This window comes from Scleropages formosus, chromosome 23 (assembly GCF_900964775.1).
Source record: "Scleropages formosus chromosome 23, fSclFor1.1, whole genome shotgun sequence".
Classification (NCBI taxonomy): domain Eukaryota; kingdom Metazoa; phylum Chordata; class Actinopteri; order Osteoglossiformes; family Osteoglossidae; genus Scleropages; species Scleropages formosus.
Genome location: NC_041828.1, coordinates 7,609,554 through 7,752,959, shown reverse-complemented (window position 1 = coordinate 7,752,959; position 143,406 = coordinate 7,609,554). Strand labels below are relative to the sequence as shown.

The 143,406-nt window shown below is 44.8% G+C and overlaps 5 protein-coding genes and 3 long non-coding RNA genes across 11 annotated transcripts in view; 4 read left to right on the top strand and 4 right to left on the bottom strand.

Moving 5' to 3' along the window:
* satb1a (SATB homeobox 1a) overlaps positions 1-6,459 on the bottom strand; it is a 49,276-nt gene extending 42,817 nt beyond the window's left edge. The window contains exon 1 of the mRNA XM_018750401.2: positions 6,229-6,459. The gene's annotated coding sequence lies outside the window, so the exon portion shown is untranslated. The remainder of the gene's footprint in view (positions 1-6,228) is intronic.
* A 16,483-nt stretch (positions 6,460-22,942) lies between these two features.
* On the bottom strand, positions 22,943-25,419 carry LOC108933375 (uncharacterized). Its single transcript, XR_001966058.1, has 4 exons — positions 25,361-25,419; positions 24,273-24,433; positions 23,250-23,320; positions 22,943-23,149 (listed from the first exon to the last, which is right to left on the bottom strand). It is a non-coding gene; the product is annotated as an uncharacterized LOC108933375 (long non-coding RNA).
* Positions 25,420-39,671: 14,252 nt separating this feature from the next.
* On the bottom strand, positions 39,672-40,477 carry LOC108933373 (uncharacterized). Its single transcript, XR_001966057.1, has 3 exons — positions 40,394-40,477; positions 40,070-40,135; positions 39,672-39,739 (listed from the first exon to the last, which is right to left on the bottom strand). It is a non-coding gene; the product is annotated as an uncharacterized LOC108933373 (long non-coding RNA).
* Positions 40,478-41,256: 779 nt separating this feature from the next.
* kcnh8 (potassium voltage-gated channel, subfamily H (eag-related), member 8) lies at positions 41,257-78,129 on the top strand. Its single transcript, XM_018750504.2, has 16 exons — positions 41,257-41,571; positions 54,760-54,993; positions 57,501-57,632; positions 59,368-59,498; positions 60,602-60,836; positions 61,694-61,851; positions 65,675-65,879; positions 67,079-67,279; positions 68,218-68,417; positions 69,351-69,600; positions 70,247-70,461; positions 71,098-71,136; positions 73,085-73,350; positions 73,508-73,611; positions 73,730-73,809; positions 77,277-78,129. The coding sequence occupies exons 1-16, from the start codon at positions 41,496-41,498 to the stop codon at positions 77,850-77,852; spliced, it is 3,102 nt and encodes a 1,033-aa protein (XP_018606020.1). The 5' UTR covers positions 41,257-41,495; the 3' UTR covers positions 77,853-78,129.
* Positions 78,130-94,379: 16,250 nt separating this feature from the next.
* rab5aa (RAB5A, member RAS oncogene family, a) lies at positions 94,380-101,085 on the top strand. The gene is made up of 6 exons (XM_018750518.2): positions 94,380-94,553; positions 96,751-96,985; positions 97,500-97,651; positions 98,151-98,273; positions 98,628-98,721; positions 99,351-101,085. Exons 2-6 carry the CDS (start codon positions 96,820-96,822, stop codon positions 99,464-99,466), a joined length of 651 nt encoding a protein of 216 aa, XP_018606034.1. The 5' UTR covers positions 94,380-94,553; positions 96,751-96,819; the 3' UTR covers positions 99,467-101,085.
* Positions 101,086-103,510: 2,425 nt separating this feature from the next.
* kat2b (K(lysine) acetyltransferase 2B) lies at positions 103,511-116,119 on the top strand. 3 transcript variants are annotated; one of them, XM_029248470.1, is made up of 18 exons: positions 103,511-104,285; positions 105,692-105,818; positions 105,998-106,143; positions 106,421-106,510; positions 106,632-106,813; positions 107,621-107,812; positions 108,435-108,538; positions 110,013-110,138; positions 110,498-110,634; positions 110,903-111,111; positions 111,484-111,610; positions 112,331-112,441; positions 112,722-112,865; positions 112,983-113,097; positions 114,132-114,162; positions 114,404-114,467; positions 114,725-114,809; positions 115,063-116,119. In XM_029248470.1, exons 1-18 carry the CDS (start codon positions 104,082-104,084, stop codon positions 115,254-115,256), a joined length of 2,388 nt encoding a protein of 795 aa, XP_029104303.1. In that variant the 5' UTR covers positions 103,511-104,081; the 3' UTR covers positions 115,257-116,119. The 3 variants fall into 3 exon arrangements, with proteins under 3 accessions (XP_029104303.1, XP_029104305.1, XP_029104304.1); XM_029248472.1 differs by lacking the exon at positions 103,511-104,285 and adding an exon at positions 105,041-105,160; XM_029248471.1 differs by lacking the exon at positions 103,511-104,285 and having other exon boundaries at positions 105,172-105,846.
* Positions 116,120-116,831: 712 nt separating this feature from the next.
* Positions 116,832-122,916, bottom strand: sgo1 (shugoshin 1). The gene is made up of 10 exons (XM_018750263.2): positions 122,843-122,916; positions 122,362-122,523; positions 121,982-122,181; positions 121,647-121,711; positions 121,371-121,450; positions 120,320-121,171; positions 119,781-119,942; positions 118,742-118,909; positions 118,285-118,402; positions 116,832-117,571 (listed from the first exon to the last, which is right to left on the bottom strand). The coding sequence occupies exons 2-10, from the start codon at positions 122,501-122,503 to the stop codon at positions 117,436-117,438; spliced, it is 1,923 nt and encodes a 640-aa protein (XP_018605779.2). The 5' UTR covers positions 122,504-122,523; positions 122,843-122,916; the 3' UTR covers positions 116,832-117,435.
* A 91-nt stretch (positions 122,917-123,007) lies between these two features.
* LOC114909394 (uncharacterized) lies at positions 123,008-129,843 on the top strand. Of its 2 annotated transcripts, XR_003797279.1 has the most exons (5): positions 123,008-123,035; positions 123,140-123,219; positions 125,530-125,601; positions 127,342-127,466; positions 128,193-129,843. It is a non-coding gene; the product is annotated as an uncharacterized LOC114909394 (long non-coding RNA). The 2 variants fall into 2 exon arrangements; XR_003797278.1 differs by having other exon boundaries at positions 127,342-129,843.
* Positions 129,844-143,406: the final 13,563 nt, after the last annotated feature.

Genomic DNA, 143,406 nt, shown 5'->3' with positions numbered 1-143,406 from the left:
CGTCGGGGTGATTGTACGCGTGCAGTGTGGGAGGGTACGCTCCTGACCAAGTGTGTTCCTAACCGGAGCCGAAAAGCATTCCTTTGGCTCTTTTTGATGTTTGCATTTCTAAGGGCTGTTGACATGGCTGCTGAAATACCCTAATCCCTTCAAGGTTTGAAAGCGACCAAAAAAAAAAAAAAAAAACGAGGTCCACATTATTTATTAAACAATGGCACCGCGAGAAAAGTGTCAAGAGTACGCGCGTGCACATCCCGGGGAATGGGAATCTTTGTGTCGGTGTGTGCAGTACATGTACATGTGCTTTTGCACGCCTATTGTTGGATAACCCTACTCTTCTCGCTTTGTGCAGTTAGGACTGGTGGGGGGAAAAAAAAGAAAAACGGGGGGAATAGCTACACATGCGGAACAACAAAGGGAGATCTAGCTGTTTAAATCGTTTCATTGGAACACGTGGGTGGGTATTACAAACTGATCTTCACAAAGTAAAAACCCTGGATGTGGGATCCTTCAAAAAAGCTGAATTTTCTATTTGTTGCATTACCGGAACAAAGGCGCCGAAAACCTACACGGATCGGATATTGACAAGCATAGAAATACGGAACAATGCCGTTTCAATCAAAACGTGAACGTCGCCGTCGTAAGAGCAGCGATTTAAACGATCGGAAGTTAAAGGCAACACTTATTTGTAATCGTATTTCGACACCGTTTGCCCGAGATAAACGCCTCACAGAAGGCGTGTTGACTAGCCATGACAAAATAAACTTGATGTGCATTCATCATTTCGCTTTTGGAGGGGGGGGAAAAAAAAAAAAAAAAAAAAACGCAACGATTAGGCAAACGGGCCTCAGACGCAAAGAATGAAAAGAACCTGGAAGCTTTTAAAACACGCTGGCGCTGAGGGCTCAGCCAGAGTTACCATGCAGAAATTTTGAAAACCAACTCCTATTTGATTAATTTAGCCGTGGAGAATCGGTACGGGAGGCTACTTTCACTGGTGCTCTCATTTCTACCTCCGCTGCAATTCCCAGCCATCCTACAAACACACACACACACACACACACACACAGAGGCGGATTTCTGTGCCTTTTCCAAAAAGCTGTACATACCACTATAATAAACCAGAATAATAAATACTGCTAAGTATCTGGCCTGTAAACAACAATGCACGGGCTTTGCTCTTTCTCTTTTTTTTTTTTTTTTTTTTTGTAGTTTCTATGGTACCCGTATACATGTACATACAGTGAGTTAAATGAAAAGCATAAATTAGCTTCAATAAAACTGTCTGCTGGGGAGTCCCCATGAATATGTATGCGCCGGGGTACGGCATGCCTCTGATTGTCATTGCTGTTTTGACTCGGGGCCCGAGAATGCAGAAGCAATCCCCATAAAGATAACAGTCTCTTTAAAACTGGTTGCGGCTTGCCATCGCGAAGTCTCTGAATAATCGTCGGGCTCTTTCTCCTCGTCAGGAATCCGAACATCGCCCCCCCAACCTCCCCCAACCCCCCACCCCAGCCAAGGAGCCCTCGCGCAGCCACATATTAAAAGGAGACAGTCAGGCCTCTTATTTACTGGCGACAGGCAAATAAATGCATTGGCTGGCAGCTGCACAGGTATTTGCAATAGTCCTGCCGCAGGTATAATTTCTCTCCATTTGCTGAGCTGTTGTTTGACTACAGTGTTAATTATTGAGGCGGCGAAGAAGGGGAGCGATTATATGATCTTTAAGTGGGAGCCGACCGAACCAGCTAGACCCGCGGCAGCCGAGGGAGCGGGACGCCGTGCCGCGATGCCATTTTGTGCGTTTGCTGTGCAAACGCTCTAATGCGCAGTGATTTTCAGCACTGGCAGATTTTGGATTTCGCACTTGTGATACAGAGGGACTCGCGCGCGAGCGGGGAACCCGATTCGAGGGGAGCGAGAGCGCCGCGGCGACGCATCCCGCGTTCCGGCCTGCGTTGAAGCGAACGACGCGTTGAAACTTTGCGCGGTCCCTCACGAACAGGCTCGAAAGAGCCAATAAGTGGAAATCACGGGGGGGGGAGCGACGGCGCTACAGACCCAGAAATATTTCGTAGTCTGCTCATCGTAAAGGACGCGATACGAGACGCTTAGTTTGATAGTCCCACGTGCTTCCGTTCAAATTTTACAGTCGGCTTTACAGTTCATCTGACCGCACGCGCAGTTGTAAGTGTGCGTGTGTTTGCGTGGGAGGCTGTGAGTGTTTCCACTGCATGGAAACTGCACTCAAAGTGAAAGCACCAGGAGCGTGTTTTATCGTAATGTGTGTTTTTTTTTTTTTGGTCAAGCAAAGAGGACACCTTGCGTGGTTTGGCCTCGTCGATTCTACTCAGGACCTCCTCTAGTCGTTCCAGTTAGATTTCTGAACATTTTAAATGTAAAAACTGTACGCTGGAAGCAAAGGTACGAAAAACGACGACGACAACAGCGTGCCGACGCAGAACAAAGGCTCCGTGAAAAAGCATGGACTTGGCCGTTGTTATACGTCGATCATTTGGCTTCTTTCGACGGGTCTCGGAAGGTCAGCGAAGCAGCACCGTCACCGAGTTATCGTCTTCTTTCCTCTTTAGCCGTGTATGTAATTTTGGAACCTTTCGTGACACCTTTGCGTGTCGCCCACGTGTATCGCTTTGTGCTTGTGTGCGAAGGCGCGAGCGGCTCCTTCCCCTGCAGAAGCGAGGAGATGCTGCTTCCTCTGCGCCGTTTCCACCACCAACGCCCCGCCCCACCCCCGACACCCCCATCTCTGAAGCAGGAGCAATCTGGTGGATTTAAGGTCAATTAACCACGTGAGCGTGACGCCAAGGTAGAGCCGGGAAAAGTGGCGAATACGGCCCAGCTCCCTGTAATTACCAGAGACAAACAGCAGCGTCGTACGGTTAGGGTTAGGGTTAGGGTCCTGTGGAGACACACACACACACACACGCACACACACACACACGCTGTACGAGCCGTTACACTGCGTGAGGCTTCAGGTGAAGAAAGCAGCCCGCATCCCGTTCATCACACCAGAATAAAGAATTAAAGGCCGCAGAAGCTCACGATTAAGAGCCGAGTATCGAAACTGCCCCGGTTAAGAGAATTTGCTTAAATACACACTTCGCTGTTGTTCAAAATATCATGTTCTTCTGAGCTTTTCCAGCTGGAATAAAATATGTAAAGAGTAGAGTTTAAAACACGATTTCATTTAAAAAAAAAAAAAAAAACAATAAGTTTTAATAATTTAGTGGTTTGATTTACTTTAGAATTTGTCCTTGGAGCAAGGTACTTACAGCTATTCTTTTTTTTTTTTTGTTTTTTTTTATTACAGTGACAAGGATGCACTAAGGCACCGGTGGAGATTCAAGGAAGGCACCGTTTTGGTGGCATTACTACGTCTTTCCGCGCGCGGTGAGAAAATGCAAATAAGCAACATTAACACATTTGTGTTAATATCAAATGTAAATGTACACCTGCACAGAGGAGAGGTACCAGCAAGCGAAGGAGCCCGAGAGCAGGGCCGCTAAAGTGACGCACGTTGCGGTGATGCCTTTGATCTCCAAAGGTGCTTCTAAGAAGAATTGATACCATTCTTATAAATGCCAAGCCGTCACGGCTCAGACACAACAGGCCCGAGCAACATGTGCTGTGGCCGAGATCCCCCGGGAAACTGAAGGTACTGTCCCCTAAAATCAATTTTTTTACTAGTTTTGAGTATTCCGGGATTGAATTGAAAGACAAAGCTTTTTCTCACCTCGACAACAAACATATTTATAGGTAAAAGGTACGCAGACTATTCAGACTTTCCCGGAGACAGAAACCGGCGCTTGAGCTGAAAACGCAAAGCAAAACACAAAGACAGAAATAAGTGTAAAAAATCCCCACTTGTGCAACTCACCCTCCCCACATCCTATGACCTGGAGATGACAACCAGTAAGACAATTTAATTTCTGTCATTTTAAGCACTGTACGATTTGGTGAGAGAACATTATCCAGGAGGAGATGGTTTTAATGAAGCACCTTTGAAGCAATCCTAAATTCAGAACAAACAAAAATAATAATAATTTAAAAAAAAAAAAAAAAAAAAACAGCTCAGTTGAATGCAATTAAAGTGAAAGAGAGCGAAATTAAAACCCGTTATGATAATCAATCCTTCATGGGGGGTATAAGTACATTACACCTGACAACACTGAGTTATTGTGGTATATTTACTACTAAGGGGCGACACTAATATTTCTCCATGGTAACAACAGTCCGGGTCAGTGTTTAGTTGGCAACTTCTGGGCGTTTTTTTTTTTCTTTTTTTAATACCCACTTCACTTCGGAGTGAAAAGGGAACTGTCACCAACTTGTCGTTTCTAACCAAGAGACGCCACGTTTTTTCTAGAAACCTCTGGTTTGTATGTAGGTGTCCGAGGTGAATTCACGGAACTCTTTAGGCTCGAACAGATATCGCGATGGATTTTTGGGAAAGACGCAGCGCGGCGTGCGCTCTGGGAAAGAAAGAAGAAGAAGAAGAAGAAGAAGAAGAAGAAATAACGAAAAGATGTTCTCAGCCCTGTTTCTCCGACCGTCCCCATTAACTTAATTACCCCCCATCGCCACCATCTGATTTACGCGCCCCTCTCGCGCCTTTTCCTTGGGCGGGCGACCGAGTCTGGGAATCATGACCGCGTTATGTCACTTCGGGGACACCGCGCTCACCTGTAGTAAGACAATTTCGGGACGGACGGCGGATGCAGAGGCGCCACGAGACGAGCCCCTCGCGCGCCGGCTCGAGCTCCGCGAGCCCACTCACTGTTCGCGCGCCCCGCTCTTCTTCTTCTTCTTCTTGCAAGCTCTTTTCGAGACTTGCAGCTTCACACGATAGAGCAAAAAAAAAAAAGAGGGGAAAAAAAAAGGCAAACACCGGCAGACTTTTGAAGCATACATATAATTATCGCGATCATCATCGTCGGCAGCCGAGTTATTCACCCTAAATCCGTGTTTCTCCACTTGACAACAATCGCACCTTGTGCTCTGGCTGCATCTGCACATAAACTGTCATTAAAGTGCATGCGTCGTGTGGGGGTGCATCGCCAAACACCCCTCGTTGTGTTTCACGGCACTCCGTGCGTTTTACACCAGTGGAAACAGAAATATTAACACATGGACATTGTTCCTTAATTATGTTATTTATCAGCGGGCGCGTGGCCACGTGAGTCTTTCACGCGCCTCATCGCCCAGACCCAAAAGTCAGTGCATCTGCTTCTCAAGGAGGGGGAAAAAAAAATCCATCTTTACGTTTCCTTATTTTTTTTTTTCCAAAGACGCGCTTCTAGTATCGCTTACAGCTTCAGAAACAAAACGTTATTATTAACAAATGTGCGCCTCGCGACGAAGGCGTCAAAATCTGCGCAATTACAAACCCGCAGTGTTTATTTCAAAAGTTGCCAAGCAGGTATTTGTGCGTTTTTTTTTTTTTTGTTTTTTTTTTAAATACGAGTCAGTGCGAACATTCAGCTTTAGCAAGAATATATATTTACATGTGAATCGTGCGCGGCCGTCCGTGGCGCAGTTAAAGAGCGCAGGTGCTCTGAAGAGCGCAGTTAAGAGCAGCGACTGAATGGGCACTGATACACATTCATCGAGGCGCTCTCGAGCGCGCGCTGACAGGAACAAAACGGATCGGCGGCGTCTCGCGCTCCCGACTTCACGGGGCAAAACAGTGCGGCGCGGAACGGCAGACGCGGGGCAGGCACGCGGCAGGCACGCGGCGGCCGCGCGGTTATTCGTGCCGTTCGAACAAACACGGAGCCGCGCGTTCCCAACACCCCGAGCGATTCAAAACGGGCATAAACAATAAAGTGCACGAAGGGCGCGCGGCATGTAAACAAAAGCGACGCAGCGAACGCGTTCGTGCAGCACGAGCTCCGGTCACACGCAGTTAACTTAGTTTCCAGCCCACCGCACACAACAAATGCGCACTTTTTCGTCGCGTCAGGACAGGTGGTGCGCGTGCGGAGACGCACGATAATTCAGCCTCAGGTGCCGCACTGGTAACTGGCCTGGGAGGTGGCGAGGAGCAGAGGCGAGGACACATCATTGCGCGTCGTCGCGGCGCGGGCGGTGACCCGGCAGGTGTAGCAGCCGAGTTCACGGAGAAATTGAGGGTTACAGAAAGTGGCGGGGGGTCGAGGAGGATGAGCGAGGAGGAGGAGGAGGAGGCACGCGGCGACACCGTACCTTTAAGGCTTAAAAGTTTCTCAGAAGTCCGTCGCAGGACTCGTCGATTTCCATCCAGAGTGCGAACAAGTCGCTGGGGCTCCGTCGCCGCACGAGACGTCCAGCAGCACGGCAGGGGAAAGAAGAAGAAGAAGAAGAAGAAGAAAGTCCGCAAATGAAATAAGAGCTCGCTCGCGCCTGTGCGCGCGCACAGGCAGAGGCACACATACACACACACGCGCGCGCGCGCGCGCGCGCACACACACATACACACGCAGGAACGCGCACGCGCGCGCGCGCTCAACACACCGAGGCGGCGCGCGGCGCACTGGGGGAGCGACGGAGGACGGACTGGACGCGCGACGCGGTTGGGGGGGGGCAAAGGGGGGGGTGAGTCAGGTACACGCGCCGCCCCTTCCCCGCCGCTGATGCTCTCTGCAGTGATTTGTCCCCCCTGCTGCGCGGTCCGGTTCCCGTTCGAACCCGCGCTCCGCCGGGTCAACACCAGAGTGCCCCCCCCCCCTGCTAGTCGGGACTGTCGCTGTGAGGGGAACCCGTTTCCCTCCCGCCGCACAGAGACACACACCGTGTCGTGTGTGACAGCCCGTTTTGTGTTCGGATTTCCTCTTGTCCAGCACACACTGTGTGTGTCACGCGTCGGAAGGGACCCTGGAGAAGAAGATCTGTTTGTGACAAATTATAAAACTATATGACCCACTGAGCAGAGACCAAAATGCCTTGCGTCCTTTGCTAGGCCCGTGTGTGACCTGGAGCCAAACTGAGCCGAAGCCTGAAATTGTCCCCAACCCTATTGGCCCTTAAATGGTGAGTGGCTCAGGAAAGACAAAATTCACCGACATGATTTACCTGCTCCTGATCGCTCTGCTCTTCCATCTCTGACATGATACAGACAAACTGATGTGTGAGAAAGGAGTCAGAAAGAAAACGCGCACCTTGGCTTGGGAGTGCGATTTCACTTGACATGCTTAGCGTACAAATCTGCATTATTATTCATAATTCATTATATTTATGCCATTATTTAGCGGGAAGCCGTTATTATAGGCAATCACGTTTTCAGCTCTCTGGCAGCGTATGTTAAGGTGCGCGAGGCGAACAGCGTACTTTTACTCTGTCGCACACGCAGAATTTACAAAAACTCACAGAGTGCTGCTCCACCGAATGAGAAAGTCAGCATAAATGTTATGCGGTAAGCATAGTGTTTCTAAAAATAGCTCATCATTGCGTTCCATGGTTGAATTTTAAATGTTACACATTTATTTCCCGGAGAAGATTAATGACAAGTAAAGTAAGGAAGATCTTAACTAGTCTGAAACTGGTTGGAATTAAAGCTGTGACAGTGGTGGAAATAAGAATATCGGGATCTGACATTATTATTATTATTATTATTATTATTATTATTATACACTGAAAATACAATATATAATGATATCTGACTTTACCGCAAACATTTTCGTGTTGTGTTTTAAACTTCTAAGAATTGTTATCATGCTGCGTAAACGACCATTTTACAATTTAATTTATGATTAAATAAACGGAACACTGCTAGTATTTTCTTTTCTGTCTTAGTTCTTCATTTAATTCTCCAAAGCAACTTACACCGAGGTCTCTATTTTACGCAGCTGGCTAATTTTTAGTGTATGAATTCAGGGTTAGTACCTTCCTCAAGGGCACTACAGTGGTAGTGGGATTCGAACCTAAAGCTGCGGCTCTTAATCACCTCCCCTCCTAAGTCCAGCGCAAAAGATACAAAAAAAAAGTGACGCGTGGTTGAGATCACAAGCACTTTGATTTAATAAAGACAAAAAACACATCAGTGTCTTAGTGCGCGCAGCCTGTTGATGGAGGTTCTTATTAAAAACGTTTAAAATGTTTTTTTTTTTTTTTTTTCATTGGAGTAAAACCAAGACTTAGGGGAGCCAGGACGCGCCGGCCGCCGGTGCGACAGCCGGAAATGCCCGAACACCCCGCTCGCGGCCCTTCGCGCACGTCACGTGCGCCGCGCGCTCCTCTCGCGCTCCTCTCGCGCTGCGCACCTCTGCGAGCGGTGAGATTCTGAGCGACGGCAAAACGAAGAGCGGTCGCGCCGCACCTGTAGCAAGAGGAGCCATTGGGCAGATTTCTGGAAAGAGTACTTTGAAGCTGGAGAGGGAACGTCTTTGTGTTTTATTGTAGCAGGAGTGGTTTTTAATACTGGAAGATTATTTATTGCAATAAGAAATAATAAATTATTTATTGTTGTAATGGATGGACTGAGTTGAAAACTCAGAAATAGGCTAAGAACAAAAAGTGGCTCTTTTTTTTTTCACCAGGTAACTCAGTCGTGGCATTCAGTGCTTCTCCAACCATGGCCTTACCAGCAATTACAGCAATCGGTTCACACCCAGCTATTAACACACACACACACACAACCTTTGCTTTCCTGTCATTTTGGGGCTGTCATTCTAATTTCACTGAAGACAAATGATTTTCAACCTCAGTCTAGAAAGAATAAAGTTATCATCACTAACACACGGGGTTTTGACATGTAAACTGTAGCAAATGAAGTTTTTTATTCCCCACTGTGGCCACATCCTCACAAGGTATGTCCCTCCATCGGAGACAGGAACATATTAATTAGCATATATTCCCACAGGTTAACAGGTTAAACATACAGAGACCCCCCTGCCGACACACACACACACACACACACACACTGTGTACGGCCTAATAGGTGGTTCGGCTAAATTGTGCATCTGGAAATTACAGGTTTGAAAAGGAAGCAACAGCAAGGTGGAATGAAACTGAGCCGAAGCGGTTTGAAATCTGCTCCATCGCTGACGCGACCATTGCACGCCGTCTTTCAGACGGATGCACTGAAATAACGGGTTTTTTTTTTTTTTTTAATCACCACACACCGTTTCTGCGAAAAATTGAAATTAGTTGTGGTTTTGGGAGTTTGTTGCTCTCTGCTCAGTTTCGATTCTCGTCACATCTCCCCACACCTCAGACTTTCTTTTTTTTTCTGAATGGCGCGTTCGCCACACGGTTCGCGGATGTGTCAGTTGCGTACGACCGAGGCCGGCGATAAGGCGCTGCCTCTGCGGCGCTCCCGTGTCACGGCGCAAATATAGCGACGACCACAACCGCCTCTGTGGTCTAACACTTCTAATTTATCATCAGTTCTTCACTGTTTTTTTTTTTTTTTTTTCTGGAATTATTCAGGTACTAATGATCTTAACCTCTAGATCAAAATTTCTCTTCTCTGCTTTATTAATATTGACTTTTATTCAGCTCACGCCTTTGTCCAGGGTTACTCGCTATGTTAACTTCACACCGATTTGCCTATTTATGCACCGTGGTTTTTTTTTTTATGGTAAGGGAAATGGTAGTGCTGCCACCTCCCAGCACCTGGGCTGTTTGGGCGTAGGTTCGAAAGGAGTCCAAAGAGGCGTTTCGGGTGAATCGGTGACGCTAAGTTGGGTGTGCTGTGTGGATGGGTGAAACAATCAAAACGCATTCATTCACAACAGCCATAAATATTGAAAATATGACAGTTTCACTATGCCTTCATTTTTTAAAAAAAAACACGTTTATTTAAGTCTTCTTGTAGGGTTTTCTTTCCCTCTTTGGCTGAAGTGCAACCTTTTACAGACATGTTCAGCTTAATGTGAATAGTGTATTGAGGCCTGACGAGCAGTTTTCTGATGCTTATTGGACTACTTGTGAGCAAAGAATGAAATTATAGAGGTCGGTCACCTTACAATTAAAGTTTACGACCAGCAATTAGAGCAGTAATTACAGAATCTACATCTTGACATCGCATTTCCAGTTTCCTGAAGTACATTTGATTATTTATTCTATACTTTTTCAAATGAAAGAATCATTTTGGCTAACCGAGGAAGTGAGACTTTGACCTTTCAAGACCCGAGGTTTTTGATTAATTAATGAATGCGTACGGTCGCCCGGCGCAGAGGGACGAGGAGCCCGAGAACGGCCGGACGGTTAAAGACGCGCGGCTCCGACAGCCGTTCCAGGATGAGCGGCATCATCCGGCAACTGTGAACCGGGAGCTCTACGGGAGTTCGCTTAATCAAAACACCTCCCGGATACGCTCTGGAAATATGTCTCACAGGGTTTATTTATTTTTTTTTAATCACCGTTTTCACGTTTAATCACTGTGTGTGTGCACCGTCTTTCAGATTGGTTTCTATCTTTGGAAATAGCTGCGTTTAATTCCCCGTCTGCAGAGCATTTAGGGGCACTTGTGTTCGATTTACCGGCGACTGCATGACCGCGATCGCAGAGCGCGCTACGGCCCAGTAGACACGTTAAGAGGCTAATGAATAACGGGCCTTCTCGCGCCTTGGCTTGCTGTTGCGTAGTGACCTGTGCAAATTTAGGTGGACAGGTCACTAAGCAACAGGAGGATGTCCTCACCCGCTCTGGTTGCTGCCACCTGAAGACCTATGGCTTCGCTGACAGCAGCGCTCTACGTGGCGCGCCTTCAGTTGTTGACTCAGGCGTGTAACACGAGGGCTACCTTGCCGAGACCATTTAAGGACCCTGCTGCAATACCCTTGAGGAAGGTGTCTCATCTCAACTCATTCATTCATTCATTATCCATTAAAGCTGCAGCCTAGTGTCACAGAGGTCCACACTCTCTTCTGAAAGCACAGAATGTGAGGCAGGGAACACGTGAAGATGTGAGGCAGGTCTTCGAAAGACGTTTGGATTTTTTTAGCATGTATTTAATTGGATAAAGGACTTTAAAAGGCATTTTTTACGAGAGCTTTTGGTTAAGCATCGCAATAATAATAATAATAATAATAATAATAGCATATAGTGCTGTGAACTGTACTGAGTTCATTGTCCTTATTGCTACTGTCACCAGTGCTGCTTGGTAACACACACACACACTGTCTGAACCGCTTGTCCCATACAGGGTCACGGGGAACCGGAGCCTAACCCGGCAACTCGGGGTGTAAGGCCGGAGGGGGTGGGGACACACCCAGGACGGGACGCCAGTCCGTCGCAAGGCACCCCAAGCGGGACTCGAACCCCAGACCCACCGGAGAGCAGGACCCGGTCAACCCACTGCGCCACCGCACCCCCCTGCTTGGTAACACATTTAAATTTATTTATTTAGCAGACACTTTCTTCAAAGCGACTTCCAATGAACTCTATGTAATGTTATGAGCCCACACACCTTATTCACCGTGGTGACTTACACTGCTAGATACACTACTTACAGTGGGTCACTCATCCATACATCAGTAGAACACACTCTCTCTGTCACTCACACACTATGGGGGAACCTGAACAGCATGTCTTTGGAGTGTGGGAGGAAACCCACGCGGACACGGGGAGAACACGCAAACTCCGCACAGGCTGAACGGGGATCGAACCCACGTCCTCCCGCACCACCCAGGCGCTGCGAGACAGCAGAGCTACTCGCTGTACTCCCCTGCAGCCCCCCTACAACACCACACCACAGGATCTCGGCGGCAGTGGGTAAGAACACTGCTCAGTTCCTGGGCACTTTGAGAACCTCCTCTATACGTCAATGGTGCTACGCAGCATCGCAGCGCAACAGCTGCAGATCTCAAAAACAATGGCAGCCAGGAACACAGCCCTAGACAACCTTGTCATCAACACTACACCCCCTTTGCGGTGCTTCAGCTGCGGAGCCCACGAGCCCAGCGCCGCGCACTTCTCCGTCGATGGTGCTCGACCGCGGACCGCTTTGAAAAACACTGCATCGAGATTCGGCATCTTCGCGCTGCAGGCCCTTCCCGCTCGCTCCCGGGCACAGCGCGCTCCTGCTCTCGAGCCTCACCCACGAGGAGCGGGCAGAGGTCGGCCGCCCCGAGGAGGCCGCGCGAGAAGCGACGGGCGGCGGCACCGCGACGCAACGCGCGGAGCATCCGATTCGGCGAAGGTGAAGCTGTTCCAGGCTACGGGGCGCTCTTTTGATTCCTAACTGGATGTGTCGTGCTGTATTAGGCATATGTGCGCACTCCAGTTAAAGCACTGCTAATCCACATTAATCATCCACTGTGTGATGTTCCACGGTGTCAGGAGAGATTAGGGAAACATCCCAAAGAGCTGGTTCTGGAGGACGGAAATGAAACGGCTTGATTGATCGTTCCTGAAAGGAAGCGTGTCAGTGACATTAATGCTGCGACAATCGCTGGGACCGGGCGTACTGTAAAACGCATTGTTCTGTGCCTGGCTGCAATTGTTCGCTAAGAAGTCTCACGGATACGGTATTGTAGCAGAGAGCAGACGCTCGGCGAGACGCTCGGATTCACCTGCGACGTCGCGCCGAGGCGATCCCTTCGAATGTGGCGGACGAGGACTTCCTTTGTTTCGGATCAACCGAGTGCGAGCGCGTGTTGGGTCGGATGGGACAGATGGTAGCGTTAGGGTTAGAGCGAAGGCTGCGGGTTCGAGCCCCGCCGCCGGCAAGGTGCTTACCTTGCTTTGCTCAAGTAAAGTCACCCAGCTGCGTAAACAGGCAAATCATCTTAAATATCTTAACATTGTAAGTTGCTTTGGCGAGAAGCATCAGCTAAATGAATAAATGTAAAGGTGCTGGGGTCACCGTGTGGAGTTTGCGTGGCTTTCCTTCCTCACACGCTCCATGTGTTTCCCCATGAATTGCTGGATCTCAGTCACCTGTAGCGCGTGTGTGTGTGTGTGTGTGTGAGATTGCCCCGCGATGGAACGGTGACCCACCCAAGGCGCACCTTCCCTCATGGCCCACGCTTCCGCGACAGGCTCCGGGGCACCCTGACCCTACGCTGGACACGCAGTTCTTCGTAACGATGGATGGATGAACGAACGAGCGTGTGTCGGGTCGACAAAAACTAAATCGCGGGGCCCACGGAACGTTCAAGCCGGCGTCTCGTTGCTGCGCTTGCAGTCACGGTGCCCTGATCGAAGAGAGGGCTTCATCCGAGGGCCATGCTGGCGGAGGGGGCGTGGCCGCGTGCCATGAAAGAAAGGATGACTTTGCGGGATAATTGCTCTTGTTGACGTCGCGACGGAACGCTCCAAGTCGCGAAATGCCGCGCTCGCAATGAGCCATCGTCTCACAGAGAGTGCTCTATTACCCCCCACTTAATTGGACAAATCCGATTAGCCAACTCCAAATTCGCCTTGCTGGATCTCTGTTAGAGAAGCGGCCCTAAACGAAATGCGTCACGCCTGGGTAGTCATTATTAATGGTAACCGCTAAAGAGAGACACGCCATTACCAGCGCTAGACATTTGATGTGTTAATAATAAGTGTATTTATGAATTAAATGAATGTGACATATTAAAACCCACCACAAACTCATTAGCCATTAATCTGCAGGTTTTTTTTTTTTTCTCATTTAAAGAGGAGACTGAAGCCTTGGTATAATCCTCGCAGCACAAGGGGGTCTTAATTACCGTGAAATATGAATTTTTAAGTGTGAAAAAATGAGTAATTATTAGGAAATCCCCTTGGATTTGGTTTGCCAAGAGTGGCAGAGTTGGATAAAGTTGCATTAAAATGAAATGTTTTCATGCTCTCTAACCGTGTAATAACCTTAATCATTATTGCTGATCTCATTGATGGGAAATGAAAGGTTTTGGTTTAGGAGACATTCTAAATGGGAAGGCAGGGATGCTCCAGAGGCAAGCGCCGAGACCTGACTGGGGAAGCGCCGCGCTAAACGAAGGAGCTGCGTCGGCGCTTTGCCTCGCGCTGACGGCATTGTGCCGGAGCGTCTCTCTCGAACCCGGAGACCCGAAGCACCGAGGGGCTGGAATCTCCACTTGGGGCTCTTACCTTCCGTGTGCCGAGCTGCTACGGCAAGAGAGGGACACCCCTGCTGTGTGACGTCTCGTTGATAATGTGCTGAGGACCCCGGTGGAAACAACACGTGTACAGTACTTAATTACATGTATAAGTAACACACTCTTAATGTGTCACCAGGGTAACCGATTGCCCCGTGCAGGGTCACCCTAGCCTGTCCTGGAAGCACGAGGTGCGAGAGGGTACACACTGGTTGCCAGGGCAATCACGCAAACACGCACATGAACACACCCGCTCGCTCACTCACACACACAAGGGCAACTCACAGGCACCAGTTCACCTGGAATACATCTTTGGTCTGCGGTAGGAAACCAGAGCACCCGGAGGGAACCCCCACACGCAAACTCCGCACAGGCTGAGCTGGATTTGAATCAACATCTAAACCCAGAGCCCGGTGGGCGTGAGGGACGAGCGATACCTGCTGCAACACCGTGCTGCCCTAACATATCATGGTAAATGACGAGGGAAAGAGTGCGACTTGAGTCCAAAGTGGCTTAAATGCGGTTGATGTGATCACGCTGCTGCCATAGCTGAAGGTAAGTGCTTCCCGCAAGTCGGAAGGGCCGTCGGTGACCTCTGCCGCATAAATCCCATCCGCTAACCGCCATGCAGCCTGCCGCCTGCGTGCAACATTGGCTTCGGGCTCGGAAAAGGTTGCAGTGGTGGCAGCATGTCATCGACATTAATACCGTAAGACCACGATTTCCCTCCAAGGCCCCGTTTAAAATATTATTTTACGTTTCTCAGAACCAACAAATGAGGAAATGCACCAAACTTTAAAAAGAGACCCAACAGGTTCTGCGAAATGACATATCCGTGAAACGTGAGCACAACCTCTGCATGCATGTTGCGAGCTGCGAATGACAATTACAGATAAAGTTATGTAAAGATGGAATGAAGTAAGATTCAGCGATGTTGACATCGCCTAACAATACAACAAAGGAAGCTCTTTACGGTAAAGTAAGTGTAAACAACAAAATGTAGGCCTGAAAATCATGTTGTTGCCATGGAAATGTGTCACATTGCCAAGGAAAGCCTACGTTGTTTAGGTTTTCATTAACGGTAAGTATGGTAAATAAAACTCTGTTGAACCACAGGAAGAAATTTAGTTGTCGCTTCTCCGGTTGCATCCGGCGTTGAGGACGGGCGCCGAGATTGCAGGGGGCCCCGTCGGGGCCGAGAAATGTGACACGGAGGAGAGGCCGGGACACCGGATCGGAGGAACCCGGTTTTGGAGATACAGTATAGTGTGTTTTCGTATGAACCCCTTCCTGGCCACTAAGAGTCCCTGTTAACGACCGCTGAACGCGGCATTTATGACGTTCGTTGAAAGGCGGAGTAATGGATTGAAGTTACGCAGAAGCAATGCAGAAAGAGAGACGACGCACTGAAAAATCGTAAGTAAATCCACGTGCGCAAAACAAACGTGATCGATAGTGTAGTAGTTAGAGCTGTGGCTTTTGGACCTGAAGGTTACAGGTTTGAATCCCCCTCCAGCTACAGTACCCTTGAGCAAGGTACTTAACTTCGGTTTCCTCCAGTAAAATTACCTGGCTGTATAAAGGGGTAAATAATCGTGAGCCGCATTGCAGAAAAGGGTCGGATAAATACATAAATGTAATGTTAAAACGTTGCAATATTTCACGGCGATGCTGTAGCAGCACCTAATAAGTTCCCGAAGGAAGTGCAGACACATCCCCATATTTATAGAGTTTACACACATATTTACAGAGGGAACTTCGAGTGCAGATCACAGCGCTAACATGCATTTCCTTGCCAAGCATGTAAGAGTAATCAGCCCACGCAGCGTGACATCGTCAAAAAAAAATCTGGGTTGTGACTTAACGAAACAATAGAGCAGGACAAATGAAAAACTGCGAAACGATGCTTTGAATGGTTGAACGGACCGCACTGCAGCACGCTTGGATCTCATTACGTTCCCAGAATAAGTGTTAAAGTGTCCAGAGCAGCTTTACGTCTGAAACACAGCTCAGATGTTCATCCATACTGTGTCAGTAACCTCTTGTCCTGAGCGGGGTCATGGTGAACTGGAGCCTATCCCAGAAGCATTGGGCACAAGGCTAAGGGTGTGTACACCTTGGATGGGCTGCCAGTCTATCGCAGGATAGCCAGACACACACACACACACACACACACACACTACTGGCAATTTCATTTGAACTGCATGTCTTTGGACTGTGGGAGGAAACCAGAGCACTCAGAGGAAACCCACAGAGAAACAGGGAGAACATGAAAACCCCCCAGAGACTGAACGGGAATTTAGAAGAGCAGTTCCGAAGGGCTTCGGAATGAGTTTTTGACCACCTGGTGACCTTCCTTAGGCCCCAAAGTGGGGTTTTCTCCGGCAGAACGGGGTCATCGCTCTCCAGACCCCGTCACTCACGGCGACAGCCGGAGCCCTCGCCGTCTCCCTGCCGCCCTCGACGCGGCCGCTGCCGTCGGCCTCCTCTGTACCGCGTTCGCCGGCGTTCCCGCGCGTTGGAGAAAAGCCCGAGAAGTGGCCACGTGTTGTCGCCAGCTGAAGTGGCCACAGGAAATCCACACAATGTTTTACACACGTGTCATTAGCCCGCAATGATCTGATAATTCTGCAGACAAACAGATGTGAATCTTTGGGGAAAACGCCGAGTCTCTGTATTAATCAAAACCGTCCACCCGGCACTAGTAGCTGGAGCTAAACGGCAGAAAAAACGTTGCGTCTGAATTCGAAAATGACAGTAATACATCATCGATATGTTTTTATACCCTTGAGTCTGTGTGAATTCATTTGAATTTCTCTGAGTTTCATTGCCCCTCAGAGGAAATGAGAACGCGTTACGAGGTAGCAGCAGGGAAACGGTTAAGAACAACCATCGGTTAATTGTGGTGCCGGTTCTATTTATGCGTTTTTGTCGTTGCTGCCGTTGCCCGTCCATCATTTCCTTCTGGAGATGAAATTTGCCAAATGCTACATTGTAATAGGCGCTGCGCGTCCTCTTCAAGTCACACATGCACCGCGAGCGCCGTTCCCGATAGGTGGGACGCGGCGAAGGGTTCGTCGCTTCGAGCCGCGAGGCTTTCGGATGAGTCCCGCGAATCCCCCCCTTGGCGTGGAGAGTCCTACAGGAGCGGGAGCGGGGGTCCTCGTCTGGGCCACCGAGTGCTCGCGCGGCCCTGGAGTGCGCTTACACAAATAAAATATTTCTGTTTCCATGGCTATGTTGGCAGGGAATCAGCATTTTTTGGCAGATATACTTAAGTGGGCTTTGATGGCAAGGTACTGTGCAGCATTTCACATTATTGTACATCATTGCTCTCTCTCTCTCTCTCTCTCTCTCTCTCTCTCTCGCCCGCTCACTTGCTCCCTCTGTTTATTTAGACCCACATACTGCTAAATGTGATGTTCCGACATTTTGTTTGATGTTTGTCGGCTCATATGGAACACGCCAATGTCGGATAACGAAATTGTTTTGGCTCCTTTTCGGGTATATCCACCCTCCTGTCGCATCCATTAATTCCACCCGTGTCCCCATTCCCGCATCTGAGCGGAAGGAAAAGGGAGACGGAGGAGGACTCGGGCCGGGCCCACGTTTTCCATAACAAATGCACGTCTGCACCCATAAAATAATGGCCCTCTTCACTGGCGAAAAGACACCGGATAGGTGATGAAAGCCCCGCCGGTGGAAAAAGCTCCCGAATGCTGCAAAGCGTCCTCTAAAGGACGACAGGAGCTCGCCGGGGGTCTTACTGGCCTACCTGCCTTCTAGCTCTGCTTTTCCAGGGACAAAGGGTCACTCTGCGGCGGAGGCCGCAAGGGTGGACGAAGCCTGAGCGTGAACCTTCACGTCGCAACATTGGGACAATGAGGGAGGCAACAGAGAAGAACATATCTTCACCTAAAGAAGGGCCAAACCCACTTTTAGAGCAGGGTACTTTTTACCGTATCAATTCAAGGTGAGCACATTTCGTCTGAAGGGTGCCGCAGTAGGAGCGAGAGTGCGAACCCAGAGCGATCCCATTGCAAAGTGGGGGGTTCTGACCACTGCACCACCTTTGGTTCAGTCTCCCTCCTGAGCGTCACACAATTGCTCCGAGACTGACTCGTGTTGTGTCCAGGGTGCCTTCCGCCTCGGGCCCCATCGTTCGAGAGATTCGCTCTGGATTTCTGCCGCTCTAATTGGAAGAGAGCTTATTGAAAATGGATGGATGGGCAGAGAGAACATGCCTGTTACAAAGAAAATCTGAGCTGTTTTACCATGGAAAGAGGCTGGCCACAGCAGACTCTGTGTGCAAAATACTGAGTTTTACTCTAAACGCCAATACTGCAAGTTGCACTTGTGCGACATTTTCTCCAGTTTTCATGCCTCCAGTGATGTAGGCATGTTTACATTATTGTAATGACCCGCGTTACTGTGTTTAGGCGGGAAGATTGGTTTATTGTAAATAGTTGCATTATGGGAAAAATGCGAAATATAAGTGTGCAACCACTGGGGTCACTTCTGGAGGAAATGATGGGGTCACCCTGTTTGCCAGTGTGCAGAAAGAAATTCTGGGGGTACTAAGCAGGCTGGGAAGGCTGGCTGGAGGCGCAGCTCCTGGAGGAAACTGGGTCCTTGGACCAAGAGCATTATTTCTCTGTGTACTGAGGTTCAAATAAATATTTGAGATGAATGCTACCTCTGCATCCTTATTTGCTCTCTCCATATGCATGGTGCTGCACCCCATGTTATATTTAGTCATTTAACAGATTCTTCTTACATCTGTTTACCCATTGATCAAGCTGGGTTATTTTACTGGAGCAATTTTGGGGTAAGTAGCATATTCAGGGGTACTACAGGTAGAGGTGGGACTTGAACCTGCCACCTTTGGGTCTAAAGGCAGCAGTTCTGACGACTGCAGTACCAGCCGTCCCTTATACATAGGTGTTCAACGATGGTGCTGCTCAAGCACAGGCCTCGGTGCACTTGAAAGGTAACAGTGTGCGTCTTCGCCTACCCTGAAGTCGACAAGAGAGACAGATAGGCTGAGACAGAGGGGTTTTTGATTCTTTTCTCAGTGAAACGTTTAGCTGAACGATAAACCCAGGAAGGCACGTTCTGTGTGATTCTCCATACCGGGGCCCACGGGCGCGAGACCCATTATGTGATTCAAAGTGGAAAATCGTCACACAAACACAACCCCCTTTTCCTGACGGGAATAGCCCCCGGTGAAAGCATATCATATCCATCCACTGCTGCGGGATGTGCCAAGGCCAGCCGGCGCCAAGAGCCTGCTTTGGCCAAGATCCTCCAAGGAGGCTGGGCTTTAACTCTCCATGAGCCATGGAGCCCATGGGGCCGCCCAGACCGCCGAAATGGGAACGCTCTGGCCTCGCCTCGCTCCTGCCACGGCCTGAAGACTCTCCGATGCCATTGTGGGCACGTAGCAGGTAGGAATGAGATGTTTAGAGGAAACTTCTGGATTGGAGTCGATAAGACCCTCGACGCACTTGCTCTCCCTATCTGGCTAGCGCATGGGAGTCTTCGATCCGGGCAGCAGGGACCACAGCTCACCACCTCAGGGTGCCAGCACTGATTGCTGTCTCCAGAACTGAATTCCTGTAATTCCGCCAAAGCTTCCTTACGTAAGTCAAAATGCATGTGCACATGACTTTCAGGTAGCAACACGTAGCAGGGTAAACAATGGAGCAGCTTTAAAGGTACAAATTAAACGCCACACTGTACCTGACAGCCTCCCAAAAAAATTCTAATGTGTGCATGCATGACTCTGTACGACTGCCATGAGCTAATATATGAATAAACCAATAGAGCCACATGCAGAATGAGAAATAAAGAAAAAAGGACCCAGTACGTCTGAATTCCCGTTATTTTTACCGAAATTAGAGCTCGGAAATAACAACAGGTTCGAATGCTGCACCATCAAGGGTTTCCTCTCGGAAGGAAAGCTGCTCAGATTTCCGATTAATATAGCGGCAGGTGACAGCGAACCTCGAACAGCAGGAAGAATAAAGTCAGTTTTAGGGCAGCCGGACACTGTCGGCACACACACAGGTGTGTAGCAGGTACTGCAGGTGTGTCGTGTCGCTGGAAAGCATGTTCTTTACCTGTCCACATGCCACAGAGCCCATGGGCCAATTTATATGTCTGTATCTGTAGTATATAGTATAGATACTATATACACAATGAACTATATAGTGTATATAGTATATATACTATATACTATGCTTAGATAGTATATGAAAGAGTAATATTTTATTACTTTTTTGTACTTTATTGTGAAAAAAGTGGCCTAGTTCACAAAGTGCTCAAGACACACCTCCCATTCGCACGATTCATTTCTCACCCCGCTAAAGATGATAGCACGCAACCGCCGTCACAGTGAAACAAGCAGGTGTTGCGAGGTAATCACCGAAATCAGCGCCGTTGTTTAATTGGTACCGATAACGCCGTTTGAGGTAATCGTGCCGCGTCCTGAAAGCACGGAGGCGGCTCATTTCCACCAGCGGATCCACCGTCAAGGAAGAGCCTGCGAAAGGTATAATGAAATATTAATGAAACGATGTTTTACATATTGCACTGATATGACTGGTCCCCCGAAGGTGAGGGGAGCTGCGCGCCGTGAATCAGCTCCGGCGATGTGATAAAGATGCGAGGAGACAGGCCGTTGACTGGGCCCCCTGACTGGGCCGCCGTCGGGCAGCCGGAGCCAGGTATCAGAGAGCAGCAGCGCTCATTTACATCTAATCCGCCAGCAAATGCTCTTACCCAGAACAACTTACATGGCTGCCTTGGCAATCGGCGAGCAAGTGCGTTCAACGTGAAATAGATAAAAATATAACGGGAGCTGCGTAAACCGTTGTGGGGGACATGATGAAGTGTGGGAGAATGTAGGCCAGAAAACTTGGTCTAAGTCAACTTCAATCTCAAACTCAGAACACGATTAAGCCATTAACAAATAAGGGAACTTCTGAGTTGAAGGGTTTCGCTTTGAACGCGAACCGATAACGGTGTCGTCTGAACGTCGGATGTACGCCAACCTGAAACCGAACCGAGAGCAAAGGGTTCATGTTCCCGTGGCCTCGTGCAGGAGGCCGCATTCATCCGCGAGCCGTGTTACCATCGCCCTGAATGACTGCTCTCGTAGCGCAGTAAACATGCCACTCACACCTCACCCGACCGTGCCATCGACATTCCTCATCGGCTCGTCCCTTTTTCCTCCACAAACACACGAACCGCTCTTCCGAAATGTTCCACCTTTACTCGGTGCTTTCTGCTCCTCCCACACGCGTGTCTTTATGATTGATGTCTTACCGAACGTGTTGTTCATAGCTACCAAACCTGCTCTTTGTTCCCCATCGAGTTTTTTAGCGCCCCACTAACATGATCGCATTCCTTGCTTCATTCCTCCAAAACAAACATTTCAGTTCCCACCAAACACACTGTTCGTTCCCTGTTGGATCCTCTTTATTCCCCACCAAACACATTGTGTTCATTCCTATCGGACCCTCTTTATTCCCCACCAAACACACTGTATTCATTCCCTATCGGCCCCTCTTTATTCCCCACCAAACACATTGTGTTCATTCCTATCGGACCCTCTTTATTCCCCACCAAACACACTGTATTCATTCCCTATCGGCCCCTCTTTATTCCCCACCAAACACATTGTGTTCATTCCTATCGGACCCTCTTTATTCCCCACCAAACACACTGTATTCATTCCCTACTGGACCCTCTTTATTCCCCACCAAACACATTGTGTTCATTCCTATCGGACCCTCTTTATTCCCCACCAAACACACTGTATTCATTCCCTACTGGACCCTCTTTATTCCCCACCAAACACATTGTGTTCATTCCTATCGGACCCTCTTTATTCCCCACCAAACACACTGTATTCATTCCCTATCGGCCCCTCTTTATTCCCCACCAAACACATTGTGTTCATTCCTATCGGACCCTCTTTATTCCCCACCAAACACACTGTATTCATTCCCTATCGGCCCCTCTTTATTCCCCACCAAACACATTGTGTTCATTCCTATCGGACCCTCTTTATTCCCCACCAAACACACTGTATTCATTCCCTACTGGACCCTCTTTATTCCCCACCAAACACATTGTGTTCATTCCTATCGGACCCTCTTTATTCCCCACCAAACACACTGTATTCATTCCCTACTGGACCCTCTTTATTCCCCACCAAACACATTGTGTTCATTCCTATCGGACCCTCTTTATTCCCCACCAAACACACTGTATTCATTCCCTATCGGCCCCTCTTTATTCCCCACCAAACACATTGTGTTCATTCCTATCGGACCCTCTTTATTCCCCACCAAACACACTGTATTCATTCCCTATCGGCCCCTCTTTATTCCCCACCAAACACATTGTGTTCATTCCTATCGGACCCTCTTTATTCCCCACCAAACACACTGTATTCATTCCCTATCGGCCCCTCTTTATTCCCCACCAAACACATTGTGTTCATTCCTATCGGACCCTCTTTATTCCCCACCAAACACACTGTATTCATTCCCTACTGGACCCTCTTTATTCCCCACCAAACACATTGTGTTCATTCCTATCGGACCCTCTTAATTCCCCACCAAACACACTGTGTTCACGCTTTCCATTCCTCTACATGTCCTTTTATTCCCTGTAAAACACATTATTCCTTCCCCACTAAATGCTCTCTGTAATCCTCATCAAACACACTGTTCTCGGCCCCCCCCCCCGGACACCAAGCATGGAGCTACCCGGGACTGCGCTAGCAGCTCCCATGAGCGCCAGACCCCCGGACCCCCAGGACCCGGCGCGGTCGCCAGGGAGGCCCAATTAGACGTTCCCATGGAGAGGCGTGCTGCTCGCTGGAGGGGCGTGGGTAAGCAGAGGAGGAATCAATTAAAAGATGCGCGACCTTCGCCGGGATCCGTAGGAGACGCGGCGTCCAGATGAATCTGCATATGGAGGCACATCCTCCGTGCGTTTCTCCCGTCGGCACAGAGCGGAGGATCAGGTGCCCCAGCTCACCGGGGAGACCGCCAACCGTCCTGGAAGGAGGCCAGCATCCGGGCACATGTACCCAACCGCTCCTTTGTCAAGTGAAGGCAGAAAAGAAAAAAAATAGATATAAATAAATAAACAAAGAAATAAGTAAATGCATTAAAACAAAATGCTTATGAAAAATAAAACCTGAGGGAGAATGATTTCCTCGAGGGACGCTGCGGTGCATTGTGGGTGTTTACCTTGAATTTACAAAACATCTGTGAAAACAAAAGTTTTAGTCAACAAAGGCTTTGAGACTATAGGATTCTCTAGAGAAGGAACAGATAATGAACAGTTAGATTGCGGGAATTTATATGTGAAATTACATTCCGCACACAGTTCTCTTAATTTCTCTTTAATTAAATAATACTTTATAAAAAGGCGTGCACATCAACTAAATACTTGCGCAGTTACATGGTGGGTCCATAACCATTAAGACGTAAATAAAGTTTGCCCCGAGGGAGCAGCATCCAAATCTGATCCAACTAAAGGACAGATGATAGTTTAAAAAAGATAATTAACTTTTCAATTAAAGCTGCATCTTACATTGTTGTTTCTAATAGCACAAGAAGGCGGCGAAATAAGGAGGGAGAATTCTTTCATTATGTACTTTTTACCAGTGTATGATATGGGTGGGTGCTACATAACATTTTTACTGAGTTTGCTGCCAAAATGTAGCGAAATGTGTATATATGTATGGAAAGGAAGCAAATCAGTGCTTTTGAATAGAAATGGAAATACACACACACTTCGCAGCGTTGCTGGACAGTGTAGGACAGCGCAGTCCCCTGTCCGGTCAACACTGGCTGAAGAACAGTTCAAAATTTACCCCCGTCTTGCTTTCCTGTAGTTTTCGGCATCGCCATGACAACCACCCCCCCACCTTGGGCTGTGCGGACATGGAGCCAAAAGCAGCGTAAATAACACGGCGCCTTTACACGCAACATTTGAACTAGGCAGTTTTTATAAGAAATGAGCGATTATCTGTGATTGATTTTGGAATGCAAATATTCTAAGGGGGGTGGGGGTGCTTTAGCTGTCACAGAAATGGACTAATGGGTCGCAGGACGTCTCCCCTTGTATCTTGAAGCAGCATTGAGCCGAGCTGCGTGAGAGTGTGTGTTCCAGCACACATCTCCGCTGCACCCGTGTAGAGCGTAAGCCGCATACCGTGGTACACGTGGCCCTGGATAAGAGTGTCCGCCGAGCATGCTGGGAATCTTCCTGAGCTGTCCTGCTGACTTCTTCCTGCCACTCCAAAGTGTGTTGTGGCGCGTCACCCGAACTCTGTCCTGCGGCACAGTGAACAGCAGCAGCAACACACTGCTCCACTGTAGTAAAAAATAGAGTAAAAAAGGGTTTTGGGACCACGGGAGTAAATAAGAGCTGCTGAAAGACACAGTGCTGCATTTGAGTTTTGTGAGCAACGCGTAGAAAACGGTGCTCGACGAGAGTGGAGGGTGTTTATATCACGCTGCTTCAGACGTTGGAGATCCGCAGCACGGCGACGAGAGGAGCGACCTTTTGGGTGCGGAAAAAGCAGAGGGGAACGTTCGCCGTTTGGAAGTGAATCTCTCCCGCCTGCCCTGTGCAGACACGGAGCCGCACAATATTTAATTAGCAAATTAAATAATTTATCCAGGAGACATTGCAATCCTTTAATGTTGGATTTTCAATTTGTGTATAATTATTAATTCTCTGCTGACATTTACACACCCTGCGCTTAATTGAAGTCACCCAGCTGTTGTGAGGCGGCGGCGGCGAGCGGCGCACGGAGCGCCTGGATGGCGCGGGAGCACCGGCTCGCTCGTTAGCCTCGCACAACGGCACACCTGGGGTTCATCCAAGCAGCGGGGGTCAGGGGTCAAACAGATTTGCTCAATAATTATTGACAAGCAGATGTTGCGCACTAAATTGCGCGAGGGCACAAAGGAAGAGGCTCGGCTCAGGTTTCGGGATGGCGTGCGGGATAATAGGAGCAGATTTAGGGTGGCCATTGTTCTGCCCGACACGACTAGCGCCTGGAGACAGCGAGGAGATGCTGGAGCACGTGTGTGTGCGCGAGTGTGTATGTGCGAGCGCATAGAATGAAACACAGGCACACGAACCGTCGTCTCACCGTGGAGTTGTGGACCACTTCGCGGTGCTCACAGAGGTCAGGCAGCAGGGGGCGCAGCGGCTGGAGCTGCCACCTCCCAATTAAAAACCCACGTCTGATTCCCACCTCCTGCTCTAGTACCCTTGATGAAGGCACTTACCTTGGACTGCGCCAGTAAACATTACCGCGGTGTATAAATAGGCACGTCATCGTCAGTAGCATGTTGGAAGTCGCTCTGCAGGAAAGCATCAGATAAACAGAGGTAAATGCAGAGATCAGACGTGTTCAATGCGTCGCCAAATGCTGAAATATTCAGAAGTCGTTCGGCCGTCATTGTCAGTCAGCTGTTTGTCGGGGTCGCGCTGGTCTGATGTCTGTCCCGGACATGGGATCGAGGTGGGAAACAAAAGCAAAGTGAGAAGGAAAGGAATGAGCCCGTGCTGCGTGAGGCGACAGGAGCAGCCGAGCGGCGACCTGTCAGACGGGGCCGAGCGGCAACGACAAGGGCTTCCGTCGCGCTCGTCCGGCGACGCCTCCGCCCCTTCGGCGAGCGTCGTCCCCAAGCGCACCGCTCTGAACCGGTGGCCTGGCAGCGGAGGAGAGCGGCCACGTTATCAAGTGCCCGCACGTGGCCCGTGTGACGATTAAGCCCTTTTTCATCCGCCACCACATCCGCCTGGGCCACAGTCCGCCGCAGATATGGCACCGTGTCAGGCCAGCTGTGGCCCCCGTCCTCGTCGCTCCGTCGATCACGGGCAGGTCGAGGCGACCGGCGGAGGCGGAGATGAACGCGCCCTCCCGCGCGGTTGCAACGGAACTTATCCATCGCACTACTTGGGATTGGATCTCACCCGAAGGCACTAGGCCCCCCGCCTCCGGCAGCACCCCGAACAGTCTGCCTGCTAGTATAAAGTTAATATGAACGTTCTGCAGGCCACAAGCGAAAGTTTGACGTTTCCGGTGGCAGGTGTCGATCCCGATGTGGCGTTTTTCCTGCGCAGACGTGGCACTTCCTGATGGCGGTGCGGCTGGTATTACGCCCTGGCCTCGTCCTAATGGGATTGGCAGTGTCATGGTGCTGGCAGGATGCTGGGCCGGGGGAGGGGGGGGGGGCTGGGATTACACTCTTCTGGAATACTGAGATCCTATTAATCCCTGCTGTTCAATTCAAATGTAGAGACACACACCAGGCTACAGAGACGAGCGGCTGTGTTTCGCGACAAAAAACCCAACAACTGTGGAGCCGTCGACCCAGGGAAGACGAGTCGACCGAAGACACGCAGCGAGATTTGATTAATAAGATTAAAAAAGGACAAATTTCAATTGCATCACAATGAAATACAGTATATATGACATATTTTGTATACACCGCACCCATCAAGAAGCAAAATAAATGCTGAGATCCAATCATTGAATCGTTTGTTTGTTCGTCGTTCATTCCTCAACTCTCTCGATTGTATGCGGTGTGTGCGATGTTATTGATGGGTGGGTGCCGTGCTGTTGTTTTTTCCGCACGTGCTGCATGGCTCCTCTTAGTTTTCGTCAATTTGCAGCACAGAGCAGTGAGGAGACATGGTTTTATTAAGCTACACACAATGTTTTTCTGCAAAAAAAGGAAAACGACCTTAGCGATGGGAGTTCCATGTCGATGTTCGAAGGATCAAACCTTCTGCAGTAACAAAAATTAAACAGCAATCAAACAAATGCGTGAAAGAAGAAATAAACACAGAAACAGGGGCCTGAATCAAAAGACGCAAAGAATTCTGCTCATAAATTGCTGTAATTGTATGTTTATAGCGAGGGGTGCGGTGGCGCAGTGGGTTGGACCACAGTCCTGCTCTCCAGTGGGTCTGGGGTTCGAATCCCGCTTGGGGTGCCTTGCGGCGGACTGGCGTCCCGTCCTGGGTGTGTCCCCTCCCCCTCCGGCCTTACGCCCTGTGTTGCCGGGTTAGGCTCCGGTTCCCCGTGACCCCGTAAGGGACAAGCGGTTCTGAAAGTGTGTGTGTGTGTGTGTGTATGTTTATATATTCATTTATACTTTTATTCACTTATTCTTTGTTTCATTGCTTACTTAGTTTGATGTCTTATTATTAAAATTTCAAGATTTCATTCTTTCGTTTCTTATTTCAGGATGGTGAATATTCATTTTTCCCACGCGTTCATTTTCAGATCTTAAATTTAAAAAAAAAAAAAAAAGACTAATTCACATGAAGTGTTTGAGAGAGAGGTCCTGTTTCTTATTAATCTACCCAGCATGATAGCTTGGCTGTTTGAGAAACAAGCTAAATCCTTAAAGCTAAATTTTCATTTATTGAGTGAGAGTCAATCAGGTGTAAACACACCTCGGCAGCGCGGCTTTACCGCGTCAAGCGTGCGGCCACCGCGGAGCACCTCGGCCCAGGTACAGAGAGGCTCCTGCATGGATGGAACCGGGATGAACCCTCTGGAACCTTGAACAAATAAAAGAATGCATGAATGAAAAAATAAAAGAGCGTGCAAAAAAAAAAAAAAAAGATCAAATACAAAAATGATGAACCAATACGCAAATGTATATTTATTCATTAATGAGCAAAATATGAGCATTTATTGATTTATTCTTTTGATATGCACCCATTCGTTTATTTATTTAACGTTTTGGCACGGTTTGCCTTTCAGAAAGATGAGCCTTCATTTCTTATACGTGTTTGAAGGGAGGGCGGTTAATGGGTGTGGATTTACTGGCAGCTGCTGCTTCAGCGCCTCCCTGGGAAGCATCAGATCCCACTGGGTCACCGACTACCTGCGGCGATGGACACGGCTCCCGACCAGTCAGCGCGAACCTCTCACCTGGATGCGTGCGGGTTCGTTCCCTGGGGTCCTGAGGATGCGTGCTGGGGTGGGGGCAGGGCGATGAGGGATTGGCGCAGCCACACTATAAATATAAAAAATCAAATACGGCATTAATTTATATTTACGTTCGCACTTACCCGTTTAGCAGATGCTTTTCTCGACATCCCAGAGAACAACACATAAAGTGAATCACCTGAACAGAAGGAGAGATTTGGATGCAGACACGTGATTCTAAAATTCAGTCAATTTGATTCATACCAGCATATTAGCTGCAGAAAGGCTTTTCCGATGTTTCCATTATTAAACAAATCGGTAATAAAAATTATTAACTATAAATACTTAAGTATTTATCATGCCCTTACAGTATCAAAGGAGAAGTGCGTCTGAAAAAGGTGAGTTTTCGAATCCGACTAAATCGACAGAAATCGATTCATTTCATTTTCATTGAATCGTGCAAGGAAATGAAAAACGGTCTGTGCCAGCAATGAAAGAGCACAGGGGCTTCCTGGCTGTCTGCTTGACCTTTCATACATAGGTCTCCTAAAACACACTCTGTGGATGATCAGACCTGTAAAGCCTTCAAACATCAGGTCAAGCTACTCCGTTAAAACTGCTGTACAGTGGTGTAACAACTCAATCGAACTCAAATACAGTATCAACGTAGTAACTCAGTGGAGTTATACTCAGATCTTGGGGGAGGGCTACATTCAGGCCTCCTTGGGCATGGGGGGGACACACATATCCACGATAACCCCGTGGATATTGATGCGAAGATATAAAAAAAGAAAAGTGTTGTTTTGACAGAACCATAAAGGGAAAGTAGGTAAGATCTGTTTAGGAGAAAAATGACCATTTTCCCAAGTTTTCCTTTCATTTTTTTTTTTTAAAGAGAGAGGAATCATCTACGCGGAACATGTTCTCTGGGAGACGAGATGAATACGGCAAAGACTGATGTGCGGTGCGGAGCCGCTCTGACAGCACACAGCAGTGACTGTGGAAATTCGGGCATTTTTCCCCCGCAGCACCGGTGCGGCTCACTTAATAAAAAAATAACGCTGCTGCAGTATATTAGCTGTAATTTATGTTTATCGCCGTGCGTGTCTGGGTTGACTTCAGCAAACCGTTTAACACTTGAACCGGGGGCACGAGGCCCTCCTAATAGCTCTTCCGCTTGAAGGAGCACTACAAACTCTAAATAATTTCTTTGGGAAAACGTTAATGAGTTATGTCACCACGGTGCTTGTGGATGAGTGCTAATCGTGGAAGAGCTGAGAGCACTTGGGGAATTTTTGGTGTCCACCTCACATTAAGTATTGTTAAAGAGCATCTGAAAAAAAAGAGGGCTGTGTAGGATGCACCTGTTGACGTCAATTACATGTTCAATTTTTTTTAAAAACTCATTTCCATGCTTTTCTGCAGAAGTCCTATACATGTCCTACACACCCACACTAGCTACACTAAAGAATGAGCTTAGAAAAAGCTGAAAATTATTGAAAAATACAGTTATAGCGTACACTAATATGTAGCAAACACAGTGTGCACGGAAAGTGTATTGTAAATTGTATTTGTATTCTGCACTGTAGCTGTACATGCTTTATCCTATTACTCTCTATAATTCTCCATGAAGGTTCAGTGAAATTAACAATAATTTATGGACATTTTTCTAGGAGGGGTTTTTAGCTTTCATCTGATCTGAAAAAGGTCAAGCATGTTATTCTGTTAATAAGTGTATTTCAAGAATGCACTTCCAATAAATACCTGCATTGTGAAATAAGATGCAATGTCAGGACAGATTCTGAACATTGCACACCTACCTGAAATAAGGCCACTTGATTAATCTGGGACACCCCCTGCCACCCCCTCCTCTCACACGACCAAGAAATAGACCCCCCCCTATCCTTGTGCCCAATGTCTCCGGGATAGGCTCCAGCTCGCCGCGACCCTGCTCGGCACAAGCGATTATTGAAATTGGTTGGTTGGTTTTCTTTGCTGTCGATCCCGAACCAGTCCGAGTAATTAAATTTAAATGAGTGAAGGCAGGAAAGCAGCCCAAGATGATGAGAGTGCGACCCCCTCATTTTCATCTCACTGCTGTTAGATATGTCAAAATATGTAACTAAATAAATGACGAAAATAACATGTAGCAGTGACAATTATTATTTTTGTCGCCATCATCATCATTATCATCCTCAGAATGGTTACTGAAAAATCAACGAGAATAATTCAGTTATGAAAGTGTTACCATGGACTGTCATCTTGTCCAGGGTGTGCGCTGCCTCACGCCCTGTGCTTCCAGGATAGGTGCTAGACTACCAGGACCCTGCATTGGACAGACAATTATTGATAATGGATGGATAGATTACCAATGGGGGTTTACATGTAACCACACGTATTTCTGAATATGCTTATTGTTGAATGTGCATATGCCACACCGTCTGCTGCTAACATACAAGCAATACTGAGCTAGAAACTCAAGTGATGTATACCTTCCCCTGCCAGGTGGACACCTTGCAAAGCCCTAGCAACCCGAGCATCGAGTCCTTCCTCGGAATCGGCTGAGAGCTGTGGCCTTTGCCCGTAGCAGGTGATACTCTGACTGGAGGTCCCAGACGTGTGTTGACGGGTGGGTGGCACACACTCCATTCCAGTTTAAGATCACTCCGACAGGAGCTCTGGCACTGGATCACACTAGCCCCAACCAGCGGTGACCTCTTTAACCTGCACCTGCTGCACTCTGCAGTGTTCTGTTAACTCAAGAAACACACACATATAGTGCACATCCTACTGTACACATACAATGTCTTCATTTGTGTGTGTGTGTGTGTGTGTGTGTGTGTGTGTGTTTGTGTGTATGTGTCTGTGCACACTCCTTCTGTTTTTTCAGCAAAACCTTTGTCTGTCAGAGATAAGTTTTCATCTCATACCAACTATTGTTTCAGCATCAAATACTTTAAAATTCTTACAGCTTGCTCGCCTCTTGGAAAAAAAAATGAAATTAACATTGTTTTTCCAGTTGCTAAGCTCTTATTGAAATGGCAGAAATATGATGATGATTCACATGCATATTGATAATCATTTTTGTTAAAACACTTTGTGTATCGCCTCATGCTTCCATTCCTTAATCCTGCATCTCCCTCATCCTTTAATTCCGTCATCCCGCCATCGCTTCATCCCTCCATCCTGCTATTGTTTCGTTTCCTGGAAGAGGCTTCTTCCTTCAACTGTGTCCAAATGGGCAGAGATGGGGGGGCGGCTGGATTAAACTGTCTCCATGCTGTTTTGGACCGAGAGAAAGAGGAAGAGCAAGAAAGATAGACAGATATTGTGTAAATAACATCATGGTAACACATTATATTATTTTACAACCCCTGAATATTAAGCCTGATTGGATGATGTACTACTTTGCTTGTCCATAAATTCATAGAGCAGTTTGAATAAAATCTGATTGGAAATATTTTGTTTTTTCTTTTTTGTGCAAGATGACAGACCTGCATTTTCTTACAGGAAAACATACTTGCGCTGCAACTGGCAGACCAGATGGGGGTGCTAGAGAACCAATGGGAAGCACTAATTAGCAGGAAGTGTGGAGTGAAGGAACCATGGCCCGTTTGTGCCGCATGTCCTGTAGTGCTCCTGCAGAGACCCAGAAGCAGCCTGCTAGGAGAGGGTATTGTTGCACGACTGAGTTCCCTTCCTTCTGTCTCAATTGTTCACATAACTGTGGTCCTTGAGCTGGTGTGCAAGGTGAGAATGGCGGATGAGATGTGCAGAGGAGGAGACCCTGGCGGTGGTCGTGGGGGAGGGGAGCTCTTTGTTCAGAACCTTGGCCGTGAAAGAGACAGATAGGAAAGGGTGAGGCAGCCTGGGAAAGGACGGATGAACGAGTGAGTGAACAAGCGAGCGAGAGAGAGAGAGAGAGAGAGAGAGAGAGAGAGAGAGCGAGAGAGAGGGAAAGAGAGAGAGAGAGGGAAAGAGATCCCAGGTGATGTTCAAACCTCCGTTAACCAGCCATGTAACAATTTAAAATCAATTTGCCACTCGAGTAGGAGTCAAACGTGGAATGGAGTCATTCCCCAACTGCACGGAAGGATATCAGAAAATGTGTTATGAATGCAATTTCCGTCTTCCTCTTTTATCAGAACCAGGAGACATGGGAGGCAAAGGCTTGAACCCTGCTGGTTTCCACGGAGGGTCTGAACCCAACACTGCAAAACAGAAGAAACTCATCCATGCAACTTCTCATGTATTTCACACACACACGTGCACATCAAAACAGATGCCGCATTTACAGCTACCACCTCATGTTTTCCTGACAGACAAAACATAATGATTATATTTCTTCTCCTCCTAAAATACTTACACATGTCCCCAAAGTGCTAAAGTACCACATGGTACATTTGCATAGAATAACCAACATATAGAGCATCATTTGCATGTCTGAATGTACACTTGAGTAACAGTAATTACACGTGACACCAATTACTCTCTTACTTTGTATTAAATTATAATGGAAAATTCCACTAGAGAATCGGAGCCTAATTGTGTCTTAATTTGCATACGTTTGCATATTAATTACATCACAGATGAATAATACATTTCAGCAGATTTTTTAATGCATGCATAAATAAAAAAGTAAGAAAACAAACTGCAGTAAAATAGGAAACTATTACTTAAAATGCTTGCCCCAGTGACCCAGTGTTTTGAGTTGAAGTGATATGTCCTTGCACAGTTTACCCCCGATATCAGACACCATCTGGTGGCCCCACCACATGTGCTCAACATGAGTTCTGCTCTGTTTTATTTGTTGCTTGTGGTTAGTTATACTCTTGGCATTTGTTAAGTCACTGCTTTCCAAGGGAGGCTGAAAGGGCACAACACAGGGACCCGTAAAACACATGCAGAGCATTGTCCTGGCTGACCTGGAAGAGCCAGGTGGTTGTGGAGCCTAAAACATGGGAAATGGGGACTATAATCCATCCATCCACACAACCACCCATCCAGTGCAGGATTGTGGTAGTCCAGAGCCTATCCCAGAAGCACAGGGCGTGAGGCATCGTGCACCCTGTACAGGACACCAGTCACAATAGGGAATTCACACACACACACACACACACACACACACACACACAAACACTATGTGTCACTTAAATTCACCAGTTCACCTGAAAAGTATCTTTGAATTGTAGGAGGAAACTGGAGCACCTATAATAAACCCACACAAACATGGGGACAGCATGTAAACTCCACACAGACTGAGATGGTTTAGAACCCATAATTGAACCAACAACTGAGGAGCTGTGAGGCACGAGAGCTACCGGCTGTGCTGCTCCATTATAATCCTGTACTTCACTGTAATACACCTGTGCGAAGATCACAGGGACTTTACAGAGTTTTCCTGTACACCTTGTTTGAGTTTCACTTAAGGTAGGATCACATTCACTTCAAACTAAATTTACTGTGTTTTAAGAGCAGAACGGAAAACCACACTGTGATACAACAAAGGCTTGAAATAATTATTTTTAGTTTTCATTTTCAATTGTGTTTTCCCTGGAAAATGTACTAATGATTAATAGTATACAGTATTTTATGATAAACCCCAGGGCAACAAACCCTGGGTCTCAGCCACGTAGTAGTAAAACTGCCTTATCGTTTTATTTACTAATACATTAATTATGTAAAGGCTCCTAGAGTCTGGCAATATGATGTAGTATATATAACGCTGAGGTTTTGGTAATATTAAATGTTTTATTTGCATTATTATACAGTACCTATCTTCCTCTCCAGTCCCTGTTTGAAAAGGGGAGACTTCAGGCCGACATCAACCTGGACATGTTGTGGATAACAGCGCCCCCTGTGGCTGGATGTGGAAATGTGGGAAATTTCTGAGATTTCTCAAGAGTTAATTCATTGCAAGAAGTGTGTATGAATTCTACAAATGTAAATAATTTGGGCTGTGCAGTTTACACTGTATATTTGCATGCATTGTATTAATCTACATATAATTTTGACATTTTAGGAAAGTGAGTTCATCAGATGAGATGAATTATTAGAGGCTGCTGTAATGAACCGAGGGACACGATGGCACAGCAGGTAATACCGGTAACTCACAGCTCCTAATTCTAATTTTGTTTGAAATTATTGTATTATCATTTTTCCTCGCCTAGCTTCAGTTTTCTGTTTCTAATACCAGACACTCAAAGTTTATCTGCTGCAACTTTTTAAATAAAAGAACATCGTAAAAAACGATTCCAAATGCAATCGGTATGAAATCGGGTGTAAACGCGTTTAAATGTGACAGAGATGATTACTATAATAATGGTGTTCAAGTGCTGAGGTATATGGATGTGTTTATTTACCTGTCAGTCCGCGCGCAGGTAGGGAGGGGAGCGCGAGCGCAGGTGTGCCTGTACCTGCTTGCGCTTTGATGAGCATCGGGAATAAACCCAGAAAATTCGCGTTCGCCGTGAACGCATCGCGGATCTGACCTGAAATCAGTCCCAAAACAGCATGAATCTCACAGCATCTCGGTCCGCTGATCACACAATTGCCCGCGGAAGAGCGAGTGGAAGAGCGCGCACCTGCGTGGAGCGGCGCCGTGGGCGTGTCCGGCACCGCTGTGTTCGAACGCGGCGCAATTTGTGGAAGATGGAATGAAAAAAGGACATATCCCCAAAAGTCATTCATCCATTTTATTTGCTTAGACAAAAAATATTTCCTCCCACTTATTAAAACTAATTTCTACAAATGCAAATGTGCACATTCGTTTTGGAAAGAAATTACACTAACCCTGAAATTGAATGCTTTCTTATTCTAAACTGAATTTTTATACATTAAAAATATATTAAATACTAATGTGTATACTTTAGGAACGTATCTTTAAGTGTTTTAGTTGTGCTTTAAGGAAATACTATACATCTTAAAGATTTGAAAGAAAACTACCCTTGGCAATGCTTAACTTGAAAGTCATCTTCAGCTTTATCATGCAAAATATTCAGTAATATCCAGGAATATTCGGTTTTGATGGGTATTGTGAACACTAGCCTGTGAAATTAATTTGAAATTAATGTTAAATCATTCAGTTATGGTTTTCTGTCCTTTTTTACAAATATACGGAAGGTACCCGCATTATGTTCAGGTTGAAAAGACTCCAGATTTACTGTGAATAAACCTAGATTTCTGCTGCATGTCCTGGGAGCTGTGTTATTGTTAACACATATATTTGAGAGATGTTGTTTCATGCATTAAACAGCGTTAAACTCTTTGCTGTTCTGTTTCATTCCAGATCAATTTAAGCACCTTCTTAGGCATTAAAATAAAAACATACATACAAAATACACCATCTCACTCTGTTTTACTGGATTTTGTATTCATTCATGAGTTTGACTGAGCCTATCCCAACATTCCAGGTATGTATTATCATTAAAATGTATAATTTCCACAAATCTTTTTATTGCATCTGTGACCTTCACCAGGCAAAGCGGAAGGAAACTTACTGACTGACTTTTTATCTTATTAAGATTTTATGCATAATTTATTAAAATAGAATGAATATAGTTGGACAAATTTAAACTGATACATTTAAAGAATAAACATCATTACTTTTCATTTTAATCAGATTGCTGCTATTTTTCTTTTGAAGGCCAATTCATATATTTTTTTCTCTCATGTTCATGATTAAATTGTTTGTCATTTTATTCTCACTCTGTTGTCAGGCATTGCTGCCTTATGCTTCATCTTGGAAAATAAACATATTGTCAGACCAAGGTTCATCATTCATTTCGGAGCATTAACATAATGTCCCAAGTCATTTTAAAGACATCTCCATGAATTGTTTCTTTTCCATATTTTCATACTTATCAATTCAGACATCTTTGACAGATTCTGATTAAATGTAAACCAATTTAATTGATCATACATTCTGCCAAAAAAATGACATGCTGTGGAACATGATTTCTGGTACAATTTCAGTGCCATTACCTTTGATCCTTTGTTGTGCTTTCGCTATGTCACTAGGGGGAGCTGTTGTTACCAATAACACAGCTCCCAGGGCATGCAGCAGAAATCTATAAAATATCAAAACAGAAGTATAAACAAGGATAACTCTCATTGAAAATGATGAACACGAGTAAGATCCTTAACTTAGCTGACAGTCCCAGCCAAATGAATCAATTCCCAACAAGGAATATTGTGCAACATAAATATTTTAATATAATACCTGTCTGACTTTTTTCTGATATTTTTAATCGGTTTTGGGTCTCCCTAATGTTGCACTGGTAGATTGCTGGGTGTCTCACGGAAAAGGTCTAAGTGTGAATCTCTGCTGTGCCTCACAAACCATCTTTGATGAAGAGGCCCTGGAACCCAAACAGGTCCTTGTTCCCCTGGGTGGTGAGATACTGTATCCGGGTTTCTGTGTGATCACAGGTTACAACAACACTTACAGTCTGTTGCAGGCCAGCAGTAGGGTGTGGAACTGGATGAGTAGTGCTCTGCAGCTTGTAGATTAATAAGACATCTGGTGGTTCACAGTGAGGGAATCAGAGACGATTTTTGCCTGTTTTTACCCCTCCCAGGTTGGCGTGGATGTCAACATAAGATGTGGAAGAGCAGTTAGACGGTATTATCAAACTGGGTAAAGAATCGATCTGAAGAAAAGGAAGGTATTAATGTCTTTTCATGCTACATGTGCATCTGAAGCAATGTTCTTCCATCCATGTGTTATTGATAACTGCTCGTCTAAGCCAGGGTCAAGATGGTCCTAAGCCGAGCCTGGAAGCATAGGGCATCAAGCAGGACACACTGAGGATGGGACGGTACTCCATCACTGGGCAGTTACACACACACACACACACACACACACACAATGGGCCATTTAGATAAAGTACACTGACCACTGTGTAGCCCATCTAAAGCAACATGCATGCCCTAAAATGAAACATTTTTAAACATATACACCGCAGTGTAAATGTATTAATATGTTGCATAGCTGGCACAATATTTTAAATGAGTAAATGGTCTGAAGTGAAAATCTGCAGTTTCCCCCAGTATTTCTGTCATTGTTTCAATAATATCTTCTTAAATGGACAGTTTGTCTGTCCTCAGTCAAGAAGGTTTTAGACATAGACACACCTGGAGCCTGTCACTGAACACTCCTACATTGTCTTTGCTAAGAGTATCTTTCCCTCACTTTCTTAATAGGGGGCAGTAGAGATCCACAGCACAGGCATAATGCTCAAAGAAGGAGGACTGTGTGAGGTAACCCAAACCACTGTAACATGCTGTAAAAGAAACATATTCAGCGTGATGTTCAAGCACAAGGGTGCCATGTGCGTCCGCTGTGCCGAAACCAGAAATAGCTTTCAAGGTTAAGAAAAAAGAGCATAGAAGATAGTGCAGATGGCCACTCCAAATCTAACCGTGGAGTTTAAGCCCTTTACCTCACTTCTCTGCTACCACTTCCCTTACCCTGCATCTACTAGATATGAATTCACTACTTAGACAAAAGCAACTGTCCATCCATTTCACAAAATCCGGCAGAGGATCCCAGAACAGTGGCATGGTGAAGAATTACATGTGTGTGCAGTTGCACTCTTTCATCTGTAATGGCTGGAAAGGTGCCCTGCTGCAAGTGCCTCTGGGTAATGACAGGAGAGAAATGGGCAGGCACCTACTTATGCATTAAGACCGAGTCAAACCGACTGCATCACCTGCCCGTTAGGTGAAGACTCAGGTCCTGCCCTGCCAGTCCTTGTATGCCACACTCTCGTTGTCATTTCTCTGTGGACCTAGGGAGCAGCCATCCCTGGCAGGAATCACCAGCGCCAGATGTGCAGTGCTGACTTTGCCTCGGGTCAGAAATGGTGCTGAGACCAGACAAGTCAATGTGTCTGGGGCTGCCCTTTTCCGTGACCTGACTTTTAATTTGCATTATGAGCTTATGCACTCGTTAGGGCCAGATAATGCCCAGAACCTCGGGGCCCGGTGTCTGGCTGCAGGCTCCAGAGCCACAGGGAGTCCCTGCTCTCCATGCAGCTGACAGCAGGTAACACAACACCGTCCACTGCGAGGATTGCATTCAGAGCCATTCATCCGGTCTGCCCGTTGCCAGGGGTCTTGTGGGCTTCATTTTGCTCTTATACTTTAATGCGTTTGGAAAACTTAATTAGTCCTGGAATTCAATTTGCTGTTCCACAAGACAGAGCTCATGACTCTGAGTTTGCAGGCTGTAACAGATACCTTGTTATCTCTGCTAATCAACTGGCTGCCACTTGCCCAAATGCAGTGTAGCAGTGCAGCAGAAAATGAATTTTTCTTTACAAACGCTGTGTCTTTTTTGTTTTGCTATGGCTGTGGGTATCCTCAAAACTGCTTAATCATTTAAGGAATTTTTTGTTGAAAAATTTTGTGGACATGGCAAAATTTAGGTGAATGTCTCCCTGAAGAAATTGCCATGTATGAAGGAAAGTTAAATATTTAGCAGTTAAGAAGTAGATTCCATGTTCTGGCCCAGTAAGAATGTAAGTCAAAGGTGGTCACTGCTGCTTTTGTTGGAACTTATCTCACCTTTCATTTACATTATTAAAGTAATTGTTTTGAGGGTACTGTAAGTCTTCTCTGCCAGTGACTAGTGTCCTATCCAGGGTATATCCTGCCTTACCCCTACATTTTCTGGTTAGTGATGATGAATGGATGGATCGCTGGATGTAAGTCGTCCCACTTGGAGTGAAGTGAAAATCAGCAGCTAATTGAAAGCCTGTTCTAAAACTTGCTGGGCAGCAGCTGTCAAAGGCCATGGCTACACACCTGTAATCCATGTAAATCCAAGGTGCAATTTAGCCTTTGGGTGGGGAAATGATTTTCCCCCTGGATTTGCTGTTGGGATTGGGACACTCACATATTGTAAGCTGGATGAGATGTTAAGTAAAGGACTCCTAGCATGTTATTTTATTATTTTTGAGCAAAATTCCAAACTAGAAACCTGCTGACATAAAATCTGTGACAATTTATATGATATATGCACATTTCAACTTCAACATGTGTCTTGTGTGTCATAACTGTAATGATAAAGAGCTGCTGTTTCTTCTGACCCAAAACTCTCACTCACTCACTTTCTGAACTGCTTGTCCCATATGGGGTCATGGGGAACCAGAGCCTAACCTGGCAACTCAGGGCATAAGAGGGAGGGGACACACCCAGGATGGGACATCAGTCCATTGCAAGGCACCCCAAGTGGGACTCGAACCCCAGACCCACTGGAGAGCAGGACCCGGTCCAACCCACTGTGCCACTGCGCCACCACACCCCCCTACCCAAAACTCTCATGGCACTAAATGTATATGTGTCGGGTGGTTGACTCAGGAGTTAGGTGAGCTTGAGCGACTGTCCTGAATGGGAAGCCAGTCCCTCACAGGGTATCAATTCAGGTCAATTTAATTTATTTTTACAGAGTGCTGTTCTCACACAGTGACACAGAGCACTGAACAAAGAATCAAAAGACATAACAATAACATAAATAAAAGGTTAGCTATACACAAACTTTGAACTACAATGATCTTAACAGTTTTATATTTTGGGTTGGGTTAACTCAATGTCAGGCACAATGTTTACCTTGAAATGAACTAATAACCCAACAATGACAATACCTTGCAGCTGAAGGACTCAGGTTTGAATCCCTGTTCCTGTTGTAATCCTCTTGATCAAGATTCTGACCCTTAAATAAAAACAGCAGAATTGTATAAATGGGTAAATAACAGTGAATAGCTTGCTGTATGAAGTCATCTAGGAAAAAATAGATCAGCTAAATGAATACATGTAATTATGAGTGACCTCTTTATTAATGTGTTTCATAAGAGTTTGAGGTATCACACGACCTACAACCATCTTGTGTGCCATGTGTAAGGCATGGAAAACTGGGATGAAAAATGTGCCAAGGGCATTTATACAGTCAACAGAGTCGGGCAGGATTTCTTAGGATCCATGGCAAAATCAAGCTCATTAAAAACACATTCAGTTGCTCTGCACCCCAGCGGGCACATTGTACCTGTGTTAATTGAAAATTCCATTTCTCTGAAGTGTCCTTGATGTGTATGATGTCCCAGTCATCCGGCTAATCAACAAAATATTAATTATCAATGATCCTAATGCACTTTTAAAACTGGAACAATTTCATGAGATTGTAAATACTGATACATGAGCACAGGGAATGTAAAAGAAGCTTGCATTAATTTGTGAGCACTGAACAGCTCACTAAAAGCATTAAAACGCATGAAACATTCATGAATATAAAATATGACTTGCTGGTTTACTGTGTATGTACAAGAAACTGATAAAACTTCAATGTTCCTTTAATAAGACATGACCTTACCCTGCAATGGACTGGCACCCCCTCTTTAGCCTTGCGCTCAGTGATTGTGGGATAGGCCCTGGACCTCCGTGACCCTGACTAGGAGAAGCAGTTAATGCACACGAATGGATGGATGGAAGAACTGATCTTTTGACAAAACAAAAATGTCTACCCCTCAGCTCTAATTCAGTAAAGCAGAAGTATCACTTTTCTCTTTGGAAAAGCCTTTGATAATAGCAAATTTTAACATAATTTTCTAAAGATGTCTTTAATACAACCACACACAATTAGCAGACCAAAAACGGAATATATATGTATGTGTTTTTTTATATATATAATATATATACATATATATATAATAAATTATGAACAATATGAAAGACGTTATTTATCCTGCTACCTTAATCTTGTGAAATTTCAATTGATTACAACGCTCAAGTGACTTCGTGAAAGGCACTACAGTTCAGATACAGAAAATGTTTGCCGCGGCCACGGTTTCAGCCAATTCACGGATAATTTAATTTTACAGGTGTACAACCAAAGTAGCTTAGATTTTCCCCAGTAATTATAACAGTGTTATGTATAATTTTCAGTAATTAAACGACAGTCGCTGGACTTAAACTACTATCACATCACAAAAATCCTCTCGTTTACAGAAAAATGAAACCCTGTAAACGCAAATATTTATTACGAAATATCTATAAATGTTTATATATAAGCATCTAGAATTTTTATGCGTTCCTTTTAGTTAAATTGATTGTAAACTGCTTCAGCCTTCAGGGGTCCCACGGAACGCTTCTTTGGACGAATAATGAACACAATAATGGTACTTCCCGCTGTGTCTCACGTGCCTCTGACCGTTACCTGACTTACACCTGCTAGCGCCGTCTGCCCGGAGTTTCCCGCCCATTCTGCCAGCCTATCAGGGAACGGAAGGCGCATCGAACACGCGCGTCCCTCACTTTCCGCCGTCTCGAGACAGCGGCGGGCTCGGACGACGGTTCGTGACTCGCGCTGTCCGACAAAGGGGGTGTCTGCGCGCAAGCCTCTGCGCGAGCCGTTGCCCAACCTGCGCGAGCCTTCAACTTTGATGGGGGGGGACTTGGACGGCGCGTGAGAGAAAATGCCGGTTATGAAAGGATTACTGGCCCCTCAGAACACCTTTCTGGACACCATTGCTACCCGCTTCGACGGCACGCGTAAGTTTTTAAAAAAAATTATTACAAATGCTTCATTTTATTTAGAGTTTATGTGTGAGCTGCGTGTGCGATTCTCAGTCAGCACCACGACGGCTTAACTGAGCTGCAGGAAAAAAAAACTCAGTTTTACTTTAGAAGTAAAAAGTCAGTGTTGACAGAAAAAGAAGACTGTCGCGACCTGTTTTATAAAACTAGCCGTCTGTGAGGTGACAAATGTCAAGCGTCGCACGTATTTAAGCCAGCAGTGTGAGCGTGTCAGCCGTGGCCGTGGTGAGGGCTTCCTTTGCGCCTGTGGTGAAGTTTCGCGGGTTCCTTTGTGTGTGTGTGCGTGTGCGCGCGCGCGCGCGCTCCCGCGCGACTCGCTGTCAGCACCATGGACAGAGACCGGCCTCAGAAAGTGCTGGAGAGAGGTCTGTGCCCAAATCAGTGAGTGTCCCGCGCTCCTCAAACATTACACCGCTCCCTTTAAAATCCAGCAGAAATGAATGTACATCATTTTTAGACATTTACGTTTTGACATATGCAGCTGCCTGTGTTTTTTATATGTGTTTGTTGTATGTTTTCTGCAAATGAACTACAGAGAGACCAAAACACTGTCGTGATTACAGCTGTTTTCCTGCAGTCTGGGACATTGAGATGGCAGTTAAAATCTCACTCATGATGTCGTGCCCTTGATCAAGGTACTCACACTGAATTGATACAGTACAAATACCCTGCCAGTGGCGTAAATCACTGTAAGTTGATTAACATAGCCACATTGGGCTAAAGTGTCAGCTAAATGAAGGCTATTATTATTATCAGTAATAATAATAATAAGAAGAAGAAGAAGAAGAGGAAGAAGAACAAGTATGTGTTAAAGTCCAATTTCCAAGTCAGAACATTTATTACAGTGTATCAAAGTAGATCATCAAGGGACAAGAAACTGTTAATCTCTTATTAGGAGCGCATCTGAAATGTAATTTAGGGGAAAAAACATCGCACCCATTTGTAAATGCTCAGTCAAACCATCTGTAATTCTTCACTGTGTCTCCTGCTGTTCTGACAAGAACAGTCACATCAGAATTAATTGGCTGCAGGTATCATCGCTGCAGGTGTGTCTTTCATATGGACGGCGAACAAGCAATGTGCTCTTAGACTTACTCAGGTGCTCGTCTTAAAGATATCAGTACTTTATAGTGAAATAAGGGTAGTAGAATGCCGCCTGATTGATTCATGAGTGTGAATGTTGCATTTTTTCATAATGTGGTCTGTTGCAGCGATTGTACACTGTATGTTGTTAATTTTTTCCTGTCTCTTCTTCTTCAAGAAAAACATAATGCAAAAGCATAATGTTATTGTCCCTGTCCTTCAAGGGCTTCAAATCCTGAGCTTAATATTTTAAGATTACTCACTAAATTGATTACTTACTACTCTCAGAAATGCACATGACCATCTTTCATTTGAAAAAAGATTCCCTCACTAGTAATGGTTCAGATAATCTTTGTACTGTAAAATGATTTAATATATTTTCTGTTGCTCACATATTTATTTAGGGCATATATTTGACCAATAGGTTGGTCTAGCCTAAACCCTGTGTGTGAATATTTAACCAGTGGTTACACAACACACTAATGATCATACTTATTGATCATATCCCAAGAAAAAGGTATGGTCAAAGACAACAAAAAGTAAGTAGTCTGTGTTTTTTACTGCTAATACTGTGCTTGTGAGGGGCAGGGACAGGAGGTAGGTTTTGGACCCAAGTGCGGGTGCTTTTATTTCCGTGCCAAAACACAGGAACAAACAGAGACTGAGGTCAGGGACAGGCGAGGGTCTTCCAAGGCACAAACATAAATTTCATGGATGAAGCAATACTCAGTAAATAGATGAACAAGCCAAGGTCAAAAGCCAGGAGAATCAGGAGCTATAAACAGGGTACTGGGAACCAGAATACTGACTGCACAAGCCAAGTAGGTCAGCATTGTAGATTCCACAACCCTGTGCTGTAGTGGCACTGCCTTTATACCTGGCCGTGCTGATTAGCAACAGGTGCGGTCGCTTGGCTTGTGGACGTGGGCGTAACAGTGCTGCTGTGTTCAAGTGTAGTTTGTTAAAAGATGTTATTGTCACACCCCAGGAACAGAGTGACGACACCTGCGGCTCATTGACAAGACCAGGTATAAAGGGAGCCCCGTAACCACATAGGGGTGCGAATCTTGCAAATGCCTCCTTGTGTGGATGTGCAGTTTCAGTGGTTTCTCCTTGACCTTAGTTCCTTGCTTTGTTCTCTGATTCCTGGCTCTTTACCCTTACGTGCTCTCTTGACTCCTGAGTTTAGCTTCACCTTCCTATGGATGTCTGTGCCTTCAAGACCTTCGCCTGTCCCTGACCATCGCTCTTTGTCTAACCAAATAAACTCTTTTGAAAATAAAAGCCGACCTGCAATTGGGTCCATTCGCTTACCTCCTGTCTCTAGTCCGCCTGCTTGACAGTTATCCTCTGGTTATGTACTTTTAACTGTAGTTATGGAAATGTACTAACACTACTTTTGTTATGCTGCATGTTTAAGGAAACTTTAGGGTCAACTTAAATGGGGTTTGAACCAAAAATCTCAAAATTGCAGGTCTTTCCTCTGATACAGCTCCACATGTTGCCTTTGGGGGAAGTACAAGCTATAATCAGATCTCTAAAAGTGCAGCTCAGAAAAAATAGAAATTTAAAACTTGGCTTCAGTGAAAAGTTACCTATGAAACTGAAAAATGTCTAGTAATATTGGATTTAACAAAAGGTTTGCTTTCTAAATTGCCTTCAAACCATTATAACACTTGTAAAGTAAGTTTATATAAATAAATTATAAAGTATGTGCCTTAAAAAAAATACCATTTACAAACAGTAAGCTATTTAATTGCTCTTTGCAAGACCTTTATTGTTTAAGTTCTTCAAGTATTACCAGTTAATATAATGAGGACAGCAGATTTCATAGGTCTTTGAAGAGTAGGCAATATCAGGATAAGTCTGTATTACTTACTGCTCTGTCTGTCCTTTGCTGAGCAGGACATTTTTGTAGAAAAATCTAATGCCATTTAGCTTCTTTTTGAGAAGACTTGTAATATGTTGGTAATGATTTGAAGAAAAAAAAAACAGCAACTGTCAAGCTGATTCTGGTCCCGAAAGCAGGTTGCTCTGAATTGTTCTGAATGCTGTGCTGATTAGATATCAACATTTGTTCATCTTTGGAGCAGCTGACATGAGTAATCATGGGAGGAGGGCTCACTGGTGGAGTTTCCAGCAGGACAACCTACATGGAGGCACTTGGGATGTGGTAGGGGATTATGATGTGGTAGTCAAGCTGGTAGATGATAATAAACCAATGGGATGCTAATTGAGATGGAGAGCAGGTGAAAAAGATAAATCAGCATGACAAAAGATCAATAGGTAAACTGTTTTTCCACAAAAATGTGTCTCAATCTGTAGATCACAGCCAAGGCAGATATTTGTTGTTTGTCACTTGCCAATTTATATGCAGTCTTTAGCTTAAATGTACACAATTTTATATTTTATACTTCTTGTATTTTACTGTTTAGAAATGCCAAAGTGATATTCCACTGTTGCTAAGGGAAGGTAAAAAACTGTAGATAATAATATCTTTTACATAGACATCACTTCTTCTGGTTTAAGCAGTAGACATGGTTTAACTGCTTGACCTTTTCCATGCTGACAGTTTCTCTCAGAACAGCTGGAAACAGGAGGCTTACTGTGACATTCTACAGTGTGCTCAGTATTATTTACCCCCAAAACAGCTGCCTTTTTTTAAAAAATGTCCCTCCTTCATTTTCTTCTCTCACTTCTATTTTCTCATTATAATTTTTGGTGCCTATAACTTTCTCACTCTGCCTCTTCATGCATGTAATTCTTCATCATTTCTCTTCCTGACCAATTAGTGGACAAATAAGCCTATATTAAAACCAGATGTCAATGCTATTGATAGCAGTCGTGATCAGTGGACCTGTGATGGTAGTATGCACTTTAGACATACAAAAATAAGATCTTTAGCCTACCCAGAAAAAGGATAAATGGCCACCAGCATCAGCTAATGAAACACTGAACCTGGACAAATATCCATTATTCATACCACCAGGATGCTTATTGAAATTACATGTAAAAGAGGAGTTCTGTGACCAGGGGTGAACCTATTCCTTTCACAGCTGTTTACTTGGCAAGTCCTGGAAAGTGCTGTTTAATATGTATCTCTCAGGATGATCACATGTCTTGGCCTGCCATTACACCTGGCTGCGCATGTTGGGTTTCCAGGATAGCCTGCAGAGCTGCTGCAAGTTAAACTAATTTATTGGTCTCCCTTGGAAATGAGGGCTCTGGTTGTGAACATAAAGCTGGAGAAAACGCCACAGTAATTTCAGGGCTAGACATGACCCCTGAGCTCTACGAATTCAGACAGAGTTCATTCCAATCCACCTACCAACTATACATGTCCTTTCCCCAGGTAATGCATCAGCATGTTTGCTGCGAAAGGTTTTTTCCATGGTGTCACTGACTGGGTCTTACCAGTGCACCATGAAGAAGGTACCGCCTCTTCTCTTGCTCAGAAGATATGTCTGGGAGAAGTGGCACAAGGCCCCCTTTTGCTCCTCCCAGGTCAAACTTTGCAACATAATTGAAGTATTATTGAAGTAAATGGAACGTGACATACCTGCGTTAAGATGATGGATTTCTTCGTTACATGAGGAAATATCAGAAAGGCTTGCTAGGCTGCCACTGTTGCCTCTGCTTCTTCTGGTTGGTCTGGTCACAGGACTGGACAGGTGATATAAATAACAATGCAATCTGGGGAAAAATTTACAAAATATTTGGTTTTTAATTGTGGTAATATCTCAGTCATGCCCATGTAAGAAAACAAATACATTGGGAAAAGAATGGAGCAAAACGTAGACCGTTGTAAAATTGTCTGCATAATTCATTAAAAGCTAATTTGACTCTGGGGTGATTGAAATTAATGTGGAAGTCATAGATTTAGTGTTGTATTTTTAATAAAAAGATGAATGAAAGAAAAAATTAAAACAGTCACAGGAAGCTTGTAGGAGGATATTGCCAGGCCAGAACAATGCACACAGGAGTGATAACGCTTAACAACATCATTTTCTTATAAACAATAATTTTTCTTTTATTATACAGTTTTATAGAAGTTGGGGGGGGGGGGTAGCAATTGTGCAGTGCATGTTTAGTACATTAATGTCAACGGCATACAGAGTACTGCAGAAGCCGTCCGGGGCTTTGATGACTATTGTTCGTTGAGCTCATTTATCTGTGTGTGATGTCTGTCGTCGGTGGCATATGGCAAGTAATTACCGTGACGTGGGGACACTGTTTCTGAAAGAGACATTGGCGCCATAGAGGCTGTGTGTGTGTTTGTGTGTGACTGGCAAGTGTAATGTGATCAGTTGCTGAAAAGCTACAGCTTTAATTAAGCTTTTAAAGATTCACACTAAGAAGCTGACTAATAGAATTTAACAGTAAACATATGCTTCAACCTAATTGAAGTCCCAGGCAGAATTAAGAAAATCTGTAATACCGTGGTGGTAAAAGAAACTTAAAACTCACTCAATATTTATAATTTTTGTGCACGTTCATAAACAGAAATTCTTTAAAAATCATTTTAATGTATTCAGTTATTTATTTGCTTAGCAGGCATCTTTTCTAAATGCACATACAGAAGTTCATGAGTTGTACTTCCACCAGCTGCAGCCTTCTGCTATGTATTAATATTTTCTGTAGCAGCTCTCTGATAGTTTTTGAATTAAATGAATAATGATATCATATGTAAAAGAAAATATGTAATAGCATACATATGAACAAGAAGTACAATGGCGGTAATTACCTTTTAATCAGATACCAAAACACCAAGCAATATTTTTAAACATAAATTTAAAATGTTAAACATTTTTACAGTCAACGCTGAAACACTGAAATTCAGAGCGTCTCAGTACTTTTTGTTTTGTTTCTATATATATACTTTTCAAGTTTTTAAAATAAATGAGGTCAGTTCTTTTAGTCTCTGTGTGATACTCCAATGACTAAGCCTATCTTAGAAGGGAAGTAACCCATTAAATGTGAAGTCCAAATTCAGTACTGACTGCTCCCAGCTGTGCTAACAAGTTATAATACAACATGAGGAGGAGGAGGACAACTAGTCACACTTAGCATCCTTCAGTCAGTACTCATTTATAGCATGTGACCTGTAACCAGATTAAATTTAGGTGCTCCTTTGTTAGGGTGGTTCTGTTCTAGTGGTAGTCAACACTACTACTACACATTTGGCCCATTCACTTCCATTCTTTCTCTGTAGCTATAACAGTGTAGTTTAATTGTTTTATTCATGGTTTTATTAAATGTATTAACCTTTTCATTTGTCACAGTCAAGAACAACAGTTAAGATGTTTGCATCAAATGTGATTTTCATGAATTGTTCAGACCGTGCACTTTTTAGAAAATATGATTTCAAAGAAAAATTTGACTCAGAATTTAGCCAAGGGACATTCTCTTACCCAAATGCCAAGTTTGGTGAGTGTGCTACAAATTATAATTATGCTGAAGAGTCCAAAATTTACAAAATCTGATTTTATACAGGAGTAAGTTTTACAATGGACCAGGAGCCATATCCATGAACAACAACACTGAAAAATTGATACCAACAGTGACAGAATAAAATTTAAATAAAATCAGACCTCAGCCTCTAGATTTTCTATCTAGGACAACAGATTGTAAAATTTTAGTTGTTTTTCTAATTTTGTGTCTGTAAATAAAGGAAGGGTAAGTACATTTGTCAGACTACTGAAGAAGCTACTTGACCTCTTTCTAAAATTTGCATGCCACACTACCTACAGCAGCCATTCCTTGTCATCATTTTAGATCCTTTTACTGTTAGTGAACTAAAATACAAATTCCACATGTCTTGGGTCCACTATAAGCATTTAAGGCCTGTGAAATGATTCTGTGTATGATATAGAATGACACATGGCATGACAAGTCTGCTCCATGACTGCTGACTGCAGCCTGTATATCTTTTGGCACCTGCCAAAGGGGAATATTCTGGAAGCATCTTGCTCCTTGCTGTAAACCGGGATCCCCTAGTGTAGTACACTGCCTGAGGGCTGGACTCCACTCCACAGCATGTTTGACAGCTCCTCTCAGGAGAAGGTGATGATCTACAGGACACCAGCTTTCCACAGCGGAACAATAGGCCCACACTAACTACACATATTGTGTTTACAGCCCTGGTTCTGCAATGGAGAAAGGGTATGGAAAAAGGTTATAGAGCTAAGATTTGGCTGTTTTTTTAATACCTCAACACAATATCTCGTAGTGCAGTTCCAAAGCAATCAGACTATTAGCAGGGAACTTCTTTCAGTAACAGTACAGCCCCATGACCAGGACACCACTGCACTGTGTCTTCACTTGTCAGTGATTGCAGGTTCAATGCTTCACATCATGTAATAACATCACATACTCTGCCACCATAATAGAATAATTCCCCAGGATCCTTTAAAAGGCTCCAGGAGTTGCCTGCACTGTCTTCTCCTATTTGGCAGTCCTGTCATTGTTACATATGGGTTTCCTGGGGGTCTCACCCATCTTTTATCCCCAGGAACCTGCCAATGCTATCTGTATGAAATGTGAGAATGACCAGTGGTCTTGCTGATGATGGCCATTTAGAAGCCTTATCTAGAACACAGACTTGTACAGGAACCAGGGGCACTAAAACTAGTTGCTTACAGCAATGGAGATTCTGTCCATGTGCACGTGTCTATCTATAGGAGGGCTTCTACATGACTGACTAAAATCCCAGCTTATATAGCACTAACAAAGCCGGTAGTGGTGTTTCTGAAACTGTTAAGGAGAGCCAAGGAAGTATCCAGATGGTGAATGCTAGAGCAATGAGCAGCTGAACAGTGTCTTGGTGGAGGGCACAAATCCCAACAGCAAGTGTCCAGGAACAATTAGGCAAAGCACTATAGTTTTGGCACATGTGAACATTTTGAAATTTGGGTGGTCGTTAATTGGTGTATTTTGGCATCTGTTCTAATACTAAATGCCTGGATCTGGTTCCCTATAGCTTTTCAAGATACACGCAAACATGTGCCGGTACACATACACGTATACACTTACACAATCATACATACACACAAATTAGGATCATAACCATTAAAAATTGACCAGATCCTATTAGGAGCTGCTGACTTATTATTAAATAAGTTCTACATTACGGTAAAAGACCCAATTCTGACTTTTGCATAAATTTCTAAATTTGAGGTGATAACTTCATCTGTAATAGAACAAAATCATGTGAGATGATCTAAATTTTGAGAACATAGTGTTCAAAGGCCCACCAAAGGAGCACATGAGTGTAGTCAGCCTACTAAGTCTCTGAGTGGCATCAGTACCAGAGGCTTTTGTTCTCTTCAGGAGTAAATTGGGACAAGTCTTGCTACCTGGCCACAGGAAGGCTGATTCAAATTTCTCTTAGTTCACCCTAGACAAGTGCAGAGCTGGGCTGGAGGGGAACGTATTTCACGCATGACAGGTATTCTAGAAGAAATAAAGGAATTAAAGAAAGAGTGCCTCATGCAACAGGAGACGGGGCAAAATTTACATCTGAAGACTGTACAGTGAGAAGGAATGGTGCCAAGATAATGAGAATGAGACCATACACACAAAAACAAAATTTCTTTGATCTACAGATTGCTCAGGGAGACATGGGACATTTCTATAGTGGATTTATGATGGAGTTTGGCTGTTTTTTCATATTAGGTGTGAAACTGATAGAACTGCTGAATTCATCTGCACAGTATTTTATTAAAACCGTAAGAAAGATACACAGCAGTCATGCTCTGGTGACGTGTTCATTCACTCAGCATGTTCATTTAGTGTTATTGCTCTGATTCCCAGCAATGTTATAACTATACTATGATGAGTTATGTACAAAGTATTACATTAAGTATTACATTAGATAGAAGTATCTGATATTTGTGATCATACACATGTCACAACTCAATCGACAGCACCTGACTCCGGTCCAGCACCTGACTCACTCTCTACCCTTTAAAAGACACTCCGCAGCTCCCATACCTTTGCGGAATCTTGTCAGAGACAACTGCCCTTCCTTGTGACGCTTCATTCACAAGCATCGCTAACTCTCAGTTCACGTCCTCCGGTTTTTGACTTTACGCTTTGTTTCCCAACCACGTCCACGGATCCTCGTTCCTGTCCTGTTCGCCACTTGACCGACCCTTCGCTAAGTCGCCCGACCTCGCTCATGGATCTTCGCCCTGACTCTGACCGCCAATCAACCAACCCTTTGTCTGTCCCCGACACCGAGAACTTGCCTCATCCCTCGACTCCGGACGAACAACGCTGCACTTGGGTCAAGCCACTACGGCTCCCTATGTTTCGCGTGACAACCCATTGGTGTTGTACAACTTTAAAAACAATGCCTCAGTTTTCAGAGACATTGTAATGATGAAATCAAAATCTTACTAACACAGGATATATCAAGGTTAAGATGCAGCAAGTCAACTCCCTGATTCTGTAATTATTTGCGTATAATTGTCACCTGGAGGATTATAGCACCAATATTGTTTTGGCCCACAGAGAAATTAATACAAGAGTAATTTACATTTAATCTAATGAAAACTCTTCTGCTTTTTCTTCTTAAGAAGAAATGAGGGGCTCCAGCATTTGACACCAAGAAGGTCTTGGGCTGCAGGTTGAAAGGGCTGAAGTTTCTAGACACAGGAAATCTTTATAGGAAAAAATTAGTTGGACAGAAGTTAAGAACCATTAAAAGATATATGCCTTTGAATAAAAATGTCATATAGTAGTAAAAGTGAAGGCATGGTATTAAGAAAATACTTTAACATATTGCCTCTCTTGATGTTGTTGGAAATGAGATGCTGCATTCTCCCTAAGCTAGACCCAGTGATGATGTTGTTGCTGCTACAATAATAATAATAATAATTATAATAATATATTGCCTGGTCTACACTTTCATCCAAAGCCTTTTATTATCTTACCCGTTCTTATTAAGGATCAAAGGAACTGCACTACCTGCATATGTGGTAGTGGGATACGTTATGGTTGGAATGACAGTTAGGTTGGAATGACAGTTAGGTTGTCTTTAGTAACACCACAGGTTTTTGTGGTAATGGCATTTCACTGTCTGTTTTGATCATACATCATAGAAAGAGTAAGATAGTACAACTGATATAAGGATAACGATAAATTCAAATCCAGACCATAACATTCATACCCTCTCAGAACTTTAAAATGATAAGTTTTTATCTGAGTGTGCCTTTTTTTGTTGGGACTTAGAAAGAAGTGACAGAGAGTGGGAGTGATAGGCACAGAATACACAGAAAGTCTCATTTTATTGTAGAAATGGTTGCATCATGTCGGTCTAAATTGTTGAAAGACCCTAATTCTACCTGAGAGCTGCTGAGACAAGATTGTAAAATGACAAAGTGACGTGAGTACAAGACAGAATGTACTTCATGGTCCAGATGTACAGATCATCATTACCCACCCATGTAGACAATGTTGACGGAAGCAGAATTTCTTAACGGCAACAATATATTTTAAAAAATGTAAAAAGTGTAAAAATCCCTTGTGCACTGAATGATAATAACAGGTAACAGCAGTGAAAGAACTAATGCTATGATTTTTGAAGAATTAAATTTGTGAATTTTTTTTATTGCTGATGGATTGCAGGAGATAACTGCTACAGGCCTTTTACTCCAGCCTGCATCTTTCAGCAGGGGGTGAAGGGCTTCCGATTTGGAGCTGGGCTGGCTAGGGCACTGGATGTATCTCCTCTGGGAAGCTGTGTCTACTTTTAAGGCACAAGCCTGGGGAAGCAGCAGACATCAAAAAAGTATGTGTCAGCACTCAGAATTGTTGAGTCGTGTCCTGTTTGTACGTGTGGGGAGTTGAGTGAGTCAACCCCTCCCTTCACTCTTCTGTCGATGTGAATGTCATATTTTGGAGGTGCTTCCTTGTATTTCTACCATTGCAGTTGTAGGTCAGTTGAGTTTTTTTAAACATTCATTTAAACTCTATAAATGTTAAATGCAAATGACTTGGGTAACACTTTAACCGTTTTCAGCACCATTTTGCTTCATTTTTACTTCCTTATCTGACAAGAGGCATGAATCTGCAACTTCTCAAAAGCCATTGCCCAAATCAAAAGTGCATGTTTTAATAAATTTTTAATTAATTAACTTGTCCCTACAGAAGTGCACTAGTCATTAAATTTTCTGTGCTCTGGTTAAGGCAGAGAATAAAAATAGGAGGCCTACCCTTCTGTGGGTCATTTGGAGATTTTGGTTATTAGTCATTTTGAAAATATTCCAGTGGTTTTTGATATTTGTTTTTAATTTATTTTAATTTATTATTTTAATTTTTCAAGCTACTGTTGGACAGCTTCACAATCTCAGATCTGTCCTCCTGGAATGGCTATGAATGGTCCCCAGGGCCTCAGGTGTGCTGGGATTTTTCTTGGTGCCTCGTGGGCTTGTTCCATTCCAACATTTAATTTCTTATTTGGATAAATGACCAAGTTTGATCAACATGGTTGACTCCGCTCAGTGCTTATGTCCTACCCTCTCTGGCTGGAAGCCCATCTCCTTAGTACCAGGAAGCCAAGCCTTGCTTCTGATGGGTATCTGGGTGCTCCTCTGATTGTCACATGTCTACAAGGAGTTCACTGCAAGCAGGACTAAAGCTGAAGCCCCCGTCACATAGCATCACATACTGTCCATTTGCTATATTATATGATTTTACTGTAAAGAAACATTCTAAGGTCACAACAGTGTAGGAGATTACAAATCTACATGAAGGGAAAATAAATGATTTCAGTTGATATCATAGTTGTGACATTCTAGTTATTCAGTGGTTAAGATTTACATCTATTTATTTAGCTCACACTTTTCATTAAATTGACTTATCAGTTTGTGCAGCTGGGTAATTTTTACTGAAGCAATTTTTATAAGTGCCTTTTGCAAGGGTAGAGGTGAATTTTGAAATTGGGTCCTTCTGGGGCAAGACAGCTGAACTTGCCCCTATGCTACTTTCTGCCCCAGGCAGATATGTGAACCTTTGGTGCATCTCTGTATTGTACTGCTTTAGCAGGTTCTGCTGATTAAGATATTTTCTTTATTATTGACTATTAACAAATCATTAATGTTGCGTGACTGTAAAGTTGTGAAAGCTGTTTCTGTACACACACACACACACACACACACACACACACACACACACACACACACACACACACACACTGGCTGAAGCCGCTTATCCCGAGTGGGGTCGCAGTGAACCGGGGCCTAACCCAGCAGCACAGAGCTGGAGGGGGAGGGGACACACCCAGGACGGGATTCTAGTCTATCACAAGGCACCCCAAACAGGACATGAACCCAAGACCCACCGGAGAGCAGGACCTGGCCAAGCCTGCTGCGTCACCGCCCCCCGCCATGTTTCTGTACATCTTGCTTTAATTTTATTTGTTAGCTTGGAAACTTGACAAACAACAAAAAAGTCCCTTATAATACAAGGTCCATTCTTCTGGAGAGTAATAAATAACACCATAACTGTGGTATTAACATTTTTGCTATCATGATTGACATTTTAGTACAAAGAAACATATTATTCCCATTAAGATTTATTCCTCTTTTAAGGGAAAATATTCATATAAATTGAAATGGAGCTTAGGGGGTGCGGTGGCGCAGTGGGTTGGACCACGGTCCTGCTGTCCGGTGGGTCTGGGGTTCAAGTCCCGCTTGGGGTGCCTTGCGGTGGACTGGCGTCCCGTCCTGGGTGTGTCCCCTTCCCCCTCTGGCCTTACGCCCTGTGTTGCCGGGTAGGCTCCGGTTCCCCGTGACCCCGTAAGGGACAAGCGGTTCTGAAAATGTGTGTGTGTGTGTGTGAAATGGAGCTTAACAAAGCAACCCTCCTGGGATTCGTATCACAGTGTGTGGAAAGTAGATCTGTGTGGAAAGTAGATCTGAACATGCTATTGGATCTAATGCTATACCGGAACATCTTTTTCCTTGAAAGTTTGAAATTGAGACTATACTGTGAAAACCTGTCTCCTTGTCCCTCAGCCCAGAATGGCCTAGTGATGCTCCCTCTTCTCGTTTGCAGACAGTAACTTCCTCCTGGCCAATGCACAGGTGGCCCAGGGCTTCCCCATCGTTTACTGCTCTGATGGCTTCTGCGAGCTGACAGGCTTTGCACGCACAGAGGTTATGCAGAAGAGCTGCAGCTGTAAATTCCTGTATGGGGCAGAGACCAGCGAGGCCCTTGTCTTGCACATCAGCACCGCTCTGGAGGAGAAGAAAGAGTTTAAGGGTGAGATAATGTTCTACAAGAAAAGCGGTAAGTGGGTGCTGTTTTGATCAGCTTTCTTTTCATTCCACACTGAATGAACATATGGTGCTTTCAGTGACAGGCAATCTGAAAATCAGTTCGGAGGCACTCTGTAGAACGGTAGTAATTGTTCCAGGTTGATATTTGGATATTTGGAATTCTATTATTTTAAGGACATTTTATCTTCGCTTGAAATGTACTGTACAAGGTACAATTGTGCTTATTGCACATGACCATAAAAAAGCTGCGATTGTGCTTTTATAAAGGTCAGTGTAAGTCACAGTGGTGTCGCAGCATACAGGAAGCATTACATGTACCATGTGGCATGAGATGCCTCCCGAAGCAAGAGGATAACCTCAGAGACTTGAGGGCCACAATCATGGGCCTCGGTTCATTGCAAGAGTCAGAGTTTTCTTGTAACTAGTTTAAGAAGCTGGTTCTCTCATGGCTGTCCCTGAGATAGAAACATTCCTGTCAGACCCATTCAGGTGTCAACATGCCGGTCTCGTTATTTGCGCACTATCGCAAAATGTATTACTTAGACATTGAAAATAACTGTGTGTGAGTGTCACGGAGTGAGTGTGTTTCACTGATGCATGGGTGAGTAACCCCTTGTAAGTAGCGTATCTAGCAGTGTAAATCACCTTGGTGAATAAGTTGTGTGGGCTACTGACACTAAATAGTATCTGTTCTAAGTTGCTTTGGACAAAAGCGTCTGCTAAGTGAATAAATGTAAATGTAATTTAACCTTTTTGTTCAGTGAGCAGGTTTTCTGGATGTAGATTAAGACCAGTTATACACTAAAAAGGATTTTCACTTGAGATTCTTCATTGACTTTTCAGTTTTTCCTAAGACTGGGCTTGTTCTGTGTCCAAAAATCAGCCCCTTATGTATTAAAGTTTAATCATATCCGCTGTAACGGGTCATAATTGTCAGTCTCTGTCCTCCTGACTCCTGCATCTTTAATGGAAATCATAAATTGATTTTAAATTAAGCACTCTGATTTAGTGCAAGTCTAATGGAAAGTGCTCCTATTTGTACTTTTTACGTTGATTTAACAATAGACTAGAAGTCCATGCGAAACCAGCAGAACCTCTGCATCGTTATATTCAACTTCAAGGTGTTAATGGGTCCTGTTTTTGAGATTGTAGTGTATGTTATAATTTGCTCTTCTGGAAGTAAATGCAAAGATGTAAATAACAAGTGAGAGACCATAGAACACTATTATAGCATAAAACAAATAAGCTCACAGCATCTCCAGTGGGTTCTGTGTTATTTTTCTATGAACTGAGTAGAGGTTCATAAGAGACAGCAGAAAGGGTTAGGGGATGCCTGAGAATACTCTTTACAGAGATATTACCAGCTGCTGGGCTTAAACTGGGCACATGTTTTATTACTTTCCTTGTGGTTTCATGTCTTTGAATTGGTTATAGAATAACAGAAAGACAATATATCATTTCCTTCAACAAGAAGTTGATTTAGATGGCTACATTTTAATGTATTTCACCTATTTTTGTTTATTATAGCTAATTATCCAGGTTTCATGTTATACATGTATTATATCATTTAACTGATGCTTTCTCTGAAGCAGCTTAGAATGTTAAGCTACTTACAATAGTTCACCAGGATATTTTTTACTAGAGTAATTTCAGCATACCTTGCCTAAGGGTATTACAGCTGGAGGTGAGACTGAAACCTATGAGCCTGGGGTCTAAACTCCATAGCTCTAACCACTGCACTACATCTCTTCTTGAAAGGCAGTGAGTGTCTTCTGACACTCATGTCAAATTACAAGAGGTGAAACCCAGTGATGACAGAGGCCCTTTTCTATTGCTTTTTCAGCTGGTTTACTCCATATCCCTAAGAATCTTGAATAATGTGGTCTTCATTTGCTCATAAAAGTTAAAAAAAATCATTTTAACTGGTTTGTGCATGAAAATGTAATCTGAAAGAAAATGGGATGACCTTCCTTTTCAAGACTCTCAGGACTGAGCAGAATGTGTGAAGAATGCTGTGTGATGCGGGTCGTCAACATTGAAGACTTGTCCAAGACTTGAATTTCTCTTCACGTTACACAACCGTGATAAAATATCCTAGCCCCACTGTCAAGGGAAATACTTTTTTGATAGGAAAAATATTGCCCAGAGTGACTAGTCAAGGTACAAAAGACCAACAGAGAATCCTCAGTAAAAACTGTATTGACTAAGAAGGATTTTATTTATTACTAGAATTAGGGGATAAAGAGTGAGCCAGTTTATTTGAAGGATCGATCTCCTGGGGACTGTGGGACAAAGAGACCTGCCAGTGATATTTCCACAAGGACCAGACCAAAATGACTTACATCTGGGAATTTCTGATACTTGAACTACAGGAAGCTGCACATTTTTTTTTGACTTTCTTACTGGTATTCTGTTTCTAAATGCCCTTAAATGCTAAAAATACTGATGGGCATAGGCCTTTTCATCTATTGTGTTTCTCCCTGTGGTTTCTTCAGTGTGTGCATGTGATCTTCACAGGTACGTTGTTTTGGTGCCTACTAGACATAGTTCCCATCAAAAATGAAAAGGGAGATGTGGTTCTCTTCCTGGCATCCTTTAAGGACATCACTGAGACCAAGGTTAAGAAAGTTCCTGAGGATAAAAAGGAAGGTTAGTATTTGTCTCTATAATGTGCCTTTGTCCTTTGTAATGAGTGGTACGATTTCATGTGTAATGGATAAAGTTCACAGACAATGAGATATAATGAGGTACCATAAATCGATCTCACAACAGGACTATTGTCTTCCTGTTTTGTCAGATAGACATAATTGACCTTGTACTGAACAGTAAGTGTTACTTACCTTTTAAAAATGCTACCATAGTGAATCTATTAAGTGCTTTAGATTAATTTACACTTCAGATTTCTTTTTTCGAGAAAAGTGTCCAGTAATAATGAGTGCAGCATTGTTATTTGGGAAGTTTTGGGCAAAAGATTAAATCACTTTCATTGCACTTTCAATAATGAGGATATAAGATAGCATCAGGCATCATTTTATCATCTCTATACTGTTACAGGCACTTATTATTACAGGTCTGGAAAAGCTATGTTGTTTTATGTACTTCAGAAAAAAGCTGTACATTTCTAAATCTTACAGATGCATGAAAACTGTAGGAAACATTTTTTAAAAAGCATTTAAAGGTTGCCTGGCACTCTAGCTTATTCAGGAAAAACACTTCATTCAGCACTGGCAATGCAGACAGAGCACAAGAGCAGGAGGTAATATAAAGGTTAATATCATAGACCTGTAACCACTGGGTTCCTTTACAAGACCCAGGAGGGACCCATCTGCACATGTCTGGGGGCAAAGTCTTTAACTTGAACTGCTTCAGTAAAATATCGATTCCCCCCGGTAGCCAAGAAAAATACATTGCTTTAGATAAAATTTTGTTGATGCAATTAAATAGTAATAATAAGTAGTGAATTCATGCAAAAACAGAGAACCTCTCATGACTGAACTAAGTATGGCTCAGCTCTCTGTCTCCTAGCTTTTGACCTGCATTCTGACTGCCAACATACAGTATAGTATGGGGAGACACAATGTTCCCCCATCATCCTCCTTAGCAGCATTCCCTCTGGCTAACCACAGTGGTTATTAAGAAAAGGAAAATTCATTGCTAGCTAAAAATAAGCACTGAGCTCCAGCAGCCTCCCTGGAGACTTGCAGGTTTATGGATGATTTCTGTCTGTTCCACAGCCATTGCCTTGGTCCACTTCTTCTTCTGTATTAGACATGGAGGGAATAATGGCCACAAGGTCAGAACTGTACAGGGACACAGATGAATAGACATACTTATGACACTGTATAGGGTGCTGATGGATGATATCAGTGGAAATCTCTCCAGATGAATACCAGAGGCCTTGTGAGAGTCCCACTGTAACCTTATTTAAGCCTGTAACTTCCTCTTCACGGAAATCCATGATTCCTTCATTAAGAGTTGTCTCCTTTCCTCCGGGGTTGGATAACCTCTGTAGACCTAGCAAGTTGGAAGCCCAGCCTGCTGCTTCCATGTCTGGTCAGCTGTAATCACTTTATAGTGTTGTACTCAGGAAACATAGAACAACCTGTTCTTACAGTGGTGGCCGAAAAGTGGTCTCAAAACCTATTGTGAAAATAATATAAAATTAATTGTGATAATGGGACCTATAATGTCTGCATCTTTTAAACATTAATTTTTTTAGTTACCACTAAAAGATGTCCTTTTATGTAACTCTCATTGTCTTCATAAATGGGCACTGCTTGAAATGAAAACAAAGTATGTCTTGTCAGTAAGGTGCAATACAAGTCTTGATTGTCCTTTGTATTTGTGTAAGGCTGTGTTGTGTGATGCTCTTGTTTCTACCCAGAGAGACAGAAAGGGGGAGTGGGAAGTGGGTCCCCCTTCAGCTCAGCCCGTATGCGAAGCAGTGCAGTCCTCTATCACATCTCAGGACACCTGCATAGCCGGCAAAAGAAGAGCAAGATCAAGCTTAACAAAGTGTGTGTGGTTTCAGGGTGTGTGGTAGGAGTGTGTTTGTTCTTAGTGTAAGTGGTACTAGTGTGTTATATCAGTGTGGTGGTAGTGATGAAAAGAATGCCTGTGTGTGTTTTCAGTGTGTACCGGGATAGTAAAAGTATGTGATATCTTTACATAAGGTGCTGGGTAAAGGACTACTATTTTGTGTGATATTAATGCATAACCAGCGTTATAAGGTAACCAGCATGTGTGATATCATTTTGTGTAGTGCCTGTGAAAGTGCTTTCAATGTATGTGTGATATCAGTACGAGGATGGTGATCATATGAGAGAGGAGACACACATTGTCTTAGAAACACATTGTCTTAGTTACACTTAATATCAAATTAATCTCAAAAGGCTTTAAAAACTAATCAATATGTACTGTCCTTGAAACCTCTGCATTCAGCTAGTCTGCTTGTTTCTGCTGTCCTCTCTCTGTTGTCTTTCACAAATACAACACATCTCACCCTGCTGGAGAGATGAGAACGAGCCATGTTAGGCTCTCGTCATGCTAGGTTTCTGCTGTGCTTCTGAGGAAAAATATAAACATAGTAAATCAAAAACAAGCTGGCACAACAGAAAGTATAACTATAAAAAGGAAACTCAAACTACAGAAAGTAATAGGATTAAAGTATGTGCCATAGAATAAATTACTGATTAATGTGAAAAATAAACATAATATTATTATATTAATATTATTTAGAATATAAATGACCAAACTGCAGTTTATGGGGGGAGGGGTGCGGTGGCGCAGCGGTGCTCTCTGGTGGGTCTGGGGTTTGAGTCCCGCTTGGGGTGCCTTGGTGCCTGGTGCCTGCATCTGCGTTACTAGGCTAAGCTCCGGCTCGCTGTGACTCCTCTCCGGACAAGCGGTTTCTCTGTGTGTGTGTGTGTGTGTGTGTGTGTGTGTATTTTATAGGTTTTACAGTTTTGTTTTTCATAGAAAGGCAAAAACATTTCTTTTATAAGCACCATTTTTCAAGTTTGTCTTTAGAAGGTAGAGAAACTTCTTTCTTAACAGTCAGGGACAGTGTACTGAGTACATTTGGCTTTGTATATGACCTGTTTGCTGTTAACCACCAGAATGTGTTTGGAGACCCACCAGCCCTACCCGAGTACAAGGTTGCTGATGCTAAGAAGTCCAAGTTCATCCTGCTTCACTACAGCACCTTCAAAGCCGGCTGGGACTGGCTCATTTTGTTAGCCACATTTTACGTGGCTGTCACGGTTCCCTACAACGTCTGCTTCATTGGAGATGACGACCTCACACGAAGCACTACTGTCAGCGACATCGCTGTGGAGATTCTTTTTATAATAGGTCAGAATGAAATGGTTACGTTTTCAGTTTTTAATTTGCATTTTTTTTTGTGCATTTCTTACACGTTACAATGTTTTCATGTACTTGTATTACCGTGTTATTTCTTTGATGCTGAAATTGCTTAGTCTTCTATATTTCCCACAGAAAGCAGCAAAGCAACAAATGCTCTCCCTTTGCCCATTTTGCTGACATTTGTCTCCCAAATGACTTATGTTCACTCATTTAGCTGATGCTTTTCTCTACAGCAACTTACAACATTAACTTACCTGCAGTTACTTAGCCATTTGCATAGCTGGGTTATTCTTTTTTTTTAACCAGAGCAACTGAGGGTAAATTGTTGCTCAAGGGTACTATAGCCTGAAGGAAAATGTTAACCTGCAACCTTTGGGGCCAAAGGCAGCAGCACTAACCACTACACTCCCAGCTGTCTCACTACAATGCTAAGACTTAGTTAAGTTACTTACTAAGTTACTTACAACTATTTACCCACTTATTCAACTGGGTAATTTTTACTGGGGAAACTACTGCCCTGTACAGCTGCCCCATTCTCAAGATATAATTACTTACAATGGTGGCGTACACATTGAAATGAAATGCTAATATTTGAGGTGATTTAACTAAAGCATAAATGTGAGGAGAAACAGCTGCAATGAGATGTCTTCACTGACAGCCTTCTGGCGACTGTGTGTTTTTTTCATCTTGAGGTAAATATGATGAAAAGATCAAAGAGCAGTATCTTTCAACTCTGACTCCATTGAATTTGTTTATTTCTCATTTTTATCAGAATGATCCTGGTCAGATTTTCCTGACTGAAATATACCCTGCAATCATGTGTTTTTAATCTTCCTGACCAACAGATATAGTTTTTAGTTTCCGCACAACATACGTGAGTAAATCTGGCCAGGTGATATTTGAAGCTCGCCTAATTTGCATCCACTACATGACTACCTGGTTCATCATTGACCTTGTGGCTGCCCTCCCATTCGATCTTCTCTACGCCTTCAAAGTCAGTGTGGTGAGTGCAATGTTGTGTTATGCATGTAAGAAAATGGAAAAAACTGATTTTTGCATCTTCCTCAGTTTCAAATTCTTTATCATCTTCACAATTTAGCAGTTTTCCAAAAAAAGTTTACATCTGGAACCTTCCTCCAGGGCAGTTGGTCTCTTCTCTTCTCTTCTCTTCTCTTCTCTTCTCTTCTCTTCTCTCAAATTATGCTGTTGATATTACAAATTCATTAAATAAATACAGTTTTAAAAGTTTTCATCACAGTTATTCCCAGCAGAGAATTTTCTGAAAGAAAATGAATAATGTCATTATCCTGATTTTTGTTTTCCTATAGAATGGAACAGATTGTTATACCTAAATGACCTTTTGACTTGTGGGTCCCAGGTTTTCTAACTTTACTCTCAAGATCAGATCAGACTTGTGATCGATGGATCCCTCACTTGGAACAATGTGAAATCGAATGATGGGGTATTCCACAGAGCTTAATTATGGTGCGCTGGCATAGGCTTGCATATCATGTTGTGGCAAAATACGGCCCTTGGCATTCTTTGGGATGCCTCAAATAATCTTGGGGTTGGCAATTACGGGCTGAGCTGGGCTGTCCCCAGCCACCCGCAGGCCCGTGTTCTGCTGTGCCATTGGGAGCACATGGCATTTCCCCTTATAGAATGTTCAGTCACCTGCTCTTGCCTGTGGCACACTGTCATTCTCTCCCACTGCTGGGGGCTGTGTGTAAGAGCAGTAGAGAGAGGTAGGAGAAAGAGAAGGAAAGGGAAACACAGAGAGAGAGAGAGATCATTCTCCAGCGTAGAAAGCAGGTGGCTCGTAACAGGTTTGCCAGAAAGACTTATTTGTGGTTCTGGTTGGTTATTCCCCTTAATAAGCTTTTTCTCATTTCTTCGCCATGAAAAGCTTTTGTGTCTTTTTTTTAATATACAGTAGGGAGTTATGCAAATTCAGCCCTCAAAGATTGCAAGGTCTATGGGTTTTTTCTGAACCTCAGCTCTTAATTGCAATATTGGACTACAGTCATGCCATACACTCATTTATGTATGAGAATTTGAATTTACGTTAAATTTCATTTAATACTCTTACTTCGGCTTATGAGATATTTCTTTGCATTAATGATGACTGGGTTTGGATTCTGGATTAAACAGTGTTCAAATGCTCCTTTCTTTTTCCAGACGCAGTTTTTAATTGTTTAATTCTTCATTCAATAAATGAAATTCATTGCTCATTCATTGTTGCAGTCTTTTGTATTTGATACATTTGCCTTTTTAGTTCTTTTGCTTCTTTCAGTTTATTCAGATTTCAAGCCCATTTCATGTAGCGAAATATATATATATATATATATATATAAGGTTATGCGTAGTGTGTATGTTGGTACGTGTATGGCTACATGTGTATGTGCATTACTTAAATGTGTAAGTTCATTTCTTTCACAGGCTCAACTAAGGGTGAAGACAGAGAGTATTATTTCCTCATAAGTTTGTAATTGATTTGAAGTGAGTGAAAAGCGTTGCTGCCATACTGAAGCCACCTACCCTGTCAGACTGCTTCATCTGTCTTGAGACTGTTTCAGCTCAGGTTTTAAATCCATTGAAGATATGTCTGTTTTTAGTATTATCTCAGCAAAACATAAGTACTGTTGCCGTCATTATAATTATTTCGTTGCTTAGCTTTTATTTGAAGCGGCATACACACACACACACATTTTCAGAACCGCTTGTCCCTTACGGGGTCACGGGGAACCGGAGCCAACCCGGCAACACAGGGCGTAAGGCCGGAGGGGGAGGGGACACACCCAGGACGGGACGCCAGTCCGTCGCAAGGCACCCCAAGCGGGACTCGAACCCCAGACCCACCGGAGAGCAGGACTGTGGTCCAACCCACTGCGCCACCGCACCCCCATTAAGCGGCATACAGTTTTACCCATTTGTACAGCTGGATGTTTTATTGGAGCACTTTGTGTGAAGTACCTTGCTGAAAGGGCACAGGACCTGAGTCCCTGTTGAACTGGCATCTTTAAGTTTGGGATCCAGTATGATTGAGCACTGCACTATTAGCTCTGCCCTGCTTGATGTGCTGTATGCTGAAATATAAAGCAGAGAATGAAAGATTTGCTAGTCATCCTCCCTCATGTTGGTCACACATAGCAGACTGCCCTCTGCTCCCAGCCCCAGCATTCTGCTGTAGTCCTGCTGTGTTCCAGCACAGCTATTAATCCATTTAGGAGCTCCATCTTCCACATGAGTCCAACACTCCCCCCCCACCACCACCCCCAAGCCAGCATACAGACACATGTGTCACTGGTACAGCACAACAGCAGCAACTGGCCAATCATCTATGTACAGTGGGGTGCTGAGGGTTTGGGGGTATGCCACACATCAAATACACACACACACACACACACACACACACACACACACACACACACACACACACACACACACACACACACACACACACACACACATTTTCAGAACTGCTTGTCCCATACAGGGTCACGGGGGAACCGGAGCCTACCCGGCAACACAGGGCGTAAGGCCGGAGGGGGAGGGGACACACCCAGGACAGGACGCCAGTCCATCGCAAGGCACCCCAAGCGGGACTCGAACCCCAGACCCACTGGAGAGCAGGACCGTGGTCCAACCCACTGCGCCACCGCGCCCCCTTACATCAAATACAGAGCTCAGAAATTTACTTTACTACTTCAGAGATCACATGCATATACAGACTCAACCAGCTGAATATTGAGGACATCTGTGATCCTGTAACAAATTCATGTACCTGCAATATTTGATGAAGTTGTCTTTTTGTTTTAATTTTATGGGATTTCGTGACATGTATGGAATATCAGGCACCATTCCAAAGGTTCTTTAAGGCAAACACATGGGATGTAAAACATACAACCTACATACATCAATGCAGCACATTACATTAACATTTTTTCATTTAGCTGATTTTCTTCAGAGTGACTTTCAATTTAAGCTACTTACAATCATTTACCCGTTTATGTGGCTGGGTATTTTTTTTAAAGGAGCAGTTTAGGGTGACTGCCTTGCTCAAGGACCCTACAGCAGGAGGTCAGATTGTAAATAATATTATAAATGGTAGATGAGGACAAGGTCCTAACAGTGTGAATGTGCTAAAAAAAGGCAAAAGATGAAAGTGAAATGCACTCTGTGTGAAACCTCTTTATTAACAGGAATCCATCTTAAGACTGTAACTGCTCATCACATTACATGAAAGCTGGAGTCATGTTCTAGGATGCTTCCTTATAAAAGCATTTATCGGTCAGCCATGGAAACACCACCTCCTTAGAGCATGCTAGACAGGGCAAGAAATATATTCAGGATTTACACTTTGATGCTTTTTCTGTAGTTGCAAAAATGTGCAATTCTGAAGTTAGCATTGACGTAAAACAAATTGTTAATACATTTACTATTGTCAAAACATTCTACGGATTATTACAGATATATGTGAGGGGAAAGGTGAACGGATCTTGTCTAGTATTTTTATTTGATTCTCCGCAAAACAAGTGGTGACGCTGATGTTTGGTTTACACAGAATACACTGAAAGGCATGCCTTTTTGAATAAACATGTCCTAGTCTGCTATTTCTATCCCTGTAAGATTCACATGTATTCCTAATTTTTCTTGACTTCAGGTCCTCTGCAAGTAGTCACTTAATATTTTGACATGATCCCATGGAATTCATGTGATCTGATAAAAGTAACCAACACCCTATAGACAGTTAAGTGGGTAAATGCTATAAGTACCAGTTCCCGCATTTCACACTGTGGCCTGTGGTCTTTTTGCACCTCACCCAGGTGTCTGTGGTACACCTGCTGAAGACAGTACGGCTGCTCCGCCTACTGAGGCTGCTGCAGAAGATGGACCGCTACTCACAGCACAGTACAGTGGTGCTCACCCTGCTCATGTCCATGTTTGCCCTGCTGGCTCACTGGATGGCCTGCATCTGGTATGTCATCGGCAAGAAGGAGATGGAGGCCAACGCCTTCTCCTGGGACATTGGTGAGTGCAGACCCTGATGCTGATTCATTATCCCTTTCAGTTCTGTTCATTTTCAGGCTGTCCAGGCCAAGCCTTTAAAAAAATAGCCTTACTATGAAGGATTTCAGTACATATGAAGGACATTTTCTTTACTTTGTCTTATAGTTACGATGTTTGTTTGTAGACTGTTCCAAGGGTGGCAAGATTGCGCAGCATGTAGCACAAGTGCTTCACGGCTCCTTGGCTGTGGGCTCAGTCATGGATTGGCTCGGTCGGTTTGCATGTTTTCCCAGTGTTTGTGTATGTTTCCTCCAGGTTGGTTTCCTCTAGTTTCCTTCAACAGTCCAAAGACATGTGTTTCAGTTGAACTGGTAACTCTAAATTGCCCTTAGTGTGTGTATATGGGGAGTGAATGAGTGTGCAGGATTGCCCTGTGATGGACTGGCATCCATTACAGGTACTCTGCCTGACACCCTATGGCACTTTACAACTATGATCCCGCATTGGACAAATGGTTGCTGACATTGACAGAATGCTATTTTTACAAACAGATATTTTCACTGTTGTAATTCAGGCGTACATTGTAAAATCCTGGAGAGACAAGGAGAGGGGCTTGTTTTGATCTACTTCTGGTTGTTACATATGCAGAGGAATATGTAGACTGTCAGTTATTGTTGATATTTGATTTGCTGACCTGTCCATTTTTAGAGTATATGACAGTTGCCGTTCAGTGAGTTCTGAGTCACTTAGTGCTTTACTTGATGACCAGCCCTTACTCCTTGAGCAAGTTGTTGTACTTGCCTTCCTACTAAGTTGAAATTAGCCTGAAATGCCTGATTAGCATAAAAAATACATAGCAAATGACTGAGTAGTATGAGAATTAAACATCCAAAGCTAATGTTTTTGTGCAAATTAGATAACTTTGGGAGAAAAGGAAAAAATAAGAAATTGTTCTTCTTCTTTCTGTCTTTCTTACTCTGGCAACCTTTTTTTTCCCCTATTCCTTTATATATTTCAGTTTACCTTTGTTATGTCTGTTATGAGCTAATTTTGACTATATCCAGAGGATATGTTGTCTAGACACTTTTGGGAAGGACAATAGGCAGCAAGACTGTTTATGTGGTAATACTGCATTGCCTGCAGTTTTTCTACATGGTTTTCAACACAAAGACACATAGCAGCCATTTCTGACTGCTGTCTTGTTGGCTATTGGCCTGCAGGCTGGTTGCATGAGCTGGCAAAGCGCCTGGAGTCCCCGTACGAGGGTGGGGCAAACAGTACAGCCGGGCCCTCCCTGCGCAGCGTCTACATTGCCTCGCTCTACTTCACACTCAGCAGCCTGACCAGCGTGGGCTTCGGCAATGTGTCGGCCAACACCGATGCTGAGAAGATCTTCTCCATCTGCACCATGCTCATTGGAGGTTAGGAGAACATCCGTCCAGGCTGCAGACTTGCGGCTACAGAAATAAGCAAAATATGTTCATGTGGCATCTTAGGGGCATACCTAGTAAAGAGCTCTGTACTTTAAATATATATGCTGTTTATGTAAACACAAGACAAAAAATTAATTAAAGTAAATTACATGGAAAAATAAACTATATGATAGATAGATAGATAGATAGATAGATAGATAGATAGATAGATAGATAGATAGATAGATAGATAGACTTTATTAATCAAGAAGCAAACTACATAACTTTTAAGGAAATTGCTGTTTCATTGTAACAAATTGAAAATACATTTGTACTAAACAGTACGATTATAACCCTGAATGCACTAGTTCTCAAGGTAGCGTAGTTGTGGTAATAATGTGGAATGAATGAACAAGGACAAAGAGATGTTTATAAATTGTTGTGTGTTGTCCAGCCTACTCAAGCAACCAAGCTGTGAAATGCTGCTGAATTGATAGCACCGGGTGTACAAGTTATTCATGAATTCTGTGGAAATGTCTTGCATTGCCTGAAGGAAGATTTCGTCCCCTGCTCCTTTGGGTATTGGCTGCTGAAAAACAAGCAAACAGCATACATGCTCAAACTGAGTATGCAGATATATAGCTAATTTTAGGGGGGACAATTTAATTTTCTGCAATATTACTTAGAGTATATGGTGCTTGAATGAGGAAAATCAATGATATGCACTGGCTGAACTTTTTACCACTTCTGCTCAGCATTTTATCCTATAAATATATGAACTGAAATGCTGGGATTAGGGTTTTAAGTAGTTTCAAGCAATTTTTGGTGTGATCTCAAACCAGAGGGACATCAGCAGTTTAAAGAACCAAGACCTTTTTTTCCAGGATACTGTAGGATACAGTTCTAGCTCCAGCCTTAATTTTAAGCCTACTCTCCTTCTTCCACAGCACTGATGCATGCTGTGGTGTTTGGGAACGTGACTGCAATCATCCAACGCATGTACTCCCGCTGGTCATTGTATCACACACGCACCAAAGACCTGAAAGACTTCATCAGGGTCCACCACCTACCCAAGCAGCTGAAGCAGCGCATGCTGGAGTACTTCCAGACCACGTGGTCTGTCAACAATGGAATTGACTCAAATGAGGTGCCCCCAGCACTTGTGCACCCCTGCCTCCAATTTCCACCATCCACCTTTCTTTCTGAGATACAGAGTGTAATATGAAACCAGCCTCACCTTCAGGGACAGCTAATGTTGATTAGATCAAGCTGAAAGAGTTAAAAACTGAATCTAATTCAAATGTGAGATGAATTATAGATATCAGTCTTGATTACCACAGAACAGGGTGGTATGAATCATTGATCATTTCATTTGACAGATTTGGTACTTTCTTGATTGAAGTAGAAGTATCCATTTTTTTTCCAAACGAAACAAGATTCTTGTGGTAACTGATTAGTGGAAAGATGATACATAACGCCAGCGTTTCTCCATCCAACCCTACTCCCACCCCCCCTGTCGGAAACAGCCAGGTCATTGAGGTGGATTTCAAACAGAAGCACCAGTCTCCAGTAGCGTAGCACAGGAAAAGAGTTCAACCATCTCAAGCTCCGTTTCCAGTCTAAAACACTGAAATGAAAAAAACATTTTTGTAACAGTCCTGAGCTCAAAAGTTGACTGGAATTCTTTGGATTTGTCTAGTTACAAGTGTAGTGCAGATGAGCTCACTGATACTAAGTTAGTTCAGTTAGGTTCTGCCTTTAGTTGTACTTAAGTGGTTCATTTGCAATCAGATCAACAATATGCCCACCAAACACTTGCTTTAACAGCCTTTAGCCTGCTTATTGTGTCATAACAACATGTGGCAATGTATAATAGTCTTCACAATTAAAGAATAAGAATTGTGTGATTTTTTTAAACACAAATACAATATCTGTTATAAAGTCAAATGCTGATATTGATATCTGCACCCATGTTGACATAAGAAAAGTGATGAATACATTATGATCTTTTATGGAGACAAAACATAGATTAGGCACCACCTGCTGATCTCTGACTTTAGCTCTGTTTGGGTGGGCCCAGCTGCTGAAGGACTTCCCTGATGAGCTGCGGTCTGACATCACCATGCACCTTAACAAGGAGATCCTGCAGTTGTCACTCTTCGCCTCTGCCAGCAGGGGGTGCCTGCGCTCCCTCTCACTCCACATCAAGACCACCTTCTGTGCCCCGGGCGAGTACCTACTGCGCCAGGGTGATGCCCTGCAAGCGATCTACTTTGTTTGCTCTGGCTCCATGGAGGTGCTGAAGGACAGCATGGTGCTGGCCATCCTAGGTACAGAGGAGTAGTGTGTTTGTGCATTGTTATGAGGAAAGTGTGAGTGTTTTGGAAGATGCTGTGTGTATGTGGAGTCCTGGGGGTTGTCTGGATGTATGCAGAATTGTAAGGGCTCTATGTGTGTGCAATGTCATTGCACGCTCCGAGTATGTATACAGTTTACGGTGTGCCGTAAGTGTGTATGCAGTGCTGCGTATGCCCTGTCCGTGTTTGTAGAGTCGCACATGCTCTGCGGGTGTAGGTTTCCAAAAGCCACTGTGTGTATACAGCATTCTGTGGTCCGTATGACTCTGTGTGTGTGCGCACCATGGTTGCAATAGGAGCGCATCATCTGTGCTAATTGCCATGCTGGGGCTCCGATGGGAAGGACACATTTTCCCTGTGACGTTTGTAAAGGTCACCCTGACATTGGACACTCTGTAGGAGCAGCTCTGCTGCTAAAAGCACTGTCACTGGCAAGCCTCAGAGAGACTGTACCCATTCATAGTGACTGCACTGTAGGGCTTCAATGAAGCTTCAAGTGCAACATAAAAATGGACCATTGCTCCAAGTTTTAGTGTTATTTCTATAGCAAAACACCAGTGCTGTGGATTGCTGACACTCAGATCCTGTTCACAACTGTCTTTTTAACAATGCGTTCCAGGGAAAGGGGACCTAATCGGTGCAAATATGTCCATCAATGAAAGAGTGATCAAGACTAATGCTGATGTCAAGGCCCTGACCTACTGTGACCTGCAGTGCATTAATCTGAAGGGGCTGTATGAGGTGCTGGACCTGTATCCCGAATACTCACACCGGTTTGTACAGGACATCCAACAGGACCTCACCTACAACCTGCGAGAGGGGCATGAGCGCCATGCAAGTATCTTTTTTTCACCTTCCAGTAGAGTGACAATGAGAAGATCACTAATAAACTGTTTTGTTTTGCAGGGTAGCACCACCCAGTCCAGAGTAACTCCACTCAAATATAGCAAAGTGGTATTTATTGTTTTTTTTTTCCTCTGACCCTCTGTGGGTTTCAGTTTGGCCTGAAATGTGCTCATGAATAACTCCCTGTACTTTCCAGCTGATCCACATTTGGGCCACTCTTTTCTTAGAATTATTATTCCAGAAAGTCCCATTTGCTGCAGTTTTCCTGACCTTACTTAAGATGGCTTATATATGAACTTTTGCTGGCCCAAGTGAAAATGTGCATCATGAAGTTACAAATGAAACTGGAACCCCCATATGTCTTTTTTTTCTCAGTGAAAACCTCTCAGAGATGGGTGATCTATTTCCTCCCACATGCATAGTGAGATATTTTCAGTAGTGATAGACGTTTTGAATAGAAAAATATTTTGAAATTCATACGGAAAGCCAAGGAATGATTCTACCACCTGCATTTCAGATGAGGTGTGTGAAATAGTATTGTGAGTAGACTGAGATCGACTTGGTCTCATCGGTTAATCTGCAGTAAATGGTTATCATTTAACATTTGTTTTTCTTTTTGGCTAGATAATATCAAGATTGTGTAACAAAGCTGCATTACCTCAGGTATGATCAAGATGCTGTTGGTTTCAGTCTGCCTTTTAGATGAAAATGATCATACTCACACATCTATGGATTATGGAGATGGATTTTATACCATAGCTGCACTTTAGTAGCAGTAAACCACAGCCAGTCAATGTAAACGTTATGCAGACAAGTTCAGCAGTAATAGCAGGGGATGTTCTTTATAAAAGAATTAATTAGAGAAATCTAAGTAGGAAAAGATGAATTGGGGAGAAAATTTAAGGTGAGTGAAAACTCCATTAGAATTTCTGCAATGCATCAAATTAGCCTCTGCTCTGAAGGGATCATCCATTATTCAAGGGAGGAAAAATGAAAACCATTTCATGTGGAAATTATGGGAATAATTTATACAGCAACTATTTTAATGTGTCATTAATCAGTTAGTGCAGATCAGAACTTAATTTAGAAGAAAGAGCAGAATCGTAAATAAAATTCAGTCTACAAATTCATTTTCACTTCTTTATGTGAACAATGTTGAATATAAACATATGCATTTGAAAGCATTTATTATTTATTTGGAGTCTGAGGATATTTTGCAAAACATTTTAAATTCATAAACTAACTGATGATTTGAAATTGGTGGGCTTGCAAGGTTGACACCTGAAAGTTTGATGGATAAGCATTGTGGTGTCAGAAACTACGCTGAATCTGAAGATTCTTAGAAGACTTAAATGTATTAAAATTAAAATCATTCAGAAAGTTTAAGCAATGCATGTATAATTCAATTCAATTTATTTTTATAGAGAGCTCTTCTCATGCAGTGACACAGAGCGCTTTAACATAGGCATAAGGCAAGAAAAACAAATAAATCGGACAAAGAAACAAAGAAGGCAGTTGACTACCGCCTATCATAATGCTTTTATAGAGCTATTAGTATGCCTACTGACCACAGAGGAAAGGAGCAAAAACTCTCAGCTGTCATACTTGTGAACTAACTTGTACGTACCATTGACAAGTCTTAAACTTCCAGTGGAGCAATGTCATATTCATAATCTCACTTATGTTACTGTTATTATTTTTTACTGGGTGCATACTAGAGTATTGATAAAAGATGTGGTAAAAATACAAATAATTTCTCTAGCTTGTTTCAGCAGTTCTTTCTGCCTAAATTCCTTTTGTGACTTCTGGACCTCTGTAGAAAGAAGCAATTCCAGTCTTCCCCTCTTTAATTTTTCCTCCAAGGACCTTTTCATCCCATGTTCCATCCACTCTTTATTCCCTCCAGTGCTGACAGGGGGGCTTATTAAGCACAAAACCACGGTTCAATAGCCGCTTGTCTTTTTTTTCACGTTTGCCTTTTTAACAATTGCGATTTGCTGAAGGCTCAGAGAGAGGACACGATTTGGCCAGTGTGTATTTCTCTCACACGTGCCTCACAGCAGCCTTTGAACAATTATCCTCAACCAAGGTTAACAGTCAGACAGCTTGCAGGGCATTAAGGCCAACACAGCACATGTATTCTAGAGATGAGAACCCAAGCAATTTGCTTTAGAGAGCAGAAATGACCAGGTCACAATTATTATAAGACCAATATTCTGATGATAAACAGCATGACATTTCAGCATTTTTTTTATATCAGTAAAATAATATCACAGCAATGCCACTTAGTATGATTATTTGAAATTATGTATATTCTGCTATTAGTATATTGACAGAGACACCAAATGACTGATTTGGTCCAAATGCATTATAAACACTCATACTGACGTTAGGCACGTGTTAAAATCCAGTCAAGAACAAAATATTTTCATTAAACTGTTATGAAGATTGAAAATGGTAAACTGGATTTTACATGTACGTAATTGGAAATAAAGATTGTGTCACAGAAGTTATATAAAAGAATATTTTATGTATTTTGGTTTTCATATGGCCATTCTTCAGCTCAGTAAATAATTAGAATAATATGATTTAGTCGTTTTTCTATCTTCAGAGAGAAGGAAAGGGTAATGAACAAGTCATCAAGCGCTACCCATCAATTGCGGAAGACCAGGAGGAAGACGAAGAGGAAGACGAAGCCACACCACTTGCTCCGGACTCAGACAGGCACAGGGAATACTGTGTGGATAATATGTGTCTGGGCTCAGGACCCTCCAGGCAGGATACAGTAAGGGACGGAAACAACAGGAAGCTGGACCATAACCCTAGCATTCACCACTCCACCCAAATTGGCCTGGACCCTTGTGACCTCAGCCCCAGGTAGCATCTGGACCTTTTCTCCCTCCATCTCTCAGACCATGATCCTAAGAGCTCTTAGGTTGGGGAGGAGATGAAATAAAAATTGATCTATGAAACTGCATGGTATGTGCGAACTGCAGAGTTTTCAGTAACTCTGTATACTGTGCATGTTGTGCAGGATTGTGGACGGCACCGAGGATAGTGATGGCACTGAGAACTCTTCTGCCTTTAGATTTTCTCAGAGCCAACAACAACCAACCAGCAATCCCACACGAAATACAGGTGATTCTCCTGAGCTGGTTTGCCTGTGCTTTACCTGTACACATGCTCTGTGTAGTGCTTTTCCCCATGAATTACAGAAATGAACAGCAGGCTTGCATGTGTGCACGTTATATTGCAGGTAATGTACAAATCAGCACAAAGGAGCTGGCAGAAAAGATGGAAGAGACGAGAGGACAGTTGCGTCAGCTGAACCAAGAGGTAGGCTGAGAAGCGTAGCGACTGTGGATTGTCAGTACTGCTGGAAACAGAAGAGTTAACACAAAATGATGTGAACCCCAGTACCCTCAGCCATATGGTGCGTGCTGGAACCAGAGAAGTGCTGAAATATATTTTTCTAACTTTATTTTTTTGAAGGACAGATTAAAAGTTAAATCAGGACTCACTGATGAATGCTCCTTGGTGCTTAAGACAGGTCATCTGTCGGGAGTCCATAGGTGTTAAAAAATATTCCTCACACCATATCCCTGGCAGCATTTCAGACCTTTTTGTCTGGTTTGCTGAGAAGTGGGCAAGACTGGTGAGCTGTAAAACAGAGTGTAGAAGTCACCTCTGATGTATGTCATACTGCATACCGTGTGCATGTGGATGTGGGGTCTCACAAGCAAAAGGCCACCGAATTAACAGACTGAGTCTCAGCACAGTCCTAGTCAGAACCCTGGACAGCAGGGGGCTATAATAAAGCAAAGATTATGTTTCCGGACAAGCTGTAACTCAGGGATATTACTATCATTCCATTGCCTGAATGTGTCATGAAGTCACTGTCATGCTCAGATAGTAACATGGCAAGAAATGCAGTTTTAGTGTGGGACTTGCTGTAAAAAAAATTTGAAAGACCTGCAAAGCAAAGCCAAATATGCACACAGAGCTGATTTAGTACTGACTGGGAGAATGGTCTTGTGCTGAATGTTTTTGGGAGTTCCTATTAAATGTGATTTGGACAAAATGTATGTCACACCCCTCATATGAACAACCATCTCCTTTGTCCTGTAATCTGTAGAGATATTTATGCCAGCTCTGTACCATCAAACTCTGCTTATAGTCCAGCAGTCCTGCAGTCCACGCACAATTTCTGTCCTTGTCCAGGAACGCAGAACTCGCACATTCAAGGACACAGTCTACACCCAGAGAGGTAGCTGAATCACTGTTCAGAATGATATTTCAAATCTTTATATTTATTGCTGGTTTACAGTCAACATTACAGTGATAGACCACATTGCCAAGGAGGTTTACACTTTCACCCTAAACTTATGTTGACACATTCCACATTACATAGTGTTTTCATAATATAGGTCTTCTCTCACAGCCAGCTCTAATTGCATCTGACTGTGTTTGGCCAGAGGTACTAATATTTAATACTCCAACATCCCCTCACTTTTTAAAGCCATTTCTAAGGATGAGACACACTCAGAGTTTCCTAGAGAACAAAAGTGTAATCCATGCGGGGTAATTTGTGTCTAAATATAAAATTTTAGTCTCAGTAAAGTGAGAAGATAAAAAAATTGTGAAAAAACCATCATTTCATAAAATTAAGGGTGTAATTGCTATAAAATTGCTTTTATTTGGTGTTTTACTGGTATAAACTATATGTTAAACTGTAAAATGGCAGAGAGTTTGGTAGTGCCTGTTTCAGGTGTTAGGGAAAGACTCTGCTGAGCTCTTTTTCTGTAGTTCCTCACAGTCCTCATACTTCTGAAACAGATGGTTTAGCATTTTAGTTGAGACATTATAATTTCTTCACACAATTCAAGGTAAGTTAGCAGTGTTCCACCTGTTTCCTGGCAACCTCTGCAAAGTGATTTTTGCGATGCAAAGAAAGCAGATTGCAATGTACCTGAACCTGGTTTCATCTCAGCTGTTGCTAACACAGGTGCTTATACTCTCTGTCTCCAGCATGCATTATTTATGCATTTTCTGACTTGGAAACGAGACAGATTATTATGTCTTTCATTTCTTTACTGCATGCAAAAGCAGTAGAAGGATGAAAGGGGAGACGATTGTATTTGCATTAATTTTTCACGAAAGATCCATGTATGTAAAAGTGGAGGTTTTTGGAACACCTGGGTGTTCTGTATCTAGTCAGAGAGTGGTGAAAACCCACGAGACCTTGTACTTGTGCAGTTATCCAAACAGACATAACTGACCCCATTCAGCACCTATTCTAACAGAGAGCCCTGGAAAAAGCTGGGCAATCCAGATGTGAGGGTTCTCATGTTGGCACCGTGGGTCAGATGCATCTTTATGACGCTCACTGACTCGTGTTCATTACTTTGAAGAAAGCTTGTGATTGTCAACATCGAGGACAGATGGAAATTTCCATAGTAGGAGAAGAGTGAACCCAAAGGACACTGCGACCACTGTGGGATGTTCATAGTTTTACGAACAAGAGCTATTCGCACATGCCATAAAATGCACATTGCCTGTATTAGTCTTGCTTTGCATATTCCACTGGTTTCTACCTGATGGAAAAATTGGGAGGAATGGTAAAAAATTTGAGTAAATAAGTCAGTCCCTTTAGAGCAGAACATTTTCCTTTTTAAACAACACTTCCTCAACTTTATAAACTGACTAACCCAACTCTTGCCTCTCCATTACAGAACCATCTTAACTGTTTATGATTTGCAGTACTTGCACATTTATTTCCAAATTCAATGGGGCTAACAGCACTTGTGTTGTGCAACAGTATGCTTAGTGTTTGCATGTTTTCCATGTGTGGAGTGCACTGCACTTCCATGAAAAGGCACATGGCTAGCATGATGAACAACTGAGTGCCCTTCTTGTGGCAGCACCAGCTGCTGTCCTGGCACACAGCCGCCACTGTACATCCCGCAGGTGCCCCTGGTGCAAGAGAGCATAAATCATGCCATATGTTCCCCAGGGAGCAATTGGATGAGCAGCTGAGCACCACCGAACTTCCTCTAAGTCGGCACAGTTCCTTGTGTGATTACGATGAGCCACTTCAAGTTGGCATGAAAAATTAAGGTTTAGCACATGGAGCACTGCTGGAATTCAGCGTTGTGTTGGTGACTGTGCTGTTTTCAGTTCATTCCCCTCGCTGTAATTTCTAGATATTTATTTATTCTTGCATAATAAAATTATAACTGACTTTCAGTCAGTCACAATGGGAGTTGAAGCACAATTTAAGTTCTGTCACAATACATCAGTAAGCACTGCTCTATGTGTACTATTTTAAATAATTCTGTGTGTGAAAATAAAAGGGACAGTCAGAGTATCACTGCTATATTAACTGAATAACAGCAGCTATGGGTTCTGATACATCACAGAAGACAAAAAAATAATATGCACTATATAATTTCCAGAATAACTAAAATCAAAATTTTAAAACTAAAATTATGTTTGAAAAGTAAATTTCATCCATCCAATTTCAGTAACTGCTTGCCCTGAGCAGGGTTGCAGTGAACCAGAACTTATGCTAAAAGAATTGGGTGCAAGGCTGAGGGGAATACACCCTGGGAGGGATGCCAGTCCACTGCAAGGTCGAAAAATAAATTGCAAGGCAAAATGTGTTGTTTTTTGTACTTTTTCACCATACAGTATAATTTGAAGGCCAAAGTGCAGCAGCGTAGATTACTCTGACTTGTGTGTCTTCCTATGACTCGCTCTGGTTTGACTGATCATGTTTGCTCCCTTTTGTCCTTCCGGCGTAGGTCAGTGCCCTGGGCAAGGAGGTGGCCGACCTGGGTCGGGGCCTCCGGATGCTCATGGAGGGCCTGCTCTCTGCCCCACACCCCTTGCAGTTCTGGCCAACCCACTGTGTGGGAAGCCTACCTGCCCAGGTCAGCCGGACCCATGCAACTCCACCTTACTTGAGGCGCTCCCAGTCAGGACACACCACTCCTCTGTCAGTGCACCTCACCCCGGGGCCTGGCTGCCAGAGTGCTGCGACACTCCATGGAGAAGCCCAGGAGCACCAGCTCTTTTGCCCCTCCCCTATGTCAGGGGTGGACCCATGTTCAGCACCCCTGCCTCCACAGGACAACAACTTGTTCGGTGCTCCCCATGAGCCTCCCTCTGTGTGCTCCTTGCCTGAAACCTCCTCCTGGACGCTCCTCAGTGGGGAACCGCACAGTACCAGGTCAAAGTGTCAGAGTCTTGAGAACGTTCCTGTTTCGTGGGACCCAGAGGGATCCACTTCTGCTTCTCTTCAGAGTCCGAGGAGTTTGAAGGCAGGCGTGCTGGAGCCCTCCAGACCCCTGAGAGAACACCATCCCTTGGAACTATAGCAGACTTGCTCAGGACTTGTTTTACACAATTGCCTAACTGCTGTTATTGCCACCGCGCAGCTCTTTGGCTCAAGCGGGATTTTCTGTCTTTTAGCCAGTCGAGTAGAGGGGACCAACAGGTGGCTCCTTCACATGGCATGTTCATCAACGCATGTGACCAAAAGGACATGACTGTAGCTTTAGGTGATAGAGACATTTGATTATGCACGGGTTAGACGCATGTCAGCTGCCTTGACGTTCCTTCCCAAGCTGCCCTGAGGCTAAGAAGAGAACAGCAGGACCTCCACATCATCACGGTGGTGGGGGGGGGGGGGGGAGTGGGGGCTATTACTGACTGCTCTTTAGCACTCGGGGGGGCAACTCCACCTTAGGTGACAGAGCTCCTGCTGTTTTTCGTCATGTTGCACTCATCAAGGGGACCGCAGCTCTGCATGCCAGCTTCCGAAACAGTCGGCTGAGTAGCACCACTAGATACATCCAGTAAATGCATGTCACTGTAACGTAAAAGAAACTCGCCTTTAACCGGAAAAAGGGAGAATGGATACTGACAATGGATGCTGATAGGGGTACTGATGATGGATAGTTTAACAGAGAGGCTGAGTATTTGTTGTAACAGTAAGAGCACTAAGTGATTTCCTGTGAAATTTGCACTGACTCGTACAGTTGACTGACGAGGAGGGAGCTGTCATCAAGCCCAGACACATATAGGTTACCCACATTTGCATACTTAGCCCAAGGAAATGCATCACGATCAAAATGGAGAATGGCCATAACTCTGGTTTCCAGCACTGGAATAACAAGTTTTATATTCATATGCAATGAATGTATTGGAAGAAAACGTGCTAATTTATTTTTCACCTCTTTAATCTGAGATTTCTGGGGATGAGTATACTTTAAACTTGAAAAAATCAGGACTGAAGCGAAACTGATATGAACCAGTGTGAATCTGGAATAGATGCCATTTGTGCTACAGTGGCACTTTGGTTGTGTAGCTGGACTCAGGTGGGTTTACAGTTCAGACACTCAGCTGTGGGAGTGCGATTTGTGACTTTGTTTCACTTTTAATACTACTGAGAAAATGTATTATACTAATAAACATGACATACCGCAGCTGGATTGTGTCATGTTATCAATGGATTTTCAAGAGGATTGTGGGTAAGTACCTTCCATAGATGATGCTGGCAGAGACGCGGTGACACTACAGCGTTTGGAACTGTGGGCGTACCTGCCGGCCTCACTCTATTTCACTCCAGACACCTACTCCGAGCACAGCTGGTGTCACAGTTCAATGACCACTGATGAAATGAATGTGTGGTGTGCTCCTCGGGGGGGTCGAGGGAGGGGTCCAGCGGTTCATCTAAGGCTAAAACATTGCGCCTCTGGTGATGTGCGCATCATTCGTGCGGAGTGTTACCTGAGCCGACTGCCAGAACGGGAGCGGCAGGAGTCATTGAAGAGAAACAGCTGCTGGGTGGTGGAGACACCTGTCAACACACTCCACAAAGGCCTGGGGGCTTCTTGTTAATGCCCATTGTCCAGACCCATGTGCCATTATGGGACACACCATTTGCTCTGATGATGATGATGATGATTATTATTATTATTATTATTATTATTGCCATCATCGGTACAGGAGAACAGCTCTGGATTCAGCACATCATACACTTTCTAGATATTTAACACAGAGACGCCAGCACACGACCACTTATCGTGCTCAGTAGAAGTTATTTTTGCCATCTGTTATCAACCGAAAAAAAAGAGGATCGTGTCTTGTTAGGTGTCATTCAAGCTATCTGCGAGACTCAGCCTCGTGATTTTATGGAAATCGCATGACGAGAAGGGAAACAAGCCATTCCAATTAATAGAGAACCCAAAATAATCAGAGGACTCATTAAGGGCTGAGATCATTACACATTAGTCAGTAGATGAGAGAATAATCACAGAATGAGACGGTAAAAGGAAAACGTCAAGAGAGCAGGTCGGGGAAGCGCCATCGAACGTGTGAGCACTACAGCAACCCTCGCTTAGGAGTAAACTAGTGCACCGCATAAAGAAAATGGAAAAATGCTAGAGGCCAAAAGAACATAACTTAAGACAGGTCCTAAACCAAAGCACTATTTTTTCATAAATAAAACAATAAAAACTGTTAATGTGGATAAAACGTTGATCTGGATGAAAGTGTGCGCTAATCATCTGACTTTAAATCCGTACATTTTGAATTATTAGTCACCGTGCTTCTTTGCAGACCCAACCTCCCTCCCCCCCCCCAAGCCTGCGACTCCGACCCCAACCCAGGAGGACGAAGGACGCTTGTCACGTATTCCCGGAAAACACGCTGGCGCTGAATGCACCGTCTCCACCCACCCCTGAGCTCTAATCAGGCCCGTTCCCTCTGTCCCTGACCCAAATTCAACACCAATTCACTGCATGAATTATTCCTCTTCAAACGAACACATTGTTGCGCTGAATGCTTCATCTTCAGCAATTTATTTTGTCCCAGATTTGAAGAATAAGGGTGCATCAGAAACGGATCGTTCCTTTTTATTATGTACGTTGAAGGTTCAGCTCAACATTTGTTTAAATATATACACACACACATATAAATGTAAATATGTACTGTGCTTACTGGAACAAAACTCCATTCCGCAGAGTACTTTATTTTTTTTTTTGAATTACCTCAATACCGTTTAAAGACAACCGTTAAAAAAGTGCGTGACCTCAGAGCAACCAAAGAGCGTGTTCTGCAGCAGCGCATACGGCAGTGGTGCCGCGCACAACGTTGAGTTCATTCCAGGCACAAATAAAGCAGGCAGATGTGTGGTACCGGTGGTGCGAACAGCCCGGCTTGGGGTAAAAGTGGGGTACGTCCCCGAACGGGCGCGCCTCCCAAACGGCTCAAGCAAACCGACCCGGCCGGCCGGTTTCGGACTTGGGGCGATTTCTTTAAACCTTCCTCTTTTCGCTAGGTTCCTGACTCCTCCTGACCCTGAAGTTTAGCTCCTCGCCAGGAATTAATTCCACTCGTAAACTGTAGCTTTGCGCTTGTTTCGTAACAGCTGGGTTATGAGAGAGCAGCAGAGGCAGCGCGCGAGGGGGGGGCGAGCACCTGCGCGTAACCTGAAAGTGGCCGTCTCGGCTCGGGGCTCCTGCTGTTGTGCTCTGGGAAAAGGCACTTAGCATGATTGCCCCGGTCGAATATTCAATCACATAAATGGGTAAAAATGGCCCGGTGTAAAATGCTGGCGGCAACTTTCGATTTTTCTTGCACATAAGCGCAAATGTGGCTGTTAAAAAGGCTGATCGGAGCGTTGCTGTGTTACGCGTGCAGCCCAGGCCGGAATAAATGTGGCTCCCGGCAGGAGGCGTGATTGCTTTGCCGCGCAGGAACACCCGGGTCTGCGCCGCGGGATGCCGATGGGGCTCTCGTCTCCGCTCGGAGAGGGACGTCATCCGCAGGGGGTGGCGCACCCCGCCGGCCGTACGATGCGTTACGTGTCCGAGCGCGGCACTCGGATCTCAGAGCGGGACATCGATTCTGGACGCGCTACGGCTGGTGGTCACGTTAACGGTGTTCAGCCGTGGTGATCTGCGGTACCTTCGGGGTGTACGGATCGCAGGCGGAACACGCGCTTTCTCCTCCTCGCCGGCCAATGAAACGGTGTGTCTCCGAAGGGGCTGCCGCGTTTGCGGCGAGACCCACGTGGGATACAATGTGGGTGTCCTCTCTCTCATTGGATTCCATCTCCGGGTGCAGAGATGGACATACGAGACTCAGGTTAGGGCGCAAAACCAGCTACTTGTAAAGGAAGTAGAAACTGTTATTTGTTTTTATTGTTATTTACCTGGAGGGGGTGCGGTGGCGCAGTGGGTTGGACCGGGTCCTGCTCTCTGGTGGGTCTGGGGTTCGAGTCCCACTTGGGGTGCCTTGCGACGGACTGGCGTCCCGTCCTGGGTGTGTCCCCTCCCCCTCCGGCCTTACGCCCTGTGTTGATGGGTAGGCTCCGGTTCCCTTGCGACCCCGTATGGGACAAGCAGTTCTGAAAATGTGTGTGTGTGTGTGTGTGTGTTATTTACCTGGAGGGGGCGTGGTGGTGCAGTGGGTTGGACCGGGTCCTGCTCTCTGGTGGGTCTGGGGTTCGAGTCCAGCTTGGGGTGCCTTGCGGTGGACTGGCGTCCCGTCCTGGGTGTGTCCCCTCCCCCTCCGGCCTTACGCCCTGTGTTGCCGGGTTAGGCTCCGGTTCCCTGCGACCCCGTATTGGACAAGCGGTTTTGAAAATGTGTGTGTTTGTGTGTTATTTACCTGGAGGGGGCGTGGTGGTGCAGTGGGTTGGACCGGGTCCTGCTCTCTGGTGGATCTGGGGTTCAAGTCCCGCTTGGGGTTCCCTGCGACGGACTGGCGTCCCGTCCTGGGTGTGTCCCCTCCCCCTCCGGCCTTATGCCCTGTATTATCGGGTAGGCTCCGCGACCCCGTATGGGATGAGCGGTTCCGGAAAATGTGTGTGTGTGTGTGTGTGTGTGTGTTATTTACCTTTTGCCCAAAGTGACAGATATTTTATCTGATGATTAAATGGCTGTTGGGGGGTGCGGCAGGGCAGCGGCTTTGGCCAGGGCCTGCTGCGTAGTGGGTCTGGGGTTCGAGTCCTGCTTGGGGTGCCTTGCAGTGGACTGGCGTCCCGTCCGGGGTGTTTCCCTTGCGCCCTGTGTTGCCGGGTTAGACTCTGGTTTTCCGCAACCTCACTTGGGACGAGCAGTTGTAGCTTGTGTGTGTGTGTGAATAGATATTTTTTGAATGGAACAATTTTATGTTTTTGCCACAGCGCCTTGTCCAGGGTGCACCCTGCCTTGCACACTATGCGCCCGGGATAGGCTTCAGCCCAGCGTGACCCTGCTGAGGAGCAACTGTTTTCTTTATTTGTGCTTCAGCAGAGCTCCTCCAGGGACTTGAACTGAAAGTATTCCTGCTGAAAGTGTGTGTCCTCAACCTCCAACCATGTCACCTGCTGCCCCTTTTATCGACTCACATAAGTCATCAGGTAAGCAGAGCAGATTCCTCTGTCTAAAAAATCCGGGCGAGAAGCTGAAGCCGTACCAACAACGTGACGTTCGGCAGCTGTCTTTACTTGGCGGAAACGTTGACTTGGTTCCGCCCCCCTTGTGTTCACTGGACTGTGATCATCACGAAACTGCTGCTGGTCTCACTCCGCGAGTCTCACAAGATGAGCAGCAGTCAGAGCTGCTCTCTCGCATGTGCGTCAGTTCCCGTGATCTCTCTGCCGTGTGTGTGTGTGTGTGTGTCCACAGGATACTGAGTGTTCACCGGCGTCATCAGTCTGCCTGTCTGTCTGTCGGACAGCAACGCGCGTGTTCGCATGTCAGGGGAGCACGGAGCCAGAATTAGACCACACAATAATCATCCACATGATAAATTAGCTTGTAAAGCGGCTGCATGCGCACTGCTGTCAGAGGCGGTGCTGAAATGAAAACAAAGTCGTGAAGCTGTTCCCTCATTAAAAGGGATGGCAGAGCCAGCAGCGAACGGGGCGCTGCGTACCCCCCCCCCCCCCCCCCCCCCCGTTGGGTGGTCCTCCGCCTCCTCGTCACGCGCTCATCCTCTTCATCACCCTCCTCCCGCCGCCCTCCAAAGCCTAGTCCATTCGCTTTGTCTAAACCCAACAAAATAAAACCCTGAGCATACGCTCACAAACAATGGAGTCCATTCATTCCTTCTAAACGTCAAAGAGCATAATTTGTTGGCAGCGCATGTTCGGATGACGACAGCCGCAATAAGCGAATTCCAGGGCGCTGGAGGAATGCTGGAATTTATCGACAGTGGCGTTTTAATTTAAGCGAAATGAACACGCTGAGACATTCTAGCAACAAATCCATCCATCAACAACTCTTTTGTCCCGAGCAGGGGTCGCGGTGAGCCTGAGCCTAGCCTGGCGACACGGGGCGGAGGGGACACACCCGGGATGGGACACCAGCCCATCGCAAGGCGCCCCACGTAGGGCTCGAACCCCAGGCCGGCCACACGGCGGGCACCAGCCGAACCCGGCGAGCCACACACCCCCCTTAGCGACGACTCACAATCTCCAAAATCAAATCATCTGCACAGTAAAATACATCAGGCGCTCCACTCGTTTACTTCTTTGCTGCGACGCGTCCAGGATGCTCAGGTGAGCTTCAAGGAATCCCTCTCCTTACTACAGTAATCAGCTGTACGGACCATACTGAGCTACAGATTTTTACCACGGCTTTCCTTTAATATGGAAGTGATTTGATTATGCTGTCGAACTTCCGGGTTTAGAATTCACTGAGTTTTCAGTTCAAATAAAATCCAAGGTCAAAGTTCAAATGGTGGGTCTGGGGTTCGAGTCCCGCTTGGGGTGCCTTGCGACGGACTGGCATCCCATCCTGGGTGTGACCCATCCTCCTCCGGCCTTACGCCCTGTGTTGCCGGGTTAGGCTCCGGCTCCCCGCGACCCCGCGTGGGACAAGCGGTTTCAGATGATGTGTGTCTGTGTGTGAGTTCAGAATGACTTTTCAGGGTAAGAATAAAATACGGAAAGGTGGTTCGACACACCAAGTTGTTCCTCTGCTCCCTCGCAGCCAAGAAGCATTAATCATAACCGAACACACAATTATGGCACTCGTATCTCCGCTGACCGGCAGATTCTCATTACGAGGAAGACGGCGAAAGCATCGTTTCCCCGTCCTCTCGGAGCAAAGACGACACGGAGTATCATAATCCCTGAGATCAATAACCCAGAGCGCTGAGCAACACGATGTAACTTGTAGAAGCTTTACACGCTTTCCTGAATATCCCACCGCTTAGACGGGAACACGTCCCTCGGCGATTTGCATGACAACATGAATATTCATTAAAACAATAACCATGGGAGCCATATTTTTGGCCAACAAAATCCAATAGCGGGTCTTTTGTGTAAAGGAGGTGAGAGTGAACGACACTTCGCTCGTGAATATTCATGAGCGAGAAAAGAGCAGAGCCGAAGATGAAGCGGCGCGTCTCGCAACAGCGCGAGCGTCCCGCTCCTGTGCGTCCGCCGTGCTCGTTTCCGCTCGAGTCTGGGCTCAGCAATTACCGGCTCTCCTCCGACTGGAAATATCTTAAACATCAGTAAATACTGGAGGAGTGAAACTGTTAAGTGTCAGGATCGAAATGAGGTTTGGAAGAGCGTCGCAGGAACGGCCCCCGGCGCAGTCCGGGTGTTCGGCCAGGGGTTAGCGCAGCGCACGGGTGGACGCCCGCAGAGCGGCACCTTGGGAGGCGCGAGACTCAGCGGCCGAGGACGTGTCCTTCCGATTTAGAAGCACGGGGTGGAATCTCTTGCGCGTTGATTCTTACCGTCGCTCTTGGGGTCAACGCTTCTGCCCCCCTTCTGCAGCATCAAGCCAACAAGCGTAAAAGTTGGCTGTGCAGAAGGTGGGAAGAAGCATGAACTAAGGCCACGTGACATGAGAAGAAGGTGAGCACCACACGCAGCTCAATACCGGTAGAGCGTGACACTTATCGTAAGGCGTTTCGCGCCTTTCTGCCGCACGTCTCTTTAAGGGGGTGAAACGGAGAGAAATAACTCCTCGCTCGAAGGCGTCTGAGGGCACGGCTGCTGGAAGCCTCGATGAGCAGGACTTGGAGAATATGTTTGTACTTCATTATTCCCTGTTAAATAGGAGTAGCTGGAGAGAGCCACCCCCCCCCCCAACCACCGCCAACCTCGGACCTGCGGAGCGCCCCGCTGGGAGCCGCACATAACTCGGCTGTAAATAAAATCTCTCGGTGCCGAAATTGCTTTGCGTGTGTCTGGCACGCTTGTTAAAGACGGCCGCGTTTTCGGCGGGGATCGTCAATCACCCGGGCGACGGCAGCGGCAGGGGGATAAATTGGCTCGTGAGCCACGCGGGGCGGGCTGGGGCGGAACACCAGGTTATCTCCTGCCACGCTTCACACGGATGCGGGAGGGAAACGGCCTCCTCTGTGCCGCCGTGCAAAAACCAGCGCCTTTTCGGAGGATCCCAGCTGGCGCTTCTTCCGTTTTCCCAATAGCAGAGGGCCCCGTTGTCTCAAACGCTGGCAGTGCGTTAAACAAAGAGGCAGTAAAAAATGGTTTGACGCGTCCCCTGCCGAGACGTCCCGGAAAGGAACCGAGAGACGACCCCGGATGCGGGAGGTGTTTGATTCTGTGGATTCCCCCCCCCCCGCTGCGACAGCGTTCACGTGTTCATTTGCGACGGATTTGTCCCGTCACTCTGAGGACTTTTTGACAGCCCAAAGGCAACGAATCATGCGGGAAAGCAGTGAGGTGGGAGCAATTAACACATCGCCATCACCCTGCTGGAACCACACTTGGATGATGGCTTACAGTGCATGAAATATGTAAGGACTGCGCAGGGGTGCCAGACCCATAAAGGACAGCAGTTCTGTCCCGGGGTGCTGCTCCGGTGCTGAAATGGTCCTACGAGACAAGTGTCACCTGCACTCTACCTCCGCCAGCCCGCACACACACACACGCACACAGATCACTCATTCTCTTCTTCGTTGCTCCCAAGCTGTACAAGGAGCTTCCTTTTAACATCTGCTTTTCTGGTGCCACCAGTCTTCTGACCTTCCGCTGGCTTTTGAAGACCCATCTCTTCACTGATCATCTTAGAATGGTGTAAACATCTCATTCTGTGTTGCCTCTTGTCTTCCCCCCATAGTATTTCACTGTGTTTTTAACCCTTGCCGGTTTGCGACAGCTGGACCGAATCTTTAAGCTCTTGTTCTTTGCTTATAATTGTTTATAATTTCTTTATAATACATTAAAATGTATAATACAAACAATAAAAGCAATCAAGTGTGAGCCAATAAATAAATTCAACATGACATGAGTCGTCGTCAGTTAACGTTTTATAAGTACATTTTTCTTCTTGAATATGTCCAGCGCTCAGTATATCTGTGGATGTCTATGTGTCCATGTACAAAAAAATGATTATCTGAAATGCACATTTGTGGCTGAATATATGTCAGACCACAGAAGGTTTCATTTAAGTCTGAAAATCTGGTTCCCCGGTAATTCCATTCAAACTTTAGAGGTTTGTAAAAATTGCACGTTTAGAAAGCTTTTCATCTTTGACCTTAATTGCAGCTCTGAGCTAACTATTTTGCTTCCTTTTAATGCAGTACATCTTTACTAAATGTCAGCCTGGATTCCCAGGAAAGACCGAACATAATTGCACGGTAACTGCCTCGCCGCTGTGCGGAAAGTCACCGCCGTTCCCACCGAAGTGTTTTACATTCGCATGGAACGCGCGATGGAGTAAGGAGCCGCTCTCGAGGCTGTAATTAAGGTTGAATACCTGCTGATATATGCGTGTGACCCACTTGGCTGAGAAACTAAAGCTATTTTCATATTGACTCATTTGTCACAATAAACAGGGGGAGAAAACTGGAACAATCAATAAATAAAAAAAAAAGCAGAAAATTTAGGAGGATGATATAACCTTAATAGGACTTGAGTGATTATATGAAAACTGGATGGGGAAATTAAGCGGGCAAAATACGAAAAGCACATTTCATAGGTGGGAAAGGTGTTTAATAGTTAGGGTTAGATTATTCTTTGGAAATATTTAAGAGTTTCATTTTTAAACCAATGGGGGGGGCGCAATGGCGCAGAGGGATCGGCCGGGTCCTGCTCTGTGGCGGGTCTGGGGTTCGAGTCCCACTTGGGGTGCTTTGCAATGGACTGGAGTCCTGTCCTGGGTGTGTCTCCTCCGCCCTTCGTTGTTGGGTTAGGCTCCGGTTTCCCACGAGCCTGCTTGGGACAAGCGGTTTCAGACTGCGTCCATGTGTGATTTTTAAACCGGGGGGGTGAAATGGTGGTGCAGCGGTGGTGCAGCAAGTAGAGCCGGTGCTTCGCAACTCCTGGGCTGCGGGTTTGGACCTGGATTTGAATCTGTCTCGGTCTGTGCCGAGTTTGCTTATTCCCCTCATGTTTCCATGCATCTCGTCTAGGTGCTCTTCTCACCGTCTACAGGTAAGTGTTTCGGGTGAATGTGTGACTCTAGTTGCTTTCATATTGTGTGTGTGTGTGAGACATTGCCATGTGACGAACTGGCGTCCCGTCCAGGGACAAGTGGTCTTTGATAGATGATGGATCCAGACTCAGGTGACCCATTTCATTAAATGGTTTATATTTAGATATAAGGAAATATTCATACATTATGTTCTGCTTTATGTCCTGTTTCTTTTACAGTGAGAGAAGTGTTTCTCCGCACGCGGTAGCGAGTTTTCCGTTAAGTATCTACCACCTCAGCTGCGAGCCCTGTCTAGCTATGAGCGTTTAACTGATCCGCTCGCGTGGTTATTTTTTTTCCGGAGATTTAAATGACTTTATGTTTTATGCCAGCTGCTCTTTGTGGATCAATGATCACATGTGCCCGTACTACACAGAAGAAACACAACACCTACTATTTCAGAACCTTTGCTTGTTTGCAGTGTAGCTAAGGCCCATTTACCGTATTGCTGCCGTACGTGAGTCACTCTCCCTATAGAAAAAAGACTTACAGAAGAGCCGGTTATTTCCAACTGTTCCTCCGGAAAATGGAAATTGTCAGGGTAATTAAGCCCTAGAGGATATTAAATCAATGCGGCTCCGATTTTATTAGGCACATAACATCTCAATCCACGCTGGGCCCTCATTAGCACTCACAACAAGCGAGAATCTATAGGGCTCCCCTTTCAGACGAAAACGACCCACTGAGAGAACTAGAGAGGCAGAGAGAAGCGCACAGAACCGAGGGAGGAGTGCAGCGAAGGGGGCTGAGATGTCTCGTTGATCTAGATGGAGTCTTTTGCTTTTCCGCTCTTTGCTTTGATTGGATCGGTCTTCCCTAATTGGAGACGCGTACGCGGCCGAGCCACGGCAGCTCAGCATGGTTTGGCATCGCATTGCAATTACCGGCGGGCCTCCTCAGCGGTTCTCGGCTGTTCTTAGGTGCATCGATCAAGCCGTCGGCGAGAGGGTGCGGGGCGTACGGCAGGGAGGCTTGGAGGGCTACGAAATGACGCACGTAGCTGCGGCTCGGCTCCCGATGCTCCGCAACATTTTGACATAAATAGGCTTCCTGTGACCTGTGGAGACCCCCGATCTGATTGACTGCGGCAACCCATCTGATCAGGCAGAGGAAAGGTAGAGAATGGGCATGGGCCCAGGAACCGACAAGGTGTAATCGAACGGGCCAATGATATTACATCCCCGCAGGTCACTGGACCAGCGGCACAGGAGCAGACTTGTTGCATCTGTGTAAAAACACTGCCATCCTCTCCTTCGTGAACGCTATAGCTACTTCCAGCACTGACCAACACGCTGGTCTGATTGCTGGGCAGTTCGCTGAAAAAGACGGTGCGAGTCATTCAGCACGTACTTATGCCACCAAACCTTGATTGAGGCTGATTGGAAATGTATACAGCAAATGTATGACAAGGACGCATGGTGGTGCAGCGGGTGTCGCGGGGCTGTGTGTTTGGACATAACTTTGAATCCAGCTCAGTCTGTGGGGAGTTTGCATGTTCTCCCGGTGTTCACATGAGTGTCCTCCCACAGCCCAGACGTGTGTTTCAGGGGTACTTGTCAATCTAAATCGTGTGTGTGTGTGTGTGTGTGTGTGTGTGTGTGTGTGTGTGTGGATGAATGAGTGTGTCTGATAGCCCTGTGATGGACTGGTGTCCCACCCAGTACATACCTTGTCACACCACCGTATGTTTCCAGGATAGGCTCTGGACCACCAAGACCCTGCACCGGATGAGCGGATACTGATAGCAGATGGATGGAATTGTGTGGTATTTGCTGACCGATGCATTTTCGGAAGCTCCGGTCAAACGAGTTTTCCTGGGTAGATCATTCAAAGGAACAAAAAACAACACACGGGCCTATCACTAAAAGTCTCTATTACATATCGCGTACGAATACTATTCAACGTAGACTTTTCCATCGCCGCATCTTCACGCACGTGTTGCGGCGGACGCACGGCGCGGTGCCGTACTGCGTCATGTAAGAGCAGGAAAGGGTTAACGGTGCTCTTCGGAACTCTCGTTGTTGTCGAAACAGAAGGCGGCCCTGTGGCGGAGCCGTGGCGTCGATCCCTCTTAAGCGTCTCGCCATTTAGGCTCGTTAAGCCCCTCTTCTCCGCCAGACACACCGAGTCCAATTAACCAAGCTGAAGTGGTAGACAAATTATGATTCCTCTCATTAATTATTTTTCTCCCCCCCTCCCATGTAATCATAACAAAATATAAGCTCAGGGAAGCCGTACAATCCCTGCTAATATTTCCAGTAATTGCAGGATCCCTGAAGCCCCTGAGCTCGCGGACCCTCCTCGGGAAGGCCTCGGCCGTCATTACTCTCCGTCCTCCGCCGTAATTACGGCTCTCGGCGCGAGCGCTCCTCCGTCGGTGTCGCTAATGAACGACTGTACAGCACCGGAGACGGATGGACGCGGACCACGCCAAGACGAGGAGGTTCGACCTTCGCCGCCCCGGGGCCCGAAGGAGAGCACGCTGGCGGCGGCTCGACGCCGGGCCTCTCCGCGGCCTCCGAGGGAGTCCCCGCCAGCCACGGTCCCGCCGCGAGCGCAAATAACGCGTTCCGGACAGAGACGTGAACCGGGCCGGTAGACGGAGCCGTCCCAGGTAGGCATCAAAATGGCACCGGGATATTAATAGGGCATTAGCGCTCACAAACGCCCCCTTGGGAGGGAAAAACGAGCATTGAAGTGTTTCGTTATATAACATCTCACCTTGGGAGACACGAGTGCTGACGGCCGTCTCCCGGAAACTATTGAGCAGCGCTTCTTTTTTTTTTTTAACGTAAATATATTTATAGTTTTGCTGATGGCTGTTTGAAGTCGCGCCTCGTCATCGGCGCTGTCGCAAACACGGCAACACATCCGCGAAAACATAATGAAATCAGCGTACGCACAATATCTGCATTTTGAGAGCAGTCGAAGGGTATATTTTCATTCCGTGTCTTCCGTCAGCGCGTCGAGGGCGGCCGGTTCGCTCGGAGGCGTCTCATCCTTCGGCTCTTTTTTCGCTCTCCCCCACCGAGGGAAGGGCGTCTCTTTTCTCCGCTTCTCTGCACGGTGCGCGGCGCACCGCGGCCGGCCTTGACGGCGCTCTCACTTCACCGGAACTTTCACCGTCGTTAAATAGCCCGTATTATATAAAGGCCCCTTCCGCCAAGGCCTGACATGAGCTGCTATAGTTTCGCAGGGGTGTGAGGTAGGGAACGTCATAAACATGTCGGGAATTGGGGGATGACGTTAAAATCAAATGTCGACGTGCATTTCGGTGGAAAGGCTGATGTTGCTGAAAAAATTTTCCTACATTTTCATTTCACTTGAAGGCGCAATCACGGTGGCGAACCTGCGAACAATGGCGGAGGCTTGAAAAGTGTTACGGCTCCCCCTGTTGGACGTGCGCCGCAGTAACCTGAGGTAAAAAAAGTCCATCGGTGTGACTTACGGCGCGTACATTCTACACATTCTTTCTGCCTGATCACGTGTTTCTTGCGACTCATAAGGGTCGGACTTCTGCCCCGCCGAAAGTGGAAAGCGTACCTGGCGGCACAGAGTCGGTGACAGGGAAAGTGCCGGAACCCGCAATGTGGCGGAGGCAGCGGCTGTGTCCACCATTCCAATTCTTGTGCGTGTGCCCTGCTACGCTGCTTTGACAATCACTCAGCAGCTCGGTGTTTCTTTGCCCTGGCACGGACTCCCGTTAGAAGTTTAACGCCCGGAAATTCTGAGTAAAATGACAACACTGCAGTGGTGGTGAGAGCAAAATAATTCCCTTGCAGTTCCATTCGTCCAACAGACGACTAGTAGCGGAGTCGCAGACCGGAATGACATTCTGAAATCTAGGCTCGCTGCCACTGAAGAGTGGGCTTCCTCCGGGTGCTCTGGTTTCCTCCCACAGTTCAAAGACATGCTGTTCAGGTTCCCCCATAGTGTGCGAGTGACAGAGAGAGTGTGTTCCACTGATGTATGGATGAGTTACCCAGTGTAAGTAGTGTATCTAGCAGTGTAAGTCACCGCGGTGAATAAGGTGTGTGGGCTCATAACACTACATAGAGTTCACTGGAAGTCATTTTGGAGAAAAGAGTCTGCAAAATGGAGTAACGTAAGTGTAAATGTAATGAGAACTGGCTTATCTCCTCATCTGTGCGGTTGAGATCGCAGCGTTATATGGTTGCAAGATCTGAAACAACAAAATGGACTGAACGACAATTTTACCATGTGTTGCAGACTCTGCCCTATAAACATGGCAGAGGAAGATCACTGTGCCGTAATACAGACTTAGTAAGTTTACATTATTTTATGTGATCCTTTTATTAGCTTCGTTAAACATTCAAAGAGGTACACTCATTCAGAATAAACCTCTCGATCAAACTGGGCAACTCACTCATTCCACCTACCTCCTTGGCTAAGAGTCTGGGAGTAACGATTGACGCGAGTCTGTCTTTTTCTCAGCACATCGAAGCCACGACCCGGTCCTGCAGATACATCCTGCATAATAGTTGTAGGAACTGTCCCTACCTCACTATTGACTCTGCCCAACTACTTGTCCGGGTCATGGTGACTTCCCGTCTGGATACTACAACTCTCTCCTGTGTGGCCTTCCTGCAACTGCCATCAAACCTCTGCAGGTTCTACAGAATGCTGCTGCATGAGTTGTGTTTGATTTGCCAAAGCATTCCCACAAATCTCCTCTACTCATTTCTCTGCATTGGCTTCTTATAGCTCTCACACACACACCATCTGAAACCACTTGTCCCATACGGGGTCACAGGGAACCGGAGCCTAACCCGGCAGCACAGGGCGCAGGGCTGGAGATGGAGGGGACACACCCAGGATGGGACACCAGTCTGTTACAAGGCACCCCAAGCGGGACTCGAACCTCAGACCCACTAGAGAGTAGGACTCAGTCCAACCCACTGTGCCACCGCGTCCCCCTCCTATGGCTTCCTATAGCTGCGCGGATCAAATTTAAGACCCTGGTTATTGCCTACAAATGCATCAATGGAACTGCTCCCGGCTATTTACGGGACTTGATCAACCGGTACACCCCAGCCAGGCCCCATTGCCCGTCTACTTCTTCTCGCTTGGTGGCCCCGCGCACAAAAGGTAAAGCTCGGAGGTTCTCGGTTCTGGGTCCGTTGTGGTGAAATGACCTTCCCCTGTCACTCAGAACTGCGGAAACTCTGTTTATTTCCAAAAAGGGTCTGAAAACCTACCTTTTCCAGATCCACTTCGCCCAAGATCTCTTCAGATCGTCTATGGTGTAACTGTTCACGCATCGTAACTCCAGAAGCATCCCCAGATACAACCTTTATTCAGCCATTACTCCGGTACTGTACTGCTCATTTGCGTATCTTATAATATTTAATTAAAAAAAAATTTGGTGTGGGAATTGGGATTTGTCTATCCTGTGTCTTATGCACCTACTCGAACGATGAACCTCGGTGCAGCAAGTGGTAGGGAACAAACTGGGTTTGCTTGAGACTTTCACGTCTGCAGCTATGTCTCCTTCTCTCAATGTAATGCATAAATTGTACTTTTGCTTAGATGTACGTCGCCTTGGACAAAAGCGTCTGCTAAACGAATAAATGTAAATGTAAAATGAGACATTATTTAAGCTTTAAATAACATATTATACGTCAAACACAGAGCAAACTGCCACGCGCTTCTGTTCCAGTGAGAGAATCGAAAGAAATATGTCACATGGAGCCACAATCAAACGATCACATTAGTCCGGGAAAACAAGCTGCGGTGCCCAGCCAGTGGAGGGATGCGGTACTTGTCATGTGGCCTGTACCGCGGTACCGTCCGATTAGAGGAACACACATTGCTGCAGCAGTCCTGAGGACAAAGCTCGCCTGTGTTTTCCATAATGTACAAAAAACAAACAAGCTAAGTCTCAGGACTTGGATTTGATTCCGGTAAACCAGTCTACTGTCAACTGTAGCAGATTTTTTTTTGGAAAAATGCCCACGAAAGAAATTTTCTATTAAAAAATTATCATGCAAGGCCTGTCAGAAAATCCCAGACTTGTGCTGTGATGGTGAGTAATTTCACCCCTGCTATGTGACACCATAAATGGAGACAAGTTTTAATTAAGGAGATGAATTTATTACTTCACATCTGTAGGAACTTCATTTATGGAAATTAATTTAACTTTCTTTGCCTAATATAAGGGAGTCATGATGCATCAAACTGTTCAGGTTTTATTTTTTACTTGTCCAGCTGCAGTTAGGATCAGTATCTGATCATACAAATGTTGGGTATGCGTTTTTCATGCATTGCTCTGAAGATAAGCGGTTGTCATGAAACTGCACCCTCAACATTTTCCCCACATTGTTAAGTGAGGCGAAATGGTGCCGCGACTCCCGCTCTTCCTCACAGGAAGTTCATCTTTGCTTCTGCGGGGCGGAACTGGAATTCGACGCGAAATGAGGGGCGGAAGTCGTTCGCTCTGTTTTGGTTCTAAAGGGGAAGTTGCGAGAAAAAAAGAAAGGAGGAGACGTGATCGGGTCTGATGAAATATTTTGTGGAACAATAACAAACTTCGACAGCCTTATCGGTCTCTTTGGCCCAAACTTGCCTCTTGGAAACCCGTGAACGCAGTTTTCGCCCGGTCTTCAGGTAAAGCCGCCTGTGAAAGAAGTCGTTAATCGGTCCGTGTTAGGTGTTGCCGTCCAGTTAGCCGACGAGCTAACGAGCGGTGTCGAACAGCCTCGACAGGCCGCGCGGGGAAGAGCCCGTCTGCTTCAATGTAAACACTCGGCGCTCTCGGCTTATTCTCCTAATAATTTAAATCGAAGGGGGTTTATGGAGGCTTGTTGGTGTAGTGTGACTTATTCAGCCGTCTTGGCTGAAGGAAAGGCGCTCAGCGGCGCCGCTTAGGCGGCCTGTCGAGGCGGAGTAGCTCGCGGGCTTCGGTTCTTCAGCCGAGCTCTGTCCGTCCAAAATGGCGCCTTCCTTCGGCACCCAGGCTGGGACCCAGGGCCCCGGAGCCGAGCCGAACCGCACCGAACTCACTCAGGGCTCGTTTTTCACGGCGATGCTCAGCTGAACTCGCACTCCAGATGCAGAGGCAGTTTCTTTTCTGTCGTGTTGGCCGAGGAAATCGCCCTGAGGACGGGGCGCCGGTTTATCTGAGAACATCCGCCTGAACTGTTAGCTAGTTTAGTTAGCAGCGTAACACGGCTGGTTTAGCTAACCAGCCAGATTAGCTGGGTGGGGAACCGCTTGACCTGTGATACTAGTTATTCTAAGCAGCCCAAAGAGTTGTTCGTCAGCCCTCGGTGTGTGCTGAGGTGTCAGTCACTCAGTGTGTGACTTTTCCGCTAATAAAAGTCTCCTTATTATGATCACCTCTCTTAAATGTTATTCTGTGTACTGTGACTGCAGAGTAAGGATACCGACTCGGCTGTGTGTGTGTGTGTGTGTGTGTGTGTGTGTGTGTGTTGCCGAGTTCTGACTGGTATCTTACACAAGCGGTTGTGATCAGATGGCCTGCTTGTTCACTCGGACATGCTTATCTGTCAGTTCTGAAGCACCATCTTCTCACCTCGACTGCTCTGCTACCGTGGTACTGGTGTGCGGCACTGCTCAGAGCCTGGGGCTCTTCTCACTGGACAAATTTGGGCAGAGAAACCAGACGAAATATCGATGCAGGTGATCGATGGCACTGGGCCTCTAAACAACAGAGGCGATGACGGTAGACCCAGGCAGCAGGTGGCGTAGTGGTCAGGGTCACCTTGCGGCTTCCGCAGTTTGAATCTTCCTGCTGCTGTGGTATACTTGATCAAGGTACTTAGCCAGAATTACTAGAGTAACAATACCCCTGCTGTACAAAAGGGTAGATCATTGTCAGCACACACACGTTTATGTCAGATAGCATTATTTGTGCATAAAATAATACCATGAAAGTAGTGTTCCCCAGGTTCTCCTTTAAAACTCCAATTATCTTTATCAGCACCACTGACATAACAACAGATTCCCTGTTAAAACAAATCAGGTATCGAACTATAGGCATTCTTTGCATTCCTGTGCTTGTGGTTCTACTGAAGAAGTGAGTGCTTTTGCCGTAGCTGGTATGAATGGTGTTTTGGCTGCACTCGTCTGTACATACATTGTGCATACATTAGAGAAGTGGGTCTCTGGGACTTTTCTTAACAAAGCAATCTGCTAATTTTCCACAGAAAAGAAAATGATACATTATTGCTAGCAGCCAGTTTGCTCTCAGACATTGTCTGAGTTACCCATGTGAAGCAAAAGTTAACGATAACTGTCAACTGTACAGTTAATATGAGTATATTTAAGCATTAAAAAATATAATATCCACATTTGTACCATGAATTTTGGCGACTCTTTAATCTCTGTGACTTGCAGATCCACCATCAGAAGGCTTTGTGTTTGTATGTAAAATACTGAATTACAACTGTTATGGTAAGGCAAAGATTAAACTCACCTGGCACTGTTGAATGTGAAGAGGATTGGACTGGATTTATCTCAGTCTGCAGCTATTCTCTTTTCCAAGTGGCAGGGTGTTTGAAGTGTATGTATCCCCTCAACAGGACCACAGATCTGTTTGTTTTGGTTGATGGACTCCTGATGGAGTGTTGCTCACATTTTTGTTGAAATCATGTTAGGGATACGTTCCTTCAACCAGTTATTGAATGTAATCACCTAATTTGTTTCTTTTCTTTTTTTTTTTTTTTTGGCTTCAGGTATCAGATTGTCTTGTTACATACCAAAGAAATGTTATATGCTGTGCATTCCCAGCTCCAGTTTAAATAATTTGTAGTAAGTACTGTGATTGCTTGTTATGTTACAGCTCAGGGAGTGACCTGCCAAGGAGGACAGTGCTTTTCCGAGTCCATAACAGGAGACGGAGGCTTAGGTCATGGCAAGTCGTGGAGGAGCTACCAGGCCCAATGGACCAAATGCTGGCAACAAGATCTGCCAGTTCAAGCTCGTGCTCTTGGGCGAGTCGGCCGTGGGGAAGTCCAGCCTCGTCCTGCGCTTCGTCAAAGGCCAATTCCATGAGTTCCAAGAGAGTACTATTGGAGGTAGGCCTGCTGCTGCCACATCGGCCTCTGTATGAAGCAGCTTACGTTACGTCAGAACATTAATTTCGCATACGCTGCGTTTAAGGTGATTTATGATTGCCGCTGAAATCGTGAGGAGATATACAGCAAGATGTGCTTCAGTGGAATGGTTTGGGTTGCTGGAAGTTTGCTGGTGCTCTTGAACTTTTCACATGGTTTTTGAACCGACAGGCTACAGTTTGTTTTTCTCTAGAATTTTGTTTTCTTGAGAGAGGATACAGGAAAGCCCACTGCATTTTCATTTTGTTCTTTCCCTAATTAGAAGAGCATAAATGGCACCAGGTAGGCATATTTTAGGGCAACATGTTTTGTACTCTGACCTTTTTGCTGAAAAATTAGTATTGTTGAAGTGTTTTGATGTATTTTGATTGCAAAACACTTGACTCCTGTTTATTGTGGAAATGCATGAGGAAAAAAATGTTGGCATATGGAAGAACATTCTGTATTCTGACTTACTTTTCCTCGTATTTTCCAGCGGCATTCCTGACACAGACAGTGTGTTTGGATGATACAACAGTGAAGTTTGAGATTTGGGATACAGCCGGACAGGAGCGCTATCACAGTCTTGCCCCAATGTACTACAGAGGTGCACAGGCTGCCATCGTGGTGTATGACATCACCAATGAAGTGAGTCGGCAAGTACTTAAGAACGATTTTGCTGTTTTAACCACATGGCTACAGCAGTGGTATGTTTTATGAAGTTTTGAGTGAGGGCAAGATGTGATGTTCTTGGTTAACACTTTTAATTAAAAACATGGAAATTATTTACGGTTTATTGTGGACACACAAAGCATCCGGTGCCACCTCTGCATTAATATTTCACATGCATCGTGCTGCAGTGAGTCGTTTCAAAAAGGTCTTTCTTAAAATTTACACTTGACGCATTGATCTGGTTGTCATCAGTCTGCTAAGATTTGAAAGCAATGTCATGAGCACAGAGACCTTTCTTTTTCTCTGGGCCCCAAAGTTTGATCACATGTCGTGGTGGACTAATCCTTTTTTGCAAGGTCATTCGTTCCAGTTGTTGCAGCTCTGCAGTAAGAGCTGGTGTTAATTCCAAGCTTAGCTGAGTAAAAAAGATTTTTAATACATTGTCCATTTACCCCGCACTGTCCCTTTCTTCCAGGAGTCTTTTGCACGAGCAAAAAACTGGGTAAAAGAGCTTCAGAGGCAAGCAAGCCCTAATATTGTAATAGCACTGTCTGGTAACAAGGCTGACCTCGCTAACAAGAGGGCGGTGGACTTCCAGGTTGGTTCTTTAACTGACATCTTTTTACCTGATAGTAAATCTATGCAATACATGTATTCTCCCCTGTAATTCTCTCATATCAGATTTGGTAGAACCTTATATTTTTTAAATATTAATTCTAATAATTATTAATTCTCTGGAGACTTGCCATCTTGAGTTTTTCTCACATTTTATTTGCATTCATGCTCCAAGAACGATGCATCCCTTTGTTTAGAAAATTTTATTGACCTCTATGGAGGGCCAGCACTTCCCTGTGTACAATTTTCTGCCAGCTGTATCCAGCTGCAAATGTATGAATACATTTTTAATGAAGACTTCACTGCTTTCTTTCCACTTTTCCTTTCCCTTTGGCAGGATGCACAGTCATACGCAGATGATAACAGTTTGCTGTTCATGGAAACATCAGCAAAGACTTCAATGAACGTGAATGAAATATTCATGGCAATTGGTATGTTTTATGGAGTTTTCACTGGGTTGATTTTAAAAAAAAAAAGTTACATGTTGTTTGTTCTGTTACAAACTATGCGCGTATGTTCCTGCTGGGTTGGGAACACAGCTTTCGTCTCTTGTTACTTGTTGATGAAATGCATATTTGAAAGAGATTTGTTGGAGTGTGCTGCACGTGCCTTCTCAGTGACTGAGTGGATCAGGGAGATTTGTAAAGCTGGTGCCAGTGAAACAGGTTTGCCTTGTGGGATACTGGGTGTGTCGTGTCATGTGCTTTTTGCTTCCTGTCACAGCACTGGTAGCTGACTGATAGGTATGTGTTGGGGTTCTTTTGTGTATATTGTGTATGTTCTGATCCTATTGAAATCCATCTGCATTAGCTGTGCTTGCCATTTTAAACATTTCCAAGGCCCCTACATATACCAGCTTTATCACTTGGTGAGCTGTTCATTATACATTCCATCAAGTTGTTACAGCTGTATTGCTGTTTTTTTTTTTTTTTCTTTTTTAAACTTTCAGCCTATTTTATTTCAAGTTTCACAGGAGAAATTAAGTTTCTCACTGTTCAGCTATTTCCATCAAATGATCAACAGGTTTCAGAACTTAAAGACCGTTATTTCTGTGCTCCAGCAAAAAGATTGCCGAAGAATGAGCCGCAAGCAGCTGGAGCAAACAGTGGACGGAACCGAGGGGTGGACTTGACTGAGACAGCTCAACCCAGCAAGGCCGCCTGCTGCAGCAACTAATTCCGCTCCACCCCCAACGCAATTCCTAACTCTGAGTAACACCCGGACCGTGGGGCTCTTATACCCAAACTTCTGCCCTGGATTAGCTAAGGACTGTCTAGCTCCATTTCTAATACACAATTTTGGGTTTTTTGTTTGTGTTTTTTCTTTTTTCTTTTTTTTTTTTAATTTTCCTTTTTTAAATGTTCTCCAGAATTATGAATGCATGTATCACTACAAGGCCTGAAAATGTTAACCTATTAACTTTATTCAGCTGGGGGAGAAAAAATCAAAAAGTAAATAAAATGCTGGAGTAGAGTTCAGGACCCATGACATTTAGGAGGGCCAGTGTAACGGATAGAGCAAGAGAATTTGCCTCCACCAAGCCTCTTTAGTTGCTAGGTAGTTATTCAAGAGAAATTGATAGGGGTTAATAAGGAGTATTCAACTTGAAATTGGCAACTATATACATTTTTCTCTTAGTGTATTCATTGCTTCCCAACAATATCTACAGTAGCACTAGAATCAAATTTCACTTCTCTTGTAGGCCTCAGGCCTGTGCCTGCTTCTAGCTCTTCTAGTGGCATTGTGCAATGGTGTACAGTATTGATGCAGTGACTTATTGTCTGCAGAGACCCTTGTTGAGCAAATCATTCCTGTTAGTGTCCATGCAAACCCTGCCCCTTCTCTTTCCCATGCAGTACGATTTGTGTGTTCCCCAGCGCTGTCGGATGCACCCTTCTGGATTGTCACTGGCAGCAGACCTGGGCCCGGGGCCGTGTGTATGCGTGTCCACATGTTTGCGTTTCAGTTTCTCCTGTAGGGAGAGTCTAATTCTCTTTAACTGAGAAGTGCTCTCAGTCAAGCCCGGGGTTATGGGTTGTCTGGTTACATGTAATTCTGATGTTGTTGTTGTTTCTTTTTTTTTTTTTCTCTAAATGTATAAATATATAAAGAACAACAGCATGATGCTCAGCCCCACCACACACATACAACTTTTGATGTTTTGAAAAAGAATCAATAACCTCAAAGGTCTTTGTTACTTATGCCTTGCACTAACAACGCTGATAAATATTCCTCGTCATAATTACAGTCGCTGTGATATATAAATAATATACTGTAAATAGGGTGTTGCAATGTAGTCTACTTTTCAATTTCAAATTTACAGGACTAATGCTTGCTAGGGAGTTGTCTAGATAATCATATAAACTGTACAGTGGCCAGAAGAGGCTGTACTATGGGTTTGGCGTTTTTTCACAAAATGGTTAAATATAATCAATGGTGATCTTTATAAATGTATGTAGTGTTATTAACAAATGAAATTGCATTTCCTTAGTTGTCTGTCTTGTACTTTTCCCGACCACCCCATCCCCCAAAGTCATATTTTTAACATTTCTTTTTACATTGCACTAATTCCTTTTTGTTATGAGACAACAGCATCTGACTTAATATTTCATGATGCTTATCTGGACTTTCCAACTCTTTGGTTTAGTAAATTCATTAAATAACTGGCCGTCTCTTTTTAATAATGGTATTGTAATGATGTATCAACTTTAACAGTGAAGGACTGGTGGGTTCCAATGTGCAGGTGCTAGTTCATGAATAAATGAGTTAATAAACAGGGATATAATATGTGTTCACACTTGCTCTGAACCTTTAATGCAGCTGGAATACAAGTGTAAGCTGTTTAAACTTTACATACAGTTGGTCCCCTACTTTGGATCATAATTGGGACCATGCATTCATTCATTATTAATTTGTTAGTCAAATCTGACACAGAGTGGGCCTGCAGCTTGTTACCAATTCGCTCTGCAGCTACTCCCGTAATGTGCACTGGCGAAAACTGTGGTATTAGGCAAACTGTGCTGCGAGAATTGCGTGCCTGCATGTATTGCTCTGCATTTGTTGAAAACCACTTTTGTTTACGCTGAGTTTTACGTTACTTTTACGTCACAAATGTCTGCTAAACGAAGAAATGTAAATGTCAGTAGGCCTGATAGCTCCACAGGGTGGGAGGCAACAGCTGAGTTTTTCAAATGGGAACAGAGCAGCGGACTGTCTCTCTTGCCCATTCCCTTTCCCAGCTTGCAGAGACCAGACAGGCCCTTCCTCTGGTGAGCCAGAATGCCTTTTGTACATGCCTGGGCATTCAGAGTCCCCTGGCAGGGGTATTTACGCCATGTTGTAAATAAAAAAAAAAAAAAAAAAAATAGCCCAATAAAGAGCCTTGGCCAGAGCTAAAGCAGGGTGTTGATGCTCACCTTTGGCTCTTCAGTCCCTTCTTTGAATCCACACATGAAATGAAATTCATCAATACCCTGTTGAAGCATGATAAGAAATAATAATATTAATTTCCTTGAAGTCCATACAACTGCTGGAAATTTTACATGGAGGTGAAGGATGATTGGGAAGCAGTGCTTCAGGGGCAGGCTCAAAAGTGGTAGATGTAGATTGGATCATCTACAGGATATTCATCTTCTATTTGCTTCTTTTCCACCAGCTCCACTCTTAAGGTAGTTTGCATTCACAATCTGCCTCCATGAGGTGACGCTTTGGTGCACAATGTGAATTGGTATGTAGCTCTCTGAAAAAGATTTACATTTATTTATTATTTAGTTAATACTTATCAAAGAACCATCACCAAACTATTACTCAGAAGTCGGGGACTATGCGTCGGTTAAAGGATATTTTCTGCCACGTACAGCAAATTTACATAAAACTGGGGGAAGAGCTGTCTGGGTTCCTTCTAGAACTGGAATTCTAGTGCAGTGTCATTTGAGAAAGTCTGGAAGCGGCTGTCGCGTGTTTTTCACTTAACTTTTTCCTCAGTTCCCACTGTGTATTTTGTCACCAAGTTCCAGTAGGAAGCCAGTACCATGAAATCCTTGCTACAACTGTTTTCAGCCGTTCCTCTCACCCCAGTCCCCCCCTTCCCGGCTATGAACAATGATTCTGCCACCCAACCGTGCCAGTGAACTTAATTCTTACTTCCCGTGCAGGGAATTTGACACAGTACTGGGACAATGTGTTCAGGTGACAAAGAATGGGCCCCAGAAGACTACGGTGAGGCCAGGGGAGCAGAATTAGGGTGGGCAGGGAGTTGTGGCTGTGCCCTCTAATGCCAAGGAGAAGTCTTCGCTGTTCCCTGTGTGGTTAAGGGGAGCCCTGGCCTTGCGTGTCTTTCCAGCTGTGGGAGGTGGACAGTCTGCTGGGAGCAACAAACCCATGCGTGCTGAATCAAAAGGGTGCAGACAAAGACTCGCATTTAAATTCGAACAAAGATGGATTCAGTTCTACTCCGAAGAGGTATAAAGCGCTCATTTGCATTCAACATGTGGTTTTAAATGAGGCCGATCCAACAACAAGTGTATGTGCGTTCCATGGAGCTCCACGAGTAGGCCTGCACTATACGCCATGGTAAAGAATACTCCTCAGAATCTAAACACAGAGTGTGGTGCACTGCTGCTTTTTACATATGCATCTACATACACTGCAACATTTTCAGATCTATAACAATAAGCCTTGAACCACTGACTGGGGTTTATAATGAATATGTATGAATTATTTATCATATACCAAAGAAACATAATATCAACCCAAAATACAACAGATTAGTATGTAGAAATAATCCTGTTATCCTGGTACATGTTTCTATTTTGCTACATACTGTATTATATATTATTCACATATATACATACTGACTGTAAATATAGGTATGTAACAGGCAATACAGCCAGGGTTTGCAAATGAAATATAAAACAGTAAAAAAATCCATGTCTTGATACAATTAACATGCATTTCCAGAAATGCATTGTAAATACATTTTATACTGCACATCAAACCTTCACTAAGATGCCAGTTCATGGAAATATACCCCCATCCTTCATTAATTAGTATCTGGTTTAAACAATGATGAAAATCCTTCAGATGTTTTGTGGGACCACAAAAAAAAGTTTCCACTTCAAAACACATGTACAGCGGCTTCAGTGTGGTGTAGCCTCTATAATTAGGTTATAAATCCCTATATGAACTGCAGAGTGGGGGAAAAAAAAACGTATTTGAAAGGTGTATTTGTGTATAAGTGTACACAGTGCCGCCCCTTTCGGCACTGCCGCGTAGGAAACTCTCCGTACAGGAGCTCCTCGCTATACGGCGCATGGCTGTAGCTCGTTTCGCTTTACGGTTTCGCTATTTGCTGCATATCGGCATCGTAAAGCGGGGACTAGCGGTACTGGCAGATAGTAGTCATTACTGATGTAGAGTTTTTTAATTTTTTAATTTTATTTATTTATTTAACTTAACCTCGCCGTCTTTGATGCGCTGTTTATTATTACGCGACGCGTCCCCTCGGATTAATTTTATTTCAGCATTATTAACGCTTCTGGCTTTTTTGCGCACACAGCCCTGGATTAGTCCCACGGATGGATCCCGTTTGACCTTGAAGTCCCCCGCGGGCGGCGGTGTTGCCGTGACCCTCGGATCGCGCTGGAATCTCCTTTTTGTCTCCCCTAGTGGAGGAGCCACGGGCTCGCAGTGACACATTCAACACCAGGATGAGCGCCATGTCTGCTCCCGCGGCTCGGGAATAGGCGCTCGGGGCCGCGCGGGGTCCGTCTTTTCGGGGTCTCTGGGCAGCATGTCGGAGAGCGCCGGTGCGCAGCAGGGCTCCCCCGCCGTGGGCGCGGCCGGTTCGGCTCCCGCGGCTCCCGGAGCTGCCGGCGGAACCGAGGGCTCGGCGGCAGTCGCCGGATCGGCGCGCATCGCCGCCAAGAAGGAGCAGCTGCGCTCGTCTCCGCGGCCCAAGAAGCTCGAGAAGCTCGGCGTGTACTCGTCGTGCAAGGTGAGGGGCAGCGGCGCGGGCACAAGGCAGGCGCGGGCACACACGGCGGCGCGGGCGCGCGGTTCGCTGCACCTGGCTTGTGCGTGAGACGAGGAGGATGAAGAGACGAGTCGCTGCTATCTACCGCCTCATCTGCGCGCTTCGTGCAACACGAATTCGGGACGGGAATTCTCTTTTTTCACGTGCATCGGTGTCATTTACTTGTCAAAAGCCGGAGGGCGCGGAGAAAAAGTGGGGAAAGTGCGCGGTGGAACGTGATAAAAACAAGGTTTCGCGCGGCTAATTGTGCACCGAGGAGAACTGCCGAGGGAGGAGTGCACGTAAACACACACTTGGCGGTGTGTCAGCTGTGGAGCTGCGCGCTCTCGGCGCACACTTTAGGCGCGCGGGTCACGGCGGCGCGGCCGCGACTGCGGCGCTCAAACTTCCACTGCGTGAAACCTCCGAAACATTTGTTTTGAAAACAACAAGCAAGCGCGGTTTTGGGGACGCCGTTGTCGCGCGGTAGCGAAATCGCCGTCTTTGTTTTGACAGGGTGACAGCTGTAGGGAGAGGAGGAGGGGGGGCGGGGCGGGTTGTGGGCGGAGTTTGTTTTTGTTCTTCGCGAGCGCACGTTCCTGCTCCGCGAGCTCGAGACTGGGGAATAGAAAAAAAAAAAAATGACGCGCTGGGCTCGTGAGAGCGCGAGCTGCCCAGCGAGAAGGAGGAGGAGGAGGAGCTGCGGCAGGAGCAGCAGCGCGAGCCCTTTGGGCGGCGCGAGGCGCGGCCATGTTTCGCTTCGGCTCCCTGCGCCTCATTTTTACTGCTTTTTTTTCTTTTTTGTTTTTTTTTTTTTTTGTTTTAAATACTTTCACAGGTTGCGCTGCACGCGCACGGTTAGCAAAATTATGACGGTGTTACGTGTGATCAAAGTGAAACATTAGTTCAGCATTAAAATTACTTCTGAGTCATCGAGTTGTTATAACAACCTTGTTAAGTTTATGGAGTAGTTGTTACCCACACCCTTTTTGATAAAAATGCTGTATAGTCACACCCTAAGTAGTTCATTCAGTTATGGAGGACTAGTACCCATGCAACATAAGCACAGAAAATGAAGGCTGAGGAGGAGAACGCATTGAAACTACTCTCTGCGGGCCAGACAGGAGACTAGCCGAGACATGTAACGTGACGCGTTACAAATGTGTGCGAAACGCTGACGTACAGGCAGCGTATTTGGCCCTCGTACCCGCGTCTTCGCCTCCGCTCGGGAACAACAGGTGCTTTCGGCGCTGCAGACAGCCGCACCTAGGCGTAATCCCACTCCCGACACCACGTCTACTCTATTAGCGTGTTTGTGTGTTGAAGAAGTGCCTCCTTGAGCTCCTTGTGTTCACGTGCTCCCCGCACCGCGCTCTGTTGCCTTCCAGGCTGAGGGTGCGTGTAAATGTAATGGCTGGAAGAGCCAGAACCCCCCTCCGACGCCACCTAGGACGGACCAGCAGACCGCGGCCGTGAACCTGACGGAGCCGTGCCGCAGCTGCGGTCATCCCCTCGGTGAGCGGGCCCTGCGGATGGTGCTGAGGTGGGGTTCATGGGCAGGGGTGGCAAGCGGCTCCAGCGAGCAGCTCTGCGGGGTGATGCTGGGATGTGTCATTTGCTGTGATGTTTGTCGCGGACGATCTGCGGTGCTCAAGATCTTGCGTGTTCTCCAAATTGCGTTCTCGCCCCGCCAGCCGACCACGTGACTCACCTGGAGAACGTGTCGGAGGAGGAGATGAACCGCCTGCTGGGAATCGTGCTGGACGTCGAGTATCTGTACACGTGCGTGCACAAGGAGGAGGACGCGGACACTAAACAAGTGTATTTCTCTCTGTTCAAAGTAGGTTCAATAGAGGTGAAACATCACAGTGGCTTATCTCGTACGCACGTCTATGATGACTTGAGACCACAGTACTCGGGTTTTGGATCGTCTAACAGGCCTAGCTTTAAGTGGAGTAATTGGATTGGAAAATCTTGGCGTGCTAAGGGTGCGTAAGTCTTACCAATATCAAATTATTGGGCTGTCCTTTCCAGGACTCACAGTTTCGCTGCGTACCTGCATGACCGCTGACAGCCAGGTTAACAAAGGGTTGCCGGTCTGCTTGTCTCCCTTGTAGCTCTTGAGAAAATGCATCCTACAGATGGGGAAACCGGTGGTGGAGGGTGCGTTGGAAAGCCCCCCGTTCGAAAAGCCCAGCATCGAACAGGCAAGTTTCTTACGTTCAGTTACACAACTTACATACTTAGCACCCAGTTTGCAGAGGTGGTCTCACCAGGGTGTACTGTGTGCTTGTACACACTCTGTGTGTGTTTTGTTGTCCCTGATAGGGAGTGAATAACTTTGTCCAGTACAAGTTCAGCCACCTGCCCACCAAGGAGAGGCAGACCATAGAGGAACTGGCAAAGATGTTCCTCAACCAGATTAACTACCTGCCGCTGGAAACCCCATCCCAGAGGAGACAGAGGCCACCAGGAGATGATGGGGCAGAATATAAAGTCAACTACACCAGGTAGAGGCCATTGGGTAGTGACAGAGACACTGAGCCACATGTACCCAAGAGTGTGTTATTTGGATGGTGATATTGAGAGATACAGTTTGAAGGTATCACACCATTCCATGACTGGAAGTTTATGTGCCAAAAAATAATTTATCAGTGAGTGTTGATAAATAGAAAGTATGTTACACCAGAGGTAATTAGGGGCAGCAAGTGACATAGAGGTTAGAGCCATTGCCTAGAAGTTGAAGAACCCAGGTTCAGATACCTGGTACTTTGCAGCACCCTTGATTGCTTCAAGAAAAATTACCCAGCTGCATAAATGGGTAAGTAGTTGCTTCACATTCCAAGTTGCTTTAGCACATTCCAAGTGTCAGCCAAAGGAATAAATACAAATAATAATTAGCAAATTAAAGATATAAAGTTAATTTCGTAAGGACTTAATGTTTTTTCAATAATAGTAACAAGTAGGAAGTGGCTTCTTTGGATCGCTGCCCTATTCAGGTCTGAGGGACCGGGTGAACTAGTACCAGTAGTTTGTGTACACTGGTAAAAACAGCAGTAGAGAAACACACATCATTGTTTGGAAGGTGTGTGGTTAACAGGTATGTTGAAACATAGTGAGACCGCATCCCAGAATGTATTTGTCATCCGACCCACCGTGAAGCTTACTGCATTTTTGGTAATAACTGGTTCCCAGTGTCATGGACTGTTTAGGAAACAGGACTAATGATACGTTTGTCCTGTATTTACCGCTGCCTGTCTGTTCGTGTGTGTGTATGTGTGTGTGTGTGTCTGTGCCTTCTAACTGTGATGGAGCAGGTGGCTGTGCTACTGCAACGTGCCGCAGTTCTGCGACAGTCTACCGCGGTACGAGACCACGCAGGTGTTCGGTAGGACGCTCCTGCGCTCTGTGTTCACAGCCATGCGAAAGCAGCTGCTGGAGCACGCCCGCCAGGAGAAAGACAAGCTGCCGCCGGAGAAGCGCACATTAATCCTCACACACTTCCCAAAGTGAGGCCCCTCCCCTCTCTCCCTTCCTAGCCGCACCCTCTGTTCCTCCAATCCTTCTCCCTCCGCCTTCTTCATTATCACTGTAAAACCTTCATTTTCAGTCTCGTGAACTTCTTTTCTTCAGGGACCAGAAAAAGGTCACATTTTTATCCGTTTGTGTAACTAAATATTTTACAGAAAGAGGAGGTTGAGTTTATTGATCAGAGGTTCCAGATCAGAGCCCCTCCTGAGACTTGAACCACCAGATTTTAGGTTACAAGTTCTTTACCACTAAACTACTTCTATTCATTCAGTGCCTCCTGGTCACATCAGAGTCTGGCAGCCTTGTCTGTCCTCACCCTTCTCCTTAGTACCTTCTCAACATGGGCATCAAGCACCATCACTTCTGCAATGTTCAGTAGTGAACATTGACCATGTTTATAAGAAAAATCTCAAGGAAATGGAATTAAGTTGGTCTCTACCTGCTCTGTGAGGTCAAAGGTTAACTCTCTCAATGTGAAGATGGCTGAGATATGATGGCTTGGATTAGATATTCAGATTAATTTCTGGACAGTAGATATGAAGATATGAGAGTGGTTATGAATGACTGCTTGATGAGTGTGGTTTGTCTGTGTAAGTGTAGGTTCCTCTCTATGCTGGAGGAGGAGGTGTACAGCAACAGCTCTCCCATCTGGAGCGAGGAGTTTCAGGCTGGGACGTCAGGGGGCCAGATGCCCATCCATACGGGTGAGTTTAGCAGGCCAGCCACCCATCACTGGTACCTGGTGTGTGAAGACTGGGTAGCAGGAAGCCACAGCTCCCTTCTTTAGGTGTTGTAGTGTTGTACAGCTCCTTTGTGTCAACTCAAACACCAAGTAAGTTTGAATGAGCTAAACATCAGTGCTAAATATTGTAACCTTTTGCCTTTGTATTGTATTATGAACCATAATCATAAATGAATCTGCATTTCATCATAATTAATCTGTATTTGCAGTATCTTGGTATACTGACTCTATCCATGGCTTACTGTGACCCTGTTGTTGTTGTAGGGTTTCAGCTGGTGTTTGGCCAGCATATACTGGGCCCAAACATTGTTTGCTTTCTACCCATTTAACATAAACCCACTTTGCTGCTTAAGTTACTAGCTATAAGTAACAAGTTAAATTGTTTATCATATTTAAGTATCTGGGGGGTGCGGTGGTGCAGTGGGTTGGACCACAGTCCTGCTCTCCGGTGGGTCTGGGGTTCGAGTCCCGCTTGGGGTGCCTTGCGGCGGACTGGCGTCCCATCCTGGGTGTGCGTCCCCTCCCCCTCCAGCCCTATGCCCTGCGTTGCCGGGTACGCTCCGGTTCCCCGTGACCCTGTATGGGACAAGCGGTTCAGAAAGTGTGTGTGTGTGTGTGTGTGTGTGTGTGTATTTAAATATCTTGAGACTTTCAGGATATGAAGGTTAAGTATCTTGCACTGTTAAGTACTAGGGTGTCTGCTGTTTAATTTTAAGAGAGTAAAGCACTGTTCAGCCCTGCTGCTATACACCATGGTGTATTTGGTTAGGGAAGCGATGAGGTGTCGAGTAATAGAGACCAGTCTTATAGTACATTTTATTCTACTCCATTTTCCAACACTCAGCTGATCCCCTCTAATCAAAGTCATTTAATAAAAAGAGATGACAGTGGCATTCTAGCTCTAAATAAGAAACAAACACAACCACACACACACACACACTTTCTTAACCGCTTGTCCCATACGGGGTCGCGGGGAACCAGAGCCTAACCCGACAACTCAGGGCATAAGGCCGGAGGGGGAGGGGACACACCCAGGACGGGACGCCAGTCTGTCTCAAGGCACCCCAAGCGGGACTCGAACCCCAGACCCACCAGAAAGCAGGACCCGGTCCGACCCACTGCGCCACCGCATCCCCTACAAACACAACCACTAAAGATTTAATGGTACTGAAAAAGACTTTAGTCAGTTTTCATGAGGTGAATAGGCCGGACCTGGTGCTTGCTTTCCTCATAATGAGCCATCTCTGAATACTGTCAATCGGGAGAACGGCAGTGTGCCGAGGCCCCAACAGGTCACACCTTGAAATGAAAGAGGGCATCAGTGAATTTGTTATACTTTTAGTGAAAAAACATCCAAATGTTTACATGGAGCAGTTTTGCTGGGATGGTCACACTCCAGAGTGGTTGACTGTGTTCACGGTTTGTGTTTGTGTCAGTGATCAGCGCTCCCCCAGTATCCAGACCGGTCTCCTACAGCGCCAGCCCAATGAACCTGGATCCATCCAGCTGCGGAGGTGTCAGTCCGGTCCGGAAGCCAGCATCCATTCTGGATCCCAGCCCAGGTTCTGTCAATATCTCATCACCGTCTCACCCAGCACAGCATTCGGTTCTCGGGGATACGATGAACATATTTTCCAAAGAAAAACGGCACCGCTCAGGATTTTTGTTCTTTCAAGGGTTTGCTGTCCATTGGGACACGTTCTTAGTTGAACAGGAAAGGTAACACCAGAAACATGCTCTTCCCCAGGGTGCTTTGTCTTATTAAAAGCGCGAATGTAATACGTTGGAGAACACAAGCATTTGGAGTGTTCATTCTGTTATGTCAGGCCTACTTCGGTGCCTCTAATTTGTTAATTTAATATTGCTCCAGTCTCCCGGCTGTAGATCGCTTCTTTCTCATTCTTCCCTATCACATGGGCAGGAGAGAAACGGAAGACAGCCGAGCCCCTCATCCACGATGATGTGAAACGGCCGAAGGTGATGGGGGACATTCCACTTGACTTGATCAACGAGGTCATGTCCACCATCACGGACCCCACCACTATGCTGGGCCCAGAGGTAAACGGCGCAGTTGTTGAGGTGTCAGTGTATGGATATTGATGTGAAGTGTGCAGCGGTGTGAAATCCATTGCCCTGTGTGTGCCTGTAAGATGGCCCCAGTGACAGGGCCAAATAGATTGGGCACATAAAACCGAAAGGCAATAATGATAAGGACCTTCATTCACGTAATAATTAACCAGCTCAGAGACTGCAGGCCACAGCCGTAGAACACAGGTGTGTGTAAGTGTGTGTGATTCGGTGACATGCTCCCTCCTCCTCCTCACAGACCAGCTTGTTGTCGGCCCACTCTGCTCGGGACGAGGCGGCTCGTTTGGAGGAGCGCCGAGGAGTGATCGAGTTCCACGTCATCGGCAACTCCCTCAGCCAGAAGCCCAACAAGAAGATTATGATGTGGCTGGTTGGCCTGCAGAATGTTTTCTCCCACCAGCTGCCCCGCATGCCCAAAGAGTACATCACCCGGCTCGTGTTCGACCCGTGAGTCTCATATGACCGCAGCGTCATTGGCCTGCTCTTATACAGCAGACGGGCTGAACCCATGAGTGTATAAGTGCAGTCCACTTTAATCTTTGTTTATGATTTACGCTGCTCTTTGTCTTGTATTTTAACGTAGTTGGGCATGGCCCGTTTGTGGGATGTTTAGCTTTTTACATTTATTCATTTAGCAGACGCTTTTCTCAAAAGCGACATACATCTTGTAAAAAAACAATTTGTGTATTTGTACATTTTGAAATTTGAACATTTTACAATTTGTGCACTTTTTTGCATTCCATAGTATGAATTGGTAAAGGTCGTGTTTTTCTGAACGGACTGACCTGGTTGACAGTATCGGCTCTGCCTCCCCAACAGAAAACACAAGACACTTTCACTGATCAAAGACGGCAGAGTGATCGGGGGGATCTGCTTCCGGATGTTTCCCTCCCAGGGGTTCACCGAGATCGTCTTCTGCGCAGTCACCTCCAATGAGCAAGTCAAGGTACTGGGACGAGCTCCTTCCATGTGCCTGGTTTGAATGGACTGAATTAACCCAACTGTTTGTATCTCTTTCCCACGGGATCCTTTGATTATTTTGACACACTGAACACTGTGGACACAGACTCAGGTGTTGGCATCTAGAAGCCAAGGAACCTCAGGCCCTTCTGGATCTCAGCCCATTATGGCTCTAATGATTGGTGAGGTTGCGAAAACCCATCTGAGGTTTCAGAGATGGGTTGGGAGACACCAATGAATAAGAACTAGGACCAGGACCCTGTCCTGCAGTTGCTCATTGACCCAAACTTGCTCAACAGCTCCCACCTGTCCAAAACGGGTCCTCACAGTAGATCTGTGTGGAGGCTGTTTTTCCTGCTTTGCCTGTGGTCACAGTCCTTTGCACTGAGTGCGTTCTATTTATTTACAATGACCATGAATGTTGCCTTGGATTTAGGTGTTGGCCAAACATGAAATTAAAAATGTTAATCGTCCCTTTGGAAAAAGGCATCTTCGAAATGAAAAAGTGTACATGTAGATATGTACTTATTTTTTAACAGTTCAAGAGGTTTTCTTTTAAAAAGAAGTTTCCCAAAACAAACAATGTGTGTTTGCTTACAATGTATAATGTTGTTTTCACCCTGTTTGGCCCCTTTCACCATATAAAATGCACCGTTGCAGTCCAGTTGTGAAAGCTCTGATGGCGTTGCTCCCGTGTCATCCTCAGGGCTATGGTACACACCTGATGAACCACCTGAAAGAGTATCATATCAAGCATGACATCCTCAATTTCCTCACCTACGCGGACGAGTATGCCATCGGCTATTTCAAAAAGCAGGTGATGTCATACACCTCGCACTTTTGGACTTGTGACCCTTCTTCCAAGATTAACCTAATAAAACTATATTAAACAATCTTTAATAGGTTATTCTATTTTTAAAAATGTTTAAATGAAAAAAGCATTAAAGCAAACCACAGTTACAATAATTTTAATGTCTTTATTTCCAAACAATGCAATATTGTTACAAGTACAGTAGTTAGTCATGAATGATGTAATGATTAATTAATGACCAGAAGGACTTAATTTCAAACTGTGTATTTCTTCACATGGTTCCCAGGGGTTCTCTAAAGACATCAAGGTGCCCAAGTCAAAGTATGTGGGCTACATCAAGGACTATGAGGGCGCCACGCTGATGGGATGTGAACTGAATCCCAGCATTCCCTACACCGAGTTCTCGGTCATTATCAAGAAGCAGAAGGAGGTGTGTGGGAGGAACAGGAGACCACCTCTCTCTGATGTCCCAGAGTGAATTTGTGCTCAGCTGCGTCTTCACGGTGTGGTCTTCCCTGATCACTCGGCCACTCCTCTCCATCCACAGATCATCAAGAAGCTGATCGAGCGCAAGCAGGCTCAGATCCGAAAGGTCTATCCCGGGCTTTCCTGTTTTAAGGAAGGCGTTCGGCAGATTCCCATTGAGAGCATTCCTGGAATACGTAAGGTTTCCTTCGGTAGCCCTTGCCTCTGTTGATGACCTCCAAACATTTTAGATGACAGCAAAGTAGAACAGTATGGTGTAACCGGAGGATTGCTGGCTCTCATCTCAGGCCCTTATGTGGTACCCTAGAGAAACGTACCTCATCCACTTTGCTAAATGGGTGAAAGCTTAAAGCTGGTTTAAGGAAAAGCATGGGCTAAGCGTCAGAAAATTATATAATTATAATGCCAGAACTATTTGAATTCTTGTTTAGTTCCCACCTGATGGGAAGTCCGAAACGCACCATATTTGAATTGTCTTGTCCTCAATATGAACTGTAAAAACACTCAGTGTGATGATGAACAAGTTGCATCATCGACCAAGGTTTATAAAAAGTTATAATTTCTGAAAAAAGACATTTACAGTGTGTCACTTCAGTGCTCGGATCGTCGCAAGATCAGCACAGTGTGACACAGCAATATGTGAGACAAAGCACTGCATGTGGTGCGATGCGCTCGGTGTGAATGCGACGCGGGTCGGATCCCGCTGTCATTTGGGTCCCTGGGGCGATCAGGCCGACGGGATCGGCTGCAGAGCAAAGTAGTGTTACACGTCTCACTTACCAGTTGAACACACGCCCACAGGACCCACAGTTTCACACTGTACGCAAGGTACCAGATGTTGAAAAGGCTCATAGCGAAACTCCATCAAGAATTCTTAATTGATATATTTCATTTATTCATTTGTTAAAGGCCAGTAGTTACTACAATGTCAGTCCATGCTAAACCACAAACAGAATATTATTTATTAATTTAGCTGGTGCCTTTCTCCAAAGGGACTTGCTGTATAATGTTAGTTTAGTGCACAGTCATACAAAGTGGAAACGGAATTGTTTTCACAGGTCGAGTCTTGTCCTGTAGTTTGTAATGCCGATACGGGTCCGACTAAAGGTCAAACTCCGGCCTGAAGTACGGCAGATTGGCATCGCTGTATCTGTGTGTTGGGTGACGGTGAGAGATGGTCTGTGTGACCCTGTGCTCTGTCTTTATGCAGGGGAAACCGGCTGGAAGCCTCTGGGAAAAGGGTGAGTGTGTCATCATGTGTGTCACTTCTGCACATCAGCGACCTCTGCGCTGTTACTTAACTTGTAAAGCATAGACAGAAAGCAGGGTCAGCACGCTAACATTATATCCCTACCGCTGATTTTCGTTATGTGGAGGAAGCAGTAAATATCACATTTTTGTATGCGATCTCTGCGCGTTCCATCGCCGAGAAGAAACAAAGGTGGCTAAGATGTGGTGTGTAATACTTATTTAACTTTGCAGGAAGGAGATTAAGGACCCGGATCAGCTGTACAGCACATTAAAGACTATCCTGCAGCATGTGAAGGTAAGGAAAATATGGATCTTACGATGGATCTTGTGGAGACATGGATATACAAAGAAGTTGAGTGAGACCCTGGGCAGCCTGCACAGGGGAGGCAGAGAGACTAATGGTCTGAAAGGCAGAGAGCATGACTGATCAATGGTGCGATTGGAGTGAGGACCAGCTGACCACAAGTGACAGATAAAGGAGACAGACTCTTCATACAGCATTTGTATGTGATGAGTCGTCTCACACTCTTCCGTGCGCCTTGTTCTTCGCAGAACCACCAGAACGCTTGGCCTTTCATGGAGCCAGTGAAGAAAACAGAGGCTCCTGGGTACTACCAGGTGATTCGCTTCCCCATGGGTACGTGCGCAAAAAACGAACCATCACACAGTTCCCACAGAAGCTGCAGCTAAATGCTAAATTCTCCTGAGTACATAGTATAGGATTCTTTACCGTAGTGTAGTGTTCCTCAGGGCTAAGATCTACATGAAAGCAAGCAGACTGTATGTCTCCAGTGCCAACGCTGAAAATTACAGTTAATGTAAAACCACCGTGGATAAATGTATTCACTGTGTAACTTAGCGCAGAGCATCATCAGAGTGTGTGTGTTTAGATCTGAAGACCATTAGCGAGCGCCTAAAGAGTCGATATTACACCACGAGGAAGCTCTTCATGGCAGACATGCAGCGGGTCTTTACCAACTGCCGCGAGTACAACCCCCCGGAGAGCGAGTACTACAAGTGCGCCAACCTGCTGGAGAAGTTCTTCTACACCAAGATCAAGGAGGCAGGCCTGATTGAGAAGTAACGGACCTGAACCGCCCTGCGAGTTTGTCCAAAGTGCACCACGCGCTCTTCGTCCCTCAAAACACCGTACACTGATTTCTCATAACTTCTCGAGAATCTACGTGACTGACCCCCCGGGAAGGTGTGAAATGGAGGCGCATCATTTTCACTCAGTTAACTCAGGAAAACTAATGTGACAAGCAGGATGAAAAATCATCAAATGTAATACATCCAAGGGAAGGAGTCTGGTGCTTGGAGTTCTTGCAGTTCTCGTGGACCTTGTGACCAGGCACAGCACCAGGAGACGTTTCTGGAAAACACTGGACCATCCACACAAGTCCACAGCCTGGATCGGGAGCCAGTGGACTATAGGATAAAGTGTGCGTGCATGACTTCGTGGTGTCTGTGGAGTGTCTTGGCATTTTTTTGGCATGTGCACAGGTCAAAGGTTGTGTGTGTATCATCTGGGAGTTCCACCTGCCAAAAATAGGAAATTTTTTTTACTTTTTCTTTTTTTTTTGTCCCTGGAAGGATTGTTATCTCTCAAAATGCAGCTCACAATTTACGTCAAGCATTTCAGCTTTCATTTTGCAGTGTTGATTTTTTTTTTTTTTTTAATGAAATGCCCTGACTTGTCAGAATGACACAAGGCACTTATCATTATGGAAAATATGCAAGAAAAAGAGCAGGAGCATTTCTTGACCATGCTTTGTTTTAACCAGACAAAATAATGCACGCTTATGCTGATTAATTTATGTAGAGTATGATTATTGTTCACGTGATGTAATATTCAAGGGTTATCAGTACAATGGTGAAGCAAAGGTCTTAATTTATTGTCTTATTGTCTACCCTGCAGATGAATATTGATGCATTTGTTTCTGAAAGATTGTGCAATAACAAGTAGTTTTGTTGTTTTGTATGTTTGTATTTTTAAATATTTAGAAAGATCTGGATTTTTGTAATATGTGAAAAAAGATATTTTAAGACCTTTCTACATTTGGTTTTAAAAGATATAGAATATTTTATAGAATGATTAAAATAGTTAAATCGCAGTTCAGTGAATTGTTTGGTTTGTCTTCATTCATCCAGACAACACACACTTGTCCATAACCAGGTTATGGTGGTCTGGAGTCAGTCCTGAGGCAGGGCCCACACTAGTTTGGACACCAGTCCACTGCAGCAGTAGCCCACGCACGCACGCACTTTAGGGTCACTAGTTCACCTGAAACACTTGTCTTTGGACTGTGGGGAAACCCAAGAGAACATGCAAACCCAATTTTGAACCCGGAGTAGTCAGGAAAAACACTGGCCACTTTACCAGGTCATGTGGTGTATAATCCCCCTTTGCCTCATCTAAACCTCAATTTCTGCAAGGATTCAACGAGGGGATAGAAACATCCCATGGGAATCTTTCTCCATGTTGGCTTGATAACACACTGCTGCTGCATATTTTTGAGCAGCGCATCCAAGCTTCCAACATCCCATTCTACTTAATCTCAACGATGCACCACTGGGCTGGGATTTAGGGACGCTGACCACTTATCACCATAGATATTTTGACAAGACTGCACAGTGCATGAATATCCTGGGAGGGCGAGTACAAGATTTTAATTGAAAATACTCCATTTTCAATACACACTTAAAATCAGGAATTAAAAAACAGTAGCTAAATGTACACAAGGCACAAAAGCTGAACTCTATACAACAATCTTCTAGCACCTCCAGTACAAGGTGAGTTATGCAAGCAGTTAAACCAGTAACAGAAGATGATGGAGATGTATGTTTATGTCAAATATACTACCCCTCTGGTAAAGTAGCATTTTAGTGTGTAAGATCTAAGGAGAATCTATCACTATTAAACAGGCCATGGAGGAAGAATGGAATTCCCTTCTCTGCAATCTCATTACAATTACATGATACTTCATTGCTATGATAAAAACATTTAAATATTGACAAGTATCAAACACTACAGAATTTCACACTACTACTGGAGTAAAGCAGGTTTCCAAAGTGGCACAGGAACCCCATAGCACCCAACGTACTCCTACAGGTAGGAGCTGCAGTAGGACAGTAATGTGCTTCGGTCTACAGACGACCAGGGCAGCAACAAGATCACTTAAAAATTGAAGCTGATGAATACTGGGCTTCACAGGCCAAATAATAAGAACTGGTTCTCAATTCACATTTAGAAGTAAATTTGCTTAGCGACAACCCACAAATGACTCGTTATATCTTTCCAGGCTTGGTTTCTTGTTCATCGACCTCCTCGATTTCTGCTTGAAAACTGGCGAACGCAGAAATTTGGTGTCTGTGAACTTGTCTCCGCGGCGCAGTTTCCTGTGAATGGAAATCGGTTTTCAACACAAGGACATGGCTGCTGGGGCTGGTTTTCATCTAACCACACCAATCGCCAGAAACCCAGCAAATTAAATGAATGAGTGCTGCATACTGAGACACAAGGTCACACAATGTGGTGCTAAATACTCATCCTTCCTACGCCACCCCTTTCCCCATCAAGACCCAACACTCTGTGTGTAGACCGATTAGGAAATTAACAGAAAATGTATGGATGCCATCAGTGCAAACAGTAAACCCGACAGGTTGGCTGATGTGGGATTTTCTATATTGGTTAATGGGTTCAAATAAACTGTGTTACACAATGCAGCTCTCACAATACCATCCCAGCTTCAGTGTAAACCCATTTCATGTATTACATTTGTATTTCCAAACTGGAACGTAAAACAAAGCCACGAACATAAAACTGTAAAAATTCCTACTTGTGTTATACATCAGGGTTGTACATAGTCAGAAGCAAGTATTGGGTTACTGGAGTCTGAGTTGAAGGTTTTGTGTACCGACTACACAGCCCTGGTACCTTACTGAAGTGATTATTTAAATAGTAAGAAAACGCTCCTGGGGTTTAAAGTATAAATCATAGTAATTATAAAATATTCACTTAAATCTGCTGGAAGGCATCCCTTCCAGGGTCAAATTTGTCACTGTACAAACAGCACACAAACAGATGTGTGTTACTATAATGTGACACTAACCTGTTGAGTGTGGGCTCTTTGTAGTCCACTGAGATGATGCAGCGACGTTTACGGTCAGATGCGAGGGTGTGCTCTGTGCCAGAGAAGCGGGACCGGCCGGCCGAGAACTCTCTGAAGGCTGAAGAAGGGAAATCTGTCACATTGCACGGATTATGGCCTGAACACAGAGCCTGCCTGGTCACAAAGGACCACTCGTGCCCATGGACCCCCCCCCCAGTTAACACACTGATGGACAATTTAAGTCTAATCTATACTGTATATGGTTTGCCCACTACGTGGAATAATATGGAAATAACTCAGAACTGAAAGCATGCCCAAGTCTAGGACATAGATCCAATACTTAAATTAATGTATTATGTTTATTTGTTCAAACTAATATTTAACAATAGATAAGTAACCCCTTTATCTCACTGCCACATATCATGAAAAGGCTCAAAAACCCTCTCGGTAACATTACATTTTTTGTGCTTTTGTTCTGTGATCTGTGGGGTGCAGTTCTTGAGGTCCACAGAGTTTTTCCTCTGATCAGCAAGCACACGGAGAGGGCTGCGGTTATCAAAAAGCGCCACCTCGACATCCATAACAGCAGGTACCAGATCTTCCATGTTCTCCACTCCTACAGGAGCTGGAGACAGAACACACAAAACATACCATGTCTACTCATCTCTCGGTATTGTTAGCAATCACTTATTAGTGACTGAGTAGGTGTCATTTACAAAGTATCTACAAGGCCAAAATTTCATTTTGAATACTTTGAACACATGGGATAAACTTACGGATTTTTGATCTGAGGCTGCCAATTTAACTCCCATTCCCTCTATACAGTAGTTACTCAGTTGTTCAAATGGGTGAAAAATGAAAGTCCAATTTAAACATCGTAACAACATCCTCTGTCCTCAGCAAGAGCTAGCTGTGTGATTATTTACTTGCAACAAAATGATTCAGTGGTAAATCAAATTTGTTTACATTTACTTATTTAGCAGACGCTTTTCTCCAAAGTGATTTCCAATGAACTCTATGTAGTGTTATCAGCCCACACACCTTACTCACTGTGGTGACTTACACTGCTAGATACACTACTTACACTGGGTCACTCATCCATACATCAGTGGATCTCTCTCTCTCTCTCTCTCTCTCTCTCTCAACCCAAACAGCATGTCTTTGGACTGTGGGAGGAAACCCGCACAGACACGGGGAGAACATGCAAACTTCCACACAGATTGAGTAAGGGATTGAACCCATGTCCTCTCATACCAGTCAGGCGCTGTGAGACAGCAGCGCTACTCGCCGTGCCACCGTGCCGCCCATACACATTTAGATGTATGTCAATATCTATCATGATGAAGGCTCATCTGTACCACAAGTTACCTACCAAATGACAGGTTGAGTCCTTTCTCCCCAGGTTGAAAGACCACCCGAAATGCACCACTTTTTCTATATACATAAAGTATAAGCAAATGCCATTTGTTCATTACAGCCATTTCTTATTGTGTTACCTGGGGGGGACTTGACCTCCTGGGCTTTGCACTGGCAATCTGGAGTTTTCCTCGAGTCTGCAGTGGCAGCAAACCCAGGAATGGCTTCACCGGTGACAGCAAACCCAGAAATGGTTTTCATGTCCAGGCTCACAGACATGGACGTCATTCGATTCGTACTTTCTAGTGATTTAAAAAAGAAAACCAAATGCCACAGTCACCGCAAGTATATTGATGCCTGCAGCTGCAAACCACTGGCTTAACAACTGAAAGGTATGCAGGTTTTGTTCCAGTCTTTATCAAGGAGTCAACTGTTTTTAATAAATCAATATTAATTTTTAGTGCAACATGCCAATTAGAAATGCACTAAATTTTAATTTACACATTAATGGTGCGTCAGTATTGTTGTGCTTAATGAAGAATATGGTCAAGTTATTTGTGACAAAAACTGGTGAGAATGCAAAACAGTGCAGCTGATGTCAGAACAAAAGCTTTGGAGTAAGATTAGCAACCACAGATTTAAAGACATAAAAAAGAAAAAAGATAATCAGAGACTGTACCCTGGGCCACAGGTCTTTTTGGTAATACATTCTCCTTTTCAAGTTTCTGTCTGGCCTCCAGGAGCATTCTTCTTTTGGACCTGGCTCTGCATGGTGGGCTGTGTCTTCTTTCACCTCCTGCACTACTGATGCGCTTGGACCTCCTGCAGGGCACATACAGACTGTCATCCTGATCCTCAGCTGGGCTGGATGCTGTGTCAGACAAGTCCTGCGGTGCAGCAGGGTCTTTTGCCTCGTCCTTCTCCAATGCCCTGCCCTCCAGCAGTGCCTCCGGAGTGCTCGTCTCCATAACCCTGCTCCCCACCCTGAAGGGCGTCACATGGATGCTCTCCTCGCAGTCAAAGTCAAATGTGTCATTGGAGCCCAGGGAAGTGTTCAGTTTATCGCACGGTACTGGGTTCGGTCTGGCTTTGGACCGGTCCCGACTCTTAGACCTGGCCCTGGACCTGCTGCTCTCCCATGGCCTCCGCAGTGGTGCCCGATCTGGCTTGCGGCCTCTCTCTGGCTTGGACTTGATTTCCGCAGACCTCTTCTTCTGCAGTTGCTCTTTGGAAGCACCCCTGTCCTGGACCATGGAGATCGACTGCTCAGGAGCTGCCAGCTCCACAGGCAAAGCTTCCAAAACTGGGGCCTTCGGTGGGGCCTCCAGCTTCTCATCCACCTGCGTACTCTCCTCTTCCTGTCGTTCAGAAGACTTTGGCGTGGAACAGATAGTTCTCTTGCACAGAGAGTGCCTTCGTGAAGACCTCCTTCTGCTCTCCCCCCGCTGTCGCCGAGACGTCACTGTCCTCGGCAACATGGCCTGATTGTCTTCAGAACTGCCACAGAGACTCCGTGAAACAGGAGATACATCTGAGGAGGAGAAAATATAAGTGTACATTTATTCTAACAAAATTACCCTTTACAAAACTGGAAAAAAAAAATAATTCCCCAACTCTATTAATGGGTAAATGACTAAGTAGCTTAGTGTACAAATCTAATATATTAAGTCACTTTGGAGAAAAGCATCAGCCAAAAGAATAACAAAATGGTTTGTTGAATGCCTACATACCTTTGTGAGGATGGTCTATTAATCCTTTCTCCAAACATGCTTCACTATTGCTACTGACAGCCTCAGAGTCTGGTGTGATCCTATACAAAAATTGGAGACTTGTCATATAAGTCTTGCAACAAAACCAAAGCTTCCAGGGAACTGTTGCAAGAGGGTGACCATAACACAAAGGAACAGATTCTATTCAAAGTTGCCTCTCTGAGACACAACAGTCGCTCAGAAACCATCGGTTTGATTCATATGCAGGTACCCATCATGCCACTCCCACTATCTTACCTGATAGGGGAACAGACTGAGACAGGAAAGGTCGGATTTGCAGAGATTAACTCTGGTTCCAAATTCTAAAACAAACAAAAAAAAATTAAACAATTTCTCTTCGTTTTTCTGACTGCACCAAGATAATGTGTCACCCCAAGTTTTCCAGATTTTAGTATTAAATTCAGTACAATTTGAGTAATGTCACCTTTCAGCACAGAGCAACTGAGAGACATGATTCACCAAACACAATTTACAATAATATTAAACTTTCCACTGTTTTAAGCATTGCAAAGAGGTAACATCACTGCAATGCAAAAAAACTGGTTTTATCCATTGCATGAAACAAGATTTACACGTGTGCTCGCCAGGGATTCATGTTCCTTCAGCTTCCTCTTCAGCATCAGGAGGTGGAGCATCAAGACATGCTGCTCCTTCTTCATCTGAAGAATGACCATCTGGGCCTGTTTCACTTTTTCTTTCTCTGCCTGGAGCGCCAGGGCCAAAGCCTTGTTGTTCACCTGGACATTTTTCAGAATGAACGTTTTGTTGCTGTCTGAAACACACATGGACAACTAATCAGTGTGGGTGACCAGCAAATGTAAGAAACCTATGACCAGATAATTCTGAAACATGTAACAGGTTGGTTTATTACTGCAACTGCAATCAGTAGAGAACATCACCATGGGAATGTGTCCAACCGAGAAACGTTACATGACAGCCACGTTTTTCTCACTAGTGACTTTGTTCTTCATCTTGGACATGCCCCTGTTGGCCGCACAGGCGCTGGAGAGCTGTTTATTCCTCTTCTCCTTCATCCTGTCCTTGATGTCCTCCAGACTCTGCTGGAAGGACTTCTTCTGGACCCTCCTCACCATCCTGACTAGGAGGCCTCAACCTGGAAAGAGAAATCAAAAATGTACTGTGTTCCACTAAGCCAGGTCATGTTGAAATGTTTTCCACAGGGATCACTGACTCTGAACATCACTCAACAACACAACACTAAAAACTCAGGAGAACAACCCTCAGCATCACTGAGCACCTCACAACAACACTCGACTCTGAGCCTGAGGTAATGCAAGCATATCATATGATTAGCATATTCCCACCTGAGCATGCCAGACGCTTTTGTTTCTAGTCTAAAGTCAACACAATCTCCTACCATCTTAAAACGGCACATAAAATGTGACATAGCACTAATCACAGAGAAAGGTTACCTGTTGTTTATAGAAAATGGACAGAATCTCCAAACCGTAATTGTCGCAGTTCAGCCGATCCCACACGGCACTTCCGGGCAGCTCGCGCACGTTAACGTTCGAATTTTGCGCTGCGAGACCTGACTGGCTGTTGCGCATCGGAAATGACGTCACATCCGGTAAGTAGTGCCGTGAGGTCGGGGTTTGAAAATGGGTGAGTGGGTTTGGTGATGGAGGATGGTTTCTTTTTCAGTCAAATAGGATGTTTAAGTTAGCAAAGCTGGTTTTGAACTCACTCCATTTTTTTTTTCTTGACAGTACAAACATTCTGATAGACCTTTCGTGTGAAGTTGCTGCATAGTTGTGTGAGCCGAAAATCTTCTCTTATTAACCACCACGTATGTCCCCATTTTCATTTGGATTTGCTTTTCGCTAAGCTTAGTGTTTGTGTGTAATTTAGCTATATTGCTGTTTTCCGTATTCAGTTTCTCTTTCTTTTAGCTTGACATATTTTGGGGGAGTATTGAAACCGTATTGTGAGGAAATGAGTTAAAATCCGCTTCCCAATTTGAAAAAGCCAAGGAAAACTAAGACTTAAGTAGTTTTCTTGTTAATAATTTTCGTTCGTTTCAAGCCGGTTCTTCAGCTTAAATCCTGGGTGAGGAGAACCTCAAGACTCAGGAAAAACCCCGTGCTGGAGGGATGTTGTGATTAATTCGCACTGCACCACCTCATGTCCACCAGCAGATGGCAGCACACATAAATGTTTTACATTGTATTGCCACACTTAGCACTGCCTCATCTGTTAAATACACCTTTTCAGCCTTTGGTTGTCTTTGCACTGAGAGATGTGCAGTTTTCAAATGGGCTTTTGTGTTTTGTCATTCTGAGATTTGTTCCCCCTTGCTAATAGCCTTGTGCAGTGTCTTTTGTGTGAATCACTGCCAGGTAGGGGCCTCCTCTTTAGTGGGGTCTATATCACCGGTGCCCTACAGCTGGATGCTCCTAAGTAAAGGCCAACAGTTCTAAGGTGTGTTAAATGTAGCTGCAAGCATCCCAAACACGACGAATCTAAGGATTTAATTAAATGAAAACTTTAAATAATTGAGAGCCGAGCGGTGTGTAACAATTATTGCAATTGCACCCCCGTTTTTAATATTTTACTTTGCTCCGCTCTCTGTAATATGGATTGCTGTACAACATTGCAGATTTGTGTTTTTCCGTTTCTTAACTCTGCGTAAATATCTAGCTCAAATATTAACCTCATTTTTAATTGTTTTAGAAGTAGGCAGCAATGCTTTTTTTTGACCACCAGCTATTTTCTTTAAAGTTAGCAAGATTACAAGGATATTTCTTATTAAGATATACCGATCTCAGTTAGATGAAGACTATGGTGCTTGGAAACAGCACGCTATAGTGAACCCTTTATTTTGCATATTTTATAGCTAATTGGGTTTGCAATAGTCAACTATTTACATTTTTTCATTTAGCAGGTACTTTTCTCCAACATGATGTACATGTCATAGAGAATACAATTTGTTCATTGCATTAGGAGAAAGAGACATAGTTGCAGATGTGTGATTCTTAAGTACAGTTAGTTACTTTCACCGTATGCACTGATGTAGCTGCATAAAACTTTACCGGAATATCAATGATTCCTAATCACCTTCCTAGTAGTTTTTTTTTTTTTTGAGATGCATATAAATATTTACATTGCATTGCAGGAGTAGCTGTGCAAAGCTGTGTATTTCTCAACTGGTAATGCTTGCAGCATTAATAAAATGCTGGTTTCCTACTACCTCTTGTTTATAGCACTTGTGCAATGAGTCACGCATGATAATGTAAAGCTTGCGTGTGACTTGTTTTGTTGTGGAGTTTTAAAGGAGGGAACTTGTATGCATTTTTCCTAAAACTGAGAGGCCCTGTGGTGTTGGAGAAATAAAAGTACTGCCAAATTTATAGTGATTTATTTGTTTTGTAGACTCTCTTATCCAGGCTGACGTCGAGCACTTCCAGCTCAACATCTTTATGCAACCCATTTTTACAGCTACGTTTTGTTTTTTCCTGCAGTAACAGAGGGGGGAAGGTCAGCCGCAGTAAACTCAGAAGGATTCAAACTCTCACACCTCAGTGTCTTAACATTACACTGTTGTTCCTCCACTATCCACTTCATAGCACCTAGGTCTTTCTTCCACCAAATCAGCCCATCTGAAAAGGCACCTAGGTCTTTCTTCCACCAAATCAGCCCATCTGAAAAGAAATTGAGTCATATAGAAAACACAAAGATGGACAGAAATGATTTGATAATTTATGTAGTTATATGATCAGGAAGGAAATGGGTGTGAAAGAAATGAGTTTTGAGAGTGTTTGAATGCTAGGATGGATTCAGCAGCTCCGAGGGACAGAGGACCAGAAGTGTACACTTCTTTCTTTTGTGTTCACAACATGCAGTATTTCCAAAAAAAAAAAAAAGTTTTAGGCCAGTCACTGGTTTATTGGATCTCATAAAATGTATTAATTTAGTACAGACAGCTGTTTAAAAAAAAAAAAAAAACGAATTAGCCAACTACTTATACAGCTGGGTGAATCAGTTCAGAATAAATACCTTGCTCAAAGGTACTATAGTAGGAAGTGGAATTCAACAGATTTAGCCACTAAGGTACCTGCTGTCGGAGTATGTTTTATAGTCATCCTTATTTTTCCAACAGGAGCTGCAGTATGGGGCCCTGAACTGAGGACAGGAGACGTGCCATAGATACTGCAGTCAAAGAAGAGAAGAGGTAATGGCTATGCTTGCTGTGGAACCTGCCTTTTGCAGATTGGAATAAAAAACTAGATATTTTAGTCACCTGATTTAAACTCTTAATTTTCGATTAGACTAACCCTGATAAATCTTAATAAACAGAGGGAAAAGTAGTTCCAGCGACAGTGAAAGAAATCCTGTATTTGGGCATAGTAAAATGGAGTCTAATTTTAGATTTTTAAATGAATATTTTGGAATAATAAGTTCTAATGAGATTAGCAGTATCTGGAAGGAACAGATTGCTTTGCTGCTGTGTTATGTCTGCCCCCACAGAGGACCTGCAGAGCAAAAGAAATTTTTGAAAGATTTATTTTTCTTGTTTTTATCATTGAACCGGTACAGAGAATGACTTTAATTGCTACTTAAATGCATTATCTTGTTTTTGGCATTGCCTTGCTATAGTGTGCATAGTTATGTAAGAGTTTTACTTGTGGAATGAAGATGATTTTGAGAGAAAGCACTAATTCCACTTACTGGCAACATTGAGTGGCAGAGGTGGAGTTAAGGAAAAGAGGTGATGTGGATTAGTGCTGCAAAAGGTCCTCAGAATCCAGTTTGACCATTTGTGGTTTTCATTGGTGTGCTGTGTTTTGTTTCATGAATGTGTGAAATGCGTGAAATGCTTTTGCCTAAAGAAGTTCATTAGTACCTATAAATAAGTGCACCATAAAGCGAAAATGTTGTATCACGGAATGGATTATATTTTAAAAAAAAAAAAATCTGAAAAATGCATAATTGCAAAGCTGATTGGAGGTTTTATTTGTCGTCAGGAGAATGAAGTCCTTGTTTGGTGGAGAAAGGGTCATATTCCATAATTCTTCCTGTTGCTGAAGTTGACTTATTGGTTTCTGAGTCTCTTCTAATATTGTAAAATTATGTATTTTAATTTTTTTGAGTAGTGCCAGGGTGACATTGTGACACATCGGGTTCAACGGTAGTGACTTGTTTTGGGCAGTGGGTTTGGACATGGACTCTACTTGGGCTCAGACTGTGTGGTGTGTGGATGCTCTCACGGTGTCTGCATGAGTTTCTCCCACAGTCCTAATATAGGTTTCAGGTGGATTGGTGACACTGAATTTTGTGTATGTGTGTCTGTGATATTGTCCTGCAGTGGACTGGTTTCCCATCCAGGGTGTTACCTTAATTTGTGCCCTTTGTTTTTGTGATGGGTTCTGGTCTCTATCATGAAATGCCTTGTATTGTGACTTTAGTATATCCTCTTCTCTTGATTCGGTGACTTGATTTCTGCTGAAAATGCATCTCTGTATAAAGTGCTAGAGTAACGTGAACACAAGCAGATGTTTGGTTGTTGATTTTTTTAAAATTTTTTTTTGGTAACCTCTGCAGCTGTATGAGTTTCATGCCACAGCAACGTCCAGCAAACTGCTTTCATCTGAGCTGTTTGGTGTTTCTTCAGCTCTTTCAGATGTTGCGTGGCAGACCCAGGGTTTTAACCAAATCCAAGTTTGCCATCATCCTCATTCTCGATAGTTTTTGTCGAGGTTTATTGGGTCTGTTTCTCAGTGTTGCGCTTCCCTTCCCAGAAATGCATTCTTATTTATGGCTTGCTGTAACAACTTCTTAGCACACCGAGATCTTCCGGAGAGATGGCCTCCACCTTTGCTCTGTCACGAGAACCTTATAAAGGAGAAAGAGTGTGTTGGCTTTTCAGTGCACAAAAACAGTGCCTTGTCTTTGCTCTCTCTGACTTTGAAAGGAACACAGTGTGAAAAACTAGAGTTAATGCTCGAGGTGGGAGTTGGATTGCACATCGGGAATCGGCACCAGCGTTCCAGACAGCCGTTTCCACAGTTCTCCACCTTGCAAGGTGGCCCAGTTCAGGTGAGCTTGCAGCACACCATATGCCTTTCTGAGGCACCAGGCAGTTATTTTTGGATCGAAGTGGAGGGCCTGCTGTCCCCCAGCATGCTTCCAAAGTCATCTGCCAGAAGTCATCTATTTATACTGCTCTACATTTAAAGGCAAATGGCGTCAAAACCCTTTAGAGGATTGTCTGGGCTTGAGCTGGGGGTGGGTGGGAGAGCGCTGCTTTGCCAAATCAAAGTTTGACCATTGTGGAGATTGTGATGAGCAACAGTTGAGACACACAGTGAAGTTACAGTGCAGTACAAAATTACATTTTTCTCTCCGGTTCTTATGTATATCTTTTTTTTTTTTCCTGTTTAACAAATTACTTTATTAAAGCTGTATGTCTTTAAGGTCACTACTTTTGCTCATTGATTTGAGGTTATAGTTATTAACACTTCTGTTCATATTATCCAGTCTTGTTTTAAAACTTTCATTTGGAGCTGCAACTACATTGTAATAGAATAGTTTGCTTTGTAGAGGTTGGAATAAGCTCTGAGGGTGACGGGAGTACATGCAAAAGCAGCGACCACACAATTAGAGCAGCGCTATGCTGCAACCCTGTTTCTGTTGAACAACATGAAACAGTGACGGGGAAAGAGGGCCCTGCTCTCCTCCAGCTGCCCGAATCGCATTTCTGAAAGCTGTTTGAAGGGAAACCGACTTGGGACGCGATTTCGAAATGATTTACGTCTATCTCAGGGTGACCAGACGAGTTGGAAGAGTGACGCCGCCCTTCATATGGATGGAACGTGGGAAAAAGAAAGGCAGAATGAGAGATGGAAGTCTGGCTGCTGTTCAAAACGCATTTTTGAATCCTGCGAGTGGCAAATCAGCGATATTTTTACATGGGCAGAGCCTTCACGGAAACCCTTTGAAGGATGCCCGGCTCACTGCTGTCTATTCCAGTGCCCTTCATCCAGCTGGCTCCAGAGCACGGCCAGCTTTGGAAAGACGGCGCTGGAGACGCCCAGGCCAAGTTAGCGAACGGCTAATCCGTCCGCGTCGCGCAGGACGGCAAATGCATAATGCGAGCTTCCCCAAGCAAAAGCACTTGTGACGTACAGCGGCGGCTCTCGAGGTGTGCATGTGGACCCGCTTATTCTCTCCAGATGGCCCCAGAGCTGTGTCAGCCTTATAAATGCGTAACAAAAATAAAATAGCTTCACTGCTATGGAACATTAACCCATATGTCCGTTGGAATTTTTGTTTATGTTTGGGGATTGTTACTTTATTAATTTTATTTTCTACTTGAGTTCCTCAGTATAAAGGCAAAAGCAGGTCCTTGTAGCAAATGGTAGAATTAATTGCTCGTTTAGTGATTATTTTGGAGGGAAATGAAGATTTTTTTTTTTTAAATTTATTTTACTTTTTCTTTCTTGTTTTGGTAAGTCCAGAAACCCAGATGTGCAGCCCAAAAGCCTTTGACTGCCGCTCTTTCCCTTAAAAGCTCGTTCCATGACACGCCTTTATCTCTCGGACCCCCATAGATCACCGCTTTCATCTGGCTGAGACCTCGAGTTCCCTGTGTGTTCCCTCTCCAACGTCTCCGAGATGCCGTTCACCCTGACACAGTGTGGAAACTATTTTCAGGGCCCGCTTCATTCAAAACAGTTCTTTTCCAATTCATTAGTCGAAGCTGCAGGAGAAGTCTGAGTCCAATGTGGTGTTCTGTGACGCTGCTCTACAACTCGGCTACAAAAATAACGGTCTGATTTGTCTTAAGTGCACGCTGTTTAGGCACCAGAGCATGCATATAGCATGTATATAGTTTTTTCTTCTTTTCACAACATGGTTTGTAGGACCTTACTGCTTGGGTCATTTCTTGGCTTGTAATAAGACATTTTTGTAAGAAAATATTTTTTTTAATGCAAAGTGTAGGCAGAGCATTAGTGTCAAGTGCTTGTGAAAACTTGAACGTAATTGTGAAATGAGTGGCGGCACTATTATCCGCAGCACTCAGTCAGCGATGTGTTATTCTGCTCGGGGCTGTGGAAGCCCGTCTCCCCAGCGAGTATTTAGTCTTCAGTTTGCATTTGAAAATTCAGAGTGATTCTGCAGCTCTTGCAGACCTCAGAAGCTTGTTGAACCCCAGCGGAGCCTGCTGGAGCTACCCTGCAACATGGGGGGGGGGGGCTGCCCAGGCCTTAGGTTCAGCTGCTATTCATCTAACACAGAAGGTTGCACTGAGCTTGTCTGGGTTAAGTGCTCTGAGGTCGTGGGGTTTGAAGATTGATATGAGGCATTCCAGCACTTTCAGAAGTTGCAGAACACGGATTAAGAGTTTCGGCCAGGATCCCTTGCAAGATGCATTAAACCAGCCCATTAGTCTCCTCAGAGATATACACACACACACACACACACTAACATATTCTGCACAGACAGTCCTGAGTATGTTTTTCAAATACAACTGATTATTGTAAGCACGGGGAGGTAAGGGGCCATGGTGTGCAGTTACTCTTTGTGCGTTTGTCCTCTTCAACTGCAGTCTTTGCTTCCGTTCCTTGGGTGTAACTGAACATGGAACTGCGGTCCTTGTCCAGCGGGGCCTTGTAAATCTGGGATTGCCTGTTTATTTCCTCCTGCTGTCTCGCCTGGATGAGCTGGACGCTGCCGCCATGGCGCAAGGTCATCTCTCTGCTTCTCCGACGACGTGCGGACAGCAGCGTGAGCGTCAGCTCCGCCTTTCCTGCAGTCATGAGGTGTTCTTGTGTGTTTCAGTACGCACATCTGTCACATTGTGTGTGCATGTGTGTTTGTTTTCGTGTGTCTTATGTTGCGTATATTTGAGCGTGTTTAACAGCAGTGTTTCTCTGTCCACCCTTAAAGGGACGTTAAGTACCAATGAAAGATGAAAAATGAATTCCACAAAACATCCTTAACCTTAAAGCATAGAAGGTTAGACCTTATCTGCCCTGATATGGGACGTTTGGGGTTTTTTTCAAATACAGAATGCACAAATTCCCACAAATTAATTTGTGTTTTTGTGGTTTTTCATACTAAATTCATATATGTATTGGTGGAATATGTATTTTTATATGTACTGACATACTTTGAGTGTTGGGAAGCACTTAATGGTTTAGTATGATTATTCTTAATTTACACGTTAAATTGGGATTTTGAAAATTGGTCTTTTCTGGTACTTCCAAAGAAAATGTACCTAAACGGAGGAATAAAATAATACGAAATATTCACCTTCTTGCTTCCGTTGACTACTTGTCCTCGTCATGGTCGCTGTGGTCCAGACCCTATCCTGGAATCACTAGGCGCTAGGCTAGGAGGAGTACACCCACATCCTGTACAGTGGTAAAAGAAATGATGACATTTTAAAAATGATTATTTGCTATGTAATATTGTGTAGTTAAAAAAAAAAAAAAAACATCTTTGTCTCTAGGGAAGAGTCAGCATATTCACATATTAGTCAGAGGCCCATTCCAAAACACACTTTTAACCTCATACTTATGAAAAGGAAGCACAAGAATGCTAGCAGTTCAAGGTTTTCTCACTGAGGAAGCATAGATCAGCTGTCGCATTGTTTTTTACTCCCTTTTACAGCATTGTCTTTTGCTGTGCACATAAATGCTCATTCCTCTGCTCATCTGCTTAGATTGGGTGAGTCCCAGGTTGGAATGGTTCTTATGTTATCAGGATGCATTTACCTTGCATTTTATGCTCCTACTCGAGCGATAAACATCGGTAAATCAAGTGGAAAGTAACAAACTAGGTTTACTCAATCACATGTCTGCAGCCATGTCTCTTTCTTTTAATGTAATGCACAAATTGTATTTTCGCTGAGATGCACGTCGCTCTGGAGAAAAGCGTCTGCTAAATGAATAAATGTAATATTAGGAAACTAATCCGAATTCGCGGTCCCCATGGGGGCAAACCTCAAAGTTGCCACTGATTTCATGAACTTTGCTAACTTGAAGAGCTGAACCACTGGAATGAAGCATCAGTGTTGATGAGCAAGATTAAGCAATGATTTACTCACTAGTATCCATGGCTTTGGAAATACCTTTCTGAGCAGCTGGAGAGAGGAAAGGACAAGGAATACAACAGTCTGTCTTTAACCACAGAGAGGTTTCATCTTTGCCAGTTTTTTCAAATCTCTCAACCGTAAGGAAAATACTTTAGCTGTGGAAATGAATGATTTTGGTATTAAAGCTTATGATCCACTAACCCAATACGAAAAGAGGCCCTGCAGCAGCTACACGGCACCTTAAAGAACTTCTGCTTTCCCACACTGCTGCTTATCTGTAGCCCCGGTGCCATGGAGGGCAGGACCTATCGCCGCGTGTGTTGAAAACACCAGTTGATCCCAAACTGCTCTCACCAGGAAAGAGGCGGCCAGGTTCACACACTTGAGCCACTCTAAGAGCAGATAAAGCATCAACGTGGAGATTCCTTGAACTTGCGCCAAGTTCGTAGACCCTGCATTGTCAATGGTGAGCTGCCCTTTACTTGGTACCTGTGCAGAATCACAGTTTCGAATGTTCTCCAGCAGGAAAAGACACATTTCCCCCTAGGGTTACTGCGGAGACCACAGTATCGATGACCGCAGTGAAAGATTTTTAAGATGTGCCGCCCCCCTCCCCGTTCTGCGGCAATCAGTGAACAATCGCACGTCAACTGCTCAATATACAAGAGGGCAGGGTCACCCCGCAATCAGCCATTTTAAATGCATGCGGACACCCAGGCCTGTCCAAGACAGAGGCTCTTCTCATCCACTGTGATGGCATCTGCCAGAAGTGTCCACATCACCTATCTCGCCTGTCACCCAGCAACGCGCAGATGACACTACTCTGACAGTTCTATTTAGATGCCATCTCTACCCTCTGATTTAATAATGGAAAATGTTGTTCTGATGAAAGTCCCAGCACCTTAATGTTCGTCTCCGGAGGCAGGGATGGATGGGGGCGGCTGGGTGTTCTCGCCCTGGAGGATTCTGAATCAACAGTGCCGCCAACACCTTGTTGCAGAGATTATTCCAGGTATCCCCTACGTGAAGGGACAGTCGAATGGTAAACCGTTACTCAAAAGTGCAAGGCAAAAGGCACATGTGCGTGGAACCCGGATGATAAAATAGGCTGGAGGAAAACAAAGAGTGACAATCTATTAATAAACATTTATTTGCCTTTACAGCTTCGTTGGTGTCCTGTGTTAGAGCCGTCCTCAACATGACAGCTTCTCAGAAACAACGCATTATGAAGAAGGAGTTGCTCATCGGAAATAAATGGACAGGCCAATTTCAAATGATAATCATTCAGTCAACAATAACTCGGGAGCAGACAATAAGTGTCGGCTGAAGGTCAAAGGTTTTCTGCTCTCTTCATATCAAGAGGAATCGATGCCAGTTCATTTCACAAGGCTGTAGCATCTAACCGGCCCTAATTGGTAATACGTCCTCTTAACTTTACATTCCTTAACCCCGTGCCAATTGCATTCGTTTGTTCTGTGGGCTCTCTCTGGAGCTCAGATGCAAAATCTCATTCTAATATGGAGGGAAAAAAGGATTCTTTTCCTTCTGAATCACCACGCTGCACATCTTTGACATGTTCGGTTTCATTAATTTTTTCTCTCCTGTTGAAGTGCAGAGCCTGGTGTACGTCCTTCATCTGGATGCAGTGTTCTCCAGAACGGTTTGGTTGCTGGACTCTCGTCGTGTTCTCGTCACCCCTCATTATTGCAGAAAATCTTGATGATGGGCCTAAGCGGAAAAAGAGCAGAAATGCACAAATGCAGTACTGCGCCACATTTTTATCCTGGAAACATTTTATCGGCAGAGGGGGGGGGGGGGAGGACTCAAACTGGAAGGTGTTTGAAGAGTCTCAAAGACAGGGTGTGTAGGAATTGTGTACAAGCTGTAGTCTCTTCACGCACGCAGATAAACAATCATATTTGTGGTGTTGCAAATATCCTCATGTTGGTGCTCTGCGCTCTGCTTAATGGCAGGGCTCATTGACCGTCCACACACCTTATATTGGTACACCGAAATGTCCTGATACTGCCAGAATGAGTCATCTATTCACTTAGCAGCACCATTTGACAAATATACCTTGAATTTTGTTTTGAGGAAAATATAAAAATATGAGGCATAACAAACAACCTGCAGAGATCGTGGTTCAGCTTCGGCATAATGGATTTCGCAGCTTTTGCGGGAGGCCGTGTTCTTGACGGGGTACAGCTAGCTGGGGTTTCAGTTGCCAGACCTCCTGGGGGTTCGGAAAGTGATTCTGTGCGTCGTACCATGTTTTATATTGTCACTTTTTTCTTTTTTTTTTATTTTTTTAAACAGTCACAATTGACTAACATGCAACAGATTAAATTTGATCTCCTCTTTTCTACAGCTAGGGCCGTGCTGTCCCGATCGTAATGTGGAAAATATTTTGTACCGAAGGTACAATTTGCAGCGATTAAGCGATAATGCAATGCGCGTGATCACCCCAACACGAACACTAAACAGAGGATAATTTTGAAAATGAGACCCACGGTTTTCTTTCCTGTGCCTGCAGCCCAAGCGCTTCCAGTGACACCGCTGACCTCATCACCAGGGAATCTTGTCTCGGTTTGGTACGTGGGCTTCGACTCGGCCAGACTCATCATAGCTCCGCTTTCCCCACATAATTTTTCACGTCAGTCAGTTGACGACGGAATATGGGATCGTTAATTACATTCCCATTCGCAGTTTCTCTTGCAACATGTTTACATGCAGAGAACTTGATTTATTTCCACTTTTCGCCACATGCAGCGTACTCATTTCACTTCTCATAGTGGCTTCATTAAATTGGTGCACACATCACATCAACCTTTAGAATGCAGAGAATTCATTAATCATTTGACCATGATCTGTCTGCTAAAACAATGTTCATCAAGGCTTTACCCCCAGTACTGACTCTGATTAGTGTTATGGATTTCAGTTCTATTACTACAACCGTTGCTCTCCTTGTATCTTGTTGATACCTGTTGTTCTGTGCCCTGTGTTGGACCTGTGCTCCATCCAGGATGTATCCTTCATTATGTCTTTTGTGTTTGGGGTTGGCTCTGGAACCAGCATGACCCTGCATTAGGCAAGAGTTTATTGATAGCAGATCAATGAATGAATGTTCTTTTTCCAGATTAATTAATGGTGCATGCAAATGAGTTGTAATTAAGTAACGTATGCAAATACTTTCCTGATCTGTCATGCATGTGTTCGGTTAGATGATCTGAGTCGATTGACCCCTGCACCTTTAACTGTTGTGATAATCGGCACATCTCGCAGATCCCTTGTCTCGGACTTTGTTTTCCCGAGAGGCACCTTCGGCGCTCTTTAATTTCTGAAACGGACAAGAGCACGTGTCCATCGGCGAATCTGTGCGAGAGGCAGCTAGAAGGATCCGGGTAGTTCCACATCAATCAGTTCCGTCCGACTAGCCGTCATTATCGCAGCCAGGTCTATCAATCAGCAGTGTACTAAAGCTGCTGAGAAAACAGACAAAATGACAGATGTGTGAGGCTGAATCGAGTCCTGTGGGGCTCCGGCTGAGGTGTGGATAGGTACAAATGGGTCTGCAACAGTGTGCTTCCGCACGGTGACGCTGGAAGTTAAGTAGTATTAGAAGCAGCGGTAATTAACCATGAGGCTTTTACCGAGGCAAAGGCTCCTGGAATCACTCGCACCGAACTTTTTTTCGTTAACAGCCATGAATTGCAATCGGAAAACAAACATCGAAACTGGTTTGTATGGTCATTTTATTATGAACTAAAAATGTTAACCCTGGCCTCCATAAATGCTGTCAGTTAGCCAGCAAGTATTCATCTCTAGGACCCTAGATACTTGTAAATATATTAGGGAGTACTATTGTTAGTTATAAAGCTGAGTATTCTCTGTCTTATATCAACTCTGAATTTCAGCAGTCATTCTGCTTCCCCATTGTCAGACTTCTATTCCATAAAATGATTTTTGGAAAATGCTGCCATTTATTTCCCTCCATTTCGAACTGAGCGGTCAGCCGCATACAGCCAGTGGTAATGGGAGAATGGACCTGACAGCGGACAAAGCTTACATCAGCTGTCAATCACTTTGGGATTTGGACCAACTTTGAATCCCCTCGGTAAGGACCAAAGTGGCAGAATACTGATGCTTTTTAGTCATTCTGGAACACAGACGCACATCATTGGTTAAGTTTGATGACTTGGACTCCAGAGCTCCTGTTATTGAGTTTAAGTTGCAGCTGGAAGCGCTAGAATTGAAACCAGAAAGCCAAAAAATAATGTTTAAAAATATACGATTTTGGTCTTAAGCAGAAGAAAATGTTACCAGTTGCTCTTATTACTAATGTATTTTGGGGAAGCCTGGATTCGCAGGTTTTGCGACAGGAAAAAACTCGGCGCTGAACTTTACATACTTGTGTATATTACCTCCCTCATGCAGCTCGCCTCCCACATGTAAATGCTTTTCCATATTAATGTCTCAGATATTTACAACATTTTTCATCGGATATGTCCAAGCAGGTTTTAAATACAAACGTTATTGTTATTATGAAGTTGGCGAAAGCGCTATTCCTGGGTGCCCTTTCTACCGACACAGCACACAGAATGCATTACTCTTCCCGATGCCTTTGTACCACTCATAAGTGCGAGCCGGTGGAAGAGAGCGCTCTTTTCTCCGCTCCCTGGGAGGGCAGTGATTTGTCAGTGCCTTGCTTTCTCAGCCCATCTCGTTCAGTGCACCCCACGCTCTAAATAGTACCATCATTTACTCATCATGCTGCCATGGAGAGATAGGCACTGGCCAATGCATCAAATACCCCCTTCCCCAGTGCTTGTGTCACACAGACCTTGCTCTACGGGTGTGGTCAAATTCACGGCTCACTAATTCAGCCTTGTCGAAATGGCCATCTGATGTCGGCTTGGTCCAGTCCCACTGATGGCGTCCACAACCTCAAAAACGCCTGGACAAGTTCCGGAAAGAACGACTGTGTGGAGCAAGTTCGGGGGAGGGGCGCGCTCTCCTAAATTCTTTTTCCACAAGAGTTGCCACGAGGTTGAAACTGCTTCTGTTTATTTACGACACACCAGTATTAATACTGAGAGAGAGACAAATCTTGTTGGAAAGTGTTCCTGTCTGCTCTCTTCTCCGTGGGCCTCGTAGATCCCAGGCCATCACCGCTCTTGGACCTTTCCCAATGTTTATACTCGATTTGTGCTCCACACATCACTTGCTCGCTCTCAGTTAGCCACCTCAGGGACACGTTAGTCACAAAGCAAGCAGCAGAGGTGGACCAGAACGGAGCTGTGCTAAAGCCACGTCGCTCACTTTTCATTACGGTCAACTCAACCTGCTCTTCCGAAGGTGCTTTTCACCCGCGCCTTGAGACAGGACGCAACACCCTTGGTCTTGTGCAGACTCGTGTTGCATGCCGTGCGTTTCCATGCAACGCACGCGTCTGATCTGAGGACAATTTTGAGTCAGAACCTCGTAAAAGGTGTCTTGTGCATTTTGGGACAGTGATAATAGACTGAAACCTTTAAAGGAGCAGCAAGTAAATAAGTTACATTTATTCATTTAGCAGAAGCTTTTCTCCGAAGCGACATACATCTCAGAGAAGTACAATTTGTGCATTACAGTAGGAGAAGGAGACATAGGTGCAGACGTGTGATTCTTAAGTTAGTTTCTCTCCAACGTAAGTGGAGTTGAAAAAGAATCGTTTATTTCAGTTTGTCGTTTGTTTAATCTTTGCTTCTTTCCCATGTTAGCTAATTATTGCGATGTGAGGGAATGAGAGGGGACTGTCGGAGACTGTTTTTGCATTTTACTTTGTACAAACAATGGATGGAGTGTCTGCCAAATAAAACGGGAAGAAACTGTGATATGGGATAATACGCTGGAGATGTTCAGTACAAAGTACCTAGTGGAAGGCTTTGCCGGGACATGTGGACACTCCAGCGCGGAAGCAAAGGGAAAATATTAGAACCACAAGTCAGAATTTAGTGGGACATAAAAAGAAGTGAAACAAAAACTTTAAAAAGAAAAGGACTTTCCATTTTAAATGAGCGAATGTTCAGTTTAGGAGAATGGTGGGTATTGCCAAGATTTCTGGGCTAAGCCGACTGAAGAGATGTTTGCGAATAGTCCCGAACCCATCGCACATCAGCACGGTTTGGAAGGGTGATGTTGATGTCGTTGGCTTTGTGGATCTTGGATGACATACCGATCGAGCGATTTCTTAAGGTAAATACAAAAATTGAGGAAATTGAAGCCATTGTTGGATTTGACTGATACCTGATATTTTAGGCACACTGTCCAAAAAGTACAAGAAGTACTGTTGTCTAATCCAGAAAGAACAATTTAATGTTGATGAAGAAATGAATTCAGGGAGATATATTTTCAGTCACGGTTTGCAAACGTAAATCAACATGACGAGCAACGTACCAAAACGTCAGTCCAATTTCAAAGGCGGAGGGGGCGCGAGATCCATTGCGACAGGTGTCGGTACCACATCTGGAATTGGGGGTGGTGGCAGTGCAGAGCTCTACTTGAGGTATGGCATCCAGTTGGAGCCCATGACCTGGATATGCAAACCCCTATAGCGGCGACAAGGAGATGAGCGCCAGTCCGTTCCCTGTCTCACTGGGCAGTGGGCTTTTCGCTCAATATCAAAAACTCCCCATTTCTCCCCGTTCCGCAACCTTGAAATAACGTGTTTCAAGGCAGGTTCCAGCATGTGTTCTTCATCGCAGTGTGTTGAAAGGCAGATTCCCACATGCGCTCTTGCATGAGAGCGCTCCATATCTGATCATTGCCTAATTGTATCTGAAAATATTGTTCTTAGTGGAAAATACACTTTATGGGGGACAGTAGTGCACATTTGTTTAGCATTTGTTGTGTGGAGCGGATGATGATTTCATGGTCATATTATAAATATGGCATAGTTTAAATATGGAAATTGCTATCTGTATATGAGAAGGTTTCATCTTTTGTTAGAATCTGAAACTAACTGCAATTATTTTCACTTCGTGGTCAATAAGAATATGAGAACGTTCTTTAAGACCCCTTGGAAGGTGGCACCCACTGCTTGCAGCGGCACCTCTACGGCTGGCTGCGAACACACGACCGCAGGCTGTCCGGGTCCGCTTCTGCTCAGGCCAGAGAGCGGACCAGCGTACTTGGAACGGCAGAAAGCGGGGATATTAAATATTACTGTACGTCCAACATCCGCAGAACAGATGTTCGTGATTATTGTTCCAGAAAATTAATGCGAGCAAGATGGTAACCATGCTGATGCCATTCAGCAAGATGCAGTTTTCTCCCTGGACCGCTGGCTTTATTGGTTTTGGACCCACGACAGAGAGGGGAATTAGTTTCTCTGGCTCCATTAACTGCTTTCGTGTCTCGAGAGCTTGGCACAGCCCAGAAAGCCGACCCAAAATACAGCGCCGGTGGACGCGGACGGGGAGAGGAGGGGTCAAAGAGAGGGCAGGGAGGAGCGAAGCAGATGAGAGAAGCATGAGTCACAAGACCCCTGCTGCCACACGTCCGTGTCATTGCCCTTCGCCTAAATTCCAACCAGAACGTGTGGGATCGTGCTTTCATTTTCTGTTTTTTATTTTTTAATTTTTTTAAAAAAAACTACTCTTTTATTATTCTGGGTCCTCAAACACTTTGATTCTGCCCACTTTCTGCAGCAGTGATAAACATCTCTTGTTGGTCGCAGCTCCCCCGTATTTAGGGAACGGTACATTGCGGTGCTGCGGTCGGGGATTACGCGAGTGTGAAGAGCGAAGATAATCAACGGGTAATTTGACCAATTAAGGCGAATGGCTTTGTATATAAAGGCAGCGTTACGCAGCCTGCCAGGAAAGGGCAGTTGGGCGCCAGGGAAAGTGTGAACCGCTCTGAAATGAGGCAGATGTGCAGTCACACCGAGTGCCAAACTAATAGGTGGACAAACAGTGACTCGCTGGAGAGCACTTTCTACATCTGAATGAGAAAAGTCCTGTAGACGCCAGACTAGCCGCTACGGTTCTGGAACGCATAACCGGACACCAGACCGATGTAATTGTGAGCAGCTAGCTCTTAGTAGCAATCATGGAAATAATAACAACACTGTCGTTGAAATGAGATTTTCAGGACGAGAAAAGCAAACATCTGCTGAGTACAGAAACTCATCCAATGTGGTTCAAATAAACGGACATGGAAAAAAAAAATCGCACGGTATTTTATTTATAATATCCCAAACTATTAATTAGCGTAGCAGGAAATGCGTTTTTGCATCGTTTTGCAGTCAGTTGCGATCGTTTCGGGCAGATCAATAAAAAGCTAAGCAGAGGCTCCAAACAGGAGAGGAGAATGAACTGGATGATAAAGGATAGAGATGAAAGGATATAGTTTGGGCACTATCTCTCTCTAATACGTTCCTTTTCCGTCGGCACGTTATGATTCATGCGCAGCTATGGACGCTATCGATGGAGCTCCGCGCTGCATTTTTAGCAAGATTTCGTCAGTTTGTTTTTGCAGACTTTTAATCACGTGTTTTACAAAACTTTCTTGCCTCTGTAACGTGCAGCGGATCAGCGAAGTGCCGCTTTCTTACGGGCCGGAAAGTTTAGGGCGAACTTAAAAAGGGGGGAAAGTGGCTTTCGCGAACACAAGAAGAGCGACGTCATGAAGAAGCTGTGTTGTGCCAGGTCTCGAATAGCGACAGAACAAATGTTTCTCGAACTCGGCTGGCTGGGCCTGTTTTCGGAAGAGGCGGAAGCTCCACTTTCGGTTTTTGGGTACGTGGCCAGTGGCTGCGAGCCCTTATCTGCCACGGCCGGATGAGAGCGATTACTGCTGACCTTTAAAGGCTACACGAGCATTTCCAGGACGAGGAGATCTGTGTTGGCGGATCTGTGCGTCGTCGTTTTGGAAGACGGCACGAGCGGGAGCGGAGGCGGCCTGCCCGGGTTCCCCACTGCCGCGAGGATCGTGGACGAATAGCAGCATTTCACGTTCGAGGGACGCAATTGGAGCGTTCTGACCAACGTAACCCGTTTTTCCGTTAAGGGGATTTGTATAAAAGGCATGTGTAAAAAAAAAAAAAGCATGTTGCATTTCTAGGAGGAGAAGGTGGGGAAACAGGCTGTTCCGTGCTGTAATTCTCAGGTAGAGCTGAGAGTTTGTGGCACAAGTCCTCCTTCGAACACAAGCGCATGTCGCATCGTGCTTTTGTCCCAAACTCATTCGCCGCACTGACAACGCCAGATATTTTCATCATCGGAACGGAACCATCCGCCGTCAAAGTTTCTATTTTAATCGTTTCAGTTTTCAGCCCATATTTATGAATATTCATTACATATTCATATCATTTGTTATTCTGTTGCACACATGCTTGGAAACAAAATAACATTGTGGAAGACATTCTGTTCCAGAGTGTGTTTGATTTATCTGAGTTCATACAGCACAATAGAAAAGAGAAGATTAGCCCTGCCTGGGGTAATAAATAAATGAAGAAAAAAAATGGTGCTTGAAGCCAAATGAAGCATCCACATTTTTTATTTTTATTTTTTGGCTTCTAAGCGAGAAGTATATTTATTCCTGGTAAATCACAGGGCTCTACAGTCCACAAGTTAAGTCAGAACAGCAGACTGGTTTGATGGTCCATAAGCTTTAGACCCTTGCAGCAAAAAAGGTTTCAAAGCTGTCCAGCTAGAGCTTTAAGAGAACCGCTCATAAGGCTGTAAGATGGGAAGTAAGGTTAGTCCACGGGTGTGGAGAACAGGGTGCTGGGGGGGGTGAGGGGCAGTATCCAAAACCAAAAATGTACACTCCAGTTTGTAGGAACACTGAGTTATGAAATGTGTCCCCTCACTTTTCAGATCAGAACTTGGGGGCAGCAGGTGGCGTAGCGGTTAAAGCTGTTTCTCTACGCTCCGAGGGCCCGAGTTTGAATCCATGCCGCTGCTGTCGAACCCTTTATCAAGGTAAGTACCTTACTCAAAGGTACCGCAGCAGGAGGTAGGATTCGAACCCGGGTCCTTCAAGTGGAAGGCTGCAGCTGTAACCACTGCGACACCTGCTGCTGCCAGCAGGTAGCGTCCTCAGCGTGTGGCAGATGATCCTCCTCCTTCGCTTTATTGCTGCTGCCCTCATGGTTCATAGTAAAACAGTGTGAACCCGCAGTGTTTCCTTCTGCCTTTGCACTGCACACTGTTTACTATCTTTCTACCACCGCTTCTCAGCAAATAATGTTACTGTGTATGATGTAAATGAAAAGGCACTTTGACCACCCCCTACCCCCCCCCCCACTGAGGGTGTTCTCTGAATGGAGGACAGCGCAATATGACGGCAGGTCACATCCCTCAGCCCCCAGCTCCCGTCAGCCGGGAGAAGATGTCAGTGGCCCTACAAAGCAGGAACGCCGTGTCTGTCTATGTGACATTTCATTTTTAGAGTGGAAAACAACGGGACGTTGGGGACACGGACCGGGCGAAATGGACGAAAGGGCGACAGCAGTGCACTGTGTGTCTGGTAATGTGACACGGGAGATGCGTAATGAACTCTCTCGTTCTCTCTATACGCATATATATATATATATAGCCAGAGAGGCTAATGAAAGTGCATTAAAGGCAATTAAAGTCCTCTGAACCTGATTTGGTATGCCTTGTTATGGTTTTTGTCAAACACAATCATTTGTAAAAAATGATCTAATTAGTTCAGTTGGTCTTTTTTAAAAGTAATGCGTAACAGACGTTTTTAGCATCTACTAACAAAATGTTGAAGCTTTTAATCTTCCGCAGCACATTTTAAAGGGCGATTCAGCTCCGTTAACTTGGGCCTCCGGTGCTGTGCTCTCGGGCCTGAGGGGGAGATGGTGAATATGATGCTCATTTCGGGCCACGGTCGCATCCTCGCGCTTTTCAGGCTGCGAAGGCCAGCTCTTCCATAGGGTAGGTGAATGCAAAGATATATGAGGAATGGAACATATAGGGTACACTTGCACATGTGGCGTGCATTTCCACCATGATACCCATCTGCCACTAACGCATTACCCTCCTGGCATCAGACATTTGTTTTAAAAAAAAAAAAAAAAAAAAACACACACTACTCGGGGATCTTTGATAAACCAACTAAAATGTCTTTAACATCTGTTACTGATATTCAGAAGTCAAAATATGCTGAAAATGGAATATGCAAGTAAATGTGAACACTGCCCATGATGTAACTCTGTTGATGATTGGCATTACTGGTTGAAGTCGGTGTAAAGGTTTTTTTTTTTTTTTTTTAAAATAAAACTGCTTATTGGCAAAAAGTTAGGACGGAGCTAAAAAACATGTTTATTGCAGCGTTACCGCTGAACGAGAGCACGCCAATAAGCCGTTATGAGCAAGGAACGCAATGCATTGTTGCACTCACTTGTTTATAACAGCCATTTCTTTAGAAAGTAATAATAAAGTTTGGGTGTGCAAGGAGCTGTGTCTGTTTAAATTGAAGGATGGGTTAATTTAGCTGTCCTCTTCGGCTCGACACCGAGTCGTGGACCAGAGGTCTTCGCCGAGTCCTGTCGCTCAGACGTGCTACATTTCGACAACAATTGTGACACCTGCTGCTCTTCACACTGGGTTCGATACCTCTTGGCTGTAAAGGTGACAAACACTTGGAAGCATAATGGTAGATAATGGAAGTTTTATTGTCCCATTGCTCCTTTCAGCTGCCCCACATCAATGACTCCACTGTCACATGAAGATAATGACTGTCTTCTTAGTGTTTTTGCCCAGACTGCTCAAGTTAAACTCAAGTTGTTATGGCGATGGACGTGCATCACCTCCCGCTGCCCCACTAATGAGGCTCTACAAGAGACATGGCTACTTCGGCATCGCGCGTGAGGAACTCGTGCAGGAAGCCCACCGAGATCTGGGCCATCGAGAGCATTGCGAGGCCCCGGCTTCCATG

Excerpts from the sequence above, each read along its gene's own strand:
- rab5aa (XM_018750518.2), top strand. The coding sequence starts at position 96,820 with ATGGCAAGTCGTGGAGGAGCTACCAGGCCCAATGGACCAAATGCTGGC. Across the intron at positions 96,986-97,499 it reads CCAAGAGAGTACTATTGGAG|CGGCATTCCTGACACAGACA; the intron begins GTAGGCCTGCTG and ends CGTATTTTCCAG. Across the intron at positions 97,652-98,150 it reads TGTATGACATCACCAATGAA|GAGTCTTTTGCACGAGCAAA; the intron begins GTGAGTCGGCAA and ends CCTTTCTTCCAG.
- sgo1 (XM_018750263.2), bottom strand. The coding sequence starts at position 122,503 with ATGGTGAGGAGGGTCCAGAAGAAGTCCTTCCAGCAGAGTCTGGAGGAC. Across the intron at positions 121,172-121,370 it reads AATAGACCATCCTCACAAAG|ATGTATCTCCTGTTTCACGG; the intron begins GTATGTAGGCAT and ends TCTCCTCCTCAG. Across the intron at positions 118,403-118,741 it reads AGAACAAAAGCACAAAAAAT|CCTTCAGAGAGTTCTCGGCC; the intron begins GTAATGTTACCG and ends TCCCTTCTTCAG.
- kcnh8 (XM_018750504.2), top strand. The coding sequence starts at position 41,496 with ATGCCGGTTATGAAAGGATTACTGGCCCCTCAGAACACCTTTCTGGAC. Across the intron at positions 70,462-71,097 it reads GAGAGGGGCATGAGCGCCAT|ATAATATCAAGATTGTGTAA; the intron begins GCAAGTATCTTT and ends CTTTTTGGCTAG. Across the intron at positions 71,137-73,084 it reads ACAAAGCTGCATTACCTCAG|AGAGAAGGAAAGGGTAATGA; the intron begins GTATGATCAAGA and ends TTCTATCTTCAG.
- kat2b (XM_029248470.1), top strand. The coding sequence starts at position 104,082 with ATGTCGGAGAGCGCCGGTGCGCAGCAGGGCTCCCCCGCCGTGGGCGCG. Across the intron at positions 105,819-105,997 it reads CAGCTGCGGTCATCCCCTCG|CCGACCACGTGACTCACCTG; the intron begins GTGAGCGGGCCC and ends TCGCCCCGCCAG. Across the intron at positions 114,163-114,403 it reads TGGAAGCCTCTGGGAAAAGG|GAAGGAGATTAAGGACCCGG; the intron begins GTGAGTGTGTCA and ends TTAACTTTGCAG.